This window comes from Dasypus novemcinctus, chromosome 23, assembly GCF_030445035.2.
Source record: "Dasypus novemcinctus isolate mDasNov1 chromosome 23, mDasNov1.1.hap2, whole genome shotgun sequence".
NCBI lineage: Eukaryota > Metazoa > Chordata > Mammalia > Cingulata > Dasypodidae > Dasypus > Dasypus novemcinctus.
The window spans coordinates 10,352,200-10,496,378 of record NC_080695.1 but is presented as its reverse complement, the minus strand read 5'-3'; the positions used below and the strand labels follow the sequence as shown (position 1 = coordinate 10,496,378).

Genomic DNA, 144,179 nt, shown 5'->3' with positions numbered 1-144,179 from the left:
GGAATCATACAATATGTTACACAATACATTTAGTTCATAGTAGCACAATCATACAGTATTTGTCCTTGTGTGTCTCTTGCTTCACTCAACATAATATCCTCTGGGTTCATCCATGTTGTCACATGCTTTATGACTTCATTTCTTCTTACAGCTGCATAGTATTTCTTAATGGGAATATATCAGTTCATTTTTCCATTCATCAGTTGATGGACACCTGGGTTGTTTCCAACATTTGAACAATCATGAATAATGCCACTATGAACATTAGTGAGCAGATGTCTATTCATGTCACTGCTCTCAGTTCTTCTGGGTATATATCCAGTAGTGGTATTGCAGGGTCATGTGGAAAATCTATATTCAGCTTCTTTAGGAACTGCCAAACAGTCCTCCACAGTGGCTGTTCCAGTCTACATTCCCACCAATAGAGAATAAGCGTTCCAATCACTCCACTTCCTCTCTAACACATGTAGTTCTCTGTCTTTTCAATAGTGACCATTCTGATAGGTGTGAAATGATATCTCATTGCATTTTAGATTTGCATTTCCATAATCATTAGTGATGTTGAACATTTTTATGTGCTTTTTTGCCATTTGTATTTCTTTTATGGAAAAAATGTCCATCAGTTTTTCTGCCATTTAAAAAAAAAGATTCATTTTATATATTTCTCTCCCCTTCCTCCCTGTTGTCTGCTCTCTGTGTCCATTTGCTTTGTGTTCTTCTGCATCCGCTTGCATTATCTGGTGACATTGGGAAACGGCATCTCTTCTCTGTTGCATCATCTTGCTGCATCAACTCTCCGTGTGTGTGGCTCCACTTCTGGGCAGGCTTCTCTTTTTTAACGTGGGGTGGCTCTCCATTTGGGGTGCACTCCTTGCGCATGGGGCACCCCTGCATAGGGGTGCCCCTGAGTTTTTGCATTTTTCTAAATTGGGTCTTTTGTCTTTTTATTTTTAAGTTGTAACATCTCTTTATATATCATGGATATTAAACCCTTAACAGATACGTAATTTCCAAATATTTTCTCCCATTGAGCTGGCTGTCTTTTCACTCTTTTGACAAAGTCCTTTGAGGTGCAAAAGTGTTTAATATCGAGGAGGTCCCACTTATCTGTGTTTCCTTTTGTTGCATGTGCTTTAGGTGTAAGGTCCAAGAAACCACCATTAACCACAGAGTCTTTAAAATGTTTCTCTACATTTCGCCCCTACAGTTTTATGGTGCTACCTTTTATATTTAGGCCTTTGATCCAATTTGAGTTGATTCTTGTATAGGGAGTGAGATACAGATGTTCAGTTCTCCCAGAACCATTTCTTAAAGAGACTGTTTTGTCCCCTTAACATAGACTTGGTAGGTTGGTCAAAAACCAGTTAACCATTGAGGTGAGGGTTCCTTTCTGGACTCTCAATTTTATTCCACCAATGGATGTGTCTGTATTTATGCCAGTAGCATGCTGTTTCAAGCTCAGGCAATGAAATTCTTCCCATGCTACTCATTCTTCTATTTTGGAAAGCTATTTGGCTATTTGGATGCACTTTCCCCTCCAAATGAAGTTGGTAATTGCCTTTTCTATTTCTGTAAAGTAGGCTGTTGGAATTTTTATTGGTTTTGCATTGAATCTATAAATCAGCTTGGGTAGGATTAATATCTTCACAATATTTAGTCTTCCAATCCATGAATGTTTTTCTGTTTGTTTAGGTCCTCAAAGATTTCTTTTAGCATTGTTTTGTAGTTTTCTGTATATAGGTCCTGTATTTCTTTGGTTAAATTGATACCTAGGTATTTGAGTCTTTTTGTTGTTATTGTAAATGGAATTTTCCCCTGATTTCCTCCTCAGGTTGTTCAAAACTAGGGTATAATACATTATTGACTTTTGTGTGTTGATCTTATATCCTGCCTCTTTGATGAACTCATTTATTAGCTCAAGTAGGTTTGTTATAGACATTTCAGAATTTTCTAAGTATAGGATCATGTCTTCTGAAAATAGTGAGAGTTTTACTTCCTCTTTTCCTATTTGGATGCCTTTTGTTTATTTATTTATTTTTCTGGCCTAATTGCTCTAGTTAGGACTTCTAATACAATGTTGAATAACAATGGTGAAGGGGGCAACTTAGAGGGAAAGCTTTCAACCTTTCCCCTTTGGGTATGATGTTGTCTGTGGATTTTTCATATATGTCTTTTATCATATTGAAGAATTTTCCTTCTATTCCTATCTTTTGAAGTGTTTTTATCAAGAAAGGATGCTGGATTTTGTCATATGTCTTTTCTGCATCAATTGAAAGGACCACTTTTTTTTTCTTCAATTTGTTGACGTGACGTATTAGTTGACTGATTTTCTTATGCTGAACCAGCCTTGCATACCAGGAATAAATCCCACTTGGTCATGATGTATAAGTGTTTTGATATTATGTTGGATTCTATTTGCAAATACTTGGTAAGAATTTTTCACTAAAGAGATGGGTCTGTAATTTTGCTTTCTTGTAGTGTCTTCATCTGGCTTTGGTATTAGGGTGGTGTTGGCTTCATAAAACATGTTGGGTAATTTTCCCTCCTCTTCAATTTTTTTTGGATGAGTTTAAACAGGATTGGTGTTAATTCTTTTTGAAATGCTTGGTAGAATTCACCTGTAAGCCATCTGGTTCTGGACTTCTCTTTGTTGGGAGATTTTTTTTTTTCAATATACTTTGAAACTTTTTTTTTTCTCATCTTTAATTTTAAAAAAAAATTTTTTAAAATTTTATTTATTCATTTTTAAAAAAATATTACATTAAAAAATATGAGGTCCCCATTCACCCCCACTGTCCCCACCCCACCACTCCCCCCACAGTAACACTCTCCCCCATCATCATGACACATCCATTGCATCTGGTGAGTACATCTCTGGGCATCGCTGCACCCCATGGCCTGTGGTCCACACCATAGTCCACACTCTCCCACGTTCCATCCAGTGGGCCATGGGAGGACATTCAATGTCTGGCAATTGTCCCTGCAGCACCACTCAGGACAACTCCAAGTCCCGAAAATGCCTCCACCTCTCATCTCTTCCTCCCATTCCCTGCCCCCAGCAGCCACCATGGCCACTTTTCCCACACCAATGCCACATTTTCTCGATTATTAACCACAATAGTTCATGAATAGAATATCATTAAGTCCACTCTAATCCTTACTGTATTCCTCCTTCCTGTGGACCTTGGCTTGGTTGTGTCCATTCCACATCTATGTCAAGAGGGGGCTTAGATTCCACATGGATACTGGCTGCAATCCTCCTGCTTTCATTTTTAGGCACTCTAGGCTCCATGGTGTGGTGGTTGACATTCTTCAACTCCATGTTAGCTGAGTGGGGTAAGTCCAATAAACCAGAGTGTAGGAGCTGAAGTCTGTTGAAGCTCAGGGCCTGGCTATCATATTGTCAGTCCAGAGATTCAAATCTGTTGGGAGATTTTTGATGACTGATTCACTCTCTTTCAATGTGATTTGTTTGTTAAGTTCTTGTATTTCTTGCAGTGTCACTGTAGATTATTTGTGCTTTTCTAAGAATTTGTTTTTTTTCCCAAATTCTACTCAATTTATTCATTTTTAAAAGATATTACATTAAAAAAAAATGAGGTCCCCATTCGCCCCCACCGCCCCCACTCCACCACTCCTCCCACAGTAACACTCTCCCCCATCATCATGTCACATCCATTGCATCTGGTGAGTACATCTCTGGGCATCGCTGTACCCCATGTCCTGTGTTCCACATCATAGCCCACACTTTCCCACGTTCCATCCAGTGGGCCATGGGAGGACATACAACATCCGGCAATTGTCCCTGGGGCACCGCCCAGGTCAACTCCAAGTCCCGAGAATGCCTCCACGTTTCTTCTCTTCCTCCCATTCCCCGCACCCAGCAGCCACCATGACCACTTTTTCCACATCAATGTCACATTTTCTCGATTATTAACCACAATAGTTCATAAATAGGATATCATTAAGTCAACTCTGATCCTTACTGTATTCCTCCTTCCTGTGGACCTTGGCTTGGTTGTATCCATTCCACATCTATGTCAAGAGGGGGCTTAGATTTCACATGGATACTGGCTGCAATCCTCCTGCTTTCAGTTGTAGGCACTCTAGGCTCCATGATGTGGTGGTTGACATTCTTCAACTCCATGTTAGCTGAGTGGGGTAAGTCCAATAAATCAGATTGTAGGAGCTGAAGTCTGTTGAGGCTCAGGGCCTGGCTATCATATTGTCAGTCCAGAGATTCAAATCCCCTAGATATATCTTAAGCCCCAGCACCAACTACAATTCCAGTAAAGTAGCATGAAAGTCTTGTGAAAAGAGATCCCATCTGAGTCCAGCTCCATCACGCAGAAACACCAGCTCCAAAGAAGGGCCAACTGGCATGGCAGTGAACCCCACCTGCCATGACCGTAGAACATGTGGGTCCATTTCATCTAGTTTGTTGGCATACAGTTTCTTATGATATCCTCAAATGATCCTTTTTATTTCTGTGAGGTCAGTCATAACTTCCCCCTTTTCTTTTCTGATTGTATTTATTTGCATCTTCTTTGTTAGTCTCGCTAGGGATTTGTCAATTTTATTGATCTTAAAGAACCAGCTTTTGGTTTTGTTGATTTTCTCTATTTTTTTTTGTTTGTTTTTTTGTTCTTGATTACACTTATTTCTGCTCTAATCTTTGTTATTTCTTTCCTTCTGCTTTGGGATTGTTTTGCTGTTCTTTTTCTAGTTTTTCCAGTTGTTCAATTAGATCTTTGATTTTAGCTCTTTCTTTTTTAATATAGGCATTTAGGGCTATATATTTCCCAATCAAGTCTCCTTTCTCTGTATCCCATAAGTTTTGATAAGTTGTGTTGTCATCTTCATTTGTCTAAATATATTTACTGATTTCACATGCAATTTCTTCTTTAACTCACTGATTTAAGAGTATGTTGTTTTGCTCCACACATTTGCAAATTTACCTCTTTCTTGTTTATTATTGATTTCCAGTTTTGTTCCATTATGATCTGAGAAGGTGCTTTGTATAATTTCAAACTTTTTGTATTTGTTGAGAGCAGCATTGTGACATAGCATGTAGTCTATCCTGGAGAAAGAATCATGGGCACTTGAAAAAAATATCTAAACCGCTGACTTTGGGTGCAAAGTTCTGTATATGTCTGTTAAGTCTAACTTGTTTATCACATTGTTCAAGTTCTCTATTTCCTTGTTGATTTCCTGTCTAGTTGTTCTATCTAATGATGTGAGTGGTGTGCTGAAGTCACCAAAGACTATTGTAGAGATTGTTATTTCTCCCTTCAGTTTTGCCAGAGTTTGGCTAATGTATTTTGGGGCACCCTGGGTAGGTGCATAGATACTTATGACTGTTATATCTTTCTGTTGGATTGTCACTTTTATTAATATATAATTGCTTTCTGTATATTTTATAACATTTTTGCATTTAAAGGCTGTTTTGTCCAAAATTAGTTTAGGTAACTCTGTTTCTTTTTGGTTGCTATATGCACAGTATCATTTTCCAACTTTCCACTTTCAGCTGGTTTGTATCCCTGGATGTAAGGCGAGTCTCTTGTAAGCAGGATGTGGATAGGACATAATTTTTTTTGTCTTTATTTATTTTTTTCATATTACTTTACCCATATACCCTCCACCCCCCTCACACCAATCCTACCCCCATAACAACAACCATCTCCATCATCCTGAGGCATTAATTGCATTTGGTGAATACATCTCTCAGCACCACTGCACCTCATGGTCAATGGTCCACATCATAGCCCACACTCTCCCACAGTCCACCCAGTGGGCCATGGGAGGACATACAATGTCCAGTAACTGTCCCTGGAGCACCACCCAGGACAACTCCAAATCCCGAAAAGGCCCCCACATCTCATCTCTTCCTCCCACTCCCTACCCCCAGCAGCCACCATGGCCACTTTCTCCACACCAATGCCACATTTTCTTTGATTACTAATCACAATAGTTCATGAATAGAATATCAGTAAGTCTACTCTAATCCATACTCTAGCCCTCCATCCTGTGAACCTTAGAATGGTTGTGTCCACTCCACATCTATAGCAACAGGGGGCTTAGATTCCACATGGATTCTGGATACAATTCTCTTGCTTTCAGTTGTAGGCACTCTTGGCTCCCTGGTGTGGTAGTTGACCTTCTTCAACTCCATGGTAGCTGAGTAGGGTAAGTCCAATAAACCAGAGTGTAGGAGCTGAAGTCCGTTGAGGCTCAGGGCCTGGCTATCACATGGTCAGTCCAGAGATTCAGGTCCCCTGGGTATACATTAAACCCCAGCACCAACTACAGTTCTGGTAAAAGTAGCAGGAGAGGCTTGTGAACAAAGATCATATCTGAGTCCAGCTCCATCACACAGAAACACAAACTCCAAAGTAGGCCCAACTGACATGGCACTGAACTCCATCTGCCATGACCATAGAAACTGTGGGTCTCTGTAGCCCTCAGAAGAACCAATACCTGGGGTTGTATCTACTTTATCTGTTTCTGGGACTCTACTGAGATGTGCATAAGGGCAACCCCTCTGATAACCTCCTGGCTCTTTTTGGAGACTCATAGCAATAAAAACTCATTTGGCCTTTCCATTTCCCCCTTTTATTCTGGCCAAAAAGCATTTTTAACTCCTGGTATTGTAAGTAGATTGAGATATTCTGCTGGTCTGAGTTGACCCTTTTATTCAAGGTCATTTTCTAGTTACATCCTCAGCTGGTACTTGGTAGTAATCCCTCGGCACCAGGGAGGCTCATCCCCGGGAGTCATGTCCCATGCTGGGGGGAAGGCAACACATTTACATGCTGAGTTTGTCTTCGAGACTGACCACATTTGAGCAACATGGAGGCTCTCGGGAGGTAACTCTTAGGCACCCTGCAGCTCTAGGCCTTGTTCTTGTTTCAGGTGCACAGGCTCACAAGCATAGCCATTAGTGTCAAGGGCTCATTGTTGGACCTTCATTCCTTTTTCATCTTTGCCATTGCACTTGGTGGACTATTGCTGTTCCTTTAGGGTCTGTGATAGAGCTCCTCTGGCTAGGAACTCAGCACTGCCTCAGTTGTTGTTTTTAATTGTATCCACTATGAAAATGTCCAAACATTTTTATGTACCCTGGATATATGCCCTGTAGAACTCCCTGCCAACCATGTGTTCCCTCTGAATAACATCCCACACCAGTATTCCTCCCCTGCCCTTGTTGAACCTCTCTGTGATCCAAAATTTTTGAAAAGTGAAACCCAATATATTGCCAGGTTCCAATAATAGTAAAATGAATATAGCGATGATTTTAAAGGTTAGCTATAGAATACATATTAATTTAGAAAAATTAAGGTAAAAATAATTTAGGGTATCAAAAAATTAAAAAATGCAAAAGCTTTGCTTTTGATGTTTTGCCTTCCATCACTGCAATAAGAGTTGCCCTGTATGCAAATTGGCAAGGCAAATACTTCCATCTTTTCCTCAGTGTCTATGTCCTATCTTTTTCCTCTGCAAATTATTAAGCTTATCTTCATAAAAGTTTTAGATTACAGTAATTCATATATTCAATATACAGTACTCCCACATATCCAACATAAAACCTTTTCCCTTCCACAACAGTAATCTTTTTACATATTCATACTATATTTACTGAAACTGATGTACAGATATTGAGACAAAAGCTTTAAAACAAGGTAACATTTGTGTTTACATTGTGGTTTATATTTTAGACTATACAATTTTCTAAATTTTTAGTTATCTTATGTTTTACATTATGATTTACATTTTAGCCTATCAGCCCCTATATATTTTTGGTGTAATTTAACATGTCTTAAATCCATCCTTGTGTAATCTTGTGGAACACTTCTATTGCCCACACAGTTAATTGATTCCATCTATTCAATACCTCTTTCCCCCTCCCCTCAGGGCCCATAGTGACAGTCAATCTTCATTGCTTGAAGGACCATGTTCGGAGGTACTTGCAACAGTGTTGAGGGTTTGACATACTCAACTTCCCTAATGCACTGGGAACCATCATTTCTCTTGAGAGATACAATTCCCTCTATTTGAGAACATCAGTCCTCCACAGGATGTGGGCATACCTTCACTCTCATTATATGGGTCTCTATCCAATGATAAAACACACTATGGCAAAATGAGCATTCACACATTCCCTAGGAGCCTGTCCTGTGTCAGATTATCCCCTTTAATAATCTTAAACAGGTAACCTTCCTTATTATATTTTTGAAAAAGTTTTCTCAGCATTGTACTCTCAACCAAACACCTGACAATCTCCTATGTTCATATGTTGCCCCACCCTCCCCCCAACTTCTTGGGCAATATTACCCATCCTCCCACCCCTAGCCCCCATCGAGCCCATAAAGCCCCACCCAAAGGTAACCCTATGCGCCCATCTTATCCCTTCCTTGTACAAATACTTACCTCCAGCTTATCATAGATTTCACCCATGTAGGTGTCAGCTTACATCCTTCCTCTACCCCCTAATTTCCTTTAAGCCTATCATCTAGGCAGCTTGGTTTACTTATTTCATATCATTGAAGTCATGTAGTATTTGTCCTTCAATGCCTGGGTTGCTTCATCAACATAAGGTTCTCGAGATTCATCCATGTTATCACGTGTGTTTGTAGTGTATTTGTTCTTAAAGCTGAGTTGTGTTCCATTGTATGTATATACCTCATTTTATTTATACATTCATCTGTTGATGGACTTTTGGGTTGATTCCAAATTTGGCAATAGTGAACAATGCTGCTGTGAACATTGGAGTGCATATATCGGTTTGTGTCCTTGTTTTCAGTTCTACTGGGTACATACCTGGCAGTGGAATTGCTGGGTCATATGGCAAATCTACAGCTAGTTTTTTGAGAAACCGCCAAACTGTCCTCCAGAATGGCTGGATCTTTCTGCATTCCCACAAGCAGTGGATGAGTGTTCCCATTCCTCCACATCCTCTCCACCACTTGTAGTCTTCTGTTTTATTCATAGCTGCCAATCTTATGGGAGTAAGATGGTATCTCATTTGATTTGCATTTCCCTAATAGCTAGAGATTTGGATCATTATTTCCTGTGCTTTTTAGCCATTTGTATTCCTTCTTTGGACAAGTGTCTGTTTAAATCTTTTTCCCATTTTTTAAATGGGTGGTTTGTCTTTTTATTTTCAAGATATAGGAGTTCTTTATATATTCAGGTTATAAGTCTCCTATCGGACATATGGTTACCAAATATTTTCTCCCATTGTGTAGGCTCTCTTTTCAGTTTCTTGACAAACTCCTTTGAGGTGCAGAAGGCTTTAATTTAGAGGAAGTTCCATTTATCTATTTGTTCTTTTGCTGCTCATACTTTTGGTGTGAAGTTTATGAAGCCATTTCTTATTACTAGGTCTTGTATAAGCTTCCCTACACTGCTTTCCAAAGTCTCTATGGTCTTGGCTCTTTTATTTAGGTCTTTGATCCATCTTGAGTTGGTCTTTGTATAAGGTGTGAGATGGTAATCCTCTTTCATTCTTTTACATAAGGATATCCAGTTCTCCTGGCACCAGTTGTTGAAGAGGCCATTCTCTCCCAGGTGAGAGGGTTTGGTGGGTTTATTGATTATTATATGACTACATATATGAGAATCTATATCAGAACTGTCAATTTGGTTCCATTGGTCTGTGTGTCTCTCCTTGTGCCAATACCATGCTGTTTTCACTACTGGAGCTTTGTAGTATGTTTTGAAGTCCAGTAGTGTGATTCCTCCAATTTCGTTTTTCTTTTTCAATATGTCTTTGGCTATTCAGGGCCTCTTTCCTTTCCAAATAAATTTCATAGCTAGTTTTTCTAGTTCCTTAATGAATGCTGTGTTGATTTTTATTGGGATTGCATTGAATGTGAAGATCAGTTTTGGTAGGATAGAAATCTTAATAATATATAGTCTTCCTATCCATGAACAGGGAATATTCTTCTATTTATTTAGGTCTTCTTTGATGCCCTTGAACAGTGTTGTGTAGTTCTCTGTGTATAAGATTTTTACATCTTTAGTTAAATTTATTCCTAGGTATTTAATTTTTTTATTGACCATTGTAAATGGTATTTGTTTCCTGATTTTCACCTGATCTTTCTCATTAGTGGTGTACAGAAATCCTGCTGATTTTTGTGCATTGATCTTATACCCTGTGACTTTACTAAACTCATTTCTGAGTTCTAGAAGCTTTGTGGTAGACCTCTCAGGGTTTTCTATGTATAGGATCATGTCATCTGCAAATAATGAAATTTTGACTTCTTCCTTTCCAGTTTGAATGTCTTTTATATCTGGTTCTTGCCTCAGTGCTCAAGCAAGTACTTCTAAGACAATGTTAAATGAAGGGGAGAGAGTGGGCATTCTTGTCTTGTTCCTGAATTTAGAGAGAAGGATTTTAGGATTTCTCCATTGTGAACAATGTTGGCTGTGGGTTTATCATATATACTCTTTATCATGTTCAAAAAATTTTCTTGTATTCCAATCTTTTGGAGTGTTTCTATCAAGAAAGTGTGCTGTATTTTGTCAAATGCTTTTTCTGCAGCTATAGATATAATCATGTGATTTTTTTCCTTCAATCTGTTTATTGGGTGTATTACATTGATTGATTTTCTTATGTTGAACCATCCTTGCATACCTGGAATGAATCCCACTTGGTCGTGGTGTATAATTCATTTAATGTGTTGTTGAAAATGATTAGCAAATATTTTCTTAAGTATTTTTGCATCTAGGTTCATTAGAGAAATTGGTCTGTAATTTTCCTTTCTTGTTATGTCTTTGTTTGGCTTTGGTACTAGGGTAATGTTGGCATCATAGAATGAGTTAGGCAATGTTCCTTCTGTTCGATTTTTTGGAAGAGTTTCAGTAGGATTGGTGTTAGTTCTTTCCGGAATGTTTTGTAGAATTCACTTGTGAAGTCATCTGTCCCTGAGCTCTTCTTAGTTTGGAGGTTTTTAATGACTAATTCTATCTCTTTACTTGTGATTGGTTTGTTGAGATCATCAATTTCTTCTTTCATCAATACAGGCTGCTTATGTGTTTCTAGGAATTTGTCCATTTCCTCTGAATTGTCATTTTTGTTGGAATACAGTTTTTCAAAGTATCCTCTTATGATAGTCTTTATTTTTGTGGGGTCAGTGGTGATATCTCCTTTCTCATTTCTTATTTGTTGTATTTGCGTCTTCTCTCTCTTTTTATTTGTTAGTCTCGCTAAGGGTTTGTCAATTTTACTGATCTTCTCAAAAAACCAGCTCTTGGTCTTGTTTATTTGTTCAAGTGCTTTCTTATTTTCTATTTCATTCAGTTCTACTCTTATCTTTTTTCTTTCTTTCTTTCTTTCTTTCTTTCTTTCTTTCTTTCTTTCTTTCTTTCTTTCTTTCTCTTTCTTTCTTTCTTTCTTTCTCTTTCTTTCTTTCTTTCTCTTTCTTTCTTTCTTTCTTTCTTTCTTTCTTCTTCCTGTAGAATTACTTTGTTGTTTTTTCACTAATTCCTCAAATGTGCAGTTAGTTCTTCAATTTTTGGTTTTTCTTCTTTTTTGATGTATGAATTTATGGCTACAAATTTCCCTCTCAGTACTGCTTTTGCTGCATCCCATAAGTTTTGGTATGTTTTGTTATCATTATCATTTGTTTCAAGGTAGTTATTGATTTCTTTTGAGATTTCCTCTTTGACCCACTGTTTTTCTAAGAGTGTGCTGTTTAATTTCCATATCTTGGTGTGAAATCTGGACCTCTGGTCCTTGCAGATTTCCAGCTTCTCTCCACTGTGGTCAGAGATATTATTTTGTATGATTTCGATCTTTCTGAATCCATTAAGCCTTTCTTTGTGGCCTAGCATATGGTCTATCTTGGAGAATGATCCATGTGCACTTGAGAAAAATGTATATCCTGCTATATTTGGGTGTAATGATCTGTATATGTCTATTAGATCCAGCTCCTCTAATATACTGTTCAAATATTTTGTTTTTAGTGATTCTCTTTTGAGATGTTCTGTCCAGAGTTGATAGTGGTGTATTAAATTCTCCCACATAGTTGTAGAGGCATCTATTCTTTCACTTAGTTTTTCCAGTGTTTGCCTCGCGTATTTAGAGGCGCCATTGTTAGAAGCATAAATATTTATGATTGTTCGTTCTTCTTGAGAGAGTGTCCCTTTCACTAATATGTAGTATCGTTCTTTGTCTCTCACAATTGTTTTGCATTTAAAGTCTATTTTGGCTGATATTAATATAGCTACTGCTGCCTTTTTTTGGTTATTGTTTGCTTGTAAGATTGTTTTCCAACCATTCACTTTCAGCCTCCATGGATCTCTGGGTCTAAGATGTGTCTCTTGTAGACAGCATATAGATGGGTCATATTTCCTTATCCAATGTTCCAGTCTGAATCTTTTGATAGGTGAGTTTAATCCATTGACATTCAGTATTATTACTTTCAAGGAATTTTTTATGTTAGCCATATTTTGATTGGACTTGTGCTTGTCATATTTTGTTTTTTTTTTTCTTTTCCTATTTTTGTCTTTTTTGTTGCTCTTGCATTCTCATCCAACTCTGCCTGTCCTGTTTTTTCCTTTCTTCCTGCAGAACTCCCTTTAGTATTTCTTAAAGGGGAGGTTTCTTGTTGGCATATTCTTTCAATTTCTGTTTATCTGTGAATATTTTGAACTCTCCATCATTTTTCAATGCTAGTTTAGCTGGGTAGAGTATTCTTGGTTGGAAATTTTTTTCTTTTAATACCTTGACTATATCCTACCACTGCCTTCTTGCCTCCATGGTTTCAGATGAGAAATCAGCACTTATTCTTATGGAGCCTCCCTTGTATGTCATGGTTTTCTTTTCTCTTGCTGCTTTTAGAATTTTCTCTTTGTCTTGAACATTGGATAATTTGACAAGTATATGTCTTGGGGTGGGCCTGTTGGGGTTTATGATATTTGGGGTGCGTTGTGCTTCTTGGATATGTATATCTGTCTCTCTCAGTAGATTTGGGAAATTTTCAGCCATTATTTCCTGCAACAGCCCTTCTGACCCTTTTCCCTTCTCTTTTCCTTCTGGGATGCCTGTAATATTTATGTTTGTGCGTTTTGCACTGTCATTGAGGTCCCTAAGTCCTAGCTGGATTTTTTCTATCTTTTTATTGATCAATTTTACTATCTGTTTGATTTCCGATGTACTGTCTTCCACATCACTAATTCTCTCCTCTGCTTCTTCTAATCTGCTGTTATTTGCTGCGAGTGTATTTTTGATTTCTTGAACTGTGGTATTCATTCCCATCATATTTGTTATCTTTTTGTGTATGTCTGCAATTTCCCCTCCAATGTTGTCTTCATATTGTTAACCTCTTCCTTTACTTCATTAAATTTGTCTGTGATATATGTTCTGAGATCTTTAATTACTTGTACGAAGTTCTGCTCCCCTTCCTGGTTTTCAGTTTGTTCATTGGACTCAGGCATGTTTTCCTGATTACTGGTTTGGTTTGTAGATTTTTGTTGCTGTTTGGTCATCATTTTATCTTGATGGGTTTAATCAGTTCCTTAGCTTCTTTGTCTAGTCTTGGGGATTAACTAGCTGTTGTTCTTGTTTAAGTATTATATCTTCTCTTTGTCACTTTGTTCTTATTATTCTAATTTCTTATTGCTGGCTGTGTTCACTTTGAAGGAAAATATTAGGGCCAGGGAAAGGCAATTGTGTAAAAAAGGAAAATGTGTAAGGTAGTATTGGTAATAAATGTTAACAGAGCAACAATATGAGATATGGGAGGATGGATATTAGACTCATGTAAGTTGTGTAGAGTTATAGCAGTAAGTAGAGTACCTATAATGAGGTAGTTGACTGAATATGGTTGGAATATAGTATGAATTAAAAAGCCAGTGTTTTCATGAGAGATGGAAAGAGAAAAGAAAGACAATAGTATCAAGAGTGGATAAAAGACAGAAAACAGAATAAAGGTATTAGAAATTAAATTTGGACAATTTGGGGACCAAAGAAAGGGAGGTGGAATATAGGAGAGACAGTAGATGATGGAGGATATCAAGATGTGGGGGAAAGGGGATAGTGTAGGTGGCCAAAATCAATTCAGACAGAATTGAGGAAATGTAGGATGAGGAAACCCAGCAAATGTGAGGTGTTCCCTGCAGCACCTGTTGTATAATTAAAATAAAATAAGAAAAAAAAGAGGGAAAAGAAAGAAAGAGAAGAAAAAAGGGGGATGGGCAAAGAAAAGGGAGGGAAGCAAGCAAGAAAAAGAAAAGAAGAAAGAAAAAAACCCTAAATAAATGAAAAAAGACCTTGGGGGATGCAGTGGGAGTAAAGAGTAGGAGATAATACAATATTAGCAATGAAGACAATAAAAAAAAAAAAGAAAAAAGAGAAAAAGGAAAGAAAAGAAAAGGAATAAAACCACAAACGCCAAGGGCTAGGACAATCAAAGACCTCAGATGGCCCTCAGGGCATAGTGGATTCAGGGATGGGAAGTGTGTGATATTGCAGACTCAAGAGGTGTGAGTCTCTGGGGTGTGGGCCACCAGGGTTTAGTGGACACATACCTGGCAACCTTGAATCTGGTTAAAAGGGATCCTGGGAGCATCACAGTGCAATACAGCCTTCAGGGATCCCCGCACCTGGGTGCCAGCCCTAAGTGGGGGGTGGTGGTGGTGGTCACATCTGCAAACTCTGACCTCTGTGTCAGAAACCCAAAAATTCCCCCTCTCACAAGAGTCTCTTCTGTCGCTGTCTCACCAAGTCGACTTCAGGACACCTCCCACCCTGCAAGGCCCCAAAACAGCCTGCTGGTGACGCCTCTATATTGCAACCAATTTAAGGACCACTCTAGATTGGCAGCCAGCCCTAGGGAGCAGAGCCCTATCTGGAAGCGCTGATCTCCGTGTCAGAAACCCAAAATTCCATGCCTCACAAAAAACTCTGTCTCTGTTTCACCAAATTGGCTTCCAGACACCTGCCTCCCTGAAAGCCCCCCAAAAGCCTGCTGGTGACGCCTCTATATTGCAACCAATTTAAGGACCACTGCAGATCGGCAGCCAGCCCTAGGGGCCTGGGCTCTATCCAGAAGTGCTGATCTCCATGTCAGAAACCCAAAATTCCACCTCTCGCAAAAAACTCCTTCGTCTCTGTCTCACCAAATCGGTTTCCAAACACCTCCTGCCCTGCAAGCCCCTGAATAGCCCACTCAGGGCTTATGAATTCGCCAGCACAGCAGAGCCTCCAGGAATTGCCACGACTGTGCCGCCCACCCCAAGGGGAAGCATCCTGTGTGCAGTCCCTATCTTCATGAAAGAGATTCTAAATGCTACCTTTTACACGAATCTTCTTTGTCACTGTCCCACCAAATCGATGTCCAGACACCTCCTGCCCTGCAAAACCCCGAAACAGCCTGGTCCTGAAAAATTTCCAATGCTGCCCAGTCACTTCTTTGCAGGAGAGACTATAAGATGCACTCACTCACACACCATATTGCCCCACCTCCTGACTGATTTTCTTATGTTGAACCATCCTTGCATATCAGAATGAATCCCACTTGCTCATGGTGTATAATTCGTTTAATGTGTTGTTGAATATGGTTAGCAAGTATTTTGCTGAGGATTTTTGCCTCTAGGTTCATTAGAGAAATTGGTCTGTAATTTTCCTTTCTTGTGGTGTCTTTGTTTGGCTTTGGTACTAGGGTAATGTTGGCATCATAGAAGGAGTTAGGCAATGTTCCTTCTGTTTCAATTTTTTGGAAGAGTTTCAGCAAGATTGGTGTTAGTTCTTTCTGGAATGTTTTGTGGAATTCACCTGTGAAGCCGTCTGGCCCTGGACTCTTCTTAGGAGGTTTTTATTTTTTATTTTTTATTTTTTTAAAGATTTATTTATTTATTTAATTTCCCCCCCTCCCCTGGTTGTCTGTTCTTGGTGTCCATTTGCTGCGTCTTGTTTCTTTGTCCGCTTCTGTTGTCTTCAGCGGCATGGGAAGTGTGAGCAGCGCCATTCCTGGGCAGGCTGCACTTTCTTTTCACGCTGGGCGGCTTTCCTCACGGGCGCACTCCTTGTGCGTGGGGCTCCCCCACGCGGGGGTCACCCTTGCGTGGCGTGGCACTCCTTGCGCGCATCAGCACTGCACATGGCCAGCTCCACACAGGTCAAGGAGGCCCGGGGTTTGAACCGCGGACCTCCCATGTGGTAGACAGACGCCCTAACCACTGGGCCAAAGTCCGTTTCCCAGTTAGGAGGTTTTTAATGACAGATTCTATCTCTTTACTTGTGATTGGTTTGTTCAGATTGTCAATTTCTTCTTTCATCAATACAGGCTGCTTATGTGTTTCTAGGAATTTGTCCATTTCCTCTGAATTGTCCTTTATGTTGGAATATAGTTTTTCAAAGTATCCTCTTATGATAGTCTTTATTTCTGTGGGGTCAGTGGTAATATCTCCTTTCCCATTTCTTATTTTGTGTATTTGCATCTTCTTTCTCTTTTTCTTTGTTAGTCTCACTAAAGGTTTGTCAACTTTATTGATCTTCTCAAAGAACCAGCTCTTGGTTTTGCTTATCTTTTCAAGTGCTTTCTTATTTTCTATTTCATTTAGTTCTGCTCTTTTCTTTCTTTCTTTCTTTCTTTCTTTCTTTCTTTCTTTCTTTCTTTCTTTCTTTCTTTCTTTCTTTCTTTCTTTCTTTCTTTCTTTCTTTCTTTCTTCTTTCTTTCTTCCTTTTCTTTCTTTCTTTCTTCTTCCTGTGGGGCTACTTTGTTGTTTTTTTACTAATTCCTCCAAATATGCAGTTAGTTCTTCAATTTTTGGTCTTTCTTCTTTTTTGATGTATGAATTTATGGCTATAAATTTCCCTCTCAGTACTGCTTTTGCTGCATCCCATAAGTTTTGGTATGTTGTGTTATCATTTTCATTAGTTTCAAGGTAGTTATTAATTTCTTTTTAGAGTTCCCCTTTGACCCACTGTTTTTCTAAGAATGTGCTGTTTAATTTCCATATCGTGGTGTGAAATCTGGGCCTCTGGCCCTTGCAGATTTCCAGCTTCACTTCCTGTGATGAAAGATATTATTTTGTATTGTTTCCATCTTTCTGAATTCATTGAACCTTTCTTTGTGGCCTATCATATGGTCTATCTTGGAGAATGATCCATGTGCAATTGAGAAAAATGTATATCCTGCTGTATTCGGGTGTAATGATCTGTATATGTCTATTAGATCCAGCTCCTCTAATATACTGTTCAAAGTTTTTGTTTCTTTATTGATTCTCTTTTGAGATGTTCTGTCCAAAGTTGATAGTGGTTTATTAAAGTCTCCCACTATAGTTGTAGAGGCATCTATTCTTTCACTTAGTTTTTCCAGTGTTTGTCTCATGTATTTGGAGGCACCCTTCTTAGGAGCATAAATATTTATGATTGTTCATTCTTCTTGAAAGATTATCCCATTCACTAATATGTAGTTTCCATCTTAGTCTCTCACAATTGTTTTTCATGTAAAGTCTATTTTTTCTGATTTTAATATAGCTACTCCTGCCATTTTTTGGGTATTGTTTGCTTGTAATATTGTTTTCCAGCCATTCACATTCAACCTCCTTGAATCCCTGTGTCTAAGATGTGTTTCTTGCAGACAGCATATAGATGGGCCATATTTCCTTATCCAATCTTCTAGTTTGAATGTTTTGACAGGTGAGTTTAATCCATTGACATTCAGTGTTCTTACTTTCAAGGAATTATTTATGTTAGATATATTTTGTTTGGACTATGTTTGTCATATTTTTTTTTCTATTTTTGTCTTTTTTGTTGCTTTTACACTCTCTTCCAACTCTGCCTGTCCTGTTTTTTCCTTTCTTCCTGCAGAACCCCCTTTAGTATTTCTTGAAGGGAAGGGTTCTTGTTGGCATACTCCTTTAATTTCTGTTTATCTGTGAATATTTTGAACTCTCCATCATTTTTCAATGCTTGTTTAGTTGGTTAGAGTATTCTTGGTTAGAAATTTTTTTCTTTTAGAACCTTGACTATGTCATACCACTGCCTTCTTGCTTCCATGGTTTCAGATGAGAAATCAGCACTTAATCTTATCGAGCCTCCCTTGTATGTGATGGTTTTCTTTTCTCTTGCTGCTTTTAGAAGTTTCTCTTTGTCTTGAGCATTGAATAATTTGACAAGTATATGTCTTGGGGTCGGCCTGTTGGAATTTGTGTTTTTTGGGGTGCGTTGTGCCTCCTGGACATGTACATCCACCTCTCTTAATAGATTTGGGAAGTTTTCAGTCATTATTTCCTACATCACCCCTTCTGTCCCCTTTCCCTTCTCTTCCCCTCTGGGATGCCTATAATACCTATGTTTGTGCATTTTGCATTGTCATTCATGTCCCTAAGTCCTAGCTGTATTTTTTCTATCATTTTATTGATCAGTTCTACTATCTGTTTGATTTCAGATGTACTGTCTTCCATGTCACTAATTCTCTCCTCTGCCTCTTCTAATCTCCTACTATTTGCTGAAAGTGTATTTTTGTTTTTTTGAACTGTGGTGTTCATCACCATCATATCTGTTATCTTTTTGCATATGTCTCCAATTTCCTCTCCAAGTGTTTTCTTCATATTGTTAATCTCTTCCTTTACTTCATTAAGTTGGTCTCTAATATATGTTTTGAGATATTTAATTACTTGTCCAATGTTCTGCTCCTCTTCCTGGTTTTTAGTTTGTTCATTGGATTGGGGAATGTTTTCCTGATTATTGGTTTGGTTTGTTGTTTTTTGTTGCTGTCTGGTCATCATTTTATCTTGATGGGTATAATCAGTTCCTTAGCTTCTTTGTGTATTCTTTGGGATTAAGTAATTTTTGTTCATGCATAAGTGTTATATCTTCTCTTTTTCACTTTGTTCTTCTTACTCTATTTTCTTGTTCCTGGCTAAGTTGACTTTGAAGGGAAATATTAGGGCCATGGAAAGCAAAATGATATGAAAAGAAAATGTATAAAGTAGTATTGGTAATAAATGTTAACAGAGGAACAATGTGAGATCTGGGAGAATGGGTATTAGACTCATGTAAGTTGTGTAGAGTTATAGCAGTAAGTAGAGTATCTATAATGAGATAGTCAACTGAATATGGGGAGGAATATAGTATGAATTAAAAGGCCAGTGTTTTCATGAAAGAGGGAAAGAGAAAAGAAAGACCATAATATCAAGAGTGTATAAAACGCAGAAAATAGAACAAAGGTAGTAGAAATAAAAAGTCGGACAATTTTGGGGCCAAAGAAAGGGAGGTAGAATGTAAGAGAAACAGCAGATGATGGAGTGATAGAGGATAGAAAGATGTGGGGTAAAGGGGATAATGTAGGTGGCCCAAATCAATACACACAGAAAAGAGGAAATGGAGAATGAGGAAACACAGCAAATGTGAAGTGCTCCCTGCAGCTCCTATTATATAAAGAAAATAAAATAAAAAAAGAAGAAAAAGAGAGAAAAGAAAAAAAGAGAAGAGCAAAAGGGGGGGCAGAGAAAAGGGGGGGGGGAAGAAGCAAGAAAAAGAAAAAGAGGGGAAAAAAACTAAATAAATGAAAAAGGGCCTTGTGGGATAAAAGAGGAGAAAAGACCAGGAGACAATGCAATATTAGCAACCACACCAAAACAAAAACAAAAACAAAAACAAAAAAAACCCCAAAACCAACAAAACCAAAAACCAAAAAAATAACCACCAACGTTTTAAGCTAGGAACCTTCTTTGTAGTTAAATAATACACTTAAGGATCTGACCTTCCCCCTTTCTCCTTTCCTCACTTCTCTCTGTCCAAGGGCAGCAGGAAAGCTGCCTGAGAGGTCCTGTAGGAGATTCAAGTATGTCCTTATTGAACCAACCCAACACAGAAGACTATGAATCTTTATTTCCAGCATGAGAGCACCTACACCTCACCAGAAACCCCAAATATGCTATTGGAAGCTTGGATAGCACCTCCTACAGTCCCTCCCCCTTAGGTGTGCTAGGAGAGGTCTAATTGATTTTCTGACTCCACTTTCTCCCAGACCAAGTTTCCTATCTCAGGACATTTAGGTAAATTGGGCTTTCTCAGCAGATTCACCTCTCCTTTTTTCCCAGACTCTCCCCAAGTCAGCCGGTACACTCCTCCAAGTTCAAGGAGAGAGAAAGAGAGAGAGAGAGAGAGAGAGAGAGAGAGAGAGAGAGAGAGAGAGAGAGAGAGAGAGAGAGAGAGAAACACACCAACACAAATGCAGAGGGCTAGGGTAATCAAGGTCCTCAGATGTACCTCAGGGTGTGGTGGATTTGGGATGGGAAGTCCATGATATTGCAGACTCAGGGTGTGTGGGTCTCTGGAGTGTGGGCCATCAGGGTTTAGGGGACACAGACCTGGGAAACCATGCATTGGGTTAACACAGGGCCTGGGAACTCCACAGCACAACAAAGCCTTCAGGGATCACAGTGGCTGGGTTGCCAGCCCTAGGGGGAGGGGCTCCACCCACAACTTCTGACCTCCATGTCAGAAACCCAAAATTCCAACTCTTGCAAGAATCTCCTCCATCACTGTCTCATCAAATTGACATTCAGACACTTCCTGCCCTGCAAGCCCCTGAAACAGCCTGCTCAGGGTTTGGTAACTCCCCAGCACAGCAGAGATCCCAATAATCCCTGCAGCCAGGCCGCCAGCCCTAGGGGGAGGGGCTCCACCCACAACTTCTGGCCTCCATGTCAGAAACCCAAAATTCCACCTCTTGCAAGAATCTCCTCCGTCACTGCCTCACCAAATCGACATCTGGACACCTCCCGCCCTGCAAGCCCCCAAAACAGCACACTCAGGGCTTGGGAACACCCCAGCTCAATGAAGCCTTCAGGAATCACCACAGCTGGGCCACCAGCCCTAGGGGGAAGTGTCCTGCCCACAATCTCCAACCTCCTTACAAGAGACCCAAAATTCTATCTCTTGCAGGAATCTCCTCTGTCACTGTCCCACCAAATCAACGTCCAGATACCTCCTGCCCTGCAAACACCCAAAACAGCCCGGTCCAGCAGGACTCCAACCCTACTCAGCTGCTTCTTTGCAGGAGAGATTATGAGGTGCACTCACTCAGATGCCATCTTGCTCCACCTCCTCTCAGATGTATTTTATAATGACTTCATTAGGATGCCCCCCCCCCCCACCAAGAGAAGGCCTTCCCTGCTATGGAACACTAATGAAAGAACTTGTGATCCTGAAACTTGGAATGATGCGCTTTCATGTACCAAGCTTGTGAAGGCCAGGGCTGGCTCTATGTGAGAGGCGTCCCCTCTCATATAAGCTGCAGTTCATTCTGCAAGTCTTGGCTCATGATATTTCTACCTACGGTGGTTTCCAATTCTAAGGTATATAACAGTCACATGGTATGCTGGTTTAAAATGCAGATTCCTGGGTCCCACCACCAGAGCCTTAGATCCAACAGCTCTGTGGTGGATCCCAGGAATCTTCATTTTAGACAAGGCTTCCAGGTGCTGCTGAGGCAGTGGCCCAGGACATACTTTGGGAAATGCTGTGATCTCCTTGTTTCATGATTTCTCTGGGTGGAGTGTTTGTTTTTAATGCTAAGGGGAAATTATGGATGTCTAAATTTTGGTGGCTTGTGGAGCTCATGTGTGCCCCAGGTTTGGTGGCTTGGGGAGCTCATATGTGTCCACGTTTGTTGGCTTAGGGAGGTTGTGTGTGCCCTGGCTTGATGATTTTTTCTCTTGTGCTTCCAGACAAAAGACAAAAGACAAAACTCCAAAGGGGTGAGCAGCTTGATTTTCTCATGTTTCTTGCTGAACATCTTTCTAATCTCTGGGTGGTTACTGTGAAAGCAGGATTGGGGCTGTAATCTATGACAACCCTTCACTGTTTCACTGGAAAATGCTAAACAGCTGGCTTTTGGGGAAAAGAAAATCCTCATTCATAGCTTTTGCCTAATTCCTGTGGTGTAAATATTCCCACCATGGCCAATTTCAAGCTACCATGTCACAGTATAAGGTGCAAAATATTCCACAGTGGGTGCTTGTGGTGAGGGTCTCCTTGATACTGGACCCTGAAGAGGCTGCCCAAGCTGGAGTTCTGTCTTTAAGTTGGGGGAAGAAGCTCATTCATTCATCTACCCTACCTTTACTGAGCACTTCCTACATGCTAGGTGTGAAGACCTACCCTTGAGCAGAGATCCTGTTCACCCAGGCAGGGGTCATCTGCTCAGTGCCTGGTTCCACTGACCCTCTCAGCATGGTCCTGTGGGGCACTGGATGTCCCCATCTCACCTCATGCCCCAGCTCATAGTCATGGATCCCACCCAGGGTCCTTGTTGCCTCAGGATGGGGATCCCACCCTCAACAATCTTGGCCTTTCCACAGTTCTGCCATGTAGTTCCCTGGTGCTGATCCATGATCACATCTGAGGGTCTGTGTTCCAGAACCCTCACTGTCTGCCTGGGGTCAGTGCCTGAATGAGATTCAGCTGGCTGCTGTATCAAGTCACCACAATTGTGGCAGCTGAAAACAACAGGAATTTACTCTCCAACAGTTCAAGAGTACTGGGCAGGGCTGCACTCCCTCCAAGGCTCTAGGGGAGGGTCAGTTCTTTGCCGTGGTTTTCCTTGGCTTGTGGACACACGGCTCCTGTGCCTAGCTCCATAGTCACATGGGATCCTCCTCCTCTGCATGTGTCCTCTGTTCCCTCTCATGAGGACATGTGATTAGATTTGGGCAATCGGATAATGCAGGATATGCTCAAGATCTTTAACTTAAACCCATCTACGAGGACCCTTTTTTCTTATGAGGTAAGCTTTTTAGGTTCCAGGAATCAGGCCCTGATAACTCAGGGGGTGGGGAGAATTCTTCAGCCTGACCCAGACCCCCCAGGAGAAAGGATCTAGACCAGCTTTGCTCATGGGAATACATGTGGACCACATGTGACATTTTAAATATTCTTACAGATGCTTTTAAAGAAAGTGAAAAATATGTGGTATGAGTTGCTAATTTACTTTATTTATTCATATATATCTAATTTTATCATTTTTTTTTACCTTTTTTTATTTTTTAAAAAAATATTACATTAAAAAAATATGAGGTCCCATTCAACCCCACCGCCCCCACCCCCCACTCCCCCCACAGCAACACTCTCCCATCATCATGACACATCCATTGCACCTGGTAAGTACATCTCTGAGCATCACTGCACCCCATAGTCAATGGTCTACATCATAGCCCACACTCTCCCACGTTCCATCCAGTGGGCCCTGGGGGAATCTACAATGTCCCGTAAGTGTCCGTGAAGCACAACCCAGGACAACTCCATGTCCCGAAGACGCCTCCCCATCTCATCTCTTCCTCCCATTCCCCACACCCAGCAGCCACCATGGCCACCCTTCCCACACCAATGCCACACTTTCTCTGTGGACATTGGATTGGTTGTGTCCATTGCACATCTATGTCAAGTGGGGGCTTAGATTCCACATGGATACTGGATGCACTCCTCCTGCTTTCAGTTGTAGACACTCTAGGCTCCATGGTGTGGTGGTTGACCTTCTTCAACTCCATGTTAGCTGACTGGGGTAAGTCCAATAAATCAGAGTGTAGGAGCTGAAGTCTGTTGAGGCTCTGGGCCTGGGTATCATATTGTCAGTCCAGAGATTCAAATCCCCTAAATATATCTTAAACCCCAGCACCAACTACAATTCCAGTAAAGTAGCATGAAAGTCTTGTGAAAAGAGATCCCCTCTGAGTCCAGTTCCATCACGCAGAAACACCAGCTCCAAAGAAGGGCCATCTGACATGGCAGTGAACCCCATCTGCCATGACCATAGAACCTGTGCGTCTCTTTATCCCTCAAAAGAACCAATACCTGGGGTTGTATCTACTTTATCTGTCTCTTAGACTCTGCTCAGTTGCGCATAAGGCATTCCTTCTGACAACCTCCAGACTCTTTTTTAGAGACTCGTAGCCATATAAACTCATTTCTCCTTTCCATTTCCCCCTTACATTAGGTCAAACAGCATTTTGAAGTCATATAAAACTTCCTGTAAAGTGAATCCCAATATAACGTCAGTTTCCCTTACTAGTAAAATGGAATAAAGCAATGGGTTTAAAGGTTAGATCTAGAGTACATATTGATTTGGAAAAATTTCTACATCCTATCTTTTTCTTTTCTTTTTTCCTAATTATTGAGCTTCTCTTCACAAGAGCCTTAGATCACAGTAATTCATATATACAATATACAAGTATTCCCACACATCCACCATAAAACCTTTTCCCTTCCACAGCGATAATCTTTTAACTTATTCATATCATATTTCCTGAAACTGATGTACAGATTCCAAAACAATAGCTTTCAAACAAGGTGACATCTGTGCTTACAATGTGGTCCATACTTTAGGATGTACAGTTTTCTAAATATTTTAATTATCGTATGTTTTGCATTATGGTTTACATTATTAGTCTGTTGTCCCCTATATGTTTTTGGTGTAATATTACATGTTTTATATTCATCCTCGTGTACTCTCGTGAAACTCCTCTCTTGCCCCCACATTTACCTTGGTTCCATCCATTCCACATCCATTTTCCCCTCCCCTTGGGGTCCACAGCGCCAGCCAATCTCCATTTCCTGAGAAGCCACGTCCAGAGATACTTTCAGCAGTGTTCAGAACCTGACTTTCTCAACTGCCCTAATGCCCTGGGAGCCACCCTTTCTCGTGAGAGATACAGTTCTCTCTATTTGATGGCATTAGTCCTCCCCAGGATGTGTGTCCACCCCAACTCTCACTTCTTGGGTCTCTACCCAATGGTACAACCCACCCTGGCAAAATGAGCATTCAGACATTCCCCAGGAGTCCGTCCCGTGTCAGACCATCCTCTCCAAGCATCCTAAACAGGTAACTCTCCTAATTATATTTTGATACGGTTTTCTCAGCATTTTACTCTCAACCAACACCTGACACTCTCCTATGTTCGTATGTTGCCCCTCCCTCCCCCCAATTTTTTGGGCAATATTACCCTTCCGCCCATCCCCAGCCCCCCTCAAACCCACAAATCCCCACCCGAAGGCAACCCCTTGCCCCCATTTTGTCCCTTCTTTATGCTCATACTTACCGCCAGCTCATCATAGATTCCACCCCTGCAGACGTCGGCTCACATCCTTCCTCCACCCCCCTATTTCCTGTAAGCCTCTTTTCCAGTCTCTAGCTCTCTGAGGCTGGTTGCTTATTTCATATCATAGAGGTCATGTAGTATTTGTCCTTCAATGCCTGGGTTGCTTCACTCAACATAAGGTTCTCAAGATTCATCCATGTTATCACGTGTGTTTGTAGTGTATTTGTTCTTACAGCCGAGAAGTATTCCATTGTGTGTATATACCACATTTTATTGATCCACTCGTCTGTTGATGGGCATTTGGATTGATTCCAACTTTTGGCGATATTGAACAATGCTGCTATGAACATCGGTGTACATATATCGGTTTGTGTCCTTGTTTTCAGTTCTGCTGGGTATATACCCAGCAGTGGTATTGCTGGGTCATATGGCAAATCTATGGTTAGTTTTTTGAGAAACCGCCGCACTGTCTTCCAGAATGGTTGGATCCTTCTGCATTCCCACCAGCAGTGGATGAGTGTTTCCCTTTCTTCACATCCTCTCCAGCATTTGTATTCTTCTGTTTTTTTCATAGCTGCCAATCTTATGGGAGTAAGATGGTATCTCATTGTGGTTTTGATTTGCATTTCCCTGATAGCTAGAGATTTGGAGCAGTTTTTCATGTGCTTTTTAGCCATATGTATTTCTTCTTTGGAGAAGTGTCTGTTTAAATCTTTTTCCCATTTTTTAAATGGGTTGTTTATCTTTTTATTTTCAAGATATAGGAGTTCTATATATATGCAAGGTATAAGTCTCTTATCAGATATATGGTTGCCAAATATTTTCTCCCATTGTGTGGGTTCCCTTTTTACTTTCTTGACAAACTCCTTTGAGGTGCAGAAGGCTTTAATTTTGAGAAAGTCCCATTTATCTATTTGTTCTTTTGCTGCTTGTGCTTTTGGTGTGATATTCATGAAGTCATTTCCTATTACAAGGTTCTGTAGATGTTTCCTTACACTGCTTTCCAAGGTCTTTATGGTCTTGGCTCTTATATTTAGGTCTTTGATCCATCTTGAGTTGATCTTTGTATAAGGTGAGATGGTAATCCTCTTTCATTCTTCTACATATGGATATCCAGTTCTCCAGGCACTGTTTGTTGAATAGGCCATTCTCTCCCAGTTGAGAGGGTTTGGTGGCTTTATCAAATATTATATGGCTATATATATGAGGTTCTATATCAGAACTCTCAATTCGATTCCATTGGTCTGTGTGTCTCTCCTTATGCCATTACCATGCTGTTTTCACTACTGTAGCTTTGTAGTATGTTTTGAAGTCAGGAAGTGTGATTCCTCCAATTTCATTTTTCTTTTTCCATATGTCTTTGGCTATTCAGGGCCTCTTTCCTTTCCAAATAAATTTCATAGTTAGTTTTTCTAGTTCCTTAAAGAAGGCTGTGTTGATTTTTCTTGGGATTGCATTGAATGTGTAGATCAGTTTTGGTAGGATAGACATCTTAATAATATTCAGTCTTCCTATCCATGAACAAGGAATATTCTTCCATTTATTTAGGTCTTTGATTTCCTTGAACAGTCTTGTATAGTTCTCAGTGTATAAGTTTTTTACCTCTTTAGTTAAATTTATTCCTAAGTATTTGATTTTTTTTATTTACTATTGTGAATGGTATTTGTTTCTGATTTCCTCCTGGTCTTGCTCATTATTGGTGTACAGAAATGCTACTCATTTTTGCCCATTGATCTTATAACCTGCGACTTTACTAAACTCATTGATGAGTTCTAGAAGCTTTGTTGTAGATCTCTCAGGGTTTTCTATGTATAGGATCATGTCATCTGCAAATAATGAAATTTTGACTTCTTCCTTTCCAATTTGAATGCCTTTTATATCTGGTTCTTGCCTCAGTGCTTGAGCAAGTACTTCTAAGACAATGTTAAATAGAAGCGGAGACAATGGGCATCCTTGTCTTGTTCCTGAGTTTAGAGGGAAGGATTTCAGGATTTCTCTATTGTAAACAATGTTGTCTGTAGGTTTTTCATATATACTCTTTATCGTGTTCAAAAAGTTTCCTTGTATTCCAATCTTTTGGAGTGTTTTTATCAAGAAGGGGTGCTGTATTTTGTCAAATGCTTTTTCTGCATCTATAGTTATAATCATGTGATTTTTTTCCTTCAATCTGTTTATATGGTGTATTACATTGATTGATTTTCTTATGTTGAACCATCCTTGCATACCTGGAATAAATCCCACTTGGTCGTTCTGTATAATTCATTTAATGTGTTGTTGAATACAATTAGCAAGTATTTTGTTAAGTATTTTTGCGTCTAGGTTCATTAGAGAAATTGGTCTGTAATTTTCCTTTCTTGTGGTGTCTTTGGCTTTGGTACTAAGGTAATGTTGGCATTAGAAGGAATTCGGCAATGTTCCTTCTGTTTCGATTTTTTGCAATAGTTTCAACAGGATTGGTGTCAGTTCTTTCTGGAATGTTTTGTAGAATTCACCTGTGAAGCCGTCTGGCCCTGGGCTCTTCTTAGTTTGGAGATTTTTAATGACTGATTCTATCTCTTTGCTTGTGATTGGTTTGTTAAGATCATCAATTTCTTCTTTCATCAATATGGGCTGCTTATGTGTTTCTAAGAATTTGTCCATTTCCTCTAAATTGTCATTTTTGTTGGAATATAGTTTTTCAAAGTATCCTCTTATGATAGTCTTTATTTCTGTGGGGTCAGTGGTGATATCACCTTTCTCATTTCTTATTTTGTGTATTTGCATCTTCTCTCTTTTTTTCTTTGTTAGTCTCACTAAAGGTTTGTCAATTTTGTTGATCTTCTCGAAGAACCAGCTCTTGGTCTTGTTTATCTTTTCAAGTGCTTTCTTATTTTCTGTTTCATTTAGTTCTGCTCTTATCTTTGTTATTTCCTTCCTTCTTCTTCCTGTTGGGTTACTTTGTTTTTGTTTTTCTAATTCCTTCAAAAGTGCAGTTAGTTCTTCAGTTTTTGCTCTTTCTTCTTTTTTGATATATGAATTTATGGCTATAAATTTCCCTCTCAGTACTGCTTTTGCTGCAGCCCATAAATTTTGGTATGTTGTGTTATTATTATCATTGTTTCAAGGTAGTCATTGATTTCTTTTGAGATTTCCTCTTTGACCCACTGTTTTTCTAAGAGTGTGCTGTTTAATTTCCAAATTGTGGTGTGAAATCTGGGCCTCTGTCCCTTGCAAATTTCCAGTTTCACTCCACTGTCGTCAGAGATATTGTTTTGTATGATTTCTATCTTTCTGAATTCATTAAGCCTTTCTTTGTGGCCTAGCATATGGTCTATCTTGGAGAATGTTCCATGTGTGCTTGAGAAAAATGTATATCCTGCTGTGTTTGGGTGTAATGATCTATATATGTCTATTAGATCCAGCTCCTCTAATATACTGTTCAAATGTTTTGTTTCTTTAGTGATTCTCTTTTGAGATGTTCTGTCCAGAGTTGATAGTGTTGTATTAAAATCCCCCACTATAATTGTAGATGCATCTATATTTTCACTTAGTTTTCCCATCGTTTGCCTCACATATTTAGAGGCACCCTTGTTAGGAGCATAAATATTTATGATTGTTCGATGTTCTTGACAGATTGTCCCTTTCACTAAAATGTAGTTCCTTCTTTGTCTCTCACATTTGTTTCACATTTAAAGTCTATTTTGTCTGATATTAATATAGCTACTCCTGCCTTTTTTTGGTTATTGTTTGCTTGTGTGATTGTTTTCCATCCGTTCACCTTCAACCTCCATGAGTCTCTGGGTCTAAGATGTGTTTCTTGTAGACAGCATATAGATGGGTCATATTTCCTTATCCGGTGTCCCAGTCTGAATCTTTTTTTTTTTTTTTAAAGATTTATTTTTATTTATTTAATTCCCCTCCCCTTCCCTGGTTGTCTGTTTTCTGTGTCTTTTTGCTGCGTCTTGTTTCTTTGTCCGCTTCTGTTGTCATCAGCGGCACCGGAAGTGTGGGCGGCGCCATTCCTTGGCAGGCTGCTCCCTCCTTCGCGCTGGGCGGCTCTCCTTATGGGTGTACTCCTTGTGCGTGGGGCTCCCCATGCGGGGGACACCCCTGTGTAGCACGGCACCCCTTGCGCGCATCAGCACTGCGCATGGGCCAGCTCCACATGGGTCAAGGAGGCCCGGGGCTTGAACCGCGGACCTCCCATATGGTAGACAGATGCCCTAACCACTGGGCCAAAGTCCGTTTTCCCCAGTCTGAATCTTTTGATAGGTGAGTTTAATCTGTTGACATTCAGTGTTATTACTTTCAGGGAATTATTTGTGTTAGCCTTATTTTGATTGGATTTGTGTTTGTCATATTTTGTTTGTATTATTTTTTTCCCCCTTCTATTTTTGTCTTTTTTGTTGCTCTTACACTCTCCTCCAACTCTGCCTGTCCGGGTTTTTCCTTTCTTCGTGCAGAACTCCCTTTAGAATTTCTTGAAGGGGAGGTTTCTTGTTGGTATACTCTTTCAGTTTCTGTTTAACTGCGAATAGTTTGAACTCTCCATCATTTTTGCATGCTAGTTTAGCTGGATAGAGTATTCTTGGTTGGAAATTTTTTCCTTTAGTACCTTGACTATATCATACCACTGCCTTCTTGCCTCCATGGTTTCAGATGACAAATCAGCACTTAATCTTATGGAGCTTCCCTTCTTTGTGATGGTTTTCTTTTCTCTTGCTGCTTTTAGAATTTTCTCTTTGTCTTGAGCATTGGACAATTTGACAAGTATATGTCTTGGGCTGGGCCTGTTGGGGTTTATGACCAGTGGAGTGCGCTGTGCTTCTTGGATATGTACATCTGTTTGTTTCAGTAGATTTGGGAAGTTTTCAGCCATTATTTCCTGCAACACTCCTTCTGACCCCTTTTCCTTCTCTTCTCCTTCTGGAATGCCTATAATACATATGTTTGAGCGTTTTGCATTATCATTCAGGTCCCTAAGTCCTAGCTGGACTTTTTTCTATCTTTTTATTGACCATTTCTACTATCTGTTTGATTTCCAATGCACTGTCTTCCACCTCACTAATTCTCTGCTCTGACTCTTCTAGTCTGCTGATATTTGCTGCAAGTGTATTTTTGATTTCTTGAACTGTGGTGTTCATTTCCATCATATCTGTTATTTTTTTGCATATGTCTGCAATTTCCCCTCCAAGTGTTGTCTTCATGTTGTTAACCTCTTCCTTTACTTCATCAAATTTGTTGGTGATAAATGTTCTGAGATCTTTCATTGCTTGTGCGAAGTTCTGCTCCCCTTCCTGATTTTTAATTTGTTGATTGGATTCAGCCCTGTTTTCCTGATTACTGGTTTGGTTTGTAGATTTTTGTTGCTGTCTGGTCATCATTTTTTCTTGACGGGTTTAATCAGTTTCTTAGCTTCTTTGTCTAGTCTTGGAAATTAATTAGCTGTTGTTTTTGCGTAAGTGTTATATCTTCTCCTTGTCACTTTGTTCTTCTTATTCTAATTTCTTATTACTGGTTAAGTTCACTTTAAAGGAAAGTATTAGTGCTGGGAAAGACAATTGAGTAAGCAAGGAAAAAGTGTAAAATAGTATTGGTGATATATGTTAACAAAGCAACAATATGAGTTCTGGGAGGATGGAGGTTAGATCATGTAAATTGTGTAGAGTTATAGCAGTAGGTAGAGTACCTATAATGAAGTAGACAACTGAATATGGGAGAAATATGGCGTGAACTAAAAAGCTATTGTTTTCGTGAGAGAGGGAAAGAGAAAAGAAAGGTAATAGTTTCAAGAGTGGATACCAGACAGAAAACAAAACAAAGGTATTAGAAATTAAGAGTTAGACACTTTATGGATCAAAGAAATGGAGGTGGAATATAGGAGAGATAGTAGATGATGGGGGATATCAAGATGTAGGGGAAAGGCGATAGTGTAGATAGCCAAAATCTATTCACATAGAAATGAGGCAGTGGAGGATGAGGAAACCCAGCAAATGTGAGGTGTTTCCTGCAGCACCTATTGTTTTGTATTGTTAAGATAAAATGGAATAAGAAGAAGATGGGGGACAAGAGAGAGAGAGAGAAAAAAAAAGACTTTGGGGGATATGCTGGGAGAAAATACTAGGGGATAATGCAATGCCAGGAATCAGAACATTAAAAAAATAGAATAAAAAATAAAAATAGAATAAAAATAAAAACAAAAGAAAACAAAGAAGAAAAAACGCAAATGTTGAGGGCTAGGACATTCAAGGACCTCAGATGGACCTCAGGGTGTGGTCAATTCAGGGATGGAAAGTCTGAGATATTGAGGACTCAAGAGGTGTGAGTCTCTGGGGTGTGGGCCACCAGAGTCCAGGGGACTCAGACCTGGCAACCTCAAGTCCAGTTAACAGGAAGCCTGGGAGCACCACAGTGCATCACAGCCTTCAGGGATCCCAAGAGCTGGGTGCCAGCCCTATGGGTGAGGTCACATCCACAAGCTCTATCCTGTGTTCTGCTCCCTACAATTCACTCACTCACTAGGGTCTATTGTGTGGATATATCACCAATTGACTTCAGGAACCCTCCCACCCTGTGGTCCCCCGGAATGGCCACCTGGGGGCGCCTCTAGGCTGCAGCCAATTTAATGACTCAGATCAATATCCAGGTCCAGGGGAGGGGCTCCAGCCCGAAACGCTAATAACAGAGTCCAAACCCGAAATTCCCACGCTTTGCAAAATATTCCCCTAATCAGCTTCCAAACATCTCCTACCCTACGAGACCCTGGTAGCGTCTCTTTGTTGCTATCACTTTAAGAAGGCTGTAGGTCAGCAGCCGGGCTTGGGGGTGTGTGGCTCTAGGCAGAAGCGCTATTGTTTGTGTCCACAATCAAAAATTCCCCCTGCTTTGCCATAAAACTCCTGTCTGTCTGCCCAAATCAGTCTGCAAGCGCCTCCCGTCCCACCAACCCCCTAATAGGCCACCTAGGGCCCACGAACTCCCCAGTACTGCAGAGCCTCCAAAAAAAAGAAAAAAAAAACCCCACAGCAGCAGCTCCCCGCGCTGTGGCAGCACCTGATGCCGCTGCTCCGCCCACCCAAGGAGGGAATCTTCCGCCTGCAGCTGGGACCTCCGTGTATATTTCACAGACGCATCCTCTCTGTTACCTTCCCTCCAAATCGATGTCCAGACACCTCCCGACCAGCAAAAATCCCAAAAAAGCCCGGTCCCAAAGAGCCTTCAATGCCGCCCAGCCGACTCCCTGCAGGAGATACTATCAGGGAAGTTCACTCAGCCACCATCTTGCCCTGCCCTCCTCCTTTTATCATTTCAATAAATAATAAATATAAAAGTGATCAGTGAGGGCATTTTCAGTTTTTTCTGTAAGTGTTTGAAATAGGACATCTGTCAGAATAACCGCAATGGACTAGCTGCCATTTGAGCTGTTTACAGTGAAATTGGCCACAGCACTGGTGGCTAAGGTGGTAGGGCCACCTAACCAATGGGGCAGCTGCCCCCCCTTCACACTCACTTCTACAGGAGACATAATCTTTACAGAGACAGGACACCATTCCTTGGTCAAAAGTCTGTCTGATGTGCCTTCTGCTATGTTTATCTGAGGGACTGGATGGGAGTAACATGCACTGAAGCTGCTCAAGGTGATGTCAGTTCTATCCCTTCAATATTCTGTCCCTCTTTCATGAGACTTCTTGTCAATGGAATCCTGTGGACTGGCCCGAATGTGCAGTAAAGGATGCTGAGTGAGTGGGATCAGGACACGTGGCAACCTGGTTAGGTCACCCACAATTTCTGGATATCCACTCTGTGTAAAGCACCTGCCTGGTATGAGGGACAAAACAGGGAATGCCACCTGGGCTCTACCCTCAAGAAGCAAAATGTCTGGTATGAGAAACAATTGTGGAAACAAACAGTGGTGGTGGAGGGTAAAGAGGATCATGGAAATGTGTACAGGGGTGGAGGTTACCCAGGAGTTGGTGCAAGCTGTTTGAGGAATTTGGGGAGAAACAACTAACAGAGGGGGTACTGTGTGAGGTTGACCATGAATCACAAAGGAATTCTAGCCAAAGGAGTATGCATGGGTAGAGATTTGTAGATGTAACTCATTTGGGACATCAGTGTTTTGGTTGAGGGCAATCATGCAGGGCAGTCTGGGGCTAGGCTACCAGACAAGGACAGGTCAGGGAAGATTCAAGGCCAATAACCTTTGGGTTTATGGATAACCTTGGCTTGTTGAATTATTGATGTTTCAAAAGGCCTGAACTTAAGGGAGATAAATGTGGTAGTTTACATGGATTGCCCAGTGCCCTGAAAGGTGGACAGCACACCTGGGGTACTGGGATGGCAGGAGCAGGACAGGTGGCCCTTCCACTGGTTGCAGCCCAGACCCAACCCTCTTCTCCTGCTTATACACACCACAGCTTGTCTCCCTGGATCTGCACAGGGCTGAGGAGACAGGAGAACTCAGAGGGGAGAGTCCTGGAAGGGGAGTCATAATGGACCTGGTCTCAAGCTTTTCTGTGGAAACCTGGGCTCTTCCTGCTACCTGTCTGGTGATCCTCTATATGTGAGCATTTTCCAGACCTCTCTGCTGATCTGGACACTTTTCCTAGGCTTTGTTTAAGGTCACCAGAAGGTAGTTGGATTTCCAAAGCTCCCTCTCTTTTTATTGCCTCTTCTCAGCCATAATTTCTGAATTTCCCATTATGGGGCTCACCATGTAGACCAACAGCATCATTCTCAGTGGCTGTCAGTAGCCTCTTGCTTTCAGTCTTTTTCTTCTTCTACTCTGCCAACTCTCAGGAACACTAGAGTGAAAAAATTGCAAGAATCCAGCACTCATATATGTGGGGTCAATGGAAGACCAGTCAAAGATGAGGTGCAGGCAGGCCTGTCAGAGGAGCAGCAGCCTGGTTAGGTTTCAGGAGAGCTGACATCCAGAGCAGCAAACAGGCTGCTTCCTGACTGACCACACTGGAAGGAATGAAATGGCCTGGTGTTCTGCTTTCCACGTGGAAAACTATCAGGTTGGAGGAACAGATGCCACAGGGGAGGCCTAGTCTGGAAATGTATTTTTAGGCTGTCACTTCTAACAATATCAATTAAGGGAAAATATTGGTCAGTCACACTCCCCTGCAGCTCACAGCAGCCAAACTGTCCAACAATGTAGGCCTGACTGAAGCAAAAAAGCATTTTCATTTGTACAAAACCAATAGAATCTTGCACATGGTTTTCAATCTATAGAAGTAAGAATGCTGTGGCTGCTCTGAGGCCCCTTTGAAAGTCTTATTTAAGAAGGACCATTTGCTAAACTGGGGACAGGCCATGTAGTGAAGGTAAGGCATAAAATTGTCAGAGTAGCCTACAGGAACTATTTTATCTTAGGCTCTTGGTAACCATCTGTTACAAATCTTCATCATGAGAAAAGAAAGATTATTCTTTCCCTCACCACTTAGAAAGGGAATCCTACAATCATCAAAGAATCAACTTACTAAATAGACATAAGTGAAAGCCCCAAGAGAGTTCAGTTTGAACCTCCCAGGAGCACTCAAGATTGCTAATGTATTCACTCTAAGATTGTTCCCATGAAGATTTTTACTGCTTTTACCAAATCATCATTATTTTTTGTGGGTCTCTCAGTGGAGGTGGGAGAGGAGATGATGATGAAATGTAATGGTTGCCATTGGGGTTTTTTATTATTATTAATTGTCTATGTGTTGCCTCCTTACCTTGATTGTTATAGTTCCTCTATCCATGACTAGCTCACAAATACAGTGACCTGGATTTCTCTTTCGTTGTGTAGATATGGAACCCACACATTTGGAACTTTTAAGAAGCTGGGAATTACTGGGCCAACACCTCTGCCTTTTCTGAGAACTGTTCTGGCCTTGCGCAATGTGTGTGTTTCTCTTTTCTTTTGTTTGCAAATACCCACCTGGTTCCATGAGTAACAGTGCCCTTTCTTAGGAGGTACTTCTGAGGTTCCATACCTTCTGGAAACAGTGCTGTAGGCCCCATGTAGCACATTGTCCTGCTGTACACCTTGTGTTATAGTGTCATCTGCAGGATTTTGTCTGAATAGTCCAACTCTCTGGTAGAGTCAAGTAAAGAACTTGATGCTCAAATGTTGTGAGCATCACGAAGATGATTCACTTTCTGTCAGGTGCAGGTTCCTGGAATGCTTATTTTCATATGGGTTAGTGTAATGCAGATTGAGAGAAGCCCATTAAGGTTGGTGCGCTAGATTAAAACTTTCTTCTTAGCTTCATGAATTCAGTGCAGCCTTTTTGTCCTTCCTTCATGGATAACTTTTCAGCTTCTGATAAGGAAGCAGCCCAAGGATTCTCCATCTTATCATTAGCACTTAGTGGACTTCTCCAGTCCACTGTAGATAGTTTTCCACGTGGAAAGCAGAGAACTGTAGACTCCCCTGTGGTTATTTCCATAGCTTCTTCTGAACTTCTGAGACCCATGATATCTTTGTGAGACAGAAAGTTAAACACTACTTTTTGTGTTACTATTTTCCTTCAATAGGTGCCACAGGCTAAGAAAAATGGAATGGTGTCCAAACTCTTCCTAATCCCCTTGGAATGTGTTCTACCATCTCTGAAGCCTAGGATGTCAGCACCATTCTTAAAAATTAGGGTGGAAAACTTGCCCTCTCCAAACTCTGGGGCATATGGCAAACAATATATGTAATATATAATACCTGGAAATATGTAAAATATATGTACAGTTTATATATGCACAATTTATTTATGATTATATCATAAAATTTGTGTAAATATATTAAAATTTTATTTAAATATATATTTTTATCTATAAATTGAGACCAAGATGTAAATAGAGAATGATGACATCTATGTACAACAATATTAGTAGAAAAACACTTGGAAATAAATAAAGTAGGTAGAAAGGCATTTTAGAATGTAAAGCTGGAGTATCAAAAAACTAAATTGAACCTTGCAGAGGAATTTTGTGGTCTCAGATTTTTCATCTGTGAAATTGCAAATAGGGCCATGTAATTTCTAAATTCCTTTCTCTCTAAAAACTACACTGATAATTCCAAATAAACCTTCGTACACCTGAAAATTAATACAGAAAATCAGGAAGAGCTAGAAGAAAGCAGTTTTATGAAACTTTTGAAAGTATCAAAATTATGAAAACATTATGAAAATGGCTGTAGAGGAAGTAAAAAATGAATATGTAAATACCACCTAAAATTACTTCTTTCTTTCTCTGAAAAAGCAATAATTTTGTCTCCACTCTTCCAAGATCAGTGCTTTAGTTGATGAACCCCAAAATCCATATTTCTGGGACTTTATTTTGCATCCTTAAGCATCACAGCTGAAACTTAGCAATGGGAAATTTCTTCTCTAAGTTACAGAAGGGAAAATTCAGGGCAAGGATTTTAACTTGAGTGTTTTGTAAGGAAATGGTATCTCAACATTTTGTCCATGCTAAGATGGAAATCAGGAAGCCTGAGCCTACTTTGTCCGCCTTTCATTCACTCTCTTTCTCACTCAACAAATATACCTTAGACTTATTTTAATTTGTGAGACAACAAGAATTAACTTTCTAATTCTGCTCAAATTCTAAACAGAGTTGATGAGATCAATAAAAATGATGCTGAGCAAGGAAGGCAAAGAAGCCTCAGTTTCTTTGTGTACATGGTGGTTATAACTCAGAGGGTGTGATGATTAGGCTAATGTGTCAACTTGGGAAAGTAAGTGTGCCCAGTTGTTTGGTCAAACAAGCACTGGGGTAATTATAATACAAGGACATTTATGGACTTTAATAATCAATGAATTCATTGCATAGATGGCTGATTACATCTTCAATAAACCAAAGAGATTGCCATCAGCAATGAGTGAAGTTTTATCCAATCAGTTGAGTGCCTTAAAAGGGAAAGTGATTTCAGCATTGAGAGAATTTTCCAGCTCGACTTTGGACAGCTAATGTTTCCTGGGAACTCATCAAGGATGTTTATTGGGCCCCTGTTTGCAGCCTGCCTGCAGAATTTGGACTTGTGCATCCCCATGATCACAAGAGAGAATCAAAAGATACAATGATGTTGGCTGGCACCTCGTAGATACTCTGGATACATCCCAAAAGAATGGGATGAGCAGAAGTCTTCAAATTTGCAACTTAAATGCCATATGAATGATGGGAAGTTTTCTATGTGTGCTCTGAAAGAAAATCTTTTTTTTAATTATTCATTTTTAAAAAAATATTACATTAAAAAAAATGAGGTCCCCATTCACCCCCACCACCACCACCCCACCCATCCCCCCACAGCAACACTCTCCCCATCATCATGACACATCCATTGCATTTGGTGAGTTCATCTCTGGGCATCGCTGCACCTCATGGTCAATGGTCCACATCATAGCCCATACTCTCCCATGCTCCATTCAGTGGGCCATGGGAGGATCTATAATGTCCGGTAATTGTCCCTGCAGCACTACCTAGGACAACACCAAGTCCCAAAAATGTTTCCACATCTCATCTTCTCCTCCCATTCCCTGCACCCAGCAGCCACTGTGGTCACTTTTTCCACACCAATGCCACATTTCTCGATTACTAACCACAATCGTTCATGAATAGAATATCATTAACTGCACTCTAATCCTTACTGTATTCCTCCTTCCTGTGGACCTTGGCTTGGTTGTGTCCATTCCACATCTATGTCAAGAGGGGGCTTAGATTACACATGGATACTGGATGCAATCCTCCTGCTTTCAGTTGTAGGCACTCTAGGCTCCATGGTGTGGTGGTTGACACTCTTCAACTCCATGTTAGCTGAGTGGGGTAAGTCCAATAAACCAGAGTGTAGGAGCTGAAGTCTGTTGAGGCTCAGGGCCTGGCTATCATATTGTCAGTCCAGAGATTCAGATCCCCTAGATATATCTTAAACCCCAGCACCAACTACAATTCCAGTAAAGTAGCTGGAAAGGCTTGTGAAAAGAGATCACATCTGAGTCCAGCTCCATCATGCAGAAACACCAACTCCAGAGAAGGGCCAAATGACATGGCAGTGAACTGCATCTGCCATTGCCATAAAACCTGTGGGTCTCTTTAGCCCTGAAAGAAAATCTTGTTTCATGTAACCACAGTTTTAGATCTCTGAAAATGAGACCAGAGTCTTATTGTATGAGTAGCAGAGTTACAAAAGAAAGAAAATCTCAACCTCTCAGCGTATCTGCTATTAAAGTGAAGGCAATGATTTGAAAGGAGTAGAAGCCTGATCCTTAGAATGGAGACATATGGGTTGATGATGACATTTGTGGGAATATTGGAACCCTACATTCTGCTAAGACTTTGTCAGATAAACCTTTCATGACCTGCCCCAGGACTTCTGAACCTCCTCTCAGCCCTGAGGCAGGTAACATTCAAACTTCAGGATGTACTGCCTAACCTCTACCTTGCTTTGAGGAATTTGCCTTCCAACCCCTGCCTGAAGAGATTAATCCTGTCTCAGCAGCTGAAAATGCAAAGGAATACCCTGGGGTCAGGAGCTTTCAAGGCATTTCTAATCTTACTCCTCACCCACCCCCACTACCCTTCTTCTCTTCAAGACCTATTACTAGACTAAAATCACAACAAACCCCCAAAGGTGAAGTACAAAGTGTGACCCACGAGGAAGTATGGTATACTCTAAAAGAGCTGCATGAGTTTTCCAACTTATATCGATAGAAATCAGGGGAATATGTGTGGGAATGGATACTAAGGGTATGGGATAATGGTGGAAGGAATATAAATTTGGATCAGGCTGGGGGGCCCACTAAGCAGAAATTCTGGACTCAGCACTGTAGCTCAAGGGGCTATTAGAAAGGGCTCTAATTGTTTGGGTGACTGATTGAAATATGAACCAAAGATGGCCAAGAATTCCTGAGGTTGAGATGCCTGATTTACCCTGGTATATGGTATAAGACAGAATTAAAAGGTTTAGAGAGATTAGAAAGCTAGAATGGATTTACCATTTAAGACCTGCCTACTCACGCCAAGAAGGTCCAGAGGATACACATTTAATCAGGACTGTGAGGAATAAATTTGCAAGACTAACTCCATCTTTTCTGAAGAGCTCTGTGGTAGCTCTTCTCTGTAGTTCAGATATTGCTGTAGAAACTGTTGTAAACATTATGGGGATGATTGGCTCTCCATCAGTAAAAGTCTTGCTGTAAAAATCAAGCATCAGCAGTTAATCACCAAAGAGAAGATGGATGTGGCTACAGCAATGAAAGGCAGACTGAAAGCAACAATCAAAAGAGTCTGAGTTGCTTAGAGCTCTGGCATTGTCTAATAGATCACCGGGGTACCTAGAAGTGAACTACATGGGCAGTCTACTAAATTCCCATTTGATCTGTATAAACAGAACTGTTGTCAGTTGAGTGAAATAACCCTAACACAGATTACAGAAACAGAGAATCATGACCCCTTAATCATGGTCTGCACTCCTGCCATGTTATCTTCTCTTTCCCAGCCCACAGCTTTGGCATCTTGGGGAGTTTCTTATAATCAGCTGACTCAGGAAGAGAAAACTTGGGCCTGTTTAACTGATGGTTCTGCATGATATGTAGGTACCACCCAAAAGTGCACAACTTCAGACTGTAGCCCAATTCTGAGACATCACTGAAGGACAGTGGTAAGGGTAAATCCTCCCAGTGGGTGGAACTTTGAGCCCTGCACCTGGATGTTCATTTTTCTTGGAAGAAGAAATGGCCAGAGGTGCATTTATACATTGATTCATGGGCTGTTGTCAATGGTTTGGCCAGATGGTCAGGGATTTGGAAGGAAAATGATTGGAAAATTGATGACAAAGAGATCTGGGGAAGAGGTATGTGGATAGACCTTTCTGAGTGGGCAAAAACATGAAACGTCTGTGTCCCATGTGAATGCTCACCAGAGGGTGACTTCAGCAGAGGAAGATTTTAATAATCCAGTGGATAAGATAACCTATCTTGTGACTAGCACTAAGCTCTTTCCCCAGCCATTCCTGTCCCTAACCAATGGGCTCATGAGCAAAGTGGCCATTGAGTTAGGGACGATGGTGATGCATGGGTTCAGCAACATGGACTTACCCTCACCAAGGTTGACTTGGCTATAGCCACTGCTGAGTGCCCAATCTGTCAGCATCCAAGACCTACACTCAGTCCCCAAATTTCCACATTTCCCTTGAAGATCAGCCTGCTACCTCATGGCAAGTTGATACCATTGGACCACTTCCATCATGGAAGGGGCAGAGATTTTTTAAAGATATACTACTGATATGGATTTGCATTCCCTGCATGCAATACTTCTTCCAAACTACCGTCCATGGACTTACCGAATGTCTTATCCACTGCCATGGCATTCCACAAAGCTTTGCTTCTGATCATGGAAACGGTTTCACAGAAAATGATGTGTGGGAATGACAAAAGCCCATGGAATTACTGTTCCTCTTTATCCTGAAGCAGTTGGATTGATAAAACAGTGGAATGATCTTTTGAGGACTCAATTATGGCTCCTACTAGGGGGCAATACTTTGAAAAGCTGGGGCAATGTTCTCTAGGAGACTGTGTATGCTATAAATCATTGTCCACTCTATGGATGTTATGGTGCTGTTTCTCCCATAGACAGGATTCATGGGTTCAGGAGTCAAGATGTGGAGGTTGGAGTGGCACCAATCACTATTACCCCTAGTGATCAACTAGGACAATTTTTGCTTTCTGTTCCTGCAACCTTAAGTTCTGCTGGTAAGCATATCTTAATTATAAAAGGAGGAGTGTTTCCACCATGGAAAATGACAATGATTCCATTGAACTGGAAGTTAAGTTGCCACCTGGCCACTTTGAGTTCCTTGTGCCTCCTAATCAACAGGCAAAGAGGGGAATTATCGTATGGTCTGGAGTGATTGATCCTGACTATCAAGGGGAAATAAGACTACAATTACACAATAGAAGTAAAGAAGAGTTTGCCTGGAATTCTGGAGATCCTCAAGGTCATCTCTTAGTACTGCCATGCCCTATGGTTAAAGTCAATGGAAAAGAGCAACAATCCAATCCAAGCAGCACTAACAATGGCCCAGAATCTTCAAGAATGAAAGTTTGGGTCACCTCATGTGGCAGTTTGGTATTGTTTATGAATTTCAGAAATAATTATTGGATTGTGTTTGTGATCTGGCCTGTTTCTCTGGGCATATTAGATTGTATTAGATTCAGTGGTTTCACTGTTACTTTATTAAATCAAGATTAAGGCTTTTATTTGACCACATCATTAGGGTGACTCTGCTTGTGTCCCCATCTTCCCACCCTTTGTGGGCTATCTAAATGGATGCTCACTCCAAGACAGGGAATGAAACACATGGAGAAGGAGAACACAGAGAATTGAGTTTTGATGCTGGAGCCCAGGAGAGAGCTGAGTTGTTTGATAGATAGTTTACAGCTGGCCATGTGGAGTGAGCAGAGCAGCTGAGCCCAGAAAGAGATGAGCCCTGGGAAGAGAGACAAGATCTATATCAGCCTACAGCTGAGATTGCAAGAAGCTAGGACCACAGAGCCTTAAGAGAAAGAGGAAGCCTAAACCCTCACAGAGACTGGCAGCCATCTTGCTCCAATACATGGCAACAGACTTTGATGAGGGAAGTAACTTACCCTTTATGGCCTTGTGACTAGAAGCTTCTACCCCAAATAAATACCCTTTATAGAAGTCAACAGATTTCTGGTACTTTGCATCAGCACCCCTTTGACTGACTAGTACACACAAAGAACTATGGCCAGCTGAGGTTCTTGCTGAGCATAAAGGGAACATGGAATGGATAGTGGAAGAAGGGAGTGATAAATATGATCTTTGCCCATGTGACCAGTTACAGAAAAGGGAACTGTAATTGTCATGGATATTTCTTTCTTGTTTTGTTATGAATATGATTTTATACATACATAAAACAAATATCTTTCTTTTCTTCCCTAACTTTTTCCCTTATCATATGAGATAAATTATATTAGTTCAGGTCATAATATTTAAGGATGTTAAGTTTAAGTGTGAATATTATCCAAGGACTTGCACCCTATTCTGTAGGGAATTACTGTGTTTTCTATTATAATCAGTACAATTGACTATTGTATGTCTGTTATTGTTTCTATTTAGGGACTAAGTATAGTTTAAGGTGATGTGTGTGGCTGCCAACTTGACAAGGGGTGGACTGTGATGGTTAGTCTAGTGTGTCAACTCGGCCAGATAATTGTGCCCAGTTGTTTAATTAGCACTGGGCTAATTATAATACAAAGACATGTATGGACTTTAATCATCAGTGAGTTGATTGCATAGATGGCTGATTACATCTTCAATCAACAATGGAGATTGGTTTCAGCAATGAGTAGTGTTTTATCCACTCAGTTGAATGCCTTAAAAGGAAAAGTGATTTCAGCACTGAGAATTTTCCAGATCAAATTTGGACAGCCAACGTCTCCTGGGAACTCATGAAGGAACTTTATTGGAGTCTCTGCTTTTGCAGCCTGCCTGTAGAATTTGGACTTGTGCATCCCCATGATCACATGGGAGAATTTTATAAAATCTCCTACTATTTACAGATATCCTGTCAATTCTGTTTCCCTAGAGAACTGTAACTAATGCAGAGGGATATGGCATTTTAGAGATAGCAAATGCAGAAGTAAAACCCATCAGAAAGACAAGGATTTACTTTTATTTAGAGATAACGTCAAGTTGTTCACTAGTTACTCTATTGGGGAAAATCCAAAGGTTACTTTAAATTCTCCATTTACATATCTTCTCTATTTTTTCACCTCTTCCCTAAGATGTCACTAAATAAGACTTTCCGTCCACAAGCCAGTGAAAGCCAGAATTCATCTGTTTAGTGTCAATTTTCCCCTGGAGAGAGTTGAGGTATACAAAGTTAAGTTAATAATCTAAGTTCATTCTGTTTCTCTTTGCAGGGTCTTTGGGATTTTGACATGGAATGTTTTAAAAAGTATGGGAAAATATGGGGGTAAGTATTCTGGAAACTTCCACTGGGTAAACCTTTAGTTATGATGAGGCACCCAAATGTATGGAGGACAATCTCAGTCCAGAGGTTCTTGGAGGAAACCATTTATAGTTCAGATCTTGGAGACTTGTTCTGCCAAATCCTGTGGTTCACCAGGTGTCCAGGTCTAACCGTCTGAAATTGGCCCATAAGGTGACAGGTTGTCACCTTTCTCCAGACTTGGTTTGCCAGGAACTCCTAGCTTTCCTTTCTATTCAAAAGGCTCTTACTCTTGCTCCATTTTTCCTTTCTTATCCTCTTTAATTGCATAAACATGCATTATTTCAAACCTTTCTAATATGTGCTAATAAATAAATTTAGTATTTAATGTGTACATTTGAAGGAAGGTCTGCAGGATAGAGGTAAACGTATTGGGAAACCATTGTCTTCAGCTTTTTTACTTCCTCCCCAAGTGTGAAATTGTTTTTGAAGTTCCCAATAGAAGGATATACAGCTAGGAAGAGGTGGCCGAGTGGGGTTGGAGTCTTGCCAGAGTGGGCTGTCTTGGGGGCTTGCAGGGCAGAGGGTTGTGGCCACCAATTTGGAGAGAGAGTGGCAGAGGTGGTCGTTGCTAAAGGTAGAATTGTGGCTTACAAGTACAGAGGTCAGAAGCTGTGGACTGGCAGGACCCTCCCCCCTGAAGCTGGCAGCCACAGTGTTTCCTGAGAACTGTCCATTGTGCGGTGGTGTTCCTGGGCCCCATGGACCCCGAATGTGTGGTCCCCAGGTCCATGTCCTTTGCGTCCCCGTAGCCCATGTTCCACGGACCTATGTGCCCTGGGTCTGCAGAGTCCCGGACTTCCCTTTCCCAAGTCCAGCCCTTCTGGAGTTCTGGGATTGTCTTAGCCCTCCAGTTTTGGACTGACTCCATGGGTGGGAGAGATTCATGGGGGGGTGCAGCAAGGGGGCCTGTCTAGTTTGGGTTTGATTTTCTGGTGTTTCTCTCCCTTTTTCCTTTTCTTGTGTTTGGAGGAGCATACTGGCTGGCTTGGGGAGAGTCTGGGAAGAGAGGAGTGGTGAATCTGCTGAGAAAGCCTGATTCACCTAAATACCCTGGGATAGGAAACTTGGCCTAGGAGAAGGTGGAGTCAGAAAGTCAACAAGCCCTCTCATAGCACGCCTAAGGAGAGGGACTGTGGGAGGTGCTTTCCAAGCCTCGAATAGCATACTTGGGGTTCCTGGTGAGGTGTGGGTGCTCTCTCTCTGGAAATTAAGAGTCATTGTTTTCTTTGTGGAGCTGATTCAACAAGGACCCACTTGAATCTCCTACCAGACCTCTCGGCAGCTTTCCTGCTGCCTGGGAGAGAGGGGAGTGAGGAAGGGAAAAAAAGGGGGAACGTCAGATCCCGAAGCATTTTATTTACCTACACACAGAATTCCTGGCTTGAAACTTTCCCTAGTATTTGTTTGGTTTTTCTTTGTTTTTCCTTCCTCTTTATTCCCCCAAGACCCTTTTTTCTTTCTTTCTCTTTTTCTTTTTCCTGCTCACTTCCATACTCCCTTTTGTCCCTTTTTTTCCCTCTTTCTTTCTCTGCTTTCTTATTCTTAATTAGGTGCTGCAGGGAGAGCGTCACATTTGCTGTATTTCCTCATCCTCCATTTCCTCTTTTCTGTGTGTATTGATTTTGGCCTCCAACACTATTCCCTTTCTCTATATCTTTCTATCCTCCATCATTGATTGTTTCTCTTACATTACACCTCACTTTGTTTGACCCCCTATTTTTTTGGAATTTTTTACTAATACCTTTGTTCTGTTTTCTGCCTTATATTCACTCTTTATATTATTGTCCTTTCTTTTCTCTTTCCCTCTCTCCTGAACAGAGAGACCTTTTAATTCACACAGTATTCCTCCTCATATTCAGATTTTTATGTTCTCTACTTTTCTTACTGGTGATCTCAACAAACCAATCACAAGTAAAGAGATAGAATCAGTTATCAAAAACCTCTCAATTAAAAAGAACCCTTGGCCAGATGGCTTCACAGGCCAATTCTACAAAACATTCTGGAAAGAACTAAAACCAATCTTGCTTAAACTCTTCCAAAAAATTGAAACAGAAGGAACATTGCCTAACTCATTCTCTGATGCCAACATTACTCTAGTAGCAAAGCCAAACAAAGACACCACAAGAAAGGAAAATTGCAGACCAATCTCTCTAATGAACCTTGATGTGAAAATCCTCAACAAAATACTCACTAATCGGATTCAACAAAACATTAAACAAATTATACACCATGACCAAGTGGGGTTCCTTCCTGGTATGCAAGGATGGTTCAACATAAGAAAATCAATTAATGTAATACACCACATAAACAGTTTGAATGAAAAAAAATCACATGATTATATCTATAGATGCAGAAAAAGCATTTGACAAAATACAGCACAATTTCTTGATAAAAACACTGCAAAAGATAGGAATAGAAGGATACTTTCTATACATGATAAAGAGTATATATGAAAAACCCACAGCTAACATCATTTACAATGGTGAAATCCTAAAATCTTTTCCTCTAAGATGAGGAACAAGACCAGGATGTTCACTATCAACACTCCTATTTAAAATAGTCTTAGAAGTACTTGCTCGAGCACTGAGGCAAGAACCAGACATAAAAGGCATCCAAATTGGAAAGGAAGAAGTCAAAATTTCACTATTTGCAGGTGATATGACCCTATACATAGAAAATCCTGAGACATCTACAATGAAACTTCTAGAACTTATAAATGAGTTCAGTAAATTCTCAGGTTACAAGGTAAAATCAGTAGCATTTCTGTACACCAATAATGAGCAATCTGAGGAGGAAATCAGGAATCAAATACAATTCACAATAGTAAATTAAAAAAATCAAATGCCTACGAATAAATTTAACTAAAGAGGTAAAAGACTTATAAACAGAAAACTACACAACACTGTTCAAGGAAATCAGAGAAGACCTCAATAAATGGAAGAACATTCCCTGTTCATGGATAGGAAGACTAAATATTATTAAGATGTCTATACTACCAAACTGATCTACAGAATCAATGCAATCCCAATAAAAACCAAAACATCATTCTTTAAAGAACTAGAGAAAATAACTATGAAATTTATCTGGGAAGGAAAAAGGCTCTGAATAGCCAAAGACATATTGAAAAAGAAAAATGAAATTGGAGGAATCACATTACCTGACTTCAAAACATACTACAAAGCCACAGTAGTGAAAACAGCATGGTGTTGGCACAAGGATAGACACACAGACCAATGGAACAGACTTGAGAGTTCTGATATAGATCCTCATATATACAACCATATGGTATTTGACAAGGCCACCAAACTTTCTCAACTGGGAGAAAATGGTGTCTTCAACAAATCATGTCTGGAGAACTGGATATCCATATGTAAAAGAATGAAAGAGGATTACCAACTCACACCTTATACAAAAATCAACTCAAGATGGATCAGAGACCTAAGTATAAGAGCCAAAACCATAAAGAACTTGGAAAGCACTGTAGGGAAGCATCTACAGGACCTTGTAATAGGAAATTCACACCCAAAGCACAAGAAGCAAAAGAACAAATAGATAAATGGGACTTACTCAAAATTAAATCCTTCTGCACCTCAAGGGAGTTTGTCAAGAAAGTGAAAAGAGAGCCTACACAATGGGAGAAAATAATTTTAGTAACCATATATCTGATAGGAGACTTATATCTTGCATATATAAAGAACTCCTATATCTTGAAAATAAAAACAAACAGTCCATTTAAAAAATGGGAAAAAGATTTGAACAGACAGTTCTCCAAAGATGATATACAAATGGCTAAAAAACATGAAAAAATGCCCCAAATCCCTAGCTATTAGGGAAATGCAACTCAAACAACAATGAGAAACCATCTTACTCCCATAAAACTGGCACCTATCAAAAAAGCAGAAGACTACAATTGTTGGAGAGGTTGTGGAGGAATGGGAACACTTATCCATTGTTGGTGAGAATGCAGCAGTATCCAGCCATTCTGGAGGACAGTTTTGTGGTTTCTCAAAAAACTAGCTATAGATTTGCCATATGATCCAGCAATTCCACTGCTGGGTATATACCCAGTAGAACTGAAAACAAGGACACAAACTGATATATGCACACCAATGTTCATAGCAACACTCTTCACTCTTGTCAAAAGTTAGAATGAACCCAAATGCCCATCAACAGATGACTGGATAAATAAAATGTGGTATATACATGCAATGAAATACTACTCAGGTATAAGAACAAATACAGTACAAACACATGTGATCACATGGATGAATCTTGAGAACGTTATGTTGAGTGAAGCAACCCAGGCATTGAAGGACAAATACTACATGACCTCTCTGATATGAAATAAGTAAACCAAGCTGTCTCAGAGAGTTAGAGACTGGATGATAAACTTTAAGGTAGTTGGAGGGTAGAGAAAAGTTGTGAGCTGACAGCTACTTGGGTGAAATCTATGATAAGCTGGAGGTATTTGTACAGGAAAGGGATAAAATGGGAACATAGGGATAACTTTGGGTGGGGCTTTGTGGTTTTTAGGGTGCTATAGGTGGGAGGATGGGTCAGATTGCCCAAGAAATTGGAGAGAGTGTGAAGGGAATATTAGCTCATGGGAGATTTTCTGGTATGTGGTTGAAATTGTGGTTCAGAGAAAACTCTTTAGAGAATGTAATATGGATGGTTGCCTGTTTGGGATGCTGAAGGGGGGCATCTGACACAGGGCAAGCTTCTGGGGAGTGTGTGAGTGCTCCTTTTGTCATAGTGGATTGTATCATTGGGTGGAGACCCATACAGTGAGAGTGAAGGTATACCCACATCCTGGGGAGGACTGATGTTCTCAAACAGAGGGAATTGTATCTCTTGAGAGAATCAGTGACTCCCAATGGGTTAGGTAGTCAAGTATGTTAAGCCTTCAACATTTTTGTAAGTATCTCTGAATATGGTCCCTTAAGTAATGAAGATTGATTGTCATGGTGGACCCTGAGGGGAGGGGGAAAGAGATGTTGAATACATGGAATCGGGGTAACTGCAAGGCAATGGAAGTGTTCCACAGGATTATGCCATGATGGATATAGGTCATGTTAAATTACCCCAAAAATGTATAAAAGTATAGGCTAAAATGTAAACCATAATGTAAAACATATGATAACTAAAAATTTAGAAAATTGTATAGTCTAAAATATAAACCATGATGTAAACCCAAATAGAACCATACCTGAAAGCTATCATTTCAATATCTGTACATTAGCTGCAGCAAATATAATATGAACATGTATAAAGATCACTGTTGGGGAAGGGACAAAGGGTTTGATGTTGGATATGTGGGAGTACCATATACTGTATATGTGAATTACTGTGACCTAAAACTTATGTCAAGAGAAACTTAATAATCAGGAAAAAAAAAGAAAGAAAGAAGGTAGACACTGAGGAAGAAATGGAAGAAATTGCCTTGCCAGTGTACATACAGGGCAACACCTGTAGCAGTGATGAAAGGCAAAATGTTAAAAACAAAGCTTTTTCATTTTTTCATTTCTTTGATATCCCAATTTATTTTTCCTCTATTTAATTTTTCTAAATTTCTATGTATTCTGTATCTAACCTTTAAACCCATCAGTATATTCCATTTTTCTATTAATGGTACCTGGCAATGTATTGGGCTTCCTTTTTGAAGAAGTTTTGGACTACAGAGAGGTTCATCTATGGCAGGAGAGGAGCACTTGTGTGGGGTGTCATTAGTGGGGGGCACATGGTTGGCATGGAGTTCTCCAGGGCATGTATACAGGTACATAGAAAGTTTTGGATATTTTCATAGTGGTTTCAGTTGGAAATGACAGATGAGAGAGTGCTGAATTCCTTACCAGGGGAGCTCTATCACATTCCCCAGTGGAATAACAGCAACCCCCCAAATGCAATGGCAAAGACCAATAAAGATGGATGGTCCAATGATGAGCCCTTGATACTGATGGCACCGATTATGATCCTATGTGCCTGAAATATGAACTAAGCCTATAGCTGTAGGGTGCCTAAGAGTTACCTCCTGAGAGTCTCCATGTTGCTCAAATGTGGCCACTCTCTAAGCCAAACTCAAAATGTAGATGCATTGCTTTCCTCCCAGCATGGGACATGACTCCCAGGGATAAGCCTCCCTGGCACCGAGGGATTACTACCAAGCACCAACTGTAGATGTAACTACAAAAAGACCATGAACAAAGAGGTCAACTCAGACCGGCAGGATATCTCAGCCTACATGTAATATCAGGTGTTAAAAACTGCGTTTTGACTTTAGATAAAAGGGGGAAATGGAAAGGACAAGTGAGTTTATATGGCTAAGATTCTCCAAAAAAGAATCAGGAGGCCATCAGGGGGTGCTGCTTATGCAAGCCTCAGCAGGGTACCAGAGACAGCCAAGGTAGATGGAAACCCAGGTGCTGGTTCTCCTGAGGGCTGCAGTGGCCCACAGGTTGTATGGTCAAGGCAGATGGCTCTGGAGTTCAGGGTCATGTCATTTGGCCCTACTTTGGAGTTTGTGTTCCTGAGTGTGATGGAGTTGGACTCAGATATAACCTTTCTACACATGCCTCTTCTGTCACTTTTACAGGACCTGTGGTTGGCATTTGGGTTGGTGTATACTCAGGAGACCTGAATCTCTGAACTGTCCATGTGACGGCCAGGCCCTGGGCCTCAGCAGACTTGCAGCTCCTACCCTCTGTTTTATTGGACTTACCCTGGCCATCTGACAGGGAGGTGAAGAGGGTCAACCACCACACCAGGGTGCCAAGAGTGCCTGCAGCTGCAAGCAGGAGAATTGCATCCAGCATCCATGTGGAATCTCAACCCCCTCTTGATGTAGAGGGGACTGGACATAGCCATCCCAGGTCCACAAGATGGAGGAATAGAGTATGGATTAGAGTGGACTTACTGGTGTTCTGCTGGGGAAATATTGTGATTAGTAAGGGAAGAAATTGTAGTAGTAGTGTGGAGAGGGTGGCACGGTGGCTGTTGATGGTCGGGAGAAGGAAGAAGAGATATGGTGTGGGGGCATTTTCAGGATTTGGAGTTGTCCCAGGTGGTGCTGCAGGGATGGATGCTGGACATTGTGTGTCCTGTCGTGGCCCACTGGGTGGACTGGGGGGAGAGTGTGGACTACAGTGTGGGCCACTGTCCATGTGCTGCAGCGGTTCTCCAGAATGTATTCACCAGCTGCAGTGGATGTGCCACAATGATGGAAGAGTTTGTTGATGTGGGAGGGGTGGTGTGGGAATTATATGGGGACCTCATATTTTTTTAATGTAACATTTAAAAGAAAATAAAGAAAAAATAAATACATTTGAAAAAGGTTGGAATAAAAAAAAGAAGACAAAAATTGAAATAAAATAAAAGAAAGAAGTAAAAATCTATTTCAATTAAAAAAAGAAGGATATACAGGTATTTCTTTATATACTTCATTTCTACGGACTTTAAAGAAGAAATGTGGAATTTTTTTTTCATCACGTTTTTTATTTATTGAAGTATATCACTCATATATAAACAATAAGTGCATTGTAATAGTTGTGAGCTTACAAGAAAACATACATAACATCATAAAGGGCTCTCAAAGCTCACCTTACCAACAATAACTTGCATTGTTGTGAAATATTTTAAACTAGTAATTATGCACCCTCAAAATATTACTACTAACTAAACTATTTTACATTTGGTGTATTTTCCTCCTAATACAACCTATTATTATTATTATTATTATCATTTGCATGTGAACATATGTAAACAATAAGTGTCTAGTAAAAGTTGTGAACTTATAAAGCAAACAAGCATAACACCATATAGGGGTCCCATCCATCCTCTCACCTTGCATTGATGTGAGACATTTGTTACAAATTATGAAAGAATATCATCAAAATCTTGCTACTAACTATCTCTCATTTGGTGTATTTTTCTCCCAATCCAACCTATAATTATTTTTTAAATATATTTTTATGGTAAAAGTTGTAAACTTAAAAAACAACCATGCACACGTGCAGAATTCCCATACAACACCCGTCCATCAATGCAGTGCACTGTGGTGGAACAGTTGTTACAGATTATGAGATAATATCATCAGATTGTTACCAGGTCCATAACATACATTTGGCACACTTTTTCCATACCCATGCATTATCAACACAGTACATCTTTTGCATAAATATGAATATTACATTATTACTGTTAACCACAGTCCATAGGTCACTTCAGTTGTATTTTTCTCATGATTCTCCATACTCCTACCACCCTGCAATAGTGATGTACATTTGCTCTAGCTCACAAAGGACACTCTTGCCTCTGTACCACAGGCTTGTCAAAAATCACTTGACCCTAGATATGTGGGTCTGTTTCTGAACCACGAATTTAGTTCCGTTGGTCTATGTGTCTGTCTTTATGCCAGTACCATGCTGTTTTTACCACTGTAGGTAGGTAATATGATTTAAAGTCCAGAAGTGAGAATCCTCCAGCTTCACTTGTCCTTTTTAAGATGTTTCTGGCTGTACAGGACCCTTTACCATTCTAAATAAATTTGATAATCATGCTTTCCATTTATTTTTTAAAATGCTGGTAGAATTTTCATCGGGACTGCATTGAATCTGTATATCAATTTGAGTAGAATTGACATCTTTTTAAAAAAAGGTTTATTTCCCTGTTCCCCTCCCCCTTCCACCACCCTGCTGATTTTGCTGTCTGTATCCATTCACTGTGTAATCTTTTGTACATCTTTCTCTTTCTGTCTTCTCCTCTCATATTTTTCACCTCTACAATGCACCAGGATTGGATCCTGGGGGCCTCTGATGTGGTGAGAAGTTGCCTGTCTGCTGCACCACCTCAGTTCCTGGTTTCTGCTGCACTTCTCCTTGACTCTGCCCTTCATCTCTTTTGTTGCATCATCATCTTGCTGCATGACTCACATGCCTGGACCCTGGCTCACCGTATGGGCACACAACTTGCTGCACAGAGACTTGGTTTGCCACGCAGGCACTAATGCCAGCATTTGGCTTGTCAAGTGGGCACTTGGCTCACCATGCAGGCACTGGCTTGCTGTGCACACACACTTTCCCTTTTTTTAAAAAAACTTTTTAAAAATTGTCTTTTTTTAAAAAAAGATAAATAGATCACACAAAATGTTACATCATAAAATCATAAGAGGTTCCCATATACCCCACTCCCCACTCCACTCCTCTCACATCAACATCCCCTTTCATCAGTAAGGCACATTCATTGCATTTGGTGAATACACGCTGGAGCACTGCCACACCGCATGAACCATAGTTTACATTGTAGTTCACACTCTCCCCCAGTCCATCCAGTGGGTTATTGCAGGATATACAATGTCCAGCATCTGTCTCTGCAATATCATTCAGGACAATGCTAGGTCCCAAAAATGCCCTATATCACACCTCTTCCTCCCTCTCCCTGCCCACAGCAACTCCTGTGGCCTCTAACTCCACATCAATGATACAATTTCTTCCATTGTTAGAGTCACAACAGTTCTATAGTAGAATGCCAGCAAGTCCACTCCACCCCATATTATATCCATCCTGTAGACCCTGGGATGGCAATATCTATTCCACCTCTAAATTGAGAGGGGGCTTAGTTCTCACATGACTTATGGATGTGATTCTTCTGCTTGTAGTTGTAGACACTTGCAATTCCTTGGTGTGGTGGTCGACCATTCTTACCTCCCCATAAGCTGAAGTGGGTAAGTCCAATAATCTGGAGAGTAGGTATTGCAACTCTGCTGAGGCTCAGGGCCCAGCTGGCACATGGACAGTCCAGAGATCCAAGTCTCCTGAGCATACACAAACCCCAGCACCAATTACAGGTTCAGTAAAAGTGACAGAATAACACGTGTAATGAGTCACATCTGAGTCCAACTCCATTATGTTCAGGAGCACAAATTCCAAAGTAGGGCCCACTGGCAAGGCAATGAACTCCAGAGCCATCTGTCATGACCATAAAACCTGTGTGTCTCCATAGCCTTCAGGAGCACCAGTACCTGGGATTGTAGCTACTTTGGCTGTCTCTGGAATCTTGCTGAGACGTGCATAAGTGCAATCCCTCTTATGACCTCCCAACTCATTTTGAAGTCTCTTAGCCATATAAACTCCATTCTTCTTTTTCACCAGGAGGTCCCAGGGATCAAACCCAGATCCTCCCATATGGTAGGTGGAAACCCTATCACTTGAGCCACATCTGATTCTCAGAATTGGCATCTTAATATTTAGTCTTCCAATCCATGACCATGAAATGTTCTTCAAAAATTTTTAGGTCTTTTTAAAAAATTTCTTTTTAAAATGACTTGTCATTTTCTGAATACAAGTGCTTTACATCTTTGGTTAAGTTTATTCCTAAATACTTGGGTTTTATCTGCCATATTTTATTTTCACCACACTTTGAACAGTTTTAGTTTCTTTTACTGATATAATGTTCGTTTCTAGACTCATTTCTAAGTCTCTTTCTCTTCTGTCTATTCTTTCCAACCTGTAGCACACCCTTCAGTATTTCCTGCAAAGTTGGGCTCTTGGTTACAAACTCTCTCAGTTTCTTTTTATCTGTGACTGTTCTAAACTTGCCCTCATATTTGAAAGACAGTCTTGCTGGATATAAGATTCTTGGATGGAAGTTTTTCTGTTGCAATATCTTAAATATATCATACCACTTTTTCCTTTCCTCTATCTTTTCTGAGAGAAATTGGCACTTAGTCTTATTTGGTATCCCTTATATATTATGCATTGCTTTTCTCTTGCTGCTCTCAGAATTCTCTCTTTGTCTTTGGTATCTGACATTCTGATTAGTGTATTTCTTAGAGTTGGTCTATTCAGATTTATTTGGATGGGAGTGCTTTGTGCTTCTTGGACAAGGATATCTTTTTTGGGAAGTTTTCTACCATTATTTCTTCTAATATTACTTCTGCTCCTTTTCCTTTCTCTTCTCCTTCTGGGACACCCATGACATATATGTTTGAATTTCTCTTGCTGTCATTTAATTCACTGAGACCTTGTTCAATTTTTTCCCCATTCTTTTCTTCATCTGTTCTTTTGTATGTTCACTTTCAGAGACCACTTCTTCACACTCGCCAATCTTTTATTCTGCCTCCTCAAATCTGCTATTATATGATTCCAGTGTATTTTTAATTTCATTTATTGCACCTTTCCTTCCCATAAGATCTGCTATTTTTCTATGTATGCTTTCAAATTCTTTGTGCTCATCCAATGTCATTTTAATGTATTTAATCTCTTTAGCAATCTCACTGAATTTATTAAGGAAATGTGCTTAAACATCTATGATTAGTTGTCTCAACTCCTTTTTGTTATCTGGAGGCTCATCTTGCTTCTTAACTGGGCCATATCTTCCTGCTCCTTGGTGTGTATTATAATTTTTTGTTGGTGTGCTGGCATCTGGCTTACTAGATGTATTTATTCTGGCTGCAGTTGTGCTCTTTATTTTAAGCTTTTCTTGCCCTTTCTCCCTTGCTGATTGTGTAGTAGGAGCCAAGGATGTAGTTGGTGCTGTAAGCTGTGAAGACTCAAGCTGTCCTCATTGCCCCAGGGACTGGTGAAACTTCTCCCAACTTTCTCCTTTGTCAGGAGTAGGGACAGAGCCACAGCCATGTGTAATAATACAACTTGTGCACGTCTAGAATGTAGTTGCTCATAGAGACTGATGAAGTTTCATGCCCCTTCCTCCCCTGCCTATGGGGGGGATGGAGCTGTATGTGTGGGCAGCAATCTATGTCATGGGAGTACAAAATGATGGCAGTTGCCCAGTTAGGCTCCCTACTATTCAGTCTGTGCCAGCTGACTGTACCTACAGTTACTTGGAGAGACTAGTGTAGGGTCTGCCAGCTTCCTTGCTAGAGGTGGAACTGAAGCCTAGGCTAGGGCTGCAGGCTGATCTGGGTGAAAGAAACCAGTCCCTACCATCACTGATTTTCAGTCAGCCCACCTTCCTCTCATGCTGGGAGTGGAGTAAATATGGTGGCTACCCACTTCTTTCTGACTTGGACTGGTTCAAACTAGCTGTTCTTAGGGTTATACTTTAGCCAGCTGAATTTACTAATCAGTAACTAAAGTTGGTAGCCAACCATCTCTCCATCCCCTGTTTTTGGGAAATGGATCTTCCAACACCAGCCATATGCTAACTCCTGAGGTGGCTTGCACCACCAGAGTTGAATGATCATTAGCCTCTGAAGTGTGGCCTGTATTTTCCTGGAGAGGCTGGTGCAAGTCCCCCAGGTTTCTTCCTCCTAGAGGTGGGGCTGAGGTTATGCTAGAGCTGCAGTCTGATCTGGAAGGAAAGAAGCTGGTCCCTACCAACCCTGTGATTTTCAGTCTGTCCCACTTCCCTTCATGCCAGGGCAGAGTTAAAATGGTAGCTACTGGCTTCTTTCTGACTTGGATAGATTCAAAATTTAGTTGTTCTTAGGATTATACTTTAGCTCATTGAATTTAATAATCAGTGGTTGAATTTGGTTCCCAATCACCTCTTCCTCCCCCATTTTTGGGAAGCAGAGCTTCCAATTCCAGCCTTGGAATTGCTCCTGAGGTGGCTTTTGCCTCCAGTGGAGGATGGGCACTGGTCTGCAGAGCAAGGAGCAATCTACTCATGAATCTTCTCTGCAGATGGGCAGTCTACTCCTTCCATTCTTTCAAGGATGTTGCAGTATGCTCTTCTGGGCCCCTGAGCCCCCAAATAGTTTCTTTAGGTAGCTCTGGGTGATTACTAACTGCCCTATAGCAGGAGCTGACTCTAGGACTCCTTACTCTGCTGCCATATTGCTGGTTGTCCTAGAGCTGTAGAATATTTTAAAACACAGTTTCCACTGTGGCTAACTGACTTTATAACTCTGTAAGTAGGGCTGGGCCAGCTGCAGTGGCTGCTCCCTTCAGAGCTGCTGAAAGTTTGGTGAACTCAGTGGAAGAGGAGTCATGGAGGCTGGACCTTGATGCCCAAAGCCTTGCAGCTTCTCTCACCAAACTTCAGGGACCATAGGGCTGGCCAGGGACATTGCTGACAGCATGGTCCATAAAGGCCATATGATAGAGTGGAAGAAACACACAGCACGGGTCCAGCATCTCATTCCAGCCAACACTTAGAATTTGGGAGCACCTGATGGAATCACTTCATCATTATGGAAGCTTTCCTCTTAAAAAATGGTTCTCATGCTTGAGTGTACATAAAGGATCCCTGGAAGATCTTGCTAAAAATGCAGATTTTTGAGTCCTTTCCCAAATTGGAGGTATGGGTTTTGGGGAGTTATTTTTAAATTTTTACCTATGGTTGAAGAAATATTTGGGCTGGTGTGCGATGAAGAAGTTTGACTGACCAGTTGAGGATTCCAAAAAGAAAAATGATACAGAAGCTACCATTAGCTATTTTTCAATTTTAGTCCCTACAACTACATTTTATCCCTTCCCCATAATGGCATTTTTGGAGAAATGATGGGGAGACAGGAGAGATACAAGAAACGTGATGAATGTGGTTGTGGAAAAGACCTGGGCTTCCCTCAGTGGCTCATGTAGTGGTTCAGCACAAGGAGACTTGTTAGCTACAGAAACCTTCTGAGCTTTAGATTATTTAAAAAAATGTCCAGCGGTGGGGGACTGCAGCAAGTTTTGAATATGATCACAGAAGCACTTAAAATTCTTCTGTGAAGTAAAAGAACAGGTGATTTGGGGAAATCTTCTATTCTGTTCTGGCCTATTTTGTCCATCCATATTTCTTATTAGAATTTTTCTAACCTCGATATTACCAAAGGTTCTCTTTAATAGTTCATTTCATGAAGACTAACATGGCTTCTGTGCTCTGAGTGCTGCTGTGTATCCCACTCTAACTTGAACTAAAAGGAAATGTGCTCTATACTGTACAACTAGGTGCATAGCTTATGTAAGACTTCACGGTGGACATCTGGCCTCCCAGGCATGGATCCAGCTGCAGAATCCAGCTTGGAAAGTTTAATCAGGCCTGTTTTCCTGGCACAGGAGTTATGAGGGTCCACAGCCTGTGCTGGCCATCATGGATCTAGGTATGATCAAGACAATACTGGTGAAAGAATATTATTCTACCTTCACAAACCAGTGGGTAAGTAGCTTTTCCTTAACTCCCTATTTATTCCTCTAGTCGCTCCATGGTAACATCTCCAATAATTATATACAAGTTCAAATCAGGAATATGATTTTGCAAAATTCTACATAGCTGATGTGGATTTCATTAGTTTCAGGAGAATTCCTTTATGTGTGCATGTGTGTGTGTGTGTGAATGTGTGTGTTATTGTGTGTGTAGCTCTATGCCACTGTATCACAGGTACAGACTTGTATAACCATCACATAATGTCTTTTCTTTTTTTCTGCTTCCCTCCTCCTGTCTTTTCTTTTAACAGAGTGATTGCAGAGCAAACGGTTCTCATTTCGATGAGACCAAATTACCATTTAAAAACATTTTTTTAGGATTGTGCTTTTGTTGTTGAGTCTGAAAACTATTTGCCAAGGAGTAGATTCTCAAACATTTTCTTTCAATTTCTTTCCTAAATGTGTAGTGATTTGTTGTACATTTAAGTCTGTGATCCATTTTGACTTAATTTTCAATAGAATGTGAGGGGTAGGCGAGGTCAATATTTTTTACCTTGTGGGTGTCACGTTGGTTTGGCATCATTTGTGGAAAGGCTCTACTTGCTCCTCTGAAATGCTCTTGCACAATTATAAAATATATTGACCATATTTGCATTTTCTGTTTCTCCTTCTATATTCTGTTGATCTCAGTGAATATCCCACTGCTAGTACTGCACAGTCCTGAACTCCATAGCTCCATTTGTAAGTCTTATCATGTAGCTTCATTTCTCCACTTTATTACTCTTTTTAAAAAATATTTATTTATTTATTTATTTCTCTCCCCTTCCCCCGCCCCGGTTGTCTGTTCTCTGTGTTATTTGCTGTGTCTTCTTTGTCCGCTTCTGTTGTTGTCAGCGACATGGGAATCTGTGTATCTCTTTGTTGCATCATCTTGTTGTGTCAGCTCTCCATGTGTGTGGCACCATTCCCGGGCAGGCTGCACTTTTTTTGCGCTGGGTGGCTCTCCTTATGGGGCACACTCCTTGTGCTTGGGGCTCCCCTACGTGGGGGACACGCCTTCATGGCAGGGCACTCCTTGTGTGCATCAGTACTGCACATGGGCCAGCTCCACACGGGTCAAGGAGGCCCAGGATTTGAATCGCGGACCTCCCATATGGTAGATGGATGCCCTAATCACTGGGCCAAGTCTGCCGCTTTATTATTCTTTTACAGAGTTGTTTTTCTATTTTAAATCCTGTGCTTTTCCCTTCACATTTAGAGTAATCTTCTCTCTCTCTCTCTACAGTAGCCCTTTTTGGGATTTTGAAAAGAATCAGATGAACCTATAGATAAATTTGAGAATGATCAGTGTCTTTGCTATGTTGAGTCTGCCAAACAATGAGCACATTATGCCACTCCATTTATTTATGTTTATTTTTAATACTTTCTTCAACATTTTATTATTAGAGTAAAAAGATCCTTAACATATTTTGATATGTTTATACCTAAGTATTTCATTTGCTTTCAAGTGATCATTAATGGTCTTATAGTTTTTACTTTAGTTTCCACCTATTTCATGTTATATATATGGAAATGCGATAGATTTTGTATGCTGATCTTTGTCCTGTAACATTGCTGAATTCACACATCAGGGTTTGGAGTTTTCAAGTATTTTCCTTTCTTTTTTATTTTGCTTGAGATTTTAGATTTCCTATGTTTACATTTAGGTCATCATCTAAAATTAGGTATAGCTCTATTACTCCTTTCCAGTCTTCAAATCTTCTATTTATTTTTCTTGTCTTATTGCACTAACTATGACTTCTTTGTAGAGGAGAGTGGTAAGGTGGACATTTCCCCTTCATTCTGTAACTAAGAGGGAAGCCATCAGTATGGTGTTAAAAGTACGTTTTTAGCTATAGATTTGCCATACGACCCAGCAATTCCACTGCTGGGTATATACCCAGTAGAACTGAAAACAAGGACACACACCGATATATGCACACAAATGTTCATAGCAGTATTGTTTACTATTACCAAAAGTTGGAATCAACCCAAATGCCCATCAACAGATGAATGGATAAATAAAATGTGGTATATACATGCAATGGAATACTACTCAGGTATAAGAACAAATACAGTACAAACACATGTGATCACATGGATGAATCTTGAGAATGTTATGTTGAGTGAAGCAACCCAGGCATTGAAGGACAAATACTGCATGATCTCAATGATATGAAATAAGTAAACCAAGCTGCCTCAGAGAGCTAGAGACTGGACAATAGGCTTAAAGGAAATTGGGGGGTAGAGGAAGGATGTAAGCTGAAACCTACATGGGAGAAATCTATGATAGGCTGGAGGTAAGTATTTGTACAAGGAAGGAATAAAATGGGGGAATAGGGTTACCTTTGGGTGGGGCTTTGCAGGCTTGAGGGGGGGCTAGAGATAGGAGGATGGGTAATATTGCCCAAGAAATTGAGGGAAAGTGGGGGAACATATGAACATAGGAGATTGTCAGGTATTTGGTTGAGAGTATAATGCTGAGAAAACTTTTTTAAAAATATAATAAGGAAGGTTACCTGTTTAAGATGCTTTAAAGGGGAGAATCTGATGTAGGACAGGCTCCTAGGAAGTGTGTGAATGCTCATTTTGCCATAGTGGGTTATATCATTGGATAGAAACCCATAAAATGAGAGTGATGATATACCCACATCCTGGGGAGGACTGATGTTCTCAAATAGAGGGAATATCTTGAGAGAAATGATGGCTCCCAATGCATTAGGGCAGTTGAGCATGTCAAGCCCTCAACATTGTTGCAAGTATCTCTGAACATGGCCCTTCAAGCAATGAAGATTGACTGTCACTGTGGGCCCTATGAGGAGGGGAAGGAGGTATTGAATAGGTGGAATCAATGTAACTGTGTGGGCAATAGAAGTGTTCCACAAGATTATGCAAGGATGGATTTAAGACATGTTAAATTACACCAAAAATGTATAGGGGCTGATAGGCTAAAATGTAAATCATAATGTAAAACATAAGATAACTAAAAATTTAGAAAATTGTATAGTCTAAAATATAAAGCACAATGTAAACCCAAATGTTACCTTGTTTGAAAGCTATTGTCTCAATATCTGTACATCAGTTTCAGTAAATATAGTATGAATATGTAAAAAGATTATTGCTGTGGAAGGGAAAAGGGTTTTATGTTGGATATGTGGGAATACTGTATACTGTATATACGAATTATTGCGATCTAAAACTTTTGTGAAGATAAGCTTAATAATTAGGAAAAAAAGAAAAGAAAAAGAAAGTATGTAGACACTGAGGAAAAGATGGAAGAAGTTGCCTTGCCAATTTGCATACAGGGCAACTCATTGCAGTGATGGAAAGCAAAACATCAAAAACAAAGCTTTTTCATTTTTAAATTTTTTGATACCCAATTTATTTTTACCTTAATTTTTCTAAATTAATATGTATTCTATATCTAATCTTTAAACTCATCACTATATTCCATTTTACTATTAATGGAACCTGGCAATATATTGGGCTTCATTTTCTAACAAGTTTTGGATCACAGAGAGGTTCAACAATGGCAGGGGAGGAATACTGGTGTGGAATGTTACTGACAGGGTATATTGGTTGGCAGGGAGTTCTCCAGGGCACATATAAGGGTACATAAAAATGTTTGGATATTTTCATACTGTTTCCAATTAAAAACAACAACAGGGAGTGCTGGGTTCCTAGCCAAGGGAGTTCTATCACATTCCCTAAAGGAACAACAACAATCCCCCAAGTGCAACAGCAAAGACCAAAAAAGAAGGAAGATCCAACAGTGAGCCCTTGATACTAATGACTATGCTTGTGAGCCTGTGTACCTGAAATAAGAACAAGGCCTAGAGCTGCAGGGTGCCTAAGAGTTACCTCCTGAGAGCCTCCGTGTTGCTCAAATGTGGCCAGTCTCAAAGCCAAACCCAGCATGTAAATGTGTTGCCTTCCTCCCAGTGTGGGACATGACTCCCATGGATGAGCCTCCCTGGTGCCGAGGGATTACTACCAAGTACCAGCTGATGATGTAACTAGAAAATGACCTTGAATAAAAGGGTCAATTCAGACCAGCAGAATATCTCAGTCTACATATAATACCAGGGTTTAAAAAAAATGGTGTGGGAAGGGTGGCCATGGTGGCTGCTGGGTCCGGGGAATGGGAGGAAGAGATGAGATGGGGAGGCATTTTCGGGACTTGGAGTTGTCCTGGGTGGTGCTTCATGGACAATTACGGAACATTGTAGATCCCCCCAGGGCCCACTGGATGGAACGTGGGAGAGTGTGGGCTATGATGTGGACCATTGACTATGGGGTGCAGCGATGCCCAGAGATGTACTTACCAGGTGCAATGGATGTGTCATGATAATGGGAGAGAGGGTTGCTGTAGGGGGAGTGGGGGGTAGGGGTGGTGGGGTTGAATGGGACCTCATATTTTTTGAATGTAATATTTTTTAAAAAAAGAATAAAAAAAAATGCTTTTTGACCTGAATTAAAGGGGGAAATGGAAAGGACAAATGAGTTTATATGGCTATGAATCTCCAAAAAGAGTCAGGGGGTTATCAGAGGGGTTGCCCTTATGCACACCTCAGCAGAGTCCCAAAGATAGATAAAGTAGATACAACCCCAGGTATTGGTTCTTCTGAGGGCTACAGAGACCCACAGGTTCTATGGTCATGGCTGATGGAGTTCAGTGCCATGTCAGTTGGCCCCACTTTGAAGTTTGTGTTTCTGTGTGATGGAGCTGGACTCAGATGTGATCTTTGCCCACAAGCCTCTTCTGTTACTTTTACCAGAACTGTAGTTGGTGCTGGGGTTTAATGTATACCCAAGGAACCTGAATTTCTGCACTGACCATGTGATAGCCAGGCCTTGAGCCTCAACAGGCTTGCAACCCCTACACTCTGGTTTATTGGACTTACCCCACTCAGCAAACATGGAGGTGAAGAAGGTCAACCACCACACCAGGGAGCCAAGAGTGCCTACATCTGAAAGCAGGAGAATTGCACCCAGCATCCATGTGGAATCTAAGCCCCCTCTTTTTTTTTTCCTTATCTTTTATTTTATTTTATTTTTTAATTTATTTTTTTATTATTGATTCTGTAAAAATATTACATTAAAAAATATATGAGGACCCATTCAACCCCACCACCCCCACCCCACCACTCCACCCCCAGCAACACTCATTCCCATCATCATGACACATCCATTGCATTTGGTAAGTACATCTCTGGGCACCTCTGCACCTCATGGTCAATGGTCCACATCATGGCCCATACTCTCCCTATTCCATCCAGTGGGCCCTGTGAGGATTTACAATGTCCAGTGATTGCCCCTGAAGCACCATCCAGCTAAGCCCCCTCTTGATATACATGTGGAGTGGACACAACTATTCCAACGTCCACAGGATGGAGGAATAGGTATGGATTAAAGTGGACTTACTGATATTCTATTCATGAACTATTGTGATTAGTAATCGAAGAAAGTGTGGCATTGGTGTGGAGAAAGTGGCCATGATGACTGATCGGGGTAAAGAGTGGGAGGAAGAGATGTGGTGTGGGGGCATTTTCGGGTGTCCTGGGTGGTGCTGCAGGGACAGTTACTGGACATTGTATGTCTTCCCATGGCCCATTGGGTGGACTGTGGGAGAATGTGGGCTATGGTCGGGACCACTGACCATGAGATGCAGTGGTGCTAAGAGATGTATTCATCAAATGCAATGAATGTCTCATGATGAAAAAAAAAGTAAGCTTTTATGTAGATGCTCTTTGTTAAGTTGAGGAAATTTCCCCATCCTCCTAATTTAGTGAAAGTTTTTATCATGAATAGGTGTAGATGGTAATTCTTTGAAACTAAAAATTGCTTTGCACTCTAGCCTCTTGGTCCACTGGTGATTGTGAAATATTCTCTCTTCTTATTTGAAGATGAATATTGGAAGAGAATATGAACATTGCTGTCTCTAACATTTTCCACTGTAAAGCTCAAGGAGGTAAGAAAAAAAGTGAATTTTGATTAGGAATTGAAGAACGAATTCAGGCACAGGTGGAAATAATGTCATTTTTCCTTTCAAAGGGGGTATTAAAATGAATTTGCACTTTCTAAAAATTATCTTCTATGGATAAATCAAAGAGACATACATGATTCATTATAAATGTCACATGTGCTCCATGCTAGATAAAGCCCAGTCCTTCTAGGCATCAAATCTCCTCATTTACCCACCAGCGGTGCTGTGCTTTGTGTTTAGATATTCCCTATCATTGCCCAGTACAGAGATGTGCTGGTGAAGAAACTGAGGAGGGAAGCAGAAAAAGGTAAACCTGTCTACCTGAAAGAGTAAGAGGGGGTTTGGTTGCTCGGACTTTAAATGTGGTCACGAGTCCTCTTGCTGCCTACAAAGAGCTGACACATACACTGTCAAGTTACATGTGTGATCAAACCAAAGCAAGTGTGTAGTGTTCAAAGCCAAATAAGCAAAAAGGGGAGGGTCCCATTGGATGACGGGGTGTCCAGGAGAGAATGGTCCTCCTTCTTGTGCACATGGGCCAGGAGAACTCACCTGCCTCACTGTCACCTTGTTTATTTGGGAGAATGTGCAGCAGTAGATTGTGGATGTGTGGTAGCCTACACTGTCTTGTCCTGGGAGTTCGAATTTGCAGACACATCTTCTAGAAGGTGCTAAGGAAGGATAGCAAGTGAAATTGATTTTGGATTTCCCTGTCTTTCTTTTTCAGTGTCTTTGGGGTCTACAGCTTGGACATGATCATGAGCACATCATTTGGTGTGAATGTCGATTCCCCCAACAACTCAGAGGATCCCTTTGTGCAGAAAGTCAAGAAGCTCACAAAGATTGATTTATTCAATCCACTGCTGTTCTTAATAAGTGTGTGCACCACTGCTTTGTTTCTTTTCTCATTTTTTTAAAAAAAACAACCTACCAACTTTATTATAAACATATACACACAAAGCACTAACATGGAGCTGGGTTCTGTCAAATGATGAAGGGCTATAAACCAGGCCTTTTAAAAAATTTTTTTAAAGATTTATTTTGTTTATTTCTCTCCCCTTTCACCTCTTGTCTGTTCTCTGTGTCCATTCACTGTGTGTTCTTCTGTGTCTGCTTGCGTTCTTGTAGGTGGCACCAGGAAACTGTGTCGCTTTTTTTGTTGCATCATCTTGCTGTGTCAGCTCTCCGTGTGTGCTGCACCACTCCTGGGTGAGCTGCACTTTTTTTACATGGGGCAGCTCTCCTTGTGGGGTGCACTTTTTCCATGTGGGGCACCCCTACACGGGGGACATACCTGCATGGCATGGCACTCCTTGTGTGTGGCAGCACTGCACATTGGCCAGCTCACCACATGGGTCAGGAGGTCCTGGATATGGAACCCTGGACCCTCCATATGGTAGATGGACACTCTATCAGTTGAGCCACAACCACTTCCCTTTTCTCATTTTTAATAACATTTATTGACATATATTTCATGTACCATGCAATTCATGCATTTACAGCATGTAATTAAATGGCTTTTAGTATATTGAAAGTCATGTGCCACCATCATGACAATTTTAGAACATTTTTATCACCTCAGGTGTGCCCATCTTACCCTTTACCTACCACCCTCTCTGCCCTCCTCATGCTCATCCCTATGAAAGCTCTAATCTACCTTCTGTCTCAATCAATTTTGCTTTCCTGGACACTTAATATGATGGAATCCAATAACATTCAGTCTTTTGTGACTGGCTTGTTTCACTCAGCATATTTCTGAAATATGGTTTGCAAATTTTTCTCACATTCTTTTAGTTTGCCTTTCACTCTTTTGAAAGTGTTCCTTGAAGTACAAAACTGTTTAAATTTTGAAGATGTTTAATTTATGTAAGTTTCCTTTGTTGCTCATTGCTTTTGGTTTCTTTTCTATATATCCACCACCAAATTAGAGATAATAAAAATTTACTCTTTATTTTTTCTAAGAGTTTAATAGTTTTAGCTCTTACATTTGGGACATTGATCCATTTTGAGTTAATTTTTTACATATAGCATGGAGTAAGTGTCCAAATTTATCTTTTTGAGTTTGCATACTCTTCTACCCCAGCAGGATTTGTTGAAAAAGCTTTCCTTTTCCCGTTAAATGGTGTTGGCATCATAGTTGAAAATCAGTTGGCACTTAGGCTTATTTCTGGAGGCTAATCCTATTCCTTTAATCTCTATGTCTGTTCTTACACTTTTATCACCTTGTCCTGATTCTAAAAGCTTTATGGTAACTTTGAAATAGGCACTGTAAAGCCTCTAAATTTGTTATTCTATTTTTCAAAATCGTTTTGGCTCTCTTAGGTCTCTTGCAATTACGTATTACTGTTAGAAGCACATTGTCCATTTTTAGAAAGAAGACAGCTAGAATTCAGATGGGTATCCTATTGAATTTGTAGATCATTTTGAGGAATACTGCCATCTTGACTTTATTAAGTTTTCCCATTCATAAAAATGAGATGTTTTTCCATTTATTTAAAATAAAAAAATGGATCACTGTAGAAATCAAATAAAAAGGGACATTGCTTTCTGATGAATGAAAATGAAGATACAACATACCAAAACATATGGGAAGCAGCTAGACTAGTGCTTAGATAGAAATTTGTCTTTGTAAATTGTTATAAGAGAAGAAAGATCTGAAATCTAAAACCTAATATTCTACTTAAAATAGAGAATATAGTAGAGCATAAAAAGGGCAGAATATAGGAAAAGAGTGGAAATTTTTGATGAAGGAAATAGAAAAACAAAGAGAAAATCAATGATATCAAAGCCAGTTCTTTGAAAGTACCATTAAGATTGGCAAAACTTGACCAAGAAACAAAGAGGGAATACTCAAATTATTAGCATCAGAAATGAACGGAGGACTATCAATATTAGAAAAATAAAAAGGATTATAAAGGAAAAGTATGAAAAACAATTTACAAATGTTTTCTCATCTAAAAATAAATTAAAGAACTTAGGTGAAATGAATGAATTGCCAGCATGATAAAAACTACAAAAACTGCTTCAAAAAGCAATAGAAAAGCTGAATAAACTTAAAACAAGTGAAAAAGTTCATTTAGTAATCAAAATTTTACCCACTAAAAAAGTCCAGGCCCTGAAGGCTTCTGTGGTGAATTCTATGAAATATTTCAAAAAGAGTAAATACATTTCTTCAAAACTTTCCCCCAAAGTAGAAGAGACAGAACATCCCCTCATTTTTTCATTAGAGTAGAAGTTCTTGAACAACACCATGACCTGGAGCAGCAGACTCTGTGCTGGTTTCTGCAATGACATGCTAGTGTGAGGATAGAAGGCCATTAGTTAAACAATGTGCGGGGTTAGAAGGTCATTAGTCAAGGAAGCTAATCATGACCCTTTGGTAACCAGGGATGAGAAAGGGTCAACTGGTCTCCCCTCATGGGGGGGGGGGCTCTGTGTGCACTTACCTTTGCTTGGCCATGACCTTGAAGCCTCAGTTGTCCCTGAAGGAAAGGTTTCTGTTTGAGATCCAGCATCTTTGACTCTTCTCAATGTCCTAGTGAATTATAATTCTTCCTGGAAAATTATGCATTTTCACTATGATTTATTTTTTTTTCTTTTCCCTACAGTATTCTTTCTGTTCCTTATCAAAATTTTTGAAGCAGTGAATCTCTGCTTCCAAAGATGCTATTGATTTTCTCACATAAACCATTATAAAGATGAAAGAAAGTCGCCTCAAAGATAATCAAAAGGTAAAACCTGGTGTAGGACCATGAGTGTTTACACTTCTTGACAATTTGTTGAGATGTATATGTGTACTTTTCATTTCTGTTTATTTTTTAAAAAATATGGGCAAAGAACTCTAGGTTTTGGAGCAGAGTTTTTGCAATTTGGGGAGAATGCAGAAGGTGGAGTTTGGAGATGGAACTAAGAGAATGAGTTGCAGAGACAGGTTTAAGATTTCTTATGGGAATAATTATCTTCTCTGAACACATCATCAAAGGATAACACTTATATTTTAAAGTTATGTTACTGGCATTGTAGTTGTCCCAATATGGACTGGCAAAGAATCACTTCAATTCCAAGGCTCATATTTGAAGCATCTTCTGGTGGAAGAGGTCATCATGCTGCCTTGTGGAACAGAGTCCACTTTAAATTAGAACCTTCCCATGTCTAGAGTGGGGAAGGTCCTCTGTGTGTACTGAGGCTGCAGTGGTTCACCTGGAGACAGCAGGAGGAGGAGGAGGTGTGCAGTCAGGGGGCCAGAGCTGAGTCCCAGGGGTCACCTAGAGCAGTGCAGAGTCCTGGCATTTGAAGAATCTTGTACAGGAGCAGCCAATGGGCCAGCAATGTTAGAGGATGAATCTCTTTGGCCATCAGTTAAGAATAAGGTGCAAGGGGTGGAACTAAGGCAGGAGAACAAAATTGTGTGAGGTCAGGGACTTCTTCCTGAGCAAGCAGTGATGGCAGGTGATGGAATGGTAACTCTTTGGCCAGGAAGCTGTGTCAGAAAGCCAGAAAACCAAGGACCAGGGAGAGCAAGGACCAAAAAAGCAGTGGGGTACAGTAGCTGCATTTGCCTTGGAACCATCCTCCCTCCACATTGGCAGAGGATGTTTGTGTTCATGGTGACACAGACAGCACCAGTCAGATCCTGGCCTTTGAGGGGACAGATGCTCAGGAGAACTTTTCCTCCGAGTTCACAAGTGCCTTTCTGTCATGGCATTTTCCTCTGTTTCCAGCACTGAGTGGATCTTCGTCAGCTGATGATTGACTCCCAGAATTCCAAAGAAAAGGAGCCCCACAAAGGTAACTAAGGAGTATTGTGTGGGCTGCAAAGCCCAGACATGGGGGATGGTTTTGAAAATGTGCAGGAAGTTTTGCAGGGAGATAAGAATTTCTTCCAATGGCAGAAAGAGTCATGTTCAGATATTTTAAGTGGTAGCCAGAGGTACTTTCCATGTTCTAAATCTTTGGAAATGAACAAAAATGGTTAAAGCTTAGCATGGTGTTTATACCTAGCAGTGGTATTGGATGGGTATGACACTGGTTGAAAAGGAAAGTCAAGGTCATGTATATTACTAGAAAGAAAGCTAAAAACTGTAACATTGGCCTGTATAAGGTAGTAAAACTTCATGTAAAAAAGAATATGGGTGATACTGCATATATAAGACTGTTTTTACAAAATATGAATACAAATATACTAGAAAGAAGGAAAAAGCATAGCAGCTCCAAATGCCACGTGAGGTACAGAGAGATTGAAGAGTGATGAGTTTTATTTGTTTGTTTTTTATTTATTATTATGGAATAATGAAAGTGCTCTGGGAGTGATTGGGGTGATGAATGCACAAATGTGATTACATCAAATACCATTGTCTGCTCTCTCTGTCCATTCACTGTGCATTCTTCTGTGTGGGTCACCTTAGCTCCCTAATTCATTGCATCTGATATTGTCTCTTCTCTGTGTCTCTTTTTTTGTTGTTGTTGTTATTGTTGCATCATCTTACTGTGTCAGCTCTCCTTGTGGGCAGCACCACTCCTGGGTGGGCTGCACTCCTGCATGGGGGACATCCCTGTCAAGGTGGCACTCCTTGTGCATGGCAGCACTCTGCAAGGGCCAGCTCACCACATTGGCCAGGAGGCCCTGGGTATCAAACTATGGACCTCTGTGGTAGGTGGAAACTCTATCTGTTGAGCCATATCCACTTCCTAAGACTGTTGGGATTTTTATTGGTATTGCATTGAATCTGTAAATCAATTTGGGTAGATTTGACACCTGAACCATATTTAGTCTTCCAATCCATGAAAATGGAATGTCCTTCCATTTATTTAAGCCTTCTTCATTTCTTTTAGCATTGTTTTGTAGTTTTCTGACTAAAGGTCCTTTATGTCCTTGGTTAAGTTTATTCCTAAATATTTTATTGTTTTAGTTGCTATTGTAAGTGGAATTATTTTCCCCGATTTCCTCCTAAGATTTCATGTCTGTAGTCTATAGAAACACTATTGATTTTTGCATATTAATCTTGTATCCCACCACTTTGCTGACCTTCTCTATTAATTCTAATAGCTTTGTTGTGGATTTTTCAGGATTTCCTAGATACAGGATCATATCAAAAGTGAATAATGCAAATTTTATTCTTCCTTTCCTATTTGAGTGCCTTTTATTTCTTTATCTAGTTTAAATGCCCTAGCTAGAACTTCTAGCACAATATTGAATAACATTGTGACAGTGGACATCCTTGTTCCTGATCTCAGTGGGAAAGCTTTCAGTCTTTCACCATTGAGTACTATGCTAGTTGTAGGTTTTTCATTTATGCACTTCATCATATTGAGAATGCTTCCTTCTATTCTTACCTTTTGGAGTGTTTTATATCAAGGAAGTGTGCTGTATTTTGTCAAATGCCTTTTCTGCATCAATTGAGAGGATCATGTGATTTTTCTTCTTCAATTCATCACTGCAGTTTATTACACTAATTGATTTTCTTGTGTTGAACCTCTCTTGCATACCTGAGATAAAACCCACTTAATTGTGATGTATAATTCTTTTAATGTGCTTTTGGATTCAGTTTGCAAGTATTTTGTTGAGGATTTTTATATCTATATTCATTGGAGATATTGGTCTGTAATTTTCTTTTTTTTGGTAGTATCTTTATCTGGTATTGGTATTAGGGTGATGTCGGCTGCATAGAATGAGTTTGGTAGTGTTCCTTCCTGTTCAATTTTTTTGGAAGAGCTTGAGCAAAATTGGTATTAGATCGTCTTTCAATGATTGGTAAAATTTACCTCCGAAGCCATCTGGTCCTGCTCTTTTCACCTTTGGGAAGTTTTTCATGACATTTTCAATCTCTTCACTCATGATTGGTTTATTGAGGACTTCTATTTCTTCTAGGGCCAATGTAGGTGGTTTGTGTGTTTCTAGGAATCTGTCCATCTCCTCTACATTGTCTAGTTTTTTTGACGTACAGTTGTTCATAATGTCTTTATTCTAAAAATGATTTATTCATTTTTGCTCCAGCCCCCACCTCATTGCTTGCACTCTGTATCCATTCACTGTGCATTCTTCCGTGTCTTCTCTTTAGGTGGAACTGGGAACCAGTCCTGGGACCTTCTGGAATGGGAGAGAGGTGTTTAATCTCTTGTGCCAACTCAGCAACCTGGTCTGCTGCATCTCTTATTGTTTCTCCTCTGTCTCTTTTTGTTGCGTCTTCTTGCTGCACCAGGTCTGCACTTGGGCCAGCTTGCTTTGTGGGCCAGCACTCCTGTGTGGACCAGGTCACCACGCAGGCCATCACTCTGCATAGGCCAGCTCACCATGCAGGCCAGTTTGCTTTCACCAGGAGGCCCTGTGAATTAGAGCCTAATCACTTGAGCCACATCTGCTCAAATTACTACTGGTCAGTAGTAATTTCTCCCCTCTCATTTCTGATTTTATTTATTTCTGTCTTCTCTTTTTTTTCTTTGCCAGTCTGGCTAAGAGTTTATCAATTTTGTTGATCTTCTCAAAGAATTGACTTTTGGTTTTGTTGATTCTATTGTTTTGTTTGTTTGTTTTTGTTCTTGATTCCATTTATTTCTGCTCTGATCTTTATTATTTCTTTCCTTTGGCTTATTTTGAGATAAGTTTGCTGATCTTTTTCTATACTATACTACACCTCCAGATGTGTAGTTTAGATCTTCAACTTTAGTTCCTCCTTCTTTTTTAATGTAAGCATTTGGGGTTATAATTTCCCTCTCAGCACTGCCTTTATGGTGTCCTATATGTTTTGATATGTTGTGTTCTCATTTATCTCAAGATATTTTCTGAATTCTCTTGTGATTTTTTCTTTAACCCACTGATCATATAAGATTGTGTTGTTTAATCGCCACATGTTTATGAATTTTCCCTTTTCCATCCTTTATTGATTTCATTCTGTTATGATCAGAGAAAGTGTTTTGTATCATTTCAATCTTTTAAAATTTACTGAGTTTTGTGACCAAGTATAAAGTCTTTCTTGAGCACTTGAAAAGAAAGTATATCCTACTAGTTTGGGATGCAATGCTTTATAGATGTCTGTTAGTTCTAGTTCATTTATCATATTATTCAAGCTTTCCATTTATTTATCCTCTGTCCGGAGGTTCTATCCAATACTGGTGTGTTGATGTCTCCAACTGTTATTGTAGAAAAATCTATCTCTCCCCCATATGTCTTGGGCCTCTCAGGTTAGGTGCATAAATATTTAGTATAGTCATTCCTTCTTGGTGAATTTCCCCTCTTATTAATATATAAAGGCCTCTTCATCCCTTAAAACAATTTTTCATTTCTAATGTATTATGTCCAATATTCGTGTCAGTACTCTAGCTCTTTTTTGGTTACTATTTGTGTGGAATACTTTTTTCCAAATTTCACTCTTAACCTGGTTGTGTCCTTACATCTGAAGTGGGTCCCTTGGAGACAACATAGAGCTGGCTCATATTTTAAAATCCATTCTATCAATCTGTGTCTTTTGATTGGGTAGTTCAAGCCCTTAACATTCAATGCATTATTGTAAAAGCATTACTTACTTCATCCATTTTGTCCTTCAGCTCTTATTCTATTGTCTGTCTTCTTATCCTTTATTTTACCCTTCCTAATAATCTTCATTTCTGAACACTTCTCCAAATCTCTCACCTTTGTTTTTCCTTTCAGGCTGTAGCATCCCCTTCAGTATCTCTTGTAAATCTGGTCTTTTCATAACATAGTCTACTGGTTTTTGTCTTCTTTGAACTCACCTTCAGTTTTGAAGGACAGCTTTACCAGATACAGAATTCTTGGCTGGCAGCTTTTCTCTTTCAGTACCTTAAATACATTACAGCACGTCCTTCAGTACTCCATGGTTTCTGATGAGAGGTTGGCATTTAATCTTATTGGTTTTCCCTTGTATGTGATGCTTTTCTTTTCTTTCTGATATTTGTCATTCTGAGTATTAGACCATGGGATAGTTCTATTCAGATATGTACTGTTTGAGGTGCATTGTCCTTCCTCGATACTGATATTTATGTCTTTCATAAATTGGGAAGTTTTTGGTCATTATATCCTCAAATATCTATCTGCCCCATTTCCATTCTCTCCTCCTAATGAGTTCCAATAATGTGAATGTTTGTGTCTTTCATGTTGTCATTCAACTCCCCGGGACACAGTTCCATTATTTCCATTCTCTTCTTTCTGTTCTCCCGTCTTTTCCAGTTTAGATATTCTGTTTTCCAATTCACGAATTCTGTCTTCAAGCATTTCAAATGTTTTTATATTCCTAATATATTTTTCATCTCATCCATCATATCTTTCATTCCTATAAGGTCTGCTACTTTTCTTTGCAAGCTTTTAAACCGATCTTTATGCTCTCCCAGTGACTTCTTAATATCTTTTATTTCTTTAGTCATATTTTCTTTATATTCTTTGAACTGATTTAGGAGAGTTCTGTGATTATCACTGATTAATTTTCTTACATCCAGTACCTCTTCAGAATATTTGGTTTGTTCATTTCACTAGGCTATCCCTTCCTGTTTCCTATTATGGCTTGTGACTTTTTGCTGATGTCTAGGTATCTGAATATGTTGGTGAATTTACTCCGATGGCCAATTTCTCTCTCTTGCCTATTGTTTTTTTACCCATAGCTCTTTTTTGATATTTGGCTCAATTTATTCTTTATAAAATCTTTATAAAATCTGGCCAATTACTGACTAGTAAGGTACAGATTTTCTCCCAGGAGTTGGTTACAGAGAGCACAGTTTTTGTCCATGAAGTTTCCAGACTTGCCAGCAGATGGTGCTCATCAGTGCACGTTCCCATGGAGGTGTATCAGTCTTGCTTTTCTGTGTTCCTGTGTTGAATCTTCAGATTGGACCTTCAAAGTGGGCTCTGCTGGCCAAATCTTCAGATTGGACCTTCAAAGTGGGCTCTGCTGGCCAAATTCACTGAAGAAAAGCACCCCTTCCTCCCCTCCCTTTTCCCTTGAAACAGCTGACAGGGAGGAAGATGTCTGTTCCCCTCAGTTGGGTTCATTGACCCAGGTGTTGTTGAGCTTAATATCTTGGGCTGGGGGACAGGAGCCTGTCCTAAACACCACAGGGGCTTGGTAACTCACGTTTGTCACTTTGGCTTCTTTGTCTCTCTGTCCCTCACCCTCCTGGCAGTTGTGTAGTACTGTCCTGGTCTGCTGACCTCCAAAACAGGTACCTCAGGCAGCTTTTGGCTCTCTCTCCATTGTTTTTGTGAGAGCATTCAGCTCTGCTTGTCAGTCCAATGTCATCTCCCTCAATCTTCAATAAATTATTAATCTCCTGTCTCACTACCTTCATTTATGTGGATGCTCAGGTTGTCTCAGGTCCATACAGGAGAAACACTTTCTAGCTGCTTCTTGTTCCTCACTCTGGCACTACCATTTTCTGAGGGCCTCCTTGCTTTCTGGTGTAAGACATTTTAGGTTTCACTTCTATTTCCCTTGACCTACCCTGGAATCAACAATTTCTTAAAGGAACATGATTCCTTTTGCTTCTTTCTTGAGTTTCTTAGTGAGAAATGTCAGGGAAATCAAATAAATTCACACAGAACAGGAAAGAGAAATATCTACCTATTGATATACTATGAAATAAACTGGGTTTCAAAAAATCCCTGATTTTTATCCCATTTGTGTAGCCTAACTACTCTATCATAGCCAATTTCATGTCACTAATTGTCTGGTTCACAGTTCACAAATTCCTGTTCATGGAACAAATGGTTGCAGAGAACAAAATTGAGCTGATTCCAATACACCACTGAGAATATATCTGTATACATATTCTATCTCTCCTTCTTTCTCTATCTCTATCTTTCTATGTATCACTATTATCTCATGAATCTATCACAATTGTAATTATTGGTGTACATCATCATCCATTTGTCTATCTATCATTTATCTCTCTCTCTATTTATCTATCTAATGTATCTACCATTCAAACAACTCTATATATTTAAATGTATATATGTATGTGTTTCTTTTCTATGTATCTGCATATCTATATATTTATCATTATCTATATATTTTTAATCTCTCAATCTGTATCCATCCATCTCAAATATATCTATCTTTTCTTCTATCACTAAGATCTATCTGTCCTATCATATCTATTGTATCCTCCTACCCACCAAACTCCCTAAAATTATTATCTACCTATCTGCCCTCTATCTAACTTGATCATCACCAGCATGGTCCAACAGAACTTTCTGTTATGAAGGAAATTTTCTGTATATGTGCTGTTCAATACTGTAACCAATAGCTCATGAAATGTGCACTTGAAATGTGGCTAGGTCTACTGAAACCTGAACTTTTCAAATTATTTAATTTTAATAAATTAGAATTTAATTTTCAATAGACAAACAGAGCTACCAGAAGTACAGCACAGCTCTAAACCTTGAGTGTTTACTCCAATTCCGATTAAGGGTAATAAGATTCATGTAATTGGGGTGATGAATTTGATCATATAATTTACCCAACACTGTACCACAGAAGTGATCATTAGGAAATCAGAAGTGTGTAGAACTTGCTCACAACCATTCATGTTGTTTTTATTAATGAATTACATGGCTGGGGAGGCACCCTGTTCCTTTCAGGAGTCCTGGAATATAAAAGTCCCAATCCAGTCCTTATCCCAAAGACCACAGACTGCCCACATTTATCTTCTCTGAGAGGAAGTCCAGGAGGGAACCAGCGAATAGCTTAAGGGCTGTTTGGGAGCATAAGGTAGAGCAAGGGCAGGGCCTGTCCTCAGGAGGATGACATGGCAGCCAGGACGGAATGAGCACTTATCATTCCCTCTTGGTCTTAGGCCCCATGATTCTGCGTGTCATGGTGACCACTGTCCTACTGATATGTGCTTGCTTCTGCTAGTCACATGCCAGTGATTAGTGTAGTGCCCACCACCACTCCTCTGGTGTTTCATCTGTTTCTGTATTTTCTCTACATATTTGAGAGCATCTATTTTGAGGACTTGTGTCCAGGCCTTCCAGTACCTGATGCCTGTCAAAGGTATGAGCCATGCTTCCCCAGCTGGACTGCTCACAGATACCCTAGAGATCTGGCTGAAATGCAGGGTTTACCTCCATAGTTTCAGGCAGTAGTGTGGGGCTCTGCATTTCTCATAAGCTCTCAGATGGTGCTGATGGTCCTGGTCCCAAGATAATGCTCTAAGCAGCCAGATTCTACCTGAAGCCCAGTTCCACTCCCTTCAGTTCCACCAAGCAGATGTGGATGAAGGAGCCTTCAAGTTTTCCTTATGATAAAGCCTCAAATTTGTTCTAAGTGTAGTTGAGCTAGAATCTTTAAAAATTTTCTGGGGTGAGAATGCTACCTTATATGACTTACAGCTAAATCACTTTTAGGATACTCTGCATGGTTGACAGAAGCACTGTCATGTGAAATTCCATCACCTCCATGGGGCAGAAGGTGGCATATCCAGGAGAAGAAGAACAGGAATAGCATAGACCTCAGAAAATGAAATGGAAATAGCTCTGACTTTTCCAGACTCCATAAAATGCACAGTCCCAGATGAAAGAAATGCTTTTACACCTTTTGCTAGAGATTTGGGTATTTCATTTTCATTCCCCTTCATCTAACTCATGTTTTCATACTGACCTACTTTATCTAAAATGTTGTTCCTCTACATGTAGCTCTGACTGATTTGGAGCTTGTAGCTCAATCGATTATCTTTATTTTCGCTGGCTATGAGACCACTAGCAGTGCTCTCTCCTTCCTTATGTATGGATTGGTCATGAACCCTGATGTCCAGAAGAAAGTGCAGGAGGAGATTGATGCAGCCTTGCCCAATAAGGTGAGAGGATGATACCTGGAAACTTCTCACTACTTCCTAGGGAACCTTTAAAAAAAGCTTAAGTGCTTTTTCTTTCACTCGCACTACTTAGGGAAAACTATAAAGACAAAGACAAAGGGGAAAAAAAAGCCTGTGCTACTCTACCTGCAGAAATACAAGAATTTGATAAACATTGCTGGTCCTGGCATTTCAGTGACCTGTCACCACAATAGAGCCAAGAAAAGGAAACCACAAAGCCTCTGGGCATCTGAAGTCAGCCCTCACTGCTCTGTGTCTGAGAAGATTTGCTCTTCTTCTCTGGGCTGGACTTCCTCTGGGCTTCCTGGAGCTGCTCTGAACTGGCCTCATCTGGGCTTGAGCCCTGGGGTCTTTCAGACCCCTGCAGATGAGCTTGGGTCCTCTTCTCATGGGCAGAGCGAGAGAGCAGGAAGCCCCCTTGTATGGGCACCTCTCAAGGCCCCCCAACCAACATTCAATTGGTCAAAACCATGAGCCAAGGCCCAGGTTAGAAGGGGAAGGCCTTGTAGAGTTAGATGGCAGAGGGTGGACCCAGGGAGGGCTGAGGCATGGGGTTCATCAGTGTCATCTCCATGCCTAGGGAAACTTGGCAGAGCTGGGGCAACCTGGGATGGGGGAGAGAGTGTAGGGTGGGAGTAGAGGATGTGGCCTGAGTCCTGGAGTGGGCTGTGGACAAGTCTCATGGCCATGTGGGGTCATTGGTACTTCCATAGGAGCTAAAGATAGTTTAAAGTGCTGCCTAAGCCTGAGAAGATCTTCTCTCTCTGGTCAACCCATATGAAGACTCTTTTATTTTTTTATTTTTTAAAAAATATTACATTAAAAAAATATGAGGTCTCCATTCACCCCCACTGCACCACCCCACCACTCCCCCCACAGTAACACTCTTCCCCATCATCACAACACATCCACTGCATCTGGTGAGTACATCTCTGGGCATCGCTGCACCCCGTGGCCTGTGGTCCACACCATAGCCCACACTCTCCCACGCTCCATCTAGTGGGCCATGGGAGGACACACAATGTCAGGAAACTGTCCCTGAAGTACCACTCAGGACAACCCCAAGTCCCGAAAATGCCCCCACATACCATCTCCTCCCCCCACACCCCGCACCCAGCAGCCACCATGGCCACCCCCTCCACACCAATGCCACACCATCTCAACCACCAACCACAACAGTCCATGAACAGAACAATCACCAAGTCCACTCCAATCCCCACTGCATCCCTCCCTCCTGTGGACCCTGGTCTGGCCTCATCCATTCCACATCTATGTCAAGAGGGGGCTTAGATTCCACATGGATACTGGATGAAATCATCCTGCCCTCAGCTGCAGGCATTCCAGGCTCCATGGTGTGGTGGCTGATACTCCTCAGCTCCATGTCAGTTGAGTGGGGCAAGTCCAACAAATCAGAGTGTAGAAGCTGAAGTCTGCCAGGCTCAGGGCCTGGCGAGCACTATCAGTCCAGAGATTCAAATCCCTTGGATGTATCTTAAACCCCAGCACCAACTACAGTTCCAGTAAAGCAGCATGAAAAGCTTGTGAAAAGAGATCCCATCTGAGTCCAGCTCCATCACGCAGAAACACCAGCTCCAAAGAAGGGCCAACTGACATGGCAGTGAACTCCATCTGCCATGACCATAGAACCTGTGGGTCTCTTTAGCTCTCAAAAGAACCAATACCTGGGGTTGTACCTACTTTATATGTCTCTGAGACTCTGCTCAGGTGTGCATAAGGGCAATCCTTCTGAAAACCTCCAGACTCTTTTTTAGAGACTCATAGCCAAATAAACTCATTTGTCCTTTCCATTTCCCCCTTGATTTAGGTCAAACAGCATTTTTAACTCCTGTTATTATATGTAGACAGGGATATTCTGCTGGTCCTCGTTGAACCTTTAATTCAAGGTCATTTTCTAGTTAAGTCATCAGCTGGTACTTGGTAGTGATCCCTCGGTGCCAGGGAGGCTCATCCCCAGGTGTCATGTCCCACACTGGGGGGAAGGCATTGCATTTACATGCTGAGTTTGGCTTTGAGACTGGCCACATTTGAGTAACATGGAGGCTGTCACGAGGGAACTCCTAGGCACAGTGCTGCTCTAGGCCTTGTTCTTATTTCTGGTGTATAGGCTCACAAGCATAGTCATTAGTATCAGGGGTTACTGTTGGACCCTCATTCCTTCCTGGTCCTTGCCTTTGCACACAGGGAACTGCCGCTGCTCCCCTAGGGACCACGAAAGAGCCCCCCCCCACCCGGCCAGGAACCCAGTACTCCCCCAGCTGTTGTTTTTAATTGTTTCCACTATGAGTATATCCAAACATTTCCATGCCCTGAACACATGCCCTGTATAACTCCCTGTCAACCATATATCACCTATCAATAACATCCCATACCAGTATTCCTCCGCTGCCATTGTTGAACCACTCTGTGATCCAAAACTCCCTGAAAAGTGAAGCTCAATATAATGTCAGGTTCCCTTACTAGTAAAATGGAATATAGTGATGAGTTTAAAGGTTAGATATAGAATACATATTGATTTGGAAAAATTCTACATCCTATCTTTTTCTTTTCTTTTTTCCTAATTATTGAGCTTCTCTTCACAAGAGCCTTAGATCACAGTAATTCATATATACAATATACAGTATTCCCACATATCCATTATAAAACCTTTTCCCTTCCACAGCGATAATCTTTTAACTTATTCATATCATATTTACTAAAACTGATGTACAGATTCCGAGACAATAGCTTTCAAACGAGGTGACATCTGTGTTTACATTGTGGTCCATACTTCAGGCTATACAGTTTTCTAAATTTTTTAGTTATCCTATGTTTTACATTATGGTTTACATTATTAGTCTGTCGTCCCCTATACGTTTTTGGTGTAATATTACATGTTTTATACCCATCCTTGTGTACTCTCGCGAAACTCCTCTCTTGCCCCCACATTTACCTTGGTTCCATCCATTCCACATCCATTTTCCACTCCCCTTGGGGCCCACAGCGATAGCCAATCTCCATTTCCTGAGGAGTCACGTCCAGAGATACTTGCAACAGTGATCAGGGCCTGACTTGCTCAACTGCCCTAATGCCCTGGGAGCCACCCTTTCTCTCGAGAGATACAGTTCCCTCTATTTGATGGCATTAGTCCTCCCCAGGATGTGGGTCCACCCCCACTCTCACTATTTGGGTCTCTACCCAATGGTACAACCCGCCCTGGCAAAATGAGCATTCAGACATTCCCCAGGAGTCTGTCCCATGTCAGACCATCCTTTCCGAGCATCCTAAACAGGTAACCCTCCTAATTATATTTTGATATGGTTTTCTCAGCATTTTACTCTCAACCAACCCCTGACAATCTCCTATGTTCATATGTTGCCCTTCCCTCCCCCCAAATTTTGGGCAATATTACCCATCCGCCCATCCCCAGCCCCCTCAAACCCGCAAAGCCCCACCCAAAGGCAACCCCTTGCCCCCATTTTATTTCTTCTTTGTGCTCATACTTATCGCCAGCTCATCATAGATTCCACTCCTGCAGACGTCAGCTCACATCCTTCTTCCACCCCCTGATTTTCTGTAAGCCTATCTTCCAGTCTCTAGCTCTCTGAGGCAGCTTGCTTATTTCATATCATTGAGGTCATGTAGTATTTGTTTCAATGCTTGGGTTGCTTCACTCAACATAAGGTTCTCAAGATTCATCCATGTTATCATGTGTGTTTTTAGTGTATTTGTTCTTAAAGCCGAGTAGTAGTTCATTGTATGTATATACCACATTTTATTGATCCACTAATCTGTTAGTGGGCATTTGGGTTGATTCCAACTTTTGGCGATAGTGAACAATGCTGCTATGAACATTGGTGTGCATATATCGGTTTGTGTCCTTGTTTTCAGTTCTGCTGGGTATATACCCAGCAGTGATATTGCTGGGTCATGTGGCAAATCTATGGTTAGTGTTTTGAGAAACTGCCAAACTGTCCTCCAGAGTGGTTGGATCCCTGCATTCTGAACAGCGGTGGATGAGTGTTCCCCATTTCTTCACATTTTCTCCAGTATTTGTATTCCTTTGTTTTTTTCATAGCTGCCAATCTTATGGGAGTAAGATGGTATCTCATTGTAGTTTTGATTTGCATTTCCCTGATAGCTAAAGATTTGGAGCATTTTTTCATGTGCTTTTTAGCCATTTGTATTTCTTCTTTGGAGAAGTGTCTGTTTAAATCTTTTTCCCATTTTTTTAAATGGGTTGTTTATCTTTTTATTTTCAAGATATATGAGTTCTTTATGTATGCAAGTTATAAGTCTCTTATCGGATATACGGTTGCCAAATATATTCTCCCATTGTGTAGGTTCCCTTTTTACTTTCTTGACAAACTCCTTTGAGATACAGAAGGCTTTAATTTTGAGGAAGTCCCATTTATCTATTTGTTCTTTTGCTGCTCCTGCTTTTGGTGTGATCTTCATGAAGCCATTTCCTATTACAAGGTCCTGTAGATGTTTCCCTACTGCTTTAAAAGGTCTTTATGGTCTTGGCTCTTATATTTAAGTCTTTGATCCATCTTGAGTTGATCTTTGTATAAGGTGTGAGATGGTAATCCTCTTTCATTCTTCTACATATGGATATCCAGTTCTTCAGGCACCACTTGTTGAATAGGCCATCCTCTCCCAGTTGAGAGGGTTTGGTGGCTTTATTGAATATTATATGGTTATATATATGAGGTTCTATATCAGAACTTTCAATTCGATTCCATTGGTCTGTGTGTCTCTCCTTATGCCAATACCATGCTGTTTTCACTAGTGTAGATTTGTAGTATGTTTTGAAGTCAGGTAGCGTGATTCTTCCAATTTCATTTTTCTTTTTCAATATGTCTTTGGCTATTCGGGGCCTCTTTCCTTTCCAAATAAATTTCATAGTTAGTTTTTCTAGTTCCTTAAAGAAGGCTGTGTGGATTTTTATTGGGATTACACTGAATGTGTAGATCAGCTTTGGTAAGATAGACATCTTAATAATACTTAGTCTTCGTATCCTAGAACAGGGAATATTCTTCTATTTGTTTAGGTCTTCTTTGATTTCCTTGAAGAGTCTTGTATAGTTCTGAGTGTATAAGTATTTTACATCTTAGGTAAATTTATTACTAAATATTTGATTTTTTAATTTACTATTGTGAATGGTATTTGTTTCTTGATTTCCTCCTGATCTTGCTCATTATTGGTGTACAGAAATGCTACTCATTTTTGTACATCGATCTTATAAACTGCGACATTACTAAACTCATTGATGAGTTTTAGAAGCTTTGTTGTAGACCTCTCAGGGTTTTCTATGTATAGGATCATGTCATCTGCAAATAATGAAATTTTGACTTCTTCCTTTCCAATATGAATGCCTTTTATATCTGGTTCTTGCCTCAGTGCTTGAGCAAGTACTTCTAAGACAATGTTAAATAGGAGCGGAGACAATGGGCATCCTTGTTCCTGAGTTTAGAGGGAAGGATTTCAGGATTTCTCCATTGTAAACAATGTTGGCTGTAGGTTTTTCATATATATTTTTTATCATGTTCAAAAAGTTTCCTTGTATTCCGATCTTGTGGAGTGTTTTTATCAAGAAGGTGCTGTGTTTTGTCAAATGCTTTTTCTGCATTTATAGATATAATCATGTGATTTTTTCCCTTCAATCTGTTTATAAGGTGTATTACATTCATTGATTTTCTTATGTTGAACCATCCTTGCATACCTGGAATAAATCCCACTTGGTCGTGGTGTATAATTCATTTAATGTGTTGTTGAATACGATTAGCAAGTGTTTTGTTAAGTATTTTTGCGTCTAGGTTCATTAGAGAAATTGGTCTGTAATTTTCCTTTCTTGTGGTGTCTTTGTTTGGCTTTGGTACTAGGGTAATGTTGGCATCATAGAAGGAGTTCGGCAATATTCCTTCTGTTTCGATTTTTTGGAAGAGTTTCAGGAGGATTGGTGTTATTTCTTTCTGGAATGTTTTGTAGAATTCACGTGTGAAGCCGTCTGGCCCTGGGCTCTTCTTAGTTGGGAGGTTTTTAATGACTAATTCTATCTCTTTACTTGTGATTGGTTTGTTGAGATAATCAATTTCTTCTTTTGTCAATGTAGGCTGCTTGTGTGTTTCTAGGAATTTGTTCATATCATCTGAATTGTCATTTTTGTTGGAATATAGTTTTTCAAAGTATCCTCTTATGATAGTCTTTATTTCTGTGTGTTCAGTGGTAATATCTCCTTTCTCATTTCTTATTTTGTTTATTTGCATCTTCTCTCTTTTTTTCTTTGTTAGTCTCACTAAAGGTTTGTCAATTTTATTGATCTTCTCCAAAAACCAGCTCTTGGTCTTGTTTATCTTTTCAAGTGCTTTCTTATTTTCTATTTCATTTAGTTCTGCTCTTATCTTTGTTGTTTCCTTCCTTCTTATTCCTGTTGGATTACTTTGTTGTTTTTTTTCTAATTCCTCCAAATGTGCAGTTAGTTCTCCAATTTTTGTTCTTTCTTCTTTTTTGATGTATGAATTTAAGCTATAAATTTCCCTCTCAGTACTGCTTTTGCTTCATCCCATAAATTTTGGCATGTTATGTTATCATTATTATTTGTTTCAAGGTAGTCATTGATTTCTTTTGAGATTTCCTCTTTGATCCACTGTTTTTCTAAGAGTGTGCTGTTTAATTTCCATATCTTGGTGTGAAATCTGGGCCTCTAGCCTTGCAGATTTCCAGCTTCACTCCACTGTGGCCAGAGATATTATTTTGTATGATTTCAATCTTTCTGAATTCATTAAGCCTTTCTTTGTGGCCTAGCATGTGGTCTATCTTGGAGAATGATCCATGTGCACGTGAGAAAAATGTATATCCTGCTGTATTCGGGTGTAATGATCTGTATATGTCTATTAGATCCAGCTCCTCTAATATACTGTTCAAATATTGTTTCTTTAGTGATTTTCTTTTGAGATATTCTGTCCAGAGTTGATAGTGGTGTATTAAAATCCCCCACTATAATTGTAGATGCATCTATTCTTTCACTTAGTTTTTCCAGTGCTTGCCTCATGTATTTAGAGGTGCCCTTGTTAGGAGCATATTTATGATTGTTCGTTCTTCTTAAGAGATTGTCCCTTTCACTAATATGTAGTATCCTTCTTTGTCTCTCACAATCATTTCGCATTTGAAGTCTATGTTGTCTGATATTAATATAGCTACTCCTGCCTTTTTTTGGTTATTGTTTGCTTGTAACAATAACCAGTGTTACAATGGTTTCCAACCATTCGCTTTCAGCCTCCATGAATCTCTGGGTCAAAGATGTGTCTCTTGTAGACAGCATATAGATGGGTTATATTTCCTTATCCAATGACCCAGACTGAATGTTTTGATAGGTGATTTTAATCCATTGACATTCAGTGTTATTACTTTCAAGGAATTATTTATGTTAGCCATATTTTGATTGGGCTTGTGTTTGTCTTTTTTTTCTCTTCTCTTTTTTGTTGCTCTTACACTCTCCTCCAACTCTGTCTGTCCTGTTTTTTCCTTTCTTCCTGCAGAACTCCCTTTAGAATTTCTTGAAGAGGAGGTTTCTTGTTGGCATACTCTTTCAATTTCTGTTTATCTGTGAATATTTTGAACTCTCCATCATTTTTGAATACTAGTTTAGCTGGGTAGAGTATTCTTGGTTGGAAATTTTTTTTTTTAGTACCTTGACTATATCATACCACTGCCTTCTTGCCTCCATGGTTTCAGATGAGAAATCAGCACTTAATCTTATGGAACTTCCCTTGTATGTGATGGTTTTCTTTTCTCTTGCTGCTTTTAGAATTTTCTCTTTGTCTTGAGCATTGGATAATTTGACAAGTATATGTCTTGGGGTGGGCTTGTTGGGGTTTATGATGATTGGGGTGCGCTGTGCTTCTTGGATATGTACATCTGTCTCTTTCAGTGGATTTGGGAAGTTTTCAGCCATTATTTCCTGCAACAGTCCTTCTGACCCCTTTCCCTTCTCTTCTCCTTCTGGGATGCCTGTAATACGTATGTTTGAGCGTTTTGCATTGTCATTCAGGTCCCTAAGTCCTAGCTGGATTTTTTCTATCTTTTTATTGATCAATTCTACTATCTGTTTGATTTCCGATGTACTGTTTTCCACATCGCTAATTCTCTGCTCTGCCTCTTCTAATCTGCTGTTATTTGCTTCGAGTGTATTTTTGATTTCTTGAACTGTGGTGTTCATTCCCATCATATGTGTTATCTTTTTGCGTATGTATGCAATTTCCCCTCCAAGTGTTGTCTTAATATTGTTAACCTCTCCCTTTACTTCATTATATTTGTCTGTGATATATGTTCTGAGATCTTTCATTACTTGTGTGAAGTTCTGCTCCCCTTCCTGGTTTTTAGTTTGTACATTGGATTCAGCCATGTTTTCCTGATTACTGGTTTGGTTTGTAGATTTTTGTTGCAGTCTGGTCATCATTTTATCTTGACGGGTTTAATCAGTTCCTTAGCTTCTTTGTCTAGTCTTGGGGATTAATTAGCAGTTGTTTTTGCGTAAGTGTTATATCTTCTCTTTGTCACTTTGTTCATCTTATTCTAATTTCTTATTGCTGGTTAAGTTCACTTTGAAGGAAAGTATTAGGGCCAGGGAAAGGCAATTGTGTAAGCAAGGAAAAAGTGTAAAGTAGTATTGGTGATAAATGTTAACAGAGCAACAATATGAGATCTGGGAGGGTGGATATTAAATTCATGTAAGTGGTGTAGAGTTATAGCAGTAGGTAGAGTACCTATAATGAGGTAGTCAACTGAATATGGGAGGAATATGGTATGAATTAAAATGCTCTAACTCTTAATTTCTAATACCTTTGTTTCATTTTCTGTTTGGTATCCACTCTTGAAACTATTACCTTTCTTTTCTCTTTCCCTCTGTCACAAAAACAATAGCTTTTTAGTTCATACCATATTCCTCCCATATTCAGTCATCTGCCTTATTTTAGGTACTCTACCTACTGCTATAACCCTACACAATTTACATGAATCTAACCTCCATCCTCCCAGATCTCATATTGTTGCTTTGTTACATATATCACCAATACTACTTTACACTTTTTCCTTGCTTACACAATTGCCTTTCCCCGGCACTAATACTTTCCTCTAAAGTGAACGTAACCAGAAATAAGAAATTAGAATAAGAAGAACAAAGTGACAAAGAGAAGATATAACACTTAAGCAAAAACAACAGCTAATTAATCTCCAAGACTAGACAAAGAAGCTAAGGAACTGATTAAACCCGTCAAGAAAAAATGATGACCAGACTGCAACAAAAATCTACAAACCAAACCAGTAATCAGGAAAACATGGCTGAATCCAATCAACAAACTAAAAATCAGGAAGGGGAGCAGAACTTCGCACAAGCAATGAAAGATCTCAGAACATTTATCACCGACAAATTTGATGAAGTAATGAAAGAGGTTAACAACATGAAGACAACACTTGGAGGGGAAATTGCAGACATATGCAAAAAGATAACACATATGATGGGAATGAACACCACAGTTGAAGAAATAAAAAATACACTTGCAGCAAATATCAGCAGTCTAGAAGAGGCAGAGCAGAGAATTAGCGATATGGAAGACAGTGCATCGGAAATCAAACAGATAGTAGAAGTGGTCGATAAAAAGATAGAAAAAATCCAGCTAGGACTTAGGGACCTGAATGATAATGCAAAACGCTCAAACATACGTATTATAGGCATTCCAGAAGGAGAAGAGAAGGGAAAGGGGTCAGAAGGAGTGCTGCAGGAAATAATGGCTGAAAACTTCCCAAATCTACTGAAAGAGACAGATGTACATATCCAAGAAGGACAGTGCATTCCACTGGTCATAAATCCCAACAAGCCCACCCCAAGACATATACTTGTCAAATTATCCAATGCTCAAGAGAAAGAGAAAATTCTAAAAGCAGCAAGAGAAAAGAAAACCATCACAAAGAAGGGAAGCTCCATAAGATTAAGTGCTGATTTCTCATCTGAAACCATGGAGGCAAGAAGGCAGTGGTATGATATAGTCATGGTACTAAAGGAAAAAAATTTCCAACCAAGAATACTCTATCCAGCTAAACTGTATTCAAAAATGATGGCGAGTTCAAAATATTAACAGATAAACAGAAACTGAAAGAGTATACCAACAAGAAACCTCCCCTTCAAGAAATTCTAAAGGGAGTTCTGCAGGAAGAAAGGAAAAACAGAACAGGCAGAGCTGGAGGAGAGTGTAAGAGCAACAAAAAAGACAAAAATAGAAGGGAAAAAATACAAACAAAATGTGACAAACACAAATCCAATCAAAATATGGCTAACACAAATAATTCCTTGAAAGTAATAACACTGAATGTCAACAGAGTAAAATCACCTATCAAAAGATTCAGACTGGAACATTGGATAACGAAATCTGACCCATCTATATGCTGTCTACAAGAGACACATCTTAGACCCAGAGACTCATGGAGGTTGAAAGTGAATGGCTGGAAAACAATCATACAAGCAAACAATAACCAAAAAAAGGCCGGAGTAGCTATGTTAATATCAGACAAAATAGACTTTAAATGTGAAACAATTGTGAGAGACAAAGAAGGATAGTACATTTTAGTGAAAGGGACAATCTGTCAAGAAGATTGAACAATCATAAATATTTATGCTCCTAACAAGGGTGCCTCTAAATACGGGAGGCAAACGCTGGAAAAACTAAGTGAAAGAATAGATTCATCTACAATTATAGTGGGGGATTTTAATACACCACTATCAACTCTGGACAGAATATCTCAAAAGAGAATCACTAAAGAAACAAAACATTTGAACAGTATATTAGAGGAGCTGGATCTAATAGACATATATAGATCATTACACCGAAAAACAGCAGGATATACATTTTTCTCAAGCGCACATGAATCATTCTCCAAGATAGACCGTATGCTAAGCCAGAAAGAAAGGCTCAATGAATTCAGAAAGATTGAAATCATACAAAACACTATCTCTGACCACAGTGGAGTGAAGCTGGAAATTTGCAAGGGCCAGAGGCCCAGATTTCACACCAAGATATGGAAATTAAACAGCACACTCTTAGAAAAACAGTGGGTCAAAGAGGAAATCTCAAAAGAAATCAATGAGTACCTTGAAACAAATGATAATGATAACACAACATACCAAAATTTATGGGATGCAGCAAAAGCAGTAATGAGAGGGAAATTTATAGCCATAAATTCATATATCAAAAAAGAAGAAAGAGCAAAAATTGAAGAACTAACTGCACTTTTGAAGGAATTAGAAAAACAACAACAAAGTAACCCAACAGGAAGAAGAAGGAAGGAAATAACAAAGATAAGAGCAGAACTAAATGAAATAGAAAATAAGAAATCACTTGAAAAGATAAACAAGACCAAGAGCTGGTTTTTTGAGAAGATCAACAAAATTGACAAACCTTTAGTGAGACTAACAAAGAAAAAAAGAGAGAAGATGCAAATACACAAAATAAGAAATGAGAAAGGTGATATCACCACTGACCCCACAGAAATAAAGACTATCATAAGAGGATACTTTGAAAAACTATATTCCAACAAAAATGACAATTTAGAGGAAATGGAAAAATTCCTAGAAACACATAAGCAGCCCATATTGACAAAAGAAGAAATTGATGATCTTAAAAAACTAATCACAAGGAAAGATATAGAATTAGTCATTAAAAACCTCCCAACTAAGAAGAGCCCAGGGCCAGACGGCTTCACACGTGAATTCTACAAAACATTCTGGAAAGAACTAACACCAATCCTGCTGAAACTCTTCCAAAAAATCGAAACAGAAGGAACATTGCCTAACTCCTTCTATGATGCCAACATTACCCTAGTACCAAAGCCAAACAAAGACACCACAAGAAAGGAAAATTACAGACCAATTTCTCTAATGAACCTAGATGCAAAAATACTTAACAAAACACTTGCTAATCGTATTCAACAACACATTAAACGAATTATACACCATGACCAAGTGGGATTTATTCCAGGTATGCAAGGATGGTTCAACATAAGAAAATCAATCAATGTAATACACCATATAAACAGATTGAAGGGAAAAAATCACATGATTATATCTATAGATGCAGAAAAAGCATTTGACAAAATACAGCACCCTTTCTTGATAAAAACACTCCACAAGATTGGAATACAAGGAAACTTTTTGAACATGATAAAGAGTATATATGAAAACCCTACAGCAAACATTGTTTACAATGGAGAAATCCTAAAATCCTTCCCTCTAAACTCAGGAAGAAGACAAGGTTGCCCATTGTCTCTGCTCCTATTTAACATTGTCTTAGAAGTACTTGCTCGAGCACTGAGGCAAGAACCAGATATAAAAGGCATTCAAATTGGAAAGGAAGAAGTCAAAATTTCATTATTTGCAGATGACATGATCCTATACATAGAAAACCCTGAGAGGTCTACAACAAAGCTTCTAGAACTCATAAATGAGTTTAGTAAAGTCACAGGTTATAAGATCAATGCACAAAAATCAGTACCATCTCTGTACACCAATAATGAGCAAGATCAGGAGGAAATCAAGAAAAAAATACCATTCACAATAGTGAATAAAAAATTCAAATACTTAGGAATAAATTTAACTAAAGATGTAAAATATTTATACACTCAGACCTATACAAGACCCTTCAAGGAAATCAAAGAAGACCTAAATAAATGGAAGAATATTCCTTGTTCATGGATAGGAAGACTGAATATTATTAAGATATCTATCCTACCAAAACTGATCTACACATTCAATGCAATCCCAAGAAAAATCAACACAGCCTTCTTTAAGGAACTAGAAAAACTAACTATGAAATTTATTTGGAAAGGAAAGAGGCCCTGAATAGCCAAAGACATATTGAAAAAGAAAAACCAAACTGGAGGAATCACATTACCTGACTTCAAAACATACTACAAACTACAGGAGTGAAAAAAACATGGTATTGGCATAAGGAGAGACACACAGAGCAATGGAATTGAATTGAAAGTTCTGATATAGAACCTCATGTATATAGTCACATAATATTCGATAAAGCCACCAAACCCTCTCAACTGGGAGAGAATGGCCTATTCAAATAGTGCCTGGAGAACTGGATATCCATATGTAGAAGAATGAAAGAGGATTACCATCTCACACCTTATACAAAGATCAATTCAAGATGGATCAAAGACCTAAATATAAGAGCCAAGACCATAAAGATCTTGGAAAGCAGTGTAGGGAAACATCTACAAGACCTTGTAATAGGAAATGGCTTCATGAATATCACACCAAAAGCACGAGCAGCAAAAGAACAAATAGATAAATGGGACTTCCTCAAAATTAAAGCCTTCTGCACCTCAAAGGAGTTTGTCAAGAAAGTAAAAAGGGAAACCACACAATGGGAGAAAATATTTGGCAACCATATATCTGATAAGAGACTTATACCTTGCATATATATAGAACTCCTATATCTTGAAAATAAAAAGATAAACAACCCATTTAAAAAATGGGAAAAAGATTTAAACAGACACTTCTCCAAAGAAGAAATACAAATGGCTAAAAAGCACATGAAAAAATGCTCCAAATCTCTAGCTATCAGGGAAATGCAAATCAAAACTACAATGATGTGATGTGGTTTTTGGGTCATGGAGTTGTCCTGGGTGGTGCTTCACAGACAATTACAGGACATTGTAGATCCCCCCAGGGCCCACTGGATGGAACGTGGGAGAATGTGGGCTATGATGTGGACCATTGACTACGGGGTGCAGTGATGTTCAGAGATGTACTTACTGGATGCAATGGATGTCTCACGATGATGGGAGAGAGTGTTGCTGTGGGGGGAGTGGGGGGTGGGGGCGGTGGGGTTGATTGGCACCTCTTATTTTTTGAATGTAATTTGTAAAAATAAATAATTTTAATAAAAAAACTACAATGAGATACCATCTTACTCCCATAAGATTGGCAGCTATGAAAAAAACAGAAGAATACAAATGCTGGAGAGGATGTGGAGAAAGGGGAACACTCATCCACTGCTGGTGGGAATGCAGAAGGATCCAACCATTCTGGAGGACAGTTTGGCAGTTTCTCAAAAAACTAACCATAGATTTGTCATATGACCCAGCAATACCACTGCTGGGTATATACTCAGCAGAACTGAAAACAAGGACACAAACCTTGTGCATACCAATGTTCATAGCAGCATTATTCACTGTCGCCAAAAGTTGGAATCAATCCAAATGCCCATCAACAGATGAGTGGATCAATAAAATGTGGAATATGCCTACAATGGAATACTACTCGGCTATAAGAACAAATACACTACAAACACATGTGATAACATGGATGAATCTTGAGAACCTTATGTTGAGTGAAGCAACCCAGGCATTGAAGGACAAATACTACATGACCTCAATGATATGAAATAAGCAACCTGCCTCAGAGAGCTAGAGACTGGAAAATATGCTTACAGGAAATCGGAGGGTGGAGGAAGGATGTGAGCTGACGTCTGCAGGGGTGGAATCTATGATGAGCTGGTGGTAAGTATGTGCACAAAGAAGAGATAAAATGGGGGCAAGGGGTTGCCTTTGGGTGGGGCTTTGCAGGTTTGAGGGGGGCTTGGGATAGGCAGAGGGGTAATATTGCCCAAAAAATTGGGGGGAGTGAGGGGCAACATACGAACATAGGAGATTGTTAGGTGTTGGTTGAGAGTAAAATGCTGAGAAAATCGTATCAAAATATTATTAGGAGGGTTACCTGTTTAGGATGCTCAGAGGGGATGGTCTGACTGGGGACGGACTCCAGGGGAATGTCTGAATGCTCATTTTGCCAGGGTGGGTTGTTCCATTGGATAGAGACCCAAGTAGTGAGAGTTGGGGTGGACCCACATCCTGGGGAGGACTAATGCCATCAAATAGAGGAAACTGTATCTCTCGAGAGAAAGGGTGGCTCCCAGGGCATTAGGGCAGTTGAGGTAGTCAGATCCTGAACACTGCTGCAAGTATCTCTGGACATGGCTCATTGGGAAATGGAGATTGGCTGTCACTGTGGGCCCCCAGGGGAGGGGAAAATGGATGTGGAATGGATGGAACCAAGGTAAATGTGGGGGCAAGAGAGGAGTTTCATGAGAGTACACGAGGATGAATATAAAACATGTAATATTACACCAAAAACATATAGGGGACGACAGACTAATAATGTAAACCATAATGTAAAACATAGGATAACTAAAAAATTTAGAAAACTGTATATCTTAAAGTATGGACCACATTGTAAGCACAGATGTCACCTTGTTTGAAAGCTATTGTTTTGGAGTCTGTACATCAGTTTCAGGAAATATGATATGAATAAGCTAAAAGATTATCACTGTGGAAGGGAAAAGGTTTTATGGTGGATGTGTGGGAGTACTGTATATTGTATATATGAATTACTGTGATCTAAGACTCTTGTGAAGAGAAGCTCAATAATTAGGAAAAAAGAAAAGAAAAATATAGGACGTAGATATTTTTCCAAATCAATATGTACTCTAGATCTAACCTTTAAACTCATCGCTATATTCCATTTTACTAGTAAGGGAAACTGACATTATATTGGGATTCGCTTTACAGGAAGTTTTGGATCACAGTGTGGTTCAACAATGGCGGTGGAGGAATACTGGTATGGGATGTTATTGACAGGCTATATATGGTTGACAGGGAGTTATATAGGGCATATGTCCAGGGTGCATGGTAATGTTTAGATATACTCATAGTGGAAACAATTAAAAACAACAGCTCAGGGGGTACTGGGTTCCTGGCCAGGGGGGCTCTGTCGTGGTCCCTAGGGGAGCAGCAGCAGTCCCCCAGGTGCAACGGTAAGAACCAGGAAGGAATGAGGGTCCAACAGTGGGTTCCTGATACTAATGGCTATGCTTGTGAGCCTATACACCTTCAATAAGAACAAGGACTAGAGCAGCATTGTGCCTGGGAGTTTCCTCCTGACAGCCTTCATGTTACTCAAATGTGGCCACTCTCGAAGCCAAACTCAGCATGTAGATGCAGTGCATTACCCCCAGTGTGGGACATGACACCCGGGGATGAGCCTCCCTGGCACCGAGGGAATCACTACCAAATACCAGCTGAAGATGCAACTAGAAAATGACCTTGAATTAAAGGCTCAATGCAGATCAGCAGAATATCCCTGTCTACATATAATAACATGACTTTAAAATGTTGTTTGACCTAATGTAAGGGGGAAATGGAAAGGAGAAATGAGTTTATATGGCTATGAGTCTCTAAAAAAGAGTCTGGAGGTTGTCAGAAGGATTGCCCTTATGCACACCTGAGCAGAGTCTCAGAGACAGATAAAGTAGATACAACCCCAGGTATTGGTTCTTTTGAGGGATAAAGAGACCCACGGGTTCTATGGTCATGGCAGATGGGGTTCACTGCCATATCAGATGGCCCTTCTTTGGAGCTGGTGTTTCTGTGTGATGGAACTGGACTCAGATGGGATATCTTTTCACAAGACTTTCATGCTACTTTACTGGAATTGTATTTGGTGGTGGGGTTTCAGATATATTTAGGGGATTTGAATCTCTGGACTGACAATATGATAGCCAGGCCCTGAGCCTCAACATACTTCAGCTCCTGCACTCTGATTTATTGGACTTACCCCACTCAGCTAACATGGAGTTGAAAAAGGTCAACCACCACACCATGGAGCCTAGAGGGCCTACAACTGAAAGCAGGAGGATTGCATCCATTATCCATGTGGAATCTAAGCCCCCACTTGATATAGATGTGCAATGGACACAACCAATCCAATGTCCACAGAGAAAATGTGGCATTGGTGTGGGAAGGGTGGCCATGGTGGCTGCTGGGTGTGGGGAATGGGAGGAAGAGATGAGATGGTGAGGCATTTTCAGGACATGGAGTTGTCCTGGGTGGTGCTTCATGGACAACTACAGGACATTGTAGATCCCCCAGAGCCCACTGGATGGAACGTGGGAGAGTGTGGGCTATGATGTGGACCATTGACTATGGGGTGCAGCGATGCCCAGAGATGTACTTACCAGGTGCAATGGATGTGTCATGATGATGGAAGAGAGTGTTGCTGTGGGGGGAGTGGGGGGTGGGGGCGTGGAGTTGAATGGGACCTCATATTTTTTGAATGTAATATTTTTTTTAAAAAATGAATTAAAAAAATAAAATAAAATAAAAATAAAATAAAATAAATAAATAAAATGCTAGTGTTTTCATGAGAGAGGGTAAGAGAAAAGAAAGGCAATAGTTTCAAGAGTGGATAAAAGACAGAATACAAAACAAAGGTATTAGAAATTAAGAGTTAGACACTTTGGGGATCAAAGAAAGGGAGGTGGAATATAGGAGAGAGAGTAGATGATGGAGGATGTCAAGATGTAGGGGAAAGGGGATAGTGTAGGTAGCCAAAATCAATTCACACAGAAATGAGGCAACGGAGGATGAGGAAACCCAGCAAATGCGAGGCGTTCCCTGCAGCACCTATTGTATAATTAAGATAAAATAAAATAAGAAGAAAATGAGGGACAAGAGAGAAAAAAAAAGAAGAAAGAAAGAAAAAGGGCGTGGGTAAAGGGAGGGGAACAAGTATGGAAAAGAAAAAAAGATATAGAAGAACCACAACAGCAACAACAAAAAACCCCCCTAAATAACTGAAAGAAAAAAAAAGACTTTGGGGGATATGATGGGAGAAAAGGCTAGGAGATAATGCAATGTTAGCAATCAGGATAATAAAAAATAAAAAAATTAAATTAAACAAAACAAAAAAGAAGAAACACAAACATTGAGAGCTAGGACATTCAAGGACCTCAGATGTACCTCAGGGCGTGATGGATTCAGGGATGGAAAGTCTGTGATATTGAAGACTCAAGAGGTGTGAGTCTCTGGGGTGTGAGCCACCAGGGTTTAGGGGACTCAGACCTGGCAACCTCAAATCTGGTTAACAGAGAGCCTTGGAGCACCACAGTGCAACACAGCCTTCAGGAATCCCCGCAGCTGGGTGCCAGTCCTATGGGGGAGGTCACATCCGCAAACTCTGACCTATGTGTCTGAACCCCGCAATTCACCCTCTCACTTGGGTCTCTTCAGTGGCTGTATCACCAATTGGACTTCAGGACACCTCCCGCCCTGTAAGCCCCCGAAATGGCCACCTGGGGGCGCCTCTACACTGCAGCCAATTCAATGATGCAGATCAGTAGCCAGGCCCAGGGGTGGGGCTCCAGCCGGAAACACTGATAAGAGAGTCCAAAATCAAAATTCCCACGCTTCACAAAATATTCCCCTAATTGGCTTCCAGACGTCTCCTACCCTGCCAGTCTCTGAAACATCCTCCTGGTGAAGTCTCTTTATTATGAGCAATTTAAGGCCGCTGCAGATTGGCAGCCGGCCTTGGGGGACGGGGCTCTAGCCAGAAGCGCTATTATTTGTGTCTGCAATCAAAAATTCCCCGCCTTGCAATAAAACTCCCATTTGTCTCCCCAAATCGGTCTGCGATGGCCTCCTGCCCAGTTAGTCCCCCAATAGCCCGCTCAGGGCTTATGAATTCCCCAGTACCACAGAGCCTCCAGGAATCGCCGCTGCAGTGCTGGTGCTGCGGCTCTGCCCACGCCAGGAGGGAGTGTCCCGTGCGCAGCCCCCACCTCCGTGTAATAGAGCCTCAATTTTATCTTATACATGAATTTTCTCTGTTACCTTCCCACAAAATCAATGTCCAGACACCTCCTACCCTGCAAAATCCTGAAACAGCCTGGTCCCGAAGAATTTCCAACACTGCCCAGCCGCTTCTTTGCAGGAGAGATTATCAGGTGTGCTCACTCAGCCACCATCTTGCCCTGCCCCTCTAAAAATGCTTTTTGACCTTAATTAAGGGGGAAATGAAAAGGACAAATGAGTTCATATGGCTATGAGTCTCTAAAAAAGAGTCTGGCGGTTGCCAGAAGGATTTCCCTTATGCACACCTGAGCAGAGTCTCAGAGGCAGATAAAATAGATACAACCCCAGATATTGGTCCTTTTGAGGGCTAAAGAGACCCACGGGTTCTATGGTCATGGCAGATGGGGTTCACTGCCATGCCAGTTGGCCCTTCTTTGGAGCTGGTGTTTCTGCGTGATGGAGCTGGACTCAGATGGGATCTCTTTTCACAAGCCTTTCCTGTTACTTTACTGGAATTGTAATTGGTGCTGGGGTTTAAGATATATCTAGGGGATCTGAATCTCTGGACTGACAATATGATAACCAGGCCCTGAGCCTCAACAGACTTCAGCTCCTACACTCTGACTTATTGGACTTACCCCACTCAGCTAACATGGAGTTGAAGAATGTCAACCACCACATCCTGGAGCCAAGAATGCCTACAGCTGAAAGCAGGAGGATTGCATCCATTATCCATGTGGAATCTAAGCCCCCTCTTGATATAGATGTGGAATGGACACAACCAAGCCAAGGCCCACAGGAAGGAGGAATACAGTAAGGATTAAAGTGGACTTACTGATATTCTATTCATGAACTATGGTGGTTAGTAATCGAGAAAATGTGGCATTGGTGTGGAAAAAGTGGCCATGGTGGCCGCTGGGTGCAGGGAATGGGAGGAAGAGATGAGATGTGGAGACATTTTCGGGACTTTGGAGTTGTCCTGGGTGTTGCTGCAGGGACAATTACCGGACATTGTAGATCCTCCCATGGGCCACTGGATGGAACGTGGGAGAGTATGGGCTATGATGTCGACCATTGACCATAAGGTGCAGCGATGCCCAGAGATGTACTCACGCAATGCAATGGATGTGTCATGATGATGGGGGAGAGTGGTGGGGTGGGGGCGGTGGGGGTGAATGAGGACCTAATATTTTTTTAATGTAATATTTTTTAAAAATGAATTAAAAAAAAAAAGAAAAGAAAAGAAAAGAAAAAACTAGTTAAAGCTTTTCCATATGACCCAGCAATCCAACTGCTGGGTATATACCCAGGAGAACTGAAAACAAAGGCACAAACACATATATGCACACCAATGTTCATAGCAGCATTATTCACTATTTCCATAAATTGTAATCAACCCAAATGCCCATCAACAGATGAATGGATAAATAAAATGTGGTATATACATACAGTGGAATACTACTTAGCTATAAGAAGGAATACAGTAAAAATGCATAGGGTAACATGGATGAATCTTGAGGACTTTATGCTAGGTGAAGCAGACCAGGCATTGAAGGACAGATACTACATGACCTCTCTGATATGAAATAAGCAAACCAAGCTTTCTCAGAAAGCTAGGGACTGGATGATAGGCTTAAAGTAATTTGGGCGGGGGGGAGAGGAAGGTTTGGAGCGGATGCCTACGTGGGTGAAATCTATGATAAGCTGGAGGTAAGTATTTGTACAGGGAAGGGATAAGATGGGGGCATAAGGATAGCTTTGGGTGGGGCTTTGTGGGCTTGAAGGAGGCTAGGGTTGGGAGGATGGTTCAGATGGACTAAGGAATCAACAGTTGAACATGGGAGATTATCAGGTATGTGGTTGAAACTATAATGTTGAGGAAACTTTAGAAAATGTAATAAGGAAGGGTTACATGTTTAAGGTGCTTAAGGGGGGCATCTGGCAGTGGGGCAGGCTTCCAGGGAATGTGTGAGTGCTCATTTTGTCATTATTTACCATAGCATGCCGACCCATACAATGAATGTGAAGGTAAATCCACATCCTGGGGAGGTCTGATGCTCTCAAACAAAGGGAATTGTGTCTCTAGAGAGAATTGGTGGCTCCCAATTGGTTAGGGAAGTCTAGTATGTTAAACCTTCAGCATTGCTACAAGTATATCTGAATCTGTTCCTTCAAGTACTGAAGACTGATTGTCACTGTGGGTCCTGAGGGGAGAGGATAGAGGTATAGAATAGATGGAAGAAGGGTAACTGGAGGGCAATAGAAGTGTTCCACAAGATCATGCAATGATGGATATAGGACATGTTAAATTAAACCAAAAATGAATAAAAGTCTATAGGCTAAAATGTAAACCATAATGTAAAACAGAAGATTACTAAAAATTTAGAAATTTTTACAGTCTAAAATATAAACCATAATGTAAAACAACATGGTCCCATGTTTGATAGCTATGTTCCAATATCTGTATATCAGCTGCAGCAAATATAGCATGAACATGTAAAAAGATCATTGCTGGGGAAGGGGGAAAAGGGTTTAATGCTGGATATATGGGAGTCTCCTATATTGTATATGTGAAGTACTGTGATCTAAAACTTTTTTGAAGAAAATTAAAAATTAAAAAAAAAGAGAAAGGATGTAGACACTGAGGAAGAAATGAAAAAAATTGCCTTGCCACTATACATACAGGGCAACACTTATTAAACTGATGAAAGAGAAATTGTCAAAAACAATGCTTTATATGTTTTCCACTTAATACCCCAATTTATTTTTACTTTATTTTACTTTTTCTAAATTAGTATGTATTCTATTTCTAATCTTTAAACTCATCACTATATTTCATTTTCCTATTAATTGAATTTGCCAATATATTAGGTTTCAGTTTTGAAAAAGTTTTGGAACACAGAGAAGTTCAACAATAGCAGTGGAGGAACACTGGTGTGGGGTGTTATTGAAGGGGGTCTCATGGTTGGCAGGGAGTTCTCTAGGGCATGTATAAAGGGCACAGAAAAGTGTTTGGGTATATGTTGAGTATTTTCATAGTAGTTACAGTTATAAACAATGGCTGAGGGTGTGTGGAGTTCCTAGCCAGGGGATCTCTGTCACATTCCCCAATAAAGCAGCAAGAACCCCCCAAGTGCAAGGGAATCACCAGGGAAGAAGGGTTCTCCAATGATGAGCCCTGGATGCTGATGACTATGCTTATGAGCCTGTGTGCCTGAAATATGAACTAGGTCTAGAGCTGGAGCATGCCTAAGAGTTACCTCCTGAGAGCCTCCATGTTGTTCAAATGTGGCCACTCTCTAAGGCAAACTCAGCAGGTAAATGCATTAACTTCCCCCTAGTGTGGGACATGACTGCCAGGGATGAGCCTCCCTGGCACTGCAGGATTACTACCAACCACTAATTGGTGATGCAACTAGAAAGAGACCTTGAATAAAAGGGTCAACCCATACCACCAGAATATCTCAACCTACATGTAGGATCATTTGTTAAAAACTGCTTTTTGACCTTGAATAAAAAGGGAAAATGACAAAGACAAGTGAGTTTATATGGCTAAGAGTTTTCAAAAGAGTTGGGAGATAATCAGAGAGGTCATGCTTATGCATGCTTCAGCAGGACCCCAGAGACCATCAAAATAGCTACAACCCCAGGTACTGGCTCTCCTGAGGGCTATGGAGATGCACAGATTCTATGGTCACAGCAGATGACTCTAGAGTTCAGTGCCATGTCAGTGGGACCTACTTTAGAATTTGTGTTCCTGAGTAAAATGGAGCTGGACTCAGATGTGACCTTTCTGCACATGCCTCTTCTGTCACTTTTACTGAACCTGTGATTGGTGCTAGGGTTGGTGTATAATCAGGAGAATTGAATCTCTGTATTGTCCATGTGCCAGCTGGGCCCTGAGCCTCAGCAAAGTTGCAACTCCTACTCTCTGGTTCATTGGACTTACCCAGGTCAGCTAAGAGGGAGGTGAAGATGGTTAATCATCACAACAGGGAACTGAGAGTGCCTACAACTCCAAGCACAAGAATTGCATCAATCAACCATGTGGAATCTAAGCCCCATCTTGATATAGAGAAGTGGATATCACCATCCCAGGATCCAAAGGATGAAGGAATAAAATATGGATTAGAGTGGACTTACTGGTATTCTACTATAGAAATATTGTGACTAGTAATGGAAGAAACTGTAGCACTGATGTGTAGAAAGCGTGCACAGTAGTTGCTGAGTTCAGGGAGAGGGAAGAAGAGATGTGATGTGGGGGCATTTTTGGGACATGGAGTTGTCCTAAATGATATTGCAGGGGCAGATGCTGAATATTACATATAGTGCCATAACCCATGGATGTATTGGGCGACAGTGTAAACTACAATGTAAGCTATAATCCATGTGGTGCGGCATTGCTCCAAAACGTATTCACCACATGCAATGAATGTGCCACAATGATGAAAGAGGTTGTTGATGTGGGAGGAGTGGGGGTGGGGTGGGGTGTGGGGTATGTGGGAGCCTCTTGTATTTTAATAATGTAACATTTTTTGTGATCTATGTATCTTCAAAAATATAATAAAAATAAATGCTCATAAAAATTTAAAAAAAAAAAAAAGTCGAACATAGTCCTATGATCCAGCAAATCTGCTTCTACATATTTACCCAAATGAGGTTAAAACTGATGCTACTGAGAATCCTGCCTTTGCCATTAATGTTTGGGAGAGTTCTTGTAATTGTTTTAGTTCAGATTGTCTTACAGTTCAGAAGTTTTGCCTTTAATACTTCCCCTGAAGATGAATGCCACTTTGCAGCATTTCTGATCTGATGCTGATTCTCCTTGCCCTATTTTCTAGTTCTTTCTGATTCCCTTTCATTCTTTACCTGTGAATCAACCTGGTTGTCTTGGCACGGCCTCAACACCCCTGATTCTGTGGCCGACATTTTATCTTCTCAAGATTCCCTCTAGACTTTGAGTCCTAATAATGTTTATGAGTGCTTTCTTGTGATAGGTTTCAAAACTGGAGACTCTATCTATACCATCCCATCATAGTGCTAAGGGGATGCTGCACAATTCCTGCCTCTTTCTAGAAAATATTTGAAAAATCCTGGCTTCTTTTGTCATTAAAGTAACTTCACTAGCCTCAGGCTTTATTCATTAAAGTCCCTCAGATAATTGAATGACTCTGAACCTATTATGTATCATCTGGCTTCTATAGGACATTTTCTTGGGCATATATAATTTCTTGGCATATAAATAGTTGCCTTTTAGGTGCCAGATCAAGGAATATATTCTTCAAGAGCTGAAAGGCTCAAAGAATTCTCAACTTGCTGTTAAGTGGCAGATACTGGTGTCTTCTTAGAGTCAACTGAATTCATGTTCTCAACTTCCCAGAAGTTGACTGATTATAATCTGAGTTCCTAAGGCCATCTGCCCAAGGGAGGTCATCATTTAATATTTAACTAGGATTATGCCATCAAAGCAGTGTCATACCAAAACAATGGAGACGTGTCATTACTGGTGGTTTTGTTCAAAGTGCAACACCTACCAGCCTGCTGTCTAAGCCACCAACTCTGCTTCTAACCCAATCTTCTTGGAAATTTTGGATTTTGGTAATGGAATCCTAGTGGTTGAACATTTAAGCCAACTGCTGTCTTTGCCAGGCAGAGAAATGGAGAGAGGGAAGGGCTTGTCTGAGATCATGTTTAAGTGAGTGGCAGCATTGGAATTGACCTGGAGGTCTGCAATCCCATGATAATGACCCCCAGCTGTATTCTTGAGGGAAACAGAATTGACAGGAGATATCAGTAAATAGTATGAGATTTTATAAAATTATCTTATGCAACTATGGGTATATACAAGTTCAAATTCCAAAAGGCAGGCTGCAAACCAGTGACTCTGATAAAAGTCTTTGATGTGTTACCCAGGAGACACTGGCTGTCTGTAGTAGAGATGGGAATTCTCTCTGAAGGCTGAAATCACTTCCCCTTTCAAGACCTTCAGCTGATGGGATAAGACATCACTCATTGCTGACAGCAGCTCCTCAGTTGATTGTATATGTAATCAGCCATCTATGCAATCAACTCACTGATGATTAAAATCCATGAAATATTACAATTAGCCCAGTGCTTGCTTGACCAGGCAACTGGGCCTCATTACCTGACCAAGTTGTCACATTAGCCTAACCATCATAGTCCACCCCTTGTCAATTTGACAGGCAGATATATCATCTTAAGCCATACTTAATCTCTAAATAAAAACACTAGCAGACATGTATCTTTTTTCACCTAACAATACTCATCTGTCCTGGGTACAACCGGAAATGTACTAAATCCCTCCAGAATAAGGTGCAAGTCCTAAACTTGACATCCTTAAATACTATAAGATAAAACCAGTACAATTTATGGCAAATAATAAACAGAAAATATAGGTAAGAAACCAAAGATAATCATTTTACATACATACACAAACATACTCATAATAACACAGGGAAGAAATACTCATGACCATTACAGTCCTTGTTTCTGTAACTGGACACATGGTCAAAGTTCATCTTTATCACTCTCTTTTTCCACTACCTATCCCATGTTCCCTTTACCCACAACAAGCTGCTTGCTGGTCATGCTTCTTTGCCTGGTGGGTGACACAATCCTTCATTCCTGAACATTCTGGGTCATTGTTAGCCCTGCGTGGATTGGGTTGTTGCAGTTTTCCATTGACTTTAATCACAGGACAGGGCATGGTAGTGTTGTGGAATTTAAAAGAAGTTCAATTATTTGAGTATAGAGAGGCCAGGACTCAGGAATGATTTTGAGAAGGAAAAATGGTTTATTGACGGCCGACCGGACTCGGGAGCTTTCAGTTTGAATCCCGAGCCCTGAACAAGATTTTCAAACAGAGAGGAAACAAGATTTTATACAGAGAGGAAAGGCCAAATGGTCCCTTTGTTTCAGTTCTCAATAGGCTTCAATTAGCATATATCTTCCACATCTTAGGTAAGCTTTTAGCATGGACTCCAGACATTCTAGATAAGCCTTTAGCATATTTGGTTTTTGCATTTCCCCTAAATACTTAAAGTTTATAGCCCTTGCATTGTTAAACATTTCCTGGGACTGGAGCCGCTGCCAGTCCCTAAGGGCAGGACTGCAGCCTCTTACCGTTCCACACCCACAAGTCAAACAACTTAGTTATCTCTGAAGAGACAAAGAGCCTTCCACCCATAGCCCACATCAGTAGTACAAAGAGATGCCATGGGGATCTGCTGTATTCCAGGCAAATTCTTCTTTGCCTCCATTGTGTTGTTCCAGCCCTATTTCACTTTGATAGGATCAATCACTCCATCCTGTGCAGTAATTCCCTTCTTTTTATTTATTTATTTTTTAAGATTCCTAGGTGGTCTTTTTTTTTTGAGCATTTATTTTTTTTATTGTAGTTTTTGAAAAAACATAGATCACAAATAATGTTACATTAAAAAATATAAGAAGTTCTTTGCTTGTTGATTCAGAGGTATGAGAAACCCAAAGTGACCTGGTGGAAGTCTTAACATTCAGTTCAGTGGAATCATTGTTATGTTCCATCATGGAAGCACTCCTCCTTTTGAAACTAATGCCTATATACCAGCAGAGCAAAACTTTCTTAATGGATCACTAGGGATAACAGAGAGTGGTGACACTCCCATTTCTACTACTTGATTCCTGACCCATGGGTCCTGGCTATGGGAGAGAAAGCACCATACTGTGGACTTTGATTTAGAGCATACAGAGCCTCGTAGGGAACATCAGCTCAGCCCTGCACCATATTGCCATCTAGTTGGAACTGTAATTGAGTCTTCAAAAGGGTATTCCACCATTCTATCAATCCAGCTGCTTCAGGATGATAAGGAACATGGTAAGACCAGTGAGTTCCATGAGCATATGATCATTCCTGCATATCATGTGCTGTGATATGGGTTCCTTGATCAGAAGCAATGCTGTGTGCAATACCATCATGATGGATGACATTCAGTAAGTCCATGGATGGTAATTTTGGAAGAAGTCATGTGTTCAGGGAAGGCAAACACATACCCAGATTATGTATCTATCCCAGTTAGAAGAAATAGCTGCCCTGTCCATGATAGAATGCTCACAGATTGGGCACTCAGCAGTGATTATAACCAGGTCAGCCTTGGTGAGGGAAGTCCAGTTGCTGAGCCCACACATAATGCCCACACCTACTACCATTGCCACTTTGCTCATGAACCCATTCAGCAATGAAAGATTGGCTGGGGAAAGAGATTGATTGCTATCCACAGAATGAGTCATCTTATCCACTTGATTATTAAAATCTTCCTCTGCTGAAGTCACCCTCTGGTGAGTATTTATGTGAGAAAAAATTTTCAGGTTTTTGTCCATTCAAAAAAGCCTGTCCACATTCCTCTTAGATCTCATTGTCATCAATTTTCCAATCGTGTTCGAACTTCCTGGCCATGTAGCCAAACCATTGGCAACAGCCCACGAATCAGTGAACAAATACACCAGCCATTTCTCCTTTCAAGCAAAATAAACTACTAGGTGCACTGCTTGTCATTCTGCCCACTGACCTTCACAGATATCCCAGAAAGGGGTTGCAGTGCTGCAGTTGTCTACTTTTGGTGGTACCTGAATATCATGCAGAACCATCTATAAACCAGGCCCAAGTTTTCTCTTCCTTAGTCAATCTATTGTCAGGAACTGCTGAAGAGTCCTCAGCTATGGGCTGTGAAAGAGAAGGCAATGTGGTAGGAGTGGTGGCCACGGGCATTTGGGCTACTTCCTCATGTACCTTACTTGTGCCTTCAGGACCTGCTCAAGTCCTTTCTCATATATACCACTTCCACTTTATGATGGAGTGCTTCTGCACATGCCCAACTTTATGGTTTGATGGGCAACTCAGGTCTCAAAGTAACTTTGCAATCAGTCTCTCCTAAGGTCTAGTAACAGGAGAAAAGATGTTTCTGTAAAGGAGAGTAGTTATCTGCAGTGGATGGCAGGGATTTACTCCATAATCCTAAGGGTCTAGGTTGTGATTCCCTTATAGGAGTCTGTCAAAGATCCAAACGGCATCTCTATTTGCCACGGACACTTCCAGAACCATTGGATCTGCTGGGTCATATGGCCCAAATAGTAGAGCAGTTTATACAGCAGCCTGGACCTGTCACAGCCTGTCCTCTTTTTCCAGTCTCCACTCAAACTACCAGTTTTTCTGCTCACTCTGTAAATGGGCAAGAGTAGCACATCCAATTGCGGAAAACGTTGTCTCCAAAATCCAAAAAGGCCAACTAAGCATTGTGCTTCTTTTTGGCTGTAGGAGGGGCCAGAGGCAACAGCTTAGCCTTCACTTTAGAAAGGATATCTTGAAATACCCCACACCACTGGATAACTACAAATTTCACTGAGGTGGGAGGGCCCTATATTTGTACTGGATTTAACTCTCACCATCTCCCATGCAAATGCCTTATCAAAAGGTCTAAGGTAGTCCCTACTTGTTGCTCACTAGGTTTCCAAACAATATTATATCATCAGTATAATGGACCAGTGTGATGTCTTGTGGGAGGGAGAGAAGATCAAGTTCCTTTCAGACAATATTATGACATAGGGCTGGAGTGTTGATATACTCCTGACAGGACTGTGAAGGTATACTGCTCACCTTGCCAGCTAAAAGGAAACTGTTTCTGGTGGTCCTTACTAAAATCAATTGAGAAAAAAGAATTTTCCACATCAATAGCTGCCTAGAAGGTACCAGGGGATGTGCTGACTTGCTCAAGCAATGGTACCGTAGCTTGAATAGTAGCTGCAATTGGAGTCACCAACTGGATAAATTTACAATAATCCACTGTCACCCTCCAAGATTTATCTGTTTTCTGCATGGGCAAATAGGAGTTTTGAATGGGGATGTAGTGCGAATCACCACCTGCACATTCTTCCAGTACTTGCTTGTGGCACTAATCTCTGCAGTCCCTCCAGGAATATTAGTGCTGCTTCTGATTTACTATTTTGCTAGGTGGGGATACTTCAAGTGGCTTCCACTTGGCCTTTCCTATTCTAATAGCCCTCACTCCACTGGTCAGGAAACCAATGTAGGGATTCTAAATATATCTACTCAAATTATGTGCCCAGGTACCCCCTGGACCCACTGTGAGACAGACCTGAGTTAAAACTCCATCAATCATCTGGCAACCTTAAGACCCCACCCTGGTGGACCACAGTGTCATCTTCAGTCTCCTGGGAATAATATTACTTCTGAGCCAGTGTCTAATAATTCCAGAAATGTCTGATCATTTTCTTTTCACCAATGCACAGTTACACTGGCAAAAGGCCATTAATCTCTTTGGGGAAACCTAGGAGTAAGATTAATAGTAAAAATTTTGGGCAGTGTAACAGGGTCCTTCTCCAAGGGGACCCAGTCTACCCCTCATTCAAGGGGCTCTGGATCTGTAAATTGTCTCAAGTCTGGGAATTAATTAAGGGGCTGTGACTCTCTGTTTCTGTAATTGAAGTTAGGATTTTGTGTACTTGAACTAGAACTATTCTGCTTGTACAGGACAAATAGGAATTTTGTAGACTACCCATCTAATTTACTTCTAGGTATCTGATGATCTGTTAGCCAGTACCATAGGTCTATGTGACTCAGAATGTTTTGATTGCTGCTTTGAATCTGTCTTTCATTGTGGGAGCCACACCTACCTTGTCATTGATGATCAGGTGCTGCTACTTGGCTTCTGTCAGCCATGGATCTGATCATCCCCCTATGTTTATGGATTCTAATTCCTTGGTAGCATTTTCCACAGTAATATCTGACCTAGAGAAGAAAGCAACAACAGAGATCTTCAGAGAAGATTGAGTTAGTCTCACAAATTTATTCCTCATAGTCCTGGTGAGAAGTGTGTCCTCTGGACATTCCTGGGGTGGGTGGGTAGGTCCTAAATGATAAATCCATTCCAACATTTCAATCTCTCTAAGCCTTTGGATCCCCTCATCTATAGTATACCAGGGTAAATCAGATATCTCAACCTCAGGCATTGTAGACCATTTTTGGCCCATGTTTCAGCCAGCCATATGAACAAACTGTTTGGGCCCTTTCTAGCCCTTCAAGCTACAACACTGAAGCCAGAATTTGTGCTTAGTGGGTCCATATCAATAAATTCAGCCTGATCTAAATTTATATTCCTTCCACAATTATCCCATACCCTTAATATCCATTCCTGTACATATTCCCTTGATTTCTGCCTATATCAATTGAAACACTCATGCAGTTCTTTTAGAGTATACTGTACTTCTTCATGGGTCACAAGTTATCCTTCACCTTTGGGGGCTTACTTTGAATTTAGTCTAGTTATAGGTCTAGAAGAGAGGAAGGTGTGGGGGTGAGTAAGAAGAAGCATTAGAAGTATCTTGCTAGCCAGTTACCTCAGAGCAGTTTCATCTGGTGAGACAGGATTAGTCTTTTCAGGTAGGGGTTGGATGCCGGACTCTTCAGGGCAAAGTGTAAGTTGGGTGATGGTTTCCTCAGGACAGTAGTGATTGAGGTTGGGTGGAACCCTCTTCAGGGGATGGAGGAGGTCAGAACTCCTTGGGGCAAGCTGGAGATTAGGTGGTGCGAGCAAGATATTGGGTGGTCTCCTCAAGGCAGACCATTACAGATTTTATCTGGCAAAGTCTGAGAAGATTTTAGGATTTCATTGTCTCCACTGTCATCATCTTCAACCATATATCTCCATTCTATTCCTTGGGATTGCACTGTTTTCCAAACTAATGCTCTCACTAAACAGCAGACATACTGCAAGGTTGAGATTTTAGTTTCCATTTTAATTCAGCTACTTGTACAATGAGACTCTGTGTCTGGTTTTGTGAGATCTGAAGTCTGCAGCTGCACAAAAGATTTGGCAACCATATATCTGGTAAGAGACTTATAACTTGCATATATAAAGAACTCCTATATCTTGAAAATAAAAAGATAAACAACGCATTTAAAAAATGGGAAAAAGATTTAAACAGACACTTCTCCAAAGAAGAAATACAAATGGCTAAAAAGCACATGGAAAAATGCTCCAAATCTTTAGCTATCAGGGAAATGCAAATCAAAACTACAATGAGATACCATCTTACTCCCATAAGATTGGCAGCTATGAAGAAAACAGAAGACTACAAATGCTGGAGAGGATGTGAAGAAATGGGAGCACTCATCCACTGCTGGTGGGAATACAGAAGGATCCAACCATTCTGGAGGACAGTTTGGCATTTTCTCAAAAAACTAACCATAGGTTTCCCATATGACCCAGCAATTCCACTGCTGGGTATATACCCAGCAGAACTGAAGGCAGGGACACTAACCAATATATGCACACCAATGTTCATAGCAGCATTGTTCACTATCGCCAAAAGTTGGAATCGACCCAAATGCCCATCAACAGATGAGTGGATCAATAAAATGTGGAAAATACATACAATGGAATACTACTCGGCTATAAGAACAAATACACTACAAACACACATGATAACATGGATGAATCTTGAGAACTTTATGTTGAGTGAAGCAACCCAAGCATTGAAACAAATACTACATGACCTCAATGATATGAAATAAGCAAGCTGCCTCAGAGAGCTAGAGACTGGAAGATAGGCTTAAAGGAAATCGGGGGGTGGAGGAGGGATGTGAGCTGATGTCTGCAGAGGTGGAATCTATGATGAGCAGGCGGTAAGTATGAGCACAAAGAAGAGATAAAATGGGGGCATGGGATTGCCTTTGGGTGGGGCTTTGCAGGTTTGAGGGGGGCTTGGGATGGGGGGATGGGTAATATTGCCCAAAAAATTGGGGGGAGGGAGGGGCAACATACGAACATAGGAGATTGTCAGGTGTTGGTTGAGAGTAAAATGCTGAGAAAACCGTATCAAAATATAATTAGGAGGGTTACCTGTTTAGGATGCTCGGAGAGGATGGTCTGATGCGGGACGGACTCCTGGGGAATGTCTGAATGCTCATTTTGCCAGGGTGGGTTGTACCATTGGGTAGAGACCCATGTAGTGAGAGTTGGGGTGGACCCACATCCTGGGGAGGACTAATGCCATTAAATAGAGGGAACTGTATCTCTCGAGAGAAAGGGTGTCTCCCAGGGCATTAGGACAGTTGAGCAAGTCAGGCCCTGATCACCGTTGCAAGTATCTCTGGACGTGACTCCTCGGGAAATGGAGATTGGCTATCGCTGTGGGCCCCAAGGGGAGGGGGAAATGGATGTAGAATGGACAGAACCAAGGTAAATGTGGGGGCAAGAGAGGAGTTTCGCAAGAGTACACAAGGATGGATATAAAACATGTAATATTACACCAAAAACATATAGGGGATGACAGACTAATAATGTAAGCCATAATGTAAAACATAGGATAACTAAAAAATTTAGAAAACTGTATAGCCTAAAGTATGGACCACAATGTAAGCACAGATGTCACCTTGTTTGAAAGCTATTGTCTCGGAGTCTGTACTTCGGTTTCAGTAAATATGATATGAATAAGTTAAAAGATTATCACTGTGGAAGGGAAAAGGTTTTATGGTGGATGTGTGGGAGTACTGTATATTGTATATATGAATTACTGTGATCTAAGGCTCTTGTGAAGAGAAGCTCAATAATTAGGAAAAAAGAAAAGAAAAAGATAGGATGTGGAATTTTTCCAAATCAATATGTATTCTATATCTAACCTTTAAACTCATTGCTATATTCCATTTTACTAGTAAGGGAACCTGACATTATATTGGGCTTCGCTTTTCAGGAAGTTTTGGATCACAGAGTGGTTCAACAATGGCAGTGGAGGAATACTGGTATGGGATGTTATTGACAGGCGATATATGGTTGACAGGGAGTTATACAGGGCATGTGTCCAGGGTGCATGGAAATGTTTGGATATACTCATAGTGGAAACAATTAAAAACAACAGCTGGGGGGGTTCCTGGCCGCGGGGGGGGTTCTGTCGTGGTCCCTAGGGAAGCATCGGCTGTCCCCCAGGTGCAATGGTAAGGATCAGGAAGGAATGAGGGTCCAACAGTGAGCCCCTGATACTAATGACTATGCTTATGAGCTTATACACCTGAAATAAGAACAAGGCCTAGAGCAGCACTGTGCCTAAGAGTTCCCTCCTGACAGCTTCCATGTTACTCAAATGTGGCCAGTCTTGAAGCCAAACTCAGCATGTAAATGCAATGCCTTCCCCTCAACGTGGGACATGACACCCGGGGATGAGCCTCCCTGGCATCGAGGGATCACTACCAAGTACCAGCTGATGACGTAACTATCAGCTCCTACACTCTGATTTATTGGACTTACCCCACTCAGCTAACATGGAGTTGAAGAATGTCAACCCCCACACCATGGAGCCTAGAGTGCCTACAACTGAAAGCAGGAGGATTGCATCCAATATCCATGTGGAATCTAAGCCCCCTCTTGACATAGATGTGGAATGGAAACAACCAAGCCAAGGTCCACAGGAAGGAGGAATACAGTAAGGATTAGAGTGGACTTAATGATATCCTATTCATGAACTATTGTGGTTAATAATCGAGAAAATGTGGCATTGGTGTGGAGAAAGTGGCCATGGTGTCTGCTGGGTGCAGGGAATGGGAGGAAGAGAAGAGATGTGGAGGCATTCTCAGGACTTGGAGTTTCCTGGGTGATGCTTCAGGGACAATTGCCAGATATTGTATGTCCTCCCATGGCCCACTGGATGGAACATGGGAAAGTGTGGGCTATGGTGTGGAGCACCGGACATGGGGTACAGCGATGCCTGGAGATGTACTCACCAGATGCAAAGGATGTGACATGATGATGGGGGAGAGTGTTACTGTGGGGGGAGTGGTGGGTGGGGGCGGTGGGGGTGAATGGGGGCCTCATATTTTTTGAATGTAATATCTTTTAAAAAAATGAATAAATTGAGTAGAATTTGGGGAAAAAAAAGAAAAAAGAAAATAGCTCGTATTTTCTTTTAGTGGCATGAAATATTTCTGAAAATATTTTTAAAAAGGAGGTCACTTTGGTTTCTCTGGAAAGAAGAACTAGTTTGCCAGGACAAAGGGGTGGAAAACAAAAACTTGTTTCTGCCTAGTCCTTTGTAAGCAATCTCACTTTTGATCCATGCCTGGGTATTATTAGCTAAATTTAATTAAATCATTAAAATATAAAAGATTACATATTTAACAATAACAAAATATTCTGGGAAAAAGGGACAGAATTTCTGATCATGAAGTTGCAGAATGAATGGTAGTTTTTAGGCATATTGGAGCATCTGAGCAAAGGGAATGGTTAAAAAGGCAGGCTGAGTTGGATACTGCAGACCTTGAATTAATAGATATGAATTATGTGAAATAATGTACATGATATCAAGACTGCTGTGTTTAATAAACTGAACTTGATAAAAACAAACGAACAAACAAACAAAAAAAAAACATGCATGGTACAGCCTGGGAGGCGGGGAAGGCATTGCTGCATGTCGACAGGCAGTGGGGAACAGGAAAAGTCAATGTGGAACTCCAAACAACTGAGACCCAAGGAAAATGCTAAATGTTAAACATTCTCTCCACTTCTCCTTCCTTCAGTCTAAAAGAGAATGGGTAGAGTGACCATTTCATTTATTGTCTAAACTGGGACTGTTCTGGGCAAAGGCAGGATAGGTGGTCACTTGCCTGTGGGGTGCCCCAGAATTTTGGAGTGATTTTTTAGCCAAGAACATTCTTAGAACTGACATTTTATGGAAATGATTCTGTCCTCAAGAAAATTCAGATCACAGGGTTGGGGAAGAGGGGATTTGTAAGGACCTTAGGGATTAGTGTAGGGATGGTGGGACAACGTTCCTGGCACATCAAAACAAGGTGTGGTGGTTCTGGAATGTGCTGAGGAGGAACCACCCCAAGTTAATGCCATCTTTCTTGACCCCGAGCAGAGTGAATTTTTCCATCCGTGGTTCTGCCCTGCACACTGCTTGCATGTCCTCTGTTAGTCACACTCCATACACACTAGTGAATGTCATCTGATTGCGACCCGTTTCCTTCAATGACTGAGCTCCTTGACCCAGAAGTGCATCCATCTCCAGCCCTGGGTAGGGTCCGCAGCATCCAGGCAGCTGGGGAAAACTGCAGGAGGAAGGGAGGGTGATGTCCTCCAGAAGCTTCCAGATGTGCACTGTCTTGCCCAGGAGTTTGAATTTGCAGGCACTTCTTGTTGAAGGTGCTAGGGAAGGATGGCAAATGATGCTGATTTTAGGTTTCCCTGTCTCTCCTTCTCTACTCAGTGTCTTCAGGGCTTACAGCATGGACATGATCACGATTCCCTCAACAACCCACAGGATCCCTTTGTGCAACGCCAACAAGCTCCTAAAATTTGATTTCTTGGACCCATTCGTGTTCTTAATAAGTATGTGTACCACTGCTTCTTTCTCTTATTTAATAACAACTTTATTAACATATAATTCACATACCATGGAATTCACCCACTTATAGTGTAAAATCTATGGTTTTTAGTGTATTCAAAGCCATGTGCCACTGTCATCACAATTTTAGAACATTCTCATCCGCTCAGGCAGAACTTCCTTACCCTTTACCTACCGCCTTTTCTGCCCCTATGAAAGTTCTAAACCCTCATTTCACACTTATCCCTATGAAAGTTCTAATCTACCCTCTGTCTCTATAGATTTTGCTCTTTTGGACATTTCATATAATGGAATCATTTTATTATATGGATTTTTGCAACTGGCTTCTTACACTCAACATATTTCATATATATGGTTTGCAAAATTTTTCTAACACTCTATAGGTTGCCTTTTCACTCTTTTGATAGTATTCCTTGAAGTAAAAAATGTTTTAATTTTGAAGATGTCCAGTTTATGCAATTTTCCTTTTGTCTGTCTTGAGTTTGGTCTCTTTTCTACAAATCCACTGCCAATCATGGATAATAAAGGTTTACTCTTTTATTTTCTTCCAAGTGTTTTATAGTTTTAGCTCTTACATTGATCCATTTTGAGTTAAGTATTTACATATGGTGTGGATTAAGTGTCCAAATTAATCATTTTGAATGTGGCTACCCAGCGGTCCCAGTAGCATTTGTTGAGAAGTCTATTGTTTCTCCCGCATTGAATAGCCTTGGTAATAGCTGTTGAAAACCAATTGAAACTGAGGTTTATTTCTGAGTCTGATCCTATTCGATTAATCTATATGTGTATCTTTATACCCCTACTACCTAGCATTGATCCTTATAGCTTTGTGGAAAGTTTGGAATTAGGCAGTATAAATCTTCAATTTGCTATTCTTTTCCAAGATTTCTTGGCTCCCTCCCTCTCTCCCTGTCTTCCTTTGTCCCTCTTTCCCTCCTTTCCTCCCTTTCCCTCTTTCTTTCTCTCTTTTGCTCTTTCTTTCTGCATAATTTCACTACTGGTACCTCCAGTACAATGTGAGCTACAAGTGGTGACAGTAGACTTCCTTGTCTTCTTCCTGATCTTAATGGAAACTATTCCTTCTTTTACCATTAGGTGTGATGTTAGGTATGGATTTTTCATAGTCTTTCTATATCGGTTTGAAGAAATTCCCTTCTATTCTTGGTTGTTTTATTTTTAATCATGAGACTGTTGGATTTTGTCAAATGTTTTTTTCTGCATCTCTTGAGTTGAACATGTAGTTTTTGTTCATTTGACGTGGTGTATAACATTTTTGGATACTAAGGCCCTTGCTTTCCAGGGAGAAACCTACCTGGCTATGGTTGTAATCATATTATATGTTGCAGGATTCAGTGTGCCAGTATTTTGTTGAAGACTTTTGTATTCATATTCATAAGAGATAATAGTCTGTAGCTCTCTTTTCTCATGATATCATTGTCTGGTTCTGGGATCCAGGTAATACTGGATCATAGAATGAGTTGGAATATGTTCTGTCCTCTTTCAATTTATGAAAGAGCTTGTGAAGAATTGGCATTTATTCTTCTTTAAATATTTGATAGAATTCACCATTAAGGCCATCTGGGTTTGTGCTATTTTGTGGGTAAATTTTTAATTAATAATTGAATCTCTTCACTGGTTTTCAGTTTATTCAGATTGTCTGTTTCTCCCCTCAGCTTGCGAGATGGGTCCCTCATCTGTTTGCTCATTGGTGTTTTCGCTGATTGGTTGCAATTATTGTTTGTGCTCACTGTCTAATCAACTTATTTATTTTTTGCTCAAGGTCTGTTTGTTTTTTCTTTTAGGAGGTACCAGGAATCAAACCTGGGACCTGACATGTGGGAGGCTGGCATTCAACTGCTTGAGTCACATTCACTCCCTCTTTCTCTTTGATTCAGTTTCTGTATTTTTAGTCATCCTAGGAATTTGTTCATTTTATTTCATTCTCTAATTTATCTTTAGATAAAAGAATATTTGCAAGTTATTGTTCATACTATTCCATTATAATCCTTTTTGTATCTCTTATGTCAATAGTTCCTCTTTCAATGATGGTAAAAATTTGAACTTCCCTCTTTTTTGTGGGGTCAGTCTAGATGAAGTTTTGCCAATTTTAACAATCCTTTCACAGAACAGCTATTGGTTTCATTTATTTTCTCTATTGTTTTTCTATTTTCAACACCATTAATTTTCACACTAATCTTTATTATTTCCCTCATTCTGCTTGCTGTAAGTTTGGTCTGGTCTTCAGTTTTCAGTGCCTTGAGTTAGAAGGTTAGTTTACTTATTTGTGACTTTCCTCCTTTTACAATATAACTATTTACTTTCTGTCACTGGTTTAGCTGCACTCCATAAATTTTGATATGTTATGTCTACATTTTCACTCATCTCCAAGTAATTTCTAACTCCCTTTGGATTTCTTTGGTTAAACCAGGGTTATTTAAGTGAATTTCCATACATTTGTGAAATCCCAATTTTCTTTGTTATGAATTTCAAAGAATTATTTCAATGCTGGCTACTATTTCATGAATATCATGATTCCCTTGAGCAGCAGACTCTCTGCTGGTTTATCCAAGGACATTCTAGTGTGTGGATAGAAGGCTAAGAAGTCAGGGAATGTAATTGTGACCCTTTGGTAACCAGAGATGAGAAAGGGACAATTGGTCTCCCTCATGGTAGGGTCCTATGTGTGCACTTACCCTTGCTCAGCCATGACTTTGGAGCCTCAAGTGCCCCTGAGGGAAAGGCTTGTTTGAGATCCAGCCATCTTTGACTTCTCTCAATGGTATAGTGGATTATAATTCATCCAGGAAAAGTACACATTTTCACTTTAATTTCCTTTTTTTTTCCCTTTTCCCTGTAGTGCTCTTTCCATTCTTTACTCCATTTTTGGAAGCAATAAATGTCACTCTGCTTCCAAAGGATGCTATTAATTTTCTCAAAAAATCCATTGAAAAGATGAACGAAAGTTACCTCAAAGATAATCAAAAGGTAAAACCTGGTGTAAGTTACATGAGTTTTACATTTAAAAAAATTTCTTGAGCTGTAAACCTATGATTTCTATACTTCATTGTGCTTTTATAAAAGATGGACAAAGAATCCTAGGTTTGGAGCAGAACAGTTCCCACATTTTGGGGGAAATGCAGAAGGTGGAGTTTGCAGTTGGAACTAAGAGAATGAGTCACAGAAACAATTCTAAGATTTCATAATGGGCATAATGTGCATTTCCTCCCCTCAATGTATCGTCAAAGGATAAAACTTGCTATTTAAAGTTATGTTACTGGCATTGTATTTGTCCAAATCTGTACTGGCAAAAAATCACTTCAATTCCAAACCTCTTATTTGAAACATCTTCTAGTGGATGACGTATTCAGGTTGCCTGGTGGAGGAGAGTCCACTTTAAATTGGAGCCTTCCCATGCCTGGTGTGGGCAGGGTCCTCTGTGTGCACTGAGGCTGCAGTGGCTCACCTGGAGGCAGCAGGAGGAGGTGTGCATTTGGGGGGCAGGGCTGAGCCCCAGGACCACTTAGAGCAGTATAGAGCCCTGGGCTTGTGGGGCATTTGGAGATGCTCACACAAGAGCAGCCAATGGGCTGACAACGTCAAGGGATGAATCTCTGTGGCCATCAGTTAAGAATAAGGTGAAAGGGGTGAAATTGAGGCAGGAGAACAAAACTGTGTGAGGTCAGGGACTTCTTCCTGAGCAGGCAGTGATGACAGGTGATAGAACAGCAAATCTTAGGTCAGGAAGTTGTGTCGAAAAGCCTGAGACCAAGGACCATGGAGGGAAAAGGCCTAAAAGCAGTGGGGTACAGGAGCTGCATTTGCCTGGGAACTATACTCACTCTGACATTGGCAGAGGATGTTTGGGTTCATTGAGACCCAGGTAGTACCAGTCAGACCCTGGCCTTTGAGAGGCCAGATGCTCAGGAAAGGGTTTCCTCTGAGTCCATAAGTGCCTTTCTTTCATGGCATTTTCCTCTGTTTCCAGCACCGAGTGGATCTTCTTCAGCTGATGATTGACTCCCAGAATTGCAAGAAAACAGAGTCCCACAAAGGTAACTAAGGAGTGTCTTGGGGGCTGCAAAGCCCAGACATTGGGGATGGTTTTGAAAATATGCAGGAAGTTTTCCAGGGAGATGACAATTTCTGCCAAAGGCAGAGACAGGCATGTTCAGATATTTTAAATGGTAGCCAGAGGCACTTTCCAGAAGCTTGGAGGCCTAAACTTGTTCTAAGTCTGACAGACATAAAGCAAGAATTTGGCACACAGAAGACAGTCTGTGGTTTGTGGGTCACCTTCATCAGACATCCTGAGGTGATTGTTTCAAATGCTGATCCCAGGCACTGCTCAGACTCCTCAAGTGAGAATCCCTGCCTGGAAATCTGCATCAGGACATAACATCAGAAGGCACCTTATCCCAGGATTGCTGATGTTAACTTGGAGTCCTTGTTTTAGGCTGTGCTCACTCATTAACCCACTGCCCAGTTTTACTTTTCACTGGGTAATTAATTCATAATGTGGGAGAGGGAGCCTTTAAGGCTATCTAAACATTTATATCTTTATATCTATCTTTATATAATCTATGTTTCTATGTATTTATCATCTATCTATATATCAACCATCTATATAATCCTCTGTGCATCTATCTCAAATATATCTATTTTTCATCTATATAGTTATCAATAGATCTATTTATCTATCATACCTATCTACCTACCTACCTACCAACTTACCTAACTTCCCACCCACCCATCTCTCATCTTGATCAGCAGCAGCATGATCCTACAGAACTTTCCGGATGAAGGAAATATTCTATGTGCCCTAAAATACCATAACCACTAAACACATGTGACTATTGGGCACTTGAAATGAGGCTAGTGAAACTTATATTTTTCATGTTATTTAATTTTAATAAATAGATTATAATTTAGATAGCTATCTAAATGAAGCTACCAGCTATTGGATGTACAGCACATCTCCACACCTTAAGTATCTACTCCAATTCCAATTTAGGGCCATAAGGGAAACGGACTTTGGCCCAGTGGTTAGGGCGTCCGTCTACCATATGGGAGGTCCGCGGTTCAAACCCCGGGCCTCCTTGACCCGTGTGGAGCTGGCCATGCGCAGTGCTGATGCGCGCAAGGAGTGCCGTGCCACGCAAGGGTGTCCCCCGCGTGGGGGAGCCCCACGCGCAAGGAGTGCGCCCGTGAGGAGAGCCGCCCAGCGTGAAAAGCAAGAGCAGCCTGCCCAGGAATGGCGCCGCCCACACTTCCCGTGCTGCTGACGACAACAGAAGCGGATAAAGAAACAAGACGCAGCAAATAGACACCAAGAACAGACAACCGGGGGGGGGGGGGGGGGGGATTAAATAAATAAATAAATCTTTAAAAAAAAAAAAAAAGAATCCTGTAACTGTGGGGGGTGAATTTGATCATGTAATTTATGCTGAACTGTCCCACAGAAGTCACCATTAGGAAATCAGAACCTTGTAGGCCTTACTCACAATCATTTCTGCTGTTATTATTTATGAATTACCTAGCTGGGGAGGCATCATGTTCGTTTCAGGTGTCCTGGAGTCTAAAAGCCCTAATCCATCCCTGATCCCACAGACCACAGCCTGCTCACCTTTAGCTTCTCTGGGGAGGAAATCCAGGAGGGAACCAGCGAATAGCTCAAGGTCTGTTTGGGAGCATAAGGTAGAGCAAGGGCAGGGTTATACTGAGGAGAATGTCATGGTAGCCAGGGTGGAGCCAGCATAGATCATTCCCTCTTAGAATTGGGCCCCATGATTCTGTGTGTCATGGTGGCCACTGTCCTACTGACATGTGCTTCCTTCTGCTAGTCACATGCCAGTGATTAGTGTAGTGCCCACCACCACTCCTCTGGTGTTTCATCTGTTTCTGTATTTTCTTTAAAATCTGCGAGCATCTATTTTGAGGACTTGTGCCCAGGTCTTTTAGTACCTGATGCTTGTCAAAGGTATGAGCCATGCTTCCCCAGCTAGACTGCACACAGAGCCCCTGGAGATCTGGCTAAAATGCAGGTTTTGCCTCCATAGTTCCAGACAGTGGTGTGGGGCTCTGCATTTCTCATAAGCTCTCAGATGGTACTGATGCTTCTGGTCCCAAGATGATGCTCTGAGCAGGCAGGGTCCACCTGCAGCCCAGTGTTGCTCCCTTCAGTTCCATCAAGCAGGTGTGGATGAAGAAGCCTTCAAGATTTCCTGATGACAAAGCCTCAAAATTGTTCAAACTCTATTTAAACTAGAACATTTAAAAATTTTTCTGAGCTGAGAATGCTCCCTTATATGACTTACAGTTACTTTTAGGATACTCTGCACAGTTGATTGAAACACTGTCATGTGAAACCCATCACCTGCTTTGGGAGAGAAGGTGGTGTATCCAGGAGTAGAAGGCCAAGATTTGCATAGACCTCAGAAAACTGAATGGAAACTCTTTTGCCCTTTCCAGGCTTAGTAAGATACAAATCCCAGGATGACAGAAATGCTTTTCCACATTTTCCTAGGAATTTGGTTATTTCATTTTCATTTTCCTTCATTCAAACTATGATGTTTTCACATTGACCTACTGTACCTAAATTGTCTTTCCTCTCCTTGTAGGTCTGACTGATTTGGAACTTGTAGCTCAATTGATTATCTTTATTTTTGGTGGCTATGAGACCACTAGCAGTGCTCTCTCCTTCCTTATGTATGAATTGTCCATGAACCCTGATGTCCAGAAGAAACTGCAGGAGGAGATTGATGCAGCCTTGCCCAATAAGGTGAGAGGGTAATACCTGGAGCCTCCTCACCACATACTAGGAGAACTTTCACAAAAAGCCTAAGGGCTTTTTCTTTCACCTGTACTATTTAGGGAAAAGCTAAAGAGAGAAAGACAAAGGGGAAAAAATCAGCCTGTGCCACTCTATCTGCAGAATTATAAGAATTTGAAAAACAGTGCTGGCCATGGCATCTCAGTGACCTGTCACAACAATAGAGCCAAGAAAAGGAAACCACAAAGCCGCTGGGTATCTGAAGCCCTCACTGCTCTTGTGTCTGAGAAGATTCGCTCTGCTGTTCTGGGCTGGACTTGCTCTGGGCTGCCTGGGGCTGCTCTGAGCTGGCCTCAGCTGGGCTGATGCTGGTTCAGGAGCCCTGGGGTCTCTGAGACCCCATCAGATGAGCCTGGGCTCCCCTTCTCATAGGCAGAGGGAGGGAGCAGCAAGCCCCTTTGGATTGGCATCCATTAGCACCATTCTCCCAGACATTCTACTGGTGCAAAGTCAGCAGCCAAGGCCCAGTTCAGAAGTGGAGTTCTCCACATAGTCAGACAGTAGAGGGTGGACCCAGGGAGGGCTGGGGCTTGGGCGTCCCCAGTGCCATCTCCAGGCCTGGGGAAACCTGACAGAGCTGGGGTAGCCTGGGACAGTGGAGAGAGTATAGGGTGCAAGTAGAGGATGTGCCTGAGTCCTGGAGTGGGCTGTGGACAAGCCTCATGGCCGTGCATGGTCATTGGTACCTCCATATGAGCCTAAGATAATTTAAGGTGCTGCGTACGTCAGAGAATTTTTTCTCTCTGTTCAGCCTATACGAGGACACTTTTGTTTGCAATAAGAGGAATGGACTGACAAAGGGTTGTGTCCTCCTGTTTTGTGAGAATATTTCCAGAAGCAGCTGCAACTGCAAGAGTCAAACAGTCTGTGACGTCTTCCTTTTCAAGTCAGATCCTGCTCTAAGTGCACTGTGTTCATGTACAGAATCAATCATCAAAAACTCTGTATTATTCACATAGGGTTCAAATCTGGAATCAAATGATCCCCAAACTCAATGGTTTCCCAAAACAAAGTTCATTTCTCCCTCACCCTTGTGGAGCATGAGGTGGGGAGTCTTGGCTGGACCCAGTTCCTCAGGGATCCAGACTGCATGGCTCTGCCAGCTCCCCACTGCCCTGGCTGAAATCCATGATCTTTGTGGTCACCTGACTTGGGAATAAGGGCAAGAGTGCTGTCCACTGGCTTTTCAGTGCTTAGTGCAGGACTGACCACACAGCACCTCTGTTCATAGCCGTATTGCAGAGGTGATCACAAGCATGTGGCTGGAGATGGAGATGCATGGACAGTGAATGAGCAGGGGGTATCTTAGAGGTCAAGCATTATCACCTTGAAGTAACACCTGAGGATACTGAGTTAGAAATGAAGTAACTTTCGGAGAGTCAGAGTTGGTGGTGAAGAATCAAAAATACATCAATGATAGGTAGAGAGTGGAAAGGTAGATGACAATAATATATGGTATGTGTGCATAAATATATTGAGAGAGAGAGAGAGAAGATAGAATGATTCTGCACATGTGGCAAGATGTTGAAAATTAAAGGATCTGGGTCCCTGTGGCTTGTGGGCATTTGCTGGAATTTTCTTTGTGGGTTTGTATTATTTTTGCAATCGTCCTGGAAGTTTGAAATCATTTCAAAGTAAAAAGTTAAAATATATATAATGATTTATATATAAAACAAAGTGACAAAGACACACATGGCCAGCACTGTACTCAGTGTTCTGCCTGTGCTGAAATTCTCTAGGTGAGGAGATCTTGTCCTGGGGCAGAAGGTCTGGCTTGGCAGGGAGGTGAAAACAAAAGGATCCCTTCAGAGCTCACAGTCAGACCCTGGAGCTAAACCCAGACAGTTGAGTGGGGCTTGCGTTTGGTGAGCAGTAGCATGCACACAGTCCCATCATCTTCATCACTTTTCATAGAGCTGAAATTGTTGCCATGGGAACATCCAAAAATAACATTTTTAAAATCATATTTGGCATGGAAAGGAGCTAGGTTTTCCCCTAAATTATTCAAAGAATTTCTATATAATGAGTTTTTCTCCAAATTCTTCACATTTATCAGAAGAGTTAGCAAGCAGAATTTCTAATCCAAAGAGCCTTAGTACAATGGGGAGCAGGCTCTTCAACTCATTCTCTTCCTTGACACATGCCTTGGCCTGTCTTACAAGAGTCCAAAGACTGTCATCTATCAGTAACCTTTGTGTATGTGAGAAAGCATCCTTTCATGATTATCTAAGACTCCAGGGTCTGTTTATGTCATGTTCCCCAGTGTCTCCCATATACATAACTGCTCCTCACATCTGAAAGGCTCATTGAGCAGGACAAAGGACATGATAGGTGTAAAAATGCTCTGTAATTGTTCCTCCCCATTCCCAGAGTACGTTGTTCTTTGGGGCTCCTAACACTTCATAGCACTGTACAGAATTGAAAGTCAATAATGAATCTCAACTTACCCAACCCTGTCTCTTGCTTCACAGGCACGAGCAACATATGATGCCCTGGTCCAAATGGAGTATCTTGACATGGTGGTGAATGAGACTCTCAGAATTTATCCAATCACTGGCAGACTTAATAGGACCTGTAAGAAAGATGTGGAAATCAATGGGATGCTCATTCCCAAAGGAACAGTGGTGTTGGTACCAATATTTGTTCTCCACTGGGATCCTAAAATCTGGCCAGAGCCTGAGAAGTTCCATCCTGAAAGGTAGTTGGGACTTGGTGAAGGAAACTCTTCCTGATCCAGGCTGGTTGAGCACATTGTGACATCTCAGGATGAGTGACAAACTCATCCTGATGATCACTTGCTTGGATATCTTTTATTATATGTATTTTCTTAATACATGAGACAAGGTCAGGATTTGGGCACAGTTTTAACTCTGGAAGAGCTTGATGTTTTCAGATTTAGTGTGTTGGAAAGAAAAATTTAGAATAAACTCTCAAGGGCACTGGCTGGCAAGTCAGGATTTACCTAGATTTTCTTAGCCACTGTCTCTAAGCTTCCTAATACAGAATCCAGGCCTTGTTGCCATAGCTTTAAATGGAGTCTACTCTTAGTATTTGTTGAAAGAGAAACTCAAAGACGACTGAGTTCTCTGTTTTCTGGACCAGAGGAGTTCTCTGTTTCTACAAGTTCAGGAGCTCCAGCACTTGCACCTTCATTAACATATAATCAAAGACCACTCTCTACTTCTCCTAGATTCATTCAGATATTAAGTGCTTACCATGTGTTGTGAATATGACCAGGCTATGAGAAATCCAAATGTTAAAAACCACCTGCTAAGAATTCTTGAGATAATCGTTAGTCTACAGAATTCTACTGTTGCATCTCCACATCCCCATCACCAACCCAACAGCCATCAGCTCATGGCTGCTGTCCCAATCCACGTGTCACCACTGCTCTGCCCAAACTCATACTATTTTGAAGAGTATCACATTATCCTGTAAGTATTCTAGTATGTTCTCCAAAATTCTGGGATTTTTTTCTAAAAACAAATGCAAAATCTTGTAGGCTAATGAGTGAGGGTCTATGTGAAATGCCTAAACATGTGGCTCTTGTGCTTGTCATGTTCATTAACTTTTTTTCATCTACCATTGCAAATCCAGGTTCAGTAAGGAGAACAAGGAGAGCATAGATCCCTATACATACCTGCCCTTTGGAGGTGGTCCCCAAAACTGCATTGGCAGGTGGTTTGCTCTCATAAACATCAAATTGGCCATCACCAGTCTCCTGCAACATTTCTCCTTCAAACCTTGCAAAGAAACACAGGTGAGACAATAAGCTTTCTGCATTGGTATTATTCTATTGGGAACTATCTTTTTAACTGAGGGGTCAATGCCCCCTCCAAAAGAAAGTGGTCATTCATCCTTAGAAAGTTATTCTACTGACTAAAGATTCCATTTTAGGTAATCTATGAGCTATAAGAACTCTTCAGTTCTGGAGTTCTAATTCTGAGGTTTTACAAATAATGTTGGCTTTATAGACAATGCTAATTAATGTGATGGGATTCCTTACAGTCCATTTGAACTTGAGTCTAGTTTTAAATTCTGTTTTCAGAAGTTTTGTGCATGATCATGTAACACAGTGACAACCTAGTCATGACTTCTGTATGATATTCTTCTCCCCCAGCACTTACAGAATCTCTCTTATGACACTATTTCTTAAATATGGGAGACATTAGAATCACCAAGGAGCATAAAAAATATCCCAATATGTGGCTCATTTCAAAAATTCTAAAATAATTAGCACAGAATGTGGCTTTAAAAGCTCCCCCAAGGAATTTAAAATAAAGTGATTTTTTATTTAATATAATTTTTAACTTCAGAAAGTCTTTCTATAAAAAGGATCTTCACCTATACCACCCTGTATGTATTTTATGAGAGAACAAAACAGAATGAAACTCAATTTACTTACAAAATTTAGTAGGTCATAGGAAACCTAACCTTGGACTTAGAACATGCCCCAAACTTAATATGTTCATAGATTTGTAATGAATCACATTTTAAAAGCAAAAATACAAATGTGTGTGTGTGCTATGCTTGTTTTTTATTGTTTTTCCTATTGTTCAGACATATTTAGAATCGTGGACAAAACATGTGGAGATTTCAATTTTTGAGAATATAAATAATGTGTATTTATGTTACAAGTATATATTTGTTACTTGTATATTTGAATATTTGTTGTATATTTATTTTTGTAGGACCAGTTTCTGATATATTTCTGCAAATGCATTTAATAAAATCTAATAAATGCAAGAATGAGTTAAAAAAACAACAACTCCCCAATTAAGGCACACAAGTGGCCAAAGTTGGAAAATGCTGATTGAAAATTTTTCTGCCAGGTGTGAAGGACTCTCTTATAATCCATGGACACCTTGGCCATATAGGCAAACTGGATTCCCATTACACACTCATTCATTAAGGACAAGTTCAATCCCCATCTCTTCTATGAAGCCTTACCTATCTACTCCAGGTGTCATCAACTACTCTGCTCTTTTACTGGTCACTGCAGGCAGTTATTACTCACAACTCTCAAATACTACTTGGCCATAACCACCTAGTTTGGTTCCCTGTTTTCTTTGTCCATGAGAGTGTCTTTTAGGGAGTGGATGTAGCTCAAATGGTTGAGTGACTTCTTCCCTGCTTCCCTTAAAGAGGTCCTGGTTTTGATCCCTGGTACCTACTAAAAACAAACAAACAAATATAAAAACAACTCTTATTGTGGAGCAGATGTAGATTAGCGGGTGAGTCCTTCCTTTATATGTACAAGGTCCCTAGTACCTTCCCCCACCCCCCAAAAAAGAATGCCTTTCCCTCCCTCCACTCTAGCACTTCAATTTATTCCACCAATAGACTCCCAACAGTGCTTTATACGGAACTTTGTCCAATGTAGGCATTCAGTAAATGCATAAGGAATGATTTGCAACGTGTCTTGGAGTATTGGAAAAAATTTTAAATATTTTAATTTTGAATGGCATTTGTGTATACACATGTGTATGTGCATATGCATGTGTGTCAGCCTTCAGGGAAAATATATACATGCCATTTGAAATTAAAATCATAACAGTGAGCTCTTACATTTATAGATGGGTTTAGAATCTCTCTTCTGAGGAACATAAAGAAATGTTGTCACTGCTTCACAACAAGCAAGGCCATTAAGGCTTACTTCTAGGACTAGTGCATTTCATGCATCAACATATCCTCTTGAACATGTTCTCTGTAGGGGAGGGGAAGAGGAGATAAAGCTGGTTTCCATCTTATTTGAGGTTATACCTTTTATTGTGCATATAATGGGGACACAACCCAGAGAAAAAGCAGAGGTCTGGCTTACCTAATGGAAGCAATATGTAGCCTGGCAGCTCCCCGTCCTTCAGAGGCCAGCTCTGCTCACCATCCACCACAGGTTTCCTGATTTTCTACTGGGATTAGAATTTTACACAGTTGGTAGCTCCACCAACACTGAAAGAGTGAGTGGGCATGAATGGGGCTCAGACTCCTGGTTAAATTCTGAACATCATCATAAAGCCACCATTTGCCTTTCACTTGGGGGTTGAGAGGAGGAGATGTTAGGCAACAAAGGCATAATGCTTCCTGCAAGCCTCTTCCTATCTTTAATCTGAATGGATAGGGTCAATGGCAGTAGTCACTAATTGGAAGTCAGTGACTGGCCATACAATTAAAATGTATATTACCTGCTCTTGATTACCTGCTACATTTCAGCATGCATACAATATACTTTATATGGATTTCCAAAAACAGTTTCCATCATGCCTAAGAATCTAGTTTAATTTTTTAAAATTTAATTTAAAGTTTAATTTGAAAAAAATATCAAAGCAACATGATTTTTGCTTGACTTGTACACAATGGTTAGTGAATGGATGACTGGATGCTTCCCTTTGTAATCTTGACCCAACTTATTAGAATAATTGTAAAGAACCAAAGCTCTCTAAGAGCAGCAGTAGTTTTTGTTTGTACTGCTGTACTGTCCTTGAGACATCGTATCTTCTTAGCTTCTGTTCTAGTTGATGCTTCATTTCCTGGTTTTCAGTCTGTGTTTAATTGTTGCAGATACCATTAAAATTTAACAATAAAGGACTTCTTATACCTGCAAAATCTATTATTCTAAGGGTTGAGTCAAGAGCAGGGAACATAAGTGGAGCCTGACTTTCACTAAGAACTTCTGCTTCGTCCATCAAGAAAGCTGCATCCTAGAGAACCAGACATCTCAATCTACTTTGTGAATAAAACTTAGAAATGAATTCTGGTGAATGACTCAGGATTCTTTGCCCTCATTTTGCTCCCCAATGTCTCTGTAGAGCAGTGTCTTATTAATGTGAAGGAGGGCATGGTGCTTCTCAGCCACTGCAGTCCTAACCCACCCCAGTTGCTTTCCTAAACTCCTCTTGAGTGCCTACCAGAGAATAAATTTCTCAGCAATTATGAACATCTTCAAACAACCATCAGATGTTCTGTGGTGACAGTAGTAGAGACATTTAAGTCACATGTATTATTTTTCATAGTCTCTATTTCAAGTACTCTTCTGGCCTCGTTAACAAACTCATCTCTACAAAAGCATTATCTGCTGCCTTAGTGCACAGCAAAGAGGGATCCTTTAAACTGTCTCCATTAGAATCAATGAGCAATTGTCTTTGTTATCATAATCATTGTGGGGGACCTTTTTCAGAAGTCTCGTTTGATGGATAAGACAGGAAAGAATTCATCCACCATAACTGCCCGTTGCTTAGAATGTATTTTCTTACTTTATTTCTACCTTTTTGGAATACATACTTTTTGTAACACAATTAGGGCCTGTAGCAGTTTGATATAGTTAAGAATTCCAAGAATAGATATTGCTTTATATTTGTAAACTGGTCTGTACCTAGGTGTGATGAAATTATGATTAGGGTTTTGATTCGGCCTTGTCAGTAGGGTGTTGGCTCAGCAAAGGACAGAGTTGGAGGGTTTTGAATGTTGGAGTTTTGATGTTGGAGTTTGATGCTGAAGCCTTAAGCTGGAGCCCTGGGAAGTGAGCACACAGAGGAAAGAGAAGAAATCCCTGGGAAGAGAGGAACCCAGGAAGCCTGAACCCTGGCAGACATTGGCAGCCATTTTGCTCCAACACATGGAAGTTAACTTTGGTGAGGGTAGTAACGTATGCTTTATGACCTGGTATCTGTAAGTTCCTACCCCATATAAATATCCTTAAAAAAACACAACAGGCTGCTGATATTTTGTATCAGCACCCCCTTGGCTGACTAATACAGGGCCCTTACTATTTCTTTATTAGTTTTGATATAGTGTTTTGTCTCCTCTCTCCCCTGATGTCTATGGCAGCTCACAAAATATTTCTTATTCCTCTTCTGTTCCATCTTCAACCTCCAACAGAGCTTTAAGCTTTAAGCTCCTGAGCCTCACTGGAAACAGCAGTGGGGTGTGGCTTGGCTGGACAAGAAAGGGCTGCTGTTGAACAGGGGTGACCTGAGGCCCGTGGTCTCCATAGGAAGGCAAGGCAAGGGCATGCCATTGCTGAAGCCCTACTACATCCAAGCCTTCTTGACACCATCCTTTGTGCCCCCACCTGTTGTATCAGTAGGGCAACATTGGGATTGCTGGTTTAGGTGGCCAGCCTTTAAGGGGCCCCCAGTCCTCCCTCCTGGTTTTTATGCTCTGCTTGGTCCTTTCCAACATGGGGAGGACCAGTCTTGAGACCCTCAGAATGTTGTGGAAACGATGCTATATGACACCAGAGGCTGGTCATGAGAAACTCTGTGGCTTCTCTCATTTGGTCCCTCCTACATCACTCATCCCTCCTTCCCTGACCCAGCCTCTAAGTTGGACCTGAGGCCTCCAGCCCACACTTAGTCCCATCTTGCCAGAGTATGAGCAAGCCACCTTTGGAGTGGATTATCTGGCCTGGCCCAGCTATCTCATGGCTGCAACCCCAGCCAACACCAGGACTGGAGCTTCATGACTGACTCTGACCCAGAACTACCCAGTGGGCCCTTCTGAATTCCTTACCCTCGGAAAGTAAGAAAGTACAATTATTGCCTTAAGTCACTAAGTTTTAGGGTAACTTGTTACAGAGCAGTAGCTAACTTATACGGAGGCAGAGGAGTGAAAAGAGCTTCTTGGATGGCTGCAGCAGAGAACCCTCTAGGATGTCTGGGGCAAAACTGGACTTGCCAGGTCATGGAGTGACTTGGTGCTAGTGATGTGTGTGTGCACATGGGAAGGAGTAGGCTCTGTACAAGTCAGTCAAAGGGGTGCTCATGTAAAGTACCAGAACTCTGTTGGCTTTTATAAAGAGAATTTATTTGGGGTAAAGCTTACAGTTACATGGCTCTAAAGGGTCCAACCCAAGGTTGCTCTCTCACCAGTCAGTTACATCGTGTTGAAGCAAGATGGCTGCAGATCTCTGCCAGGTCTCTAGAGCTTCTAGGGCTTCCTCTTCCTTTTGAGGCTCCGTGGGCCCAGGTTCTTTCTAACCTCAGCTGTAGGCTGACACAGGGCTTCTCAGGGCTTCTTAGCTGCTCTGTTCTCTTCACAATGTCAGCTCTAAACTATGAGGTGAATGTCTCATCTCTCCCCAGAGATCCAGAATCAAAATGGACAAAGTTCTCTCTCTCTTCTTCTTGTATCTTCTTCTGTGTGCCTTCTTGAGTGAATGCCCATTTATGTCAGCCCACCAAGAGGGCGGTGACCTAACCTGAGTCACACCCTTCTGACGTAGTCAAATCAAAGGCTCTACATTGATTTAATCAATAAGCTTAAAATTTTTGGATTTGATACAATCAAAAGGTATCACACCCAGAGGACCAGACCAGTTTATGAGCATAATCCCTCTTTTGGAGATTCATAAATAATTGCAAATTGCCCCAGGGTCCCAGCAGCCATCCTGATGGGATGAGAGTAAACTCACTGCCTAGTAGGGTGTGGTGGTTGAGGGGCAGGCTCTGCAACCAAACTGCCTGGATTCATGAGCCCACTCTACCATGCACAGCTGCTGGATCTAGCTTTGAGCCTCAGTTTCCTCATCTGTAAAGCAGGGAGGCTGATAGCATCTGCCTAATAGGGTATTGTTGGCATTGAAGGAGTTAACATGTATAAGGCACTCTGAACAATTCCTGGCACTGGTAAGCCACCGATATTACTGGCTATTGAAATTGTGGTCCAGCAATTGCACAATTGATGGAAGCCTATTTGCCACAGTTCAGCATTTGCTAAATGATTCGTTCAGTGGATACCTGAAGATACTTCTTGGCATTTTAGTTCTTCCTCAGTGCCCCCTCTATGATAATGCAATATTGTAAGTGAAGGAATAGCTTTTCTGGTAAAAACACTTTACTATTTTATTTTTCCAGACTTGTATCCTGTCACCTGCCCTATCCCCCTGCAATGTCCCCTTCCTTTGCCCCACTGCTGCTCCCATTCTATGGCACATTAATGGCCTTTCCCTTAAACCCATTTTGCCATTTTCCCTATTTTTGGAGGTTTATTTATCACTGCCACTGAAAGAGAAGTGGGAGAGAGGATCAACTCATAATGTCTTTTTTTTAAATATTGATTTTGTAAAAATATTACATTAAAAAAAAATATGAGGTCCCATTCAACCCCACCACCCCCACCCCACCACTCCCCCCCCAGCAACCCTCACTCCCATTATCATGACACATCCATTGCATTTGGTAAGCTCATCTCTGGGCATCTCTGCACCTCATGGTCAATGGTCCACATCATAGCCCATACTCTCCCCCATTCCATCCAGTGGGCCCTGGGAGGATTTACAATGTCCGGTGATTGCCCCTGAAGCACCATCCAGGGCATCTCCAAGTCCCAAAGGCGCCACCTCTCATCTCTTCCTGCCATTCCCCATACCCATCAGCCACCATGTCCACTTTTCCCACTCCAATGCCACCTTTTCTCTGTGGACCTTGGATTGGTTGTGTCCGTTGCACCTCTGTGTCAAGAGGAGGCTCAGATTCCACATGGATACTGGATGCAATCCTCCCGCTTTCAGTTGTAGGCACTCTAGGCTCCCTGGTGTGGTGGTTGTCCTTCTTCAACTCCATCTTAGCTGAGTGAGATGAGTCCAATAAATCAGATTGTAGGAGCTGAAGTCTGTTGAGGCTCAGGGCCTGGCTATCATATTGTCAGTCCAGAGATTTAAATCCCCTAAATATATCTTAAACCCCAACACCAACTACAATTCCAGTAAAGTAGCATGAAAGCCTTATGAAAAGAGATCCCATCTGAGTCCAGTTTCATCATGCAGAAACACCAGCTCCAAAGAAAGGCCACCTGACATGGCAGTGAACACCATCTGCCATGCTATATGCCATTTTGCTAGTAAGGGATCCTGACATTATATTGGGCTTCAATTTTCAGGAAGTTTTGGATCACAGAGTGGTTCAACAATGGCAGAGGAGGAATACTGGTATAGGGTACTATTGACCGGTGATATATGGCTGACAGGGAGCTGTACAGGGCATATGTCCAGGGTGCATGGTAATGTTTGGATATACTCATAGTGGCAACAATTAAAAGCAACAGCTGTGGGGGTACTGGGTTACTGGCTGGGGGTGCTCTGTCGTGGTCCCTAGGGGAGCAGTGGCAGTCCCCCAGGTGCAGCGGCAAGGACTGGGAAGGAATGAGGGTCCAACAGTGAGCCCCTGATACTAATGACTATGCTTGTGAGCCTATATGCCTGAAATAAGAACAAGGCCTAGAGCAGCACTGTGCCTGGGAATTTCCTCCTGACAGCCTTCATGTTACTCATAATGTCTTACAGTCTCGGTGAATTGATCTCTCTTGAATTAACCTTTGTGAAGTGCCAGAAGCAGGTAGTGGAATTAAATCCAGCTGCTCCAAAGTGTCAAGAGTCCCATGGCCTTACCCCTATTTGCTCAATGCTCAAACCTCCCTCTACTGGTAGCATGCAGGTGGCTCACATCATCTGTGACCTGTGACCCTTTTTGTTTGGCCAAAAGAGCTGGTCCCAATGACTAACTCATTTGTTTCCTCACAAAGTGATATGGCCTTTGGACTCTCGACCCTGTTTTAAAATGTGTCTGGGTGAGATGGATCCTTCCTTCACTTATTCATCTCAAGTTCACCCTGTTGCTATGGCACTATGAGGCATGGGACATAGACACAAATAAATTGTTATTCTTACCCAAGAGGATCCCGTGGTTTAAAGGGAGAGATAGACTGACATAATTATTCTACACATAATGGGAGAAATGTCACCACAGGAATATTTATGAAATACTACAGGAGCCCGGAGGATGGAGTCAGTGGAGGCTTCCGAGAGTAGGGGCACTAAGCAGTCCTGCTCTGTCTCGTGCCCAGGAGATGACGTCGCCCACATGTTCTGTGGTACATCTTCAAGAGCAGGTTTGGCCTGTGGATTTTTCCAGTGAGTAGTCATAGAACTAACAAATCTTATCATAAAAGATTGAGCTTCAGTGTTTTGAGGGAGTTTCTGGAATATAGGAAAGCATTAAAGAATAAGGATTATTTTAATTTCAGATAAAAATTTTTATTATTTATAGAAGGTAGAGTATTAAAATAAAGATGAAGTACCCTTTGTATCCCTCCCGAGTTTCAATCTCCTTTCCTTCTCCCCAGAGCCAAATTATCACAAATTTTATGCATTTGTTGACTCCATTTAAAATGATTTCATCACATATTTCAATGAATATCTATTTCTAAATGATATCACAGAACATCATTTATGTATTTCCAACTTTTACATAAGTTTGATGTCATGTATTTTAAAACTTGATTTTTAAATTCAACATTATGTCTTCCAGGCTGTGCCCATCTTGATACATGTATCAAGCTTGTTAATTTTAAATGCAGCATAGTTTTCTATTGAATGCCTATTCCATAATTTATAAATTTTCCTATTGATAGAGATGTACATTGTTTCCTATTGCTTCCCCTCTTCCGCATAATGCTGCCACAAGCATTATTTGTCCATCTCCTGGTGGAAAGCTGCAGCTGTATTTGATCGTAGAGCATGTGCATTCGCAGATTATGCCCCATTGCTCTCCAAAGTGGTTGAAAAATTTACCTTCTCAGCACACTTTACCAATATCCTTATTTGCAATCTCATCACATTTCAGTGCATATTCATAAATACATGGTGTTGTCCCACTTTTTGATTTGGCATTTAGAAATATGAAATGAAACCTCATTGTTGGTTGTGGACTTGACCTCGCTTGTTCCACTCTGGAAAGCCAATTTTGTGCATCTCTTCTCCATCCCAACTTCAGCTTCATTATGTTGTTAGGTTGAAATTGTTGATGATTTACACCACAGAAACTGGCTGACATTGCAAACAAAGCAGGGTTTTCCCCTTGGTGAGTCAGGTATTAAGCATTTAACACAGCACAAGACCTATGAGGCTCCCGGAGCTACTTCCCTCCCCTAAATTTTTCTTCCATCCCACTGGGGCTACCAGATGGATGAGAGTTCTACTGCGTGGAGTTCTAAGTGTTATGCAGGGTGTGTGTCCAACACTGCTGCCATGGAGGTTGGCAGGGTCTTAGTCCTCTGCAGAGCCCTACTGAAGGGGGAACCAGATATAGACTTTCCTGTTAGGCAAAAATTATATACACACACATTAACATTCACATATATTCATATACATACACTTCAATGTTTTTAATGAAAGGTTAAATACTCATGTATTTACACACATAATAACCCCTTCTAGTAAAACCTCCCTTCATTAAACAAACCTCTGCAGCTTTATTTTTCTCATTTAAAATAGTTTTTTAGAATTTATTATATAACCTATGTAATTTTTATAGCTGCAGAATAGTCAATTTTATGGATGTTCCATAAATAATTCAGTTGCTCTCCTACTCATGGATATTTGGATTATTTCCAGTATTTTACTTATGCAAAAAATGCTATAATTAATACACTAATGCATAGGTCATTTTGTGTTTTTTCTCATGTATGCTTACAATGGATTCTTGGGGTTGAGTTTTGGGTGATTTACAGACCACTTTTTAAAATAATTTCATTGGAATATCATTTAGATATCATAAAAATTTCACCCACCCTAAGTGTACATTTTGATGATTTTTGTAAACTTATACAGTTCTGTAAACATCACCACTTCCCAGTTTTAGAATATTTCCATCACCCCCCAAATTTCCTTGTGCCTGTTTAGTCAATTCCCATTCCTAAACTAAAACCCCAAATCCTGGCGATCACTGATTTGTTTACTATTTCTGAAGATTTGCCTTTTCTAGAAGTTGCATATGAGTGAAATTATACACTATGTAGATGTTTCTGTCGACACCTTTCACTTAACATAATGCTCTTGCCTTTCATCATGCTTTCCAGTGTGTCAGCAGCATGTTCTCTTTCATTCTTGAGTAATATGTTGTGGAGGCCTGGAGCCCTGCACCCAGGAGGACTTCTTACACTTAATCCATTCCCATGGGTGTGAACCCGGTGTAAGTAGGACCATGATGATTCTTCAAATAAAGTGTGGCCCAGTTGAATCAGAATGGGCCTTAACCCTATTTCTGAAGACCTTAGGGAACAGCCAGAGGTTGAAAGTCAAGGGAGCATGGAAGAGAAGGGAGTGGCCTGGAGAGGCCGCCATGTGCACAGTCATGGGACACGCGCCAAGACCATGGATTACAGCAGCCAGCCCCAGAATGCCACAGTGTCCTGGGAGAAAGTGTCCTCCTGGCACTGTGATTTGGACTTCCCCTGTGCTTAGGGCCAATAAATTCCCATTTTGTCAGCCAACCTATTGCCTGGTCTTTGTTTTAAAAGCCAGGAAACAAAACACATGCCATGGATATTTATGTGCCCTTGTATGTATATATAACACATTTTTTTTTATCCTTTCACTAGAGGATATTTGGGTCATTTCCAGTTTGGGGTTAGTATGAAAAAAGCTGCCATGAGCATTACCATAAAAGCCTTTATTTGGGCATTAAAATAATATTCGTGGATAGAATCAGAGGAGTAGAATTGCTTGTTCTTATGATAAGGGTTTGATAAACTTTTAAAGACTCTGCCAAACACTTTTCCAGGTTTTCATTTCCTCCAACAATGTTTGAGAGTTCTAGAATCTCCACATCCTTGCCGATTGTCAGTCTTTTTGGTGGTTGCCTTCTAGTATCTAAAGGTATCTCATGATTTATTTCCTAATCATTAATATTACTGACCATCTTTTCATGTGCTTATTAGCTTTTTTTTGAGATGAGCCTTTCAATCTTTTGCTCAAATCTTTCAATTGGTGGTTTGTCATTTTATTATTGAGTTGTAGAAATTCCTTATTTATCAGATATGTGATTTGCAGATATCTTCTCTCAGTCTATGGCTTGCCCTTTCATTTTTCAATGGTGTATTTTGAAAAACAAAGGTTTTTAATTTTGATGAATTTATCATTTTTCTTTTATGATTGTGCCTTTGGTGTTTTATCTAAGAAGTTTCTGCCTAACCAAAAGTCAGATTTTCTCCACTGTTTTCTTTGAGGTGTTTCATGTATTTAGCTCTTACATTTATGTCTGTGATTTATTTTGAGTTAATTTTTATATATGTTCTGAAGTAAGAGGATTTTGTTTTTGTTTCTGTTTTTTTGTATGTGGATATTCAATTATTCCATCATCATTTTCCCTTTGCCTTACCTGGTGCCTTTGCAGTGTATGAACTGACCCACACATGTGAGGGTCTATTTCTGGAATCCTTTTTCTTCTTCATGTTTGTATGCCTGTCCTCTCAATAGGTTTTGATATCCCTGGGGCGTAGTTTTAAAAATTGATCTTTTTTTCTGTTTACCTAGAATTGCCATTTCTTAGGAACTGGCCAAGGACCTTGAGGTTCTGGGATCTGTGAGGTACATGAAGGTGTCCAGGGCTGGCCCTGCAAGTGCCATAGTTATTTGCCCAGCCACCCCAGCTCCCTGGACCCCGGAAACACCAGGTGCTTCTCCTCAGGCTGGGCCATTGTCCTATGGACTCAGTTACTAAGGAATCTTGGCCGGGACCTGCAAGGAACCCAGCCCTTCACCCATGGGTCCTGTCTCTCCTGCTGGAAATATGGGGCCACCCTGTCCCCCGAGACCCTTCATGAAGTCTGAAATTGCAGGATGTCAGCCCAGGTAACCACACAGGGAGGAAGAATCTCTACTACAGGCACCAGGTGTGCGAAGGCTGTCATGATCATCTTGCCATTAGAGCCCATCTGGAAATATGTGGGTGCCCGCTCTTGCCCTGGAGGACTGAGGAAGGTCTGATTCCCAGCATTCCCTCCCCACCTTCCTCTCACTCCTATGGCTTCAGGGGGAGACAGATGTGAACACAAATGGCTGTAATACTACATGAAGGGCCCTGTTGAGGGGTTACCTCCTGGGAAGGTTGGAGTTGTAGGACTGGACATCTGAACTGGGTCAGCTGGTAAACTAGTATTGAGAAGGACCGCACATTCGAGGCCCAGGAAAGTAGTTTTGCAAACACAGTGAGTGAAACTAGGGGTTAGGAATTAGAGTGGAACTTTGGAAGCAAAAGTGGGAGCAGAGCTTGGACCAGAGGGACCTTGCCCCAGTTTTTAAAAGAACTTTTACCTCTGAGTCAGCAGATTATAGAGTTTAGCTCTAGTTAATTATTGTTCATGGACATGGACTAGCCTCAGGTTAGCCAGGGTTTGATTGTGCGTATGTCAGCCACCTGTGAGGGTCACCTCTGTGTCCTCAGCTCTTGGGCAGCATTCCTCCCCTCCCCTCCTCTTCCACCCCTCCTTTCCCCTCCCCTCTCATCTCCTTCTCCTTTCCTTTCCTTTCAATTTCTTAGAGATGTTATATGTTTATGGAAAAATCATGCATAAGAAGGAGTACCTTTGAACCACCCTATTAACACCTTGCAATAGTCTGGTATATTAGTTACAACTGATGAAGGCAATTTTTATAATTGTACTATTAACTACTAGTCCACAGTTTACATTAGGGTTCATTTTTGTGTTGTTCTCTCCTACGAATTTTTAAAAAACTTTTGAAAATTGAAGTTTATCATTTATACATGAGCATCCATAAACAATAAGTGTAAAGTTTAAGTTGTGAACTTACTAAACTAGCAAACATGGGTACCATAATACAAGGCTTCATACATCACCCCCCCGCCACCACCTTGCATTGTTGTGAAATGTTTGTTACAGACTATGAAAGAACATCGTCAAAACATTACGAACTCTAGCCAATGTTTATGTTTGGTGTATTCCCCTCCAACCAATTAATGACACCCTGTATTAGTATTACATACTTGTTAAAGTTCAGGAGAGAATATATACAACCTAAAATTTCACCTGTGCTTTCTTGACACACCTAGCCAGGTGTGCTCGATTTTGCCAGCCAGCATCCATGCTCCTGATCCCGTGGCCCCTTACCTATGAATGTGGGTGCCTTCAGCTGGTGCCTGTAGAACCACCCCTTGTAGGTGTCATCATTGTCTACTAGTCTCTCCAAAATACTGATTAAGAAACCCTGCTAGGAAATCAAAACTACAATGAGATACCATCTTACTCCCATAAGACTGGCAGCTATGAAAAAAACACAAGAATACAAATGCTGGAGAGGATGTGAAGAAATGGGAACACTCATCCACTGCTGGTGGGAACGCAGAAGGATCCAACCATTCTGGAGGACAGTTTGGCGGTTTCTCAAAAAACTAACCATAGATTTGCCGTATGACCCAGCAATACCACTGCTGAGTATATACCCAGCAGAACTGAAAACAAGGACACAAACCGATATATGCACACCAATGTTCATAGCAGCATTGTTCACTATCACCAGAAGTTGGAATCAACCCAAATGCCCATCAACAGATGAGTGGATCAATAAAATGTGGTATATACATACAATGGAATACTACTCGGCTATAAGAACAAATACACTACAAACACACGTGATAACATGGATGAATCTTGAGAACCTTATGTTGAGTGAAGCAACCCAGGCATTGAAGGACAAATACTACATGACCTCAATGATATGAAATAAGCAAGCTGCCTCAGAGAGCTAGAGACTGGAAGATAGGCTTACAGGAATTCGGGGGGTGGAGGAAGGATGTGAGCTGACGTCTGCAGGGGTGGAATCTATGATGAGCTGGCGGTAAGTATGAGCACAAAGAAGAGATAAAATAGGGGCAAGGGGTTGCCTTTGGGTGGGGCTTTGCGGGTTTGAGGGGGGCTGGGGATGGGCGGATGGGTAATATTGCCCAAAAAATTTGGGGGAGGGAGGGGCAACATGCGAACATAGGTGATTGTCAGGTGTTGGTTGAGAGTAAAATGCTGAGAAAATCGTATCAAAATATAATTAAGAGGGTTATCTGTTTAGGATGCTCAGAGGGGATGGTCTGACTGGGGACGGACTCCGGGGGAATGTCTGAATGCTCATTTTGCCAGGGTGGGTTGTACCATTGGATAGAGACCCAAGTAGTGAGAGTTGGGGTGGACCCACATCCTGGGGAGGACTAATGCCATCAAATAGAGGGAACTGTATCTCTCGAGAGAAAGGGTGGCTCCCAGGGCATTAGGGCAGTTGAGCAAGTCAGGCCCTGAACACTGTTGCAAGTATCTCTGAGTACTTTCCAGATTCTTATTGTGTTATGGCTCCCAGCGGGGTATCAGTGATGCCTGTGATGCAGAACCTCTCAGTATCCTGCTACCTGTAAACGAGAGGATAACTGCCCTGCCCGCTGCTATGAAGGTCTCTGCCTTTTGGATCATGGGGCTCCCCTGGGGAATCTGGGGGAAGGAGGGGCTCAAAGGAGAATGTCCTACTTGGGAAGGCAGGAAGCAGAGCAACTGGACAGGGAGTGGCTTAGGGAATGGAAGTTTATCTCTGACACCTGAAGGATGGGTCCATTCACATGGAGACCCAAAAAGACATCCTGCTTCCGATTTCCCTCTTCCATTCCCAGAGCTAGTCCAGGGCTTAAAAGAATGCCCTTGGTCCTTAGGTCCAGTGTTGTCTGTCATCCATTTAAGTGTTCCCACTTTTAAGTGACAATCCTCTCCTTGGCCCTGCCATGGGCAGATCACATCTGGCATACTGGCCTGACTTTTACGCCCTAATCTTGAGTTGAGGAAATATATGCACAGGAGTCAAAGAGATGTCTTTATATCTGACTGTACATAAATGAAGTTTTTTTTTCTTTTTGGTGAAAAAAAAAAAAAAAGAAACTCTGCTAGGTAACAGTATCAAGACTCAGTGATTTTGAAAGCTTCAAGTCTGCATCTTAAGCCTATGTCCTTATGCTGTTTTAAGAGAAAAATCCCTGACAAACTTGAACTCTAATTGGGTAAGAGGATTCAAGATGATGATATTATCTAGAAACTAGTACCTAAATTGAAAATTCCTAGTGAAAATGACCTAAATTCAGTGTCTTGAATAAACCTGATTCCTGACACAAGACAACAGGTTTTTATTTGTTTGTTTTTGTTTGTTTTGCTCCCATTTCTATAGGTAACTTACCCCGGCTCTGGGATAAAAGCTTGGATGGTCCACAATTATTTGGCTCACTGAAAGAAACAAAGTCCCATGTCCATTGAGGAAGCAAATGTAATCTTCACTCAGTCATTAGCTTGTCTAGTCTGACATATTACTTAAAATTTTGCATGAAATCCTCACGCTTTTTGGAAGTTTGGGCTAGCTTCAGGCTGGATTACTGCAGTGGGGAAGTGGTTCCTGGTTGATTTCTTTTGTTCTCTGCTTTTCTTCCCCCAGCAATAGAGCACAGCCTGAAGAAGGAGGAGGAAAGCAGTAGGAAAGGTTGAAATCCCTGGGAACTGAGAGTACTCTCTAAGGCTGGCCGATGTTTAAAGGCTCACTGTCTCGCTGTCTCTGTCACTCTCTGTCTCTTTCTCACTCAACCCACCCCTGGCCTCTTACTGGGACTCTTTAGTGACTCTATTCTAGGGTCCTTTCTCTGGCATTTCCCTCGGTCCAGGCAGATGCTTTCCCTTTTGCTGGGTTGTTCCAGTTGTCCATCGCTACTTAACAAGCCAACCTAGATTTTGAAGCTTAAACAATCCTTTTGTTTTGCTCTCCATTTTATAGGTTAGAAATTTCAGAAGGTTTTACTGCCACTCTGATGGTGCTGGGGCTCCACCGATCTGAATATCCAAGATGGCACACATGTAGGCTGGCTTCTGATGCAGGATGTTGGCTGGAGCCCTTGGAGAGGCCACTCCTGTGGCTGAAGGGGGTATCCAAAGTGCCAGCACTCATGCTTGGGGACCCAGATAATCTTGTTCTTCAAATTCTCAAGGCATATAAATCAACCTGCTGGGGAGCTAGGGTGCATCATAATCTTTGAGATGCTAGATCCCTTTCCTCTAGGGTACTCCCCTTGTTTTTGTATATTTTTAACTTCTGAGGCATATATTGAGATATTTTTAAGCAATGAAGAGAACTCTGTCCCCTTTCATTTTATCTAGGACAGCGACTATTCATGAAAGAATCCTAACAAGGAATGCCTCCCTTATGAGCTGAGAAGGTAGCTTCCAGTTCATTCCAGTATTCAAACACCAACTCTTCATACCTGCATCTTTCTCAGAGAGCAGTGGGGGACAGGTTAAGGAGACATACAAGGGCCGTGGGGTCTCTGACGTAGCCATTCAACTCGGCTGGGGTATGACTGAGAATTTGCCTCCAGTAGCTTGATACAGTCTTCCTTCACCCTCTTCACAGTAACACACAGTTTCCAAGTTGAAATATTTAATAATCTTTTAGCTTGAAATATTTAGTAACACATTTAAAAATATTATGCATTCAGAATTATTTCGGCAGATTGTTATATTTTTCTACCCTCCATTCTTTCAATTACCTATTACCTATGTGTGAAAATCATATGGGGTGGCCTTTGGCCTGGTTTTATTTTATTTTATTTTTTCTCACCATGGTTACTTCCATCTTATGTTTTTTGGTCCCTTAAATGCATTTATATTTGTTTTGGTAAAATAAGTCCTTAAGTAATCTAGTCAAAGTTTTATGGATGGTAAACTCTTTGAATCCTAGTATGTCTGAAAGTGACTTCATTTTGAACTCATACTTACATATTAGTTTTTGGTAAGAGTCAAATTATTTCATTCTCACAGTTTTCATGTTATTGCTCCATCATCATCTCTATCATCCACTGTTGTCAATGGGAAGGCAGAACCCAACTTGATTCCTAGTAGGCAATCTGTTTTCTTCCCTTTTGTGCCTGCTTTTGAATCTTTAAAAATTTCCCCTTCATCCTTGTTGGTTTGAAATTTCTCAGTGGTGCCTGCAGGTACAGATTTATTTAATTCCTTTTCATCAGCTTGCAGTGAACTTATTCAACTCAATTATTCTTGTCTTTCTTTAGCTCTGGATCATTTTATTGTTAATTTTTTCTCCCCTTCATTCTCTCAATTCTTGTGAAATTCATATTAGATGGTTGTTGGAGTGGTTTTATTTTTCAGGCAATAATTCATTTTCTACTGTGTCCATCTGTTCACCTCAGCTGTTGAGTTTAAACTTTTAATTTTTAAGGTTCTCATTTGCTTCCTTCCTTTATACTCACTCCTCAACCCTCATCCTGCCCCACAAACATCTGATGCACTCTCACCAGACATTGCTTTAACTATTTTTTTTGTCTTTATTTTTTTAATATTACATTCAGAAGTGGCCAGTCTCGAAGCCAAACTCAGCATGTAAATGCAATGCCTTCCCCCCAGCGTGGGACATGACACCTGGGGATGAGCCTCCCTGGCACCGAGGGATCACTATCAACTACCAACTGATGATGCAACTGGAAAATGACCTTGAATGGAAGGTTCAATGTGGATCAGCAGAATATCCCTGTCTACATAAAATAACATGACTTTAAAATGCTGTTTGACCTAATGTAAGGGGGAAATGGAAAGGAGAAATGAGTTTATATGGCTACGAGTCCCTAAAAAAGAGTCTGGAGGCTGTCAGAAGGATTGCCCTTAGGCACAACTGAGCAGAGTCTAAGAGACAGATAAAGTAGATACAACCCCCAGGTACTGGTTCCTTTGAGGGCTAAAGAGACCCATGGGTGCTATGGTCATGGCAGATGGGGTTAACTGCCATGTCAGATGGCCCTTCTTTGGAGCTGGTGTTTATGCGTGATGAATCTGGACTCAGATGGGATCTCTCTTCATAAGACTTTCATGCTACTGTGCTGGAGTTGTAGTTGGTGTTGGAGTTTAAGATATATTTAGGGGATCTGAATCTCTGGACTGACAATGTGATAGCCAGGCCCTGAGCCTCAACAGACTCCAGCACCTACAATCTGATTTATTGGACTCATCTCACTCAGCTAAGATGGAGTTGAAGAAGGACAACCACCACACCATGGAGCCTAGAGTGCCTACAACTGAAAGCGGGAGGATTGCATCCAGTATCCCTGTGGAATCGGAGCCTCCTCTTGACATAGAGGTGCAATGGACACAACCAATCCAATGTCCACAGAGAAAAGGTGGCATTGGAGTGGGAAAAGTGGACATGGTGGCTAATGGGTATGGGGAATGGCAGGAAGAGACGAGATGTGGAGGTGTCTTTGGGACTTGGAGCTGCCCTGGATGGTGCTTCAGGGGCAATCACTGGACATTGTAAATCCTCCCAGGGCCCACTGGATGGAATGGGGGAGAGTATGGGCCATGATGTGGACCATTGACCATGAGGTGTAGAGGTGCCCAGAGATGTACTTACCAAATGCAATGGATGTGTCATGATGATGGGAATGAGTGTTGCTGGGGGGGGGGGGGGGAGATGGTGGGGTGGGGTGGGGGGGTTGAATGGGTCCTCATATATATATTTTTTAATGTAATATTTTTACAAAATCAATTAAAAAAAAAAAGAAAGAAAGCTGCTATAGTCACCTTAAAAAAATAATATTACATTCAGAAAATATTAGGTCCCCATATATCCCCCACCCCCTTCACCCCACTCCTCCCCCCATAGCAACAATTTCCTCCATCATCATGAGACTATTATGACAAAAGATTTTCTGGGGCAAAAAAAGAGCACAATCAGAAATAGTCATGTACTATTTCAAATAACTTGCTAATTATCCATTCACTGATGTCCTTAAACTTTTGTTTTATGCAGTAAGTGCTGAAGAAAATAAACTGTGGTGGTTATTAGTCAATGTTCTCTAGGGAAACAGAATCAGTAGGAGATATCTGTAAATAATATGAGATTTTATAAAATTGTCCATGCGACTGTGGGGATGCACAAGTCTAAATTTGGTAGGGCAGTCTGTAAATCCGGGGCTCTGATGAAAAGTCTTTGATGAGTTCCCAGGAAGATGCTGGATATCTGAAGTAGAGATGGGGATTCTCTCTGGGTGCTGAAATCACTTCCCCTTATAAGGCCTTCAACTGATTGGATTAGATGACACTCATTGCTGACTGCAAGGTCTTCAGCTGATTGATATTGTAACAACCATGTATGCAATTACTGATTACTAAAGTCCATGAAATGCCCTTATATTATAATTAGCCCAGTTTTTCCTTGACCAAACAATAGGACATCATTACCTGGCTGAGTTGACATATTAGCCTAACCATCACAGTCTACCCCTTGTCAAGTTGGGAGCCATACAGATCTCCTTAAACCATACTTTGTCTCTAAATAAAAACAATAACATATATATACACCTGGAAGCACATTAATCCAATGAGAATAGGGTGCAAGACCTTGGGTAATATTCACTCTTAAACTTGTAATCCTTAGAAACTAATGAAACCAATACAACTTACATCATATGATAGGGGAAAAGATTGGAAAAAAAATGAAGGTATACAAACACAACAAAAGAAGGAAGAATTCATGGCAACTGCAGTCCTTGTTTCTGAAACTGGTTACATGGTTGAAGTTCATATTTATCGCAATATTCTTCCACTACCAACTCCATGTTCCCCTTTTCCTCAATAAGCGCCTCAGCTGGCCCTGGTTCTTTGCCTGGTGGGGTGACCCAAACTTTCATTCCTGAAGGTTCTGGGCCATTGTTAGTCCTGCTTGGATTGGATTGTTGCAATTTTCCATTGACTTTAATCACAGAGCATGGCAGTACTAAGAGATGCCCTAGAAGATCTTCGGTGTTCCAGGCAAACTCTTCTTTGCCTCTATTGTGTAGTTGTAGTCCTATTTTCCCTTGATAGGAACATTTAAAACAGCCAGAACAGTAATTCCCTTCTTTGCCTGTTGATTCAGAGGCACAGGAATCCCAAAATGGCAAGGTGGTAGTCTTAACTTCTAGTTCAATGGAATCATTGTTGTGTTCCCTTGTGGAAGCACTCTTTCTTTTTGCAATAAGAACTGTATACCAGCAGAATTTAAGGTTGCAGGGCAAGGAAGCAAAAATTTTCCTAGTGGATCACTAGGAGTTATAGTTTGTGGGACCACTCTCACTTCCACCCCTTGAATCCTAGGCCTGTGAATCCTGGCTAAGGGAGAAGCAGGACCATGGAGTTGTCTCTGATTTAGAGCATGCAAGGCATTGCTGCCTAGTTGGAGCCATAACTGAGACTTCAAAAGGCCATTCCACTGTTCTATCAATCCAAATGCTTCAGGATGATGGAGAACATGATAAGACCAGTGAATTCCATGAGAATGCACCCATTCTCACTCATCATTTGCTGTGAACTAGGTTCCTTGACCAGAAGCAATGCTGTGTAGAATAACATGGCAGTGGATAAGACATTTGCTAAGTACATGGATGGTAATTTGGAAGAAGCATTGTGTGCAGGGAAGGCAAAACCCTAATTGGAGTATGTATTTATTCCAATTAGAACAAATTGCTGCCCTTGCCATGATGGAAGTGGTCCAATGGTATCAACTTGTCACCAGGAAGCAGGCTGATCACCTCAGGGAATGGTGCTGTATTGGAGGCTGAGTATGAGTCTCTCCTGTTGGCAGATTGGGCACTCAGCAGTGGCTGTAGCCAAGTCAGCCTGGTGAGGGTAAGTCCATGTTGTTGGGCCCATGTGTAACCTTCACACCTACCACCATGGGCACTTTGTTCATGAGCCTATTGGGCAGTGACAGAAATGGCTGGGGAAAGACCTTAGTGCTAATTACAAACAGGTCATTTTATCCACTGGATTATTAAAATCTTCCTCTGCTAAAGTCACCCTCTGGTGAGCATTCATGTGGGACACAAATGTTTCATGTTTTTTGCCCACTCAGAAGGGTCTATCCACATACCTCTTTCCCAAGCCTCTTTGTCACCAATTTTCTAGTCATGTTCCTTCCAAGTCCTTAAACATCCAGTCAAACCATTGGAAACAGCCCATGAATTGGTATGTAAATGCACCTCTGGCCATTTCTCCTTCTAAAAAAAATAGACAATCAAGTACATTGTTCTGCTCACTGGGAGGATTTGCTCTCACCACTGCCCTTCAGGGACTTCCTAGAAAGGGGCTGCAGGGCTGCCTATGTCCCTTTTTGGGTGGTATCTGCATATTAGGAAGAACTATCTGTAAACCAGGCCCAAGTTTTCTATTTCTCAGTCAATTGATTTTCAGGAACTCCCCAAGAGGCTATAGATATAGACTGGGAAAGGGAAGGTAACATGGCAGGAGTGGTGGCCGTGGGCATTTGGATTATGTCCTCATGTAACTTGTGCCTTCAGGTTCTGCTTGAGCCGTATCATACACACCACTTCCACTTTATGATGGATTGCTGCTGTGCATGCCCCACTTTATCATTTTGTGGGTCATATAATACCCAGTTCACAAAAGGTAACTCTGGTCTCATGGTTAAGTGTTCAACCTCTTCTAAGGCCCAGCAGTAGACCAAAAGCTGTTTTTAAAAAGGAGAGTAGTTATCTGCAGACGATAGCAGGGCTTTTTTCTAAAATCCTTAGGGTCTATATTGTGATTCTTCTACAGGGGCCTGCCAAAGGCTCCAGACAGAATTTCTATTTGCCACTGACACTTCCAGCACCATTGGATCTGTTGGATCATATGGCCCAAGTGCACTGCAGCTTGCACAGCAGCCTGGATCTATGGCAGAACCTCCTTTGTTTCAGTCCCCACTTGAAACTAGTAGCTTTTCTGGTTACTTGGTATATGGGCTGGAGTAGCACACCCAATTGATGAATATGCTGTCTCCAAAATCTGAAGAGACCAACTAAGCATTGTGCTTCATTTTTGGTCAGCAGAGGGGCCATATGCAATAGCTTAGCCTTCACTTAGAAGGGATATCTTGATGTACCCCACACCATTGGGCACCTACAGATTTCACTGAGGTCCAAAACTCTTGTATTTTTGTCAGTTTATCTCCCATCTTCTCTCTTGGATAAGTCTAGAGTAGTTACTACTCTTTTCTCACTAGGTCTGGTTGGCATGATATCATCAATACAATAGTACAGTGTGATATTTATGGGAGAGAGAGTACATCAAGGTCCCTGTGGGCAATAATATGACATAGGTCTGGTGAGTTGATATATTCTGAGGCAGGACAGTGCAGGTACATTGTTGGCCTTGCCAATTGTCTATAAACTATTTATGTTCATCATTATTAACATTAATTGGGGGGAAAAAGCATTTGCCAGATCAATAGCTGCTTACCAGGTACAGGGAATGTGTTGATTTGCTCATGCAATGATGTTGAATCTGGAACAACAGCTACAATTGGAGTCACCACCTGGCCAAGTTTACTATAATCTACTGCCATCCTCCAAGATCCATCTGTTTTCTGCACAGGCAAATAGGAGCATTGAATGGGGAAAGTGGTGGGAATCACTA

General features: G+C 40.8%; 1 protein-coding gene across 1 annotated transcript; it reads left to right on the top strand.

The window, feature by feature from the left end:
• The first annotated feature begins 33,524 nt into the window (after positions 1-33,524).
• Positions 33,525-124,568, top strand: LOC101443605 (cytochrome P450 3A12-like). The gene is given in 13 exon segments (XM_012523475.1): positions 33,525-33,595; positions 34,832-34,925; positions 42,960-43,012; positions 57,052-57,151; positions 63,035-63,148; positions 63,404-63,492; positions 63,891-64,039; positions 113,943-114,070; positions 115,071-115,137; positions 117,703-117,863; positions 120,386-120,612; positions 121,512-121,674; positions 124,473-124,568. Coding segments are annotated over 13 exon segments (1,512 nt in total).
• The last annotated feature ends 19,611 nt before the right edge of the window (positions 124,569-144,179 follow it).